Source organism: Acinonyx jubatus, chromosome C2 (genome assembly GCF_027475565.1).
Source record: "Acinonyx jubatus isolate Ajub_Pintada_27869175 chromosome C2, VMU_Ajub_asm_v1.0, whole genome shotgun sequence".
NCBI classification, from domain to species: Eukaryota; Metazoa; Chordata; class Mammalia; order Carnivora; family Felidae; genus Acinonyx; species Acinonyx jubatus.
In genome coordinates this window covers 84,091,126-84,226,500 of record NC_069384.1, presented here as the reverse complement: position 1 = coordinate 84,226,500, position 135,375 = coordinate 84,091,126, and the positions used below count along the sequence as shown (strand labels likewise).

At 40.4% G+C, this 135,375-nt stretch overlaps 2 protein-coding genes and 1 long non-coding RNA gene across 3 annotated transcripts; 2 read left to right on the top strand and 1 right to left on the bottom strand.

The window, feature by feature from the left end:
• Nucleotides 1–24,715: 24,715 nt before the first annotated feature.
• On the bottom strand, nt 24,716–54,687 carry LOC113599869 (uncharacterized). Its single transcript, XR_003420808.2, has 3 exons — nt 54,370–54,687; nt 27,780–27,863; nt 24,716–26,767 (listed from the first exon to the last, which is right to left on the bottom strand). It is a non-coding gene; the product is annotated as an uncharacterized LOC113599869 (long non-coding RNA).
• Nucleotides 54,688–71,199: 16,512 nt separating this feature from the next.
• LOC128315230 (translation initiation factor IF-2-like) lies at nt 71,200–119,579 on the top strand. The gene is made up of 3 exons (XM_053221183.1): nt 71,200–76,862; nt 92,259–92,365; nt 118,298–119,579. The coding sequence occupies exon 1, from the start codon at nt 71,879–71,881 to the stop codon at nt 72,557–72,559; it is 681 nt and encodes a 226-aa protein (XP_053077158.1). The 5' UTR covers nt 71,200–71,878; the 3' UTR covers nt 72,560–76,862; nt 92,259–92,365; nt 118,298–119,579.
• On the top strand, nt 88,497–91,805 carry SOX2 (SRY-box transcription factor 2). The gene has a single exon (XM_027061366.2). The coding sequence runs from the start codon at nt 89,425–89,427 to the stop codon at nt 90,385–90,387; it is 963 nt and encodes a 320-aa protein (XP_026917167.2). The 5' UTR covers nt 88,497–89,424; the 3' UTR covers nt 90,388–91,805.
• Nucleotides 119,580–135,375: the final 15,796 nt, after the last annotated feature.

The window sequence follows — 135,375 nt, the reverse complement described above, 5'->3', positions numbered from 1 at the left end:
AGCTTGAATTTTTCCCCTTCCTTGCCCATCACTGTCAGTCAATTATAGGATTGAACTGAACCAGAAAATCTGGTACAGTCTGGTAATTAGTACAAAGGGTTTCCAGTCTAGTGTAAAGACAGAGATGCAAGAGCCCCAGCAGTCACAGAAATCGTTTTGATTGGCCATGGACACTGCCTTTTAGTGCTGCTCGGTGACTTCCTAAAGATATTGCCTCCTACCCTACAGGTCTTCTCCTTCAAGTACATTATGGACCTTTTTTAAAGTCGTGTGTGTGTGTGCGTGTGCGTGCATGCGTGCGTGTGTGTGTTTCTTTTTTTAGATCCAACTTCTCCCATTTTTAGTCTGTCATTTTTGCCTATCAAACAGACACATTTTGACTTGCCCAACAAAGAACCAAGTTATCAACACTCACAGAAACTGACATTTTTAATTCAGGCTTCATTATGTCTTTGAATTATGACAGTGAAGTACAAAGACATTTTAAGGGTTTTTTCATTATTATTTTTTTAATCCAGCATTGGGATGTTTATCTTTCTTTAGTATTCGTATTTCCTTCTCTACCTTTATTCTCAGTGATATATAATTAGCATTATCAAAACCATCAGCTATTATCCTTTATGACTTTTGACCTTTGTTTTTTGACTATGTCTCAAACTAGCATTCTCTAAAATAAGTAAAAACTCCTTGAGAGATTTTAATGAAATATTGTGGGGTTATAAAAACAATCATTTAAAATGTGAATCCCCTTTGAACAAAAACAATGAAATAATTCAAAACGTGAATCTCTTCTAAACATGACTAGGCAAGTAATGGATTATATGATAAAACTATAGCAATGAGATAAATTTCAGAAAAAAATATTTTGTAAATCAAACTTGCGTTTGATGATAAGTGCAATTTTATACTCTATATTTTATCACACATTTGTAACCACTATTTCGCAGTTCTTGGCTTATAATATCAATGCTATTTTGGGGTAAATTCTATTTTTTTGCAGAAGCAAACATCCTCTTTGATGACAGATTACAATGACTCATTAGTCACACATTAGATACAATGAAAGCGTTTGGTAGCTTGTCAATGTAGCAAATGCCTGCCCCAAAAGATAGATATATGTATATTTAAGGGCAAATTTAATTTCTGACATCCTGTACAAAATTGCAAAACCAACAGTGCCCAAAATAACAAGAGCAAAAGAAAGCACACTGTTTTTTATTTCCACGGATGCTATCTTTAGAACAATCTGCATGATGATTTTAGTTGTGATGCATGTGTGTTGGGAATCTTCTAACGGACTCTTTATTTACCCACATCTTAATATAGCTTTAAATATCTGTTTTATCCAATGTACAATCTTAACAAAAGTAGTTATATTACCATGTCTGGGACCGATTTTTACATGTCTGACTTTGCTATTAAATTTCAAGAAGGTTAATATTGCTTTTGTAACCCTGTCATGAGTAATGCATTTTCCCAGTAAACATGTCATAATTTTAAAGGCTGTTCAAGAAGCAGTGTTTTTGTTGAAATGGTTTTGCATTCATTTCTCTATTGTTTTATAACCAGAATATAGTGTAATGCTTTGAAAAGAATACGCATATTTATGTAATTAACACTTTTTGTTTTTAGCAAAACCTTGCCCATTAAAAACTCAGAGGGTCTGAGAAACCCATGTAAATGGGTAACTTTTCAGTGACAATATTTGCATTCAATTTTAATTTACCATCAACTCTATATCTTGAAGTGTATCCATAAAGTGACTGAGGGAAGGGTATATCCTGGTGATATTTTTTCTATTTTATTTTTTAATCTAAAATAAGTGTTGACATTCAAAAGGTGCTCGTCACATGTAGTATGGCAGGGTTCTATATTCCTTAATAGCTGAATTCTCTGTATAAAATTAGAGGCTTTAATATGGACACACAAATATTGTTTTCCACCTCAGTCTTAACTCCTGGAGGCAGAAGTAAAACTTGTTAAGAATCCTAAAGGTTATGAGACTCGTGGTTTTCAAACTGTGTTACCTTGAACTCTTAGGCTCTTTGGGGATGCTCAGGGCCATGGGAGAAGGGAGGCCAAGTAGCCTCCTACTTCCTTGAGACCACAGCATCTCTGCTTGCATCTCCTGTGACTATTAGAGCTCCATGGAAGAAGGGAATCTCATGCTGGAGGCAAAAAAGTAAAAAAAATTATTGACTGAGGCCATCTTATAGATAAGGAAAGCAGGGTTTACCTAGAGTAGTACATTGAGTCAGTGACAATGTCAATTTTGCAACCTAGTCTCTTGTATCTTAGTCCCAAGCTCACTCTACTGAATTACAATGAACTTTCCCTATACAGTCACAGGTCTTTTTGTGTAGTCATCCGAGGCTGTGTTACTAAATACACACTAAGAAATCCATAGCCCCATGTTCAAAATCAAGATGCTACTGAGACTACAGTATCTAGGTGGTAAATGCAATTGAGCAGCATGTTACAGACCAAAACCAAGCCCTTTAACACCGTGAAGTTTGGGTGCACTATTGCAGCCCTTAGGTAAAATATTGATTCGCTTATTACTTAGTAAAGTAACATGTAGGGAGTATTTTTTAAATTTTCAGTTGTGGTAAAAAAAAAATTACATGACATAAACTGGACCGTTTTAACTATTTTTAAGTGTAAAGTTCAATAGTGTTAACTATATTCACATTGTTGTGCCTGGGGGTATCTTTCTCACTGGAAAAAATTACTTAGGACTTAAATCCAAAAGAAAGAGAATTAAAGAATGTAAAGCTGAATTAAGATGCTACTTTCCCCAAGACATATGTTATGGAATACTATTCCTATAAGTTGTGCCAGGTAAAAGAGAAACATGTTCAAATAATTTGTGTAGATATAGCAAGCTATGTTCCTCTCTGAGAAATTCACAGTGAAAATTTGTATTTGAAAAACTGTGAGAAATCATCTTGTAAAAATTTTCTTGAGATTATGTAGTATAGAGTATCCCAAGCTAATTTTCCATAGACTCTCCCCACCTTTTTGGGGGGAAAAATCGAATTTTATCTTCCAGAGCTAATATTTTGTAAACACATTTTGGAAAATTCTCCTCTAATAAAGCTTTTTTTGCAGATTAAAAAAGAGAGAAAGACCTGTAAGGCAATGTTTATGTTATTTATGTTAACTAGCTCTGATTTACCAATTCTTTATCCTCATCTTATGGATAGGATATTGATGGATATCCCATTAGTTCGATCATTCAATAAATATTTAGGTGCAGTGTTAAGTGCTGGGAATACAGTAATGGGTAAATCAATCAGGGCCCCTTACTTCACAGAGCTTGCAATCCTGGTGCCTAAAAAAAGAAAAAGGAAATACAAGGAGCAAAAGCAATATTTGCTGTTTCTGACACTCAGCTTAGCTGGCTGTTTGTTTTGTTTTCCTTAACTCTAAAATGAGAGAAGTGGGGAGGAGAGGTTCAGGGAGAGCAGAACACCAGTCCAGAAGTTCACAGTCTACTCACAGCTTTGAGTAGAGCTATCCCATATTTTCCTAAGATCTACTTATGCATCAGCAATTAGATCAATGATAACTTGCTAGTAATCCAAAGATGGGTTTCTGTTGTTCAGAAAGAGGGAGATAGCACAGAAATGAAGGGAAAAAAACGAAAGCAAGGGAAGAAGGAGGGAAAGAAAACACACTGTTTTCTTGGTCTCTTCTAGTGTAGCTCCTTAGCTATTGATGTTATTTCCTTACAAGAAGATTTTGTTCAAGTGGCAACTGAAGACCGTTTGGTCAACAATCTGCATGTCATCATTATTTTTCTAATAATTCAAAGAGGATCTCTCTATCAGATTCAACTCTTAGTAGTAACCATGGGTCCTACCTCTGTCAGGAAATATTTTCTCTAATTAGCTATTCAACCTTCTCCCTCAGACTCTGACCTTTACACCAGGGAATCTGTGCCTTCATGTCAGCAGCAGGTGTCTCCTAAGCAAAGGAAAAGACCAGCCCGTGGGCATAGACATTGCTTGATTCTCCAGAAATGTCCCATCCCTAGAATACCTATACAGAAAAACTGGACATGGTCCTGCAAAAAGATACTCCTGAAAGGTTCAAGAAAAGCCCCACCTTCTTGTTGGGTGTTCCCTCATGTCCCATTTTTTTTGTATGGAGTGAGTGATTTGAGGGGTAATTCCTGTATACACCACTTGAAAAGAAATGTTGTAGGTTCCTGGCCTTTGGTCACAGAGATCTGGAAAGAAGAAAAGGGGGAAAAATTGAAAAGGGGGAAAAAAAAGAGGCTTACAACTAAGAGAAAGAAGGAAGACCTCATGCCAGCTATGCTTTCCTAGCTGCATGTGTTGTCATTGATGTGTCACAGGTGATTCTCTAAGTCGGTCCTGACCTGAATCCTGGGGGACATTGCAACTTTGTTTCACTATTTCTCTCCTGCTCATAGTAGCTTTTCCTTCAATAAGAATAGTGGGAGATGAGATCATTATCAGATCCTCATTATTCTGAGGAACAGATTTAGAAGAGAATTTGGGATTTTCAACTTAAAATTAAGCGCTATGTTAGTCTTCTTTTTCTAGTTAGCTGGGAATCAGTTTTCCAATTCATTCTCCTCCATGTCATTTGCCTGTTGATAATATGATAGGCCACGGAGTACTTGTCCTTTTTATTCCTTTTAATTAACTTTTAAAATCACGTATGATTATTTGTATGGATTTCTATTCTCTCTTCCCATCAAATTTGTTTGGCTTATTTTTTATTTACACACCACTACCCACTGCTGTGAATTAACAATAACAAAAAATCTGCACTCTTCCCTTCCACCTCTTGAACTGGAGAAACAGTTAGCTAATAAGAGGCTAAATGAGCCTTAGAGTATAGAGAAGCTGGAATCCTTAAATTATTTAAATTGAAAAATGGCTGGTTTTACAATCAGAAAAACTCAAGTGGACCATAAGCCCTACTTGATTGTCCCCTCCTTATCTGGATGATCTTGTAATGACAGCTGGAGTTATCTGCCATCAGCATCACTGTCCACAAAAGCTTCTACTCTCTCTGCTCAACTCTTCAGCAGCCCTGGGGAGCTGGAGCTGTTTCAGGGGAGAGGGCCCTAGAGGACTGGAAACTTTATTAAAATGCAAAGCTGTCTCTAGTGACATAAAAGCCCTGTAAAAAGTGATGGATCGAAGACCACAGGGCCAGAAATGATCTACAGAATGAAAAACTGAGATTTCATATACTGACACCGAAAGGCTAGGGTCAGTATAAAAGAAAAAGCAATGTGAAATAAACAGCAGTGTAACGTAAAGAGCAAGAGATGGAGGGAAAGGAAAATATAATGTTTCAACATGAGTAGTGCAACGAAGGTTATGTGTCAGACTAGCCCTTGCAGACTTTTGTCTCAGGAAGCAGCCCTCCGCAATGTATTGTGGGAAGTCAGGAGAGTTGGCTTCTTTGAAAGGTGAATGAAGTGCCCTCCTCCCCCCAGTTATTCCTGATTTTCTTTTGGTAAGCAATCCTTTCTTGAACTATAATCCATGAATTTTCTGACACTCTTTGTTGCTAATGATATTAGTAGTAATAAGATAGTAATAATAGGAATCCCTCATACTTTGGCTTGAAGTCTGAAAGTGGCCCTTCACTTCATTTCCCATATAACCATGAGGAATCTAAAACTTTGTCCATTTAACTTAAAGGACTCCACGTTTATTACTCACTAATAAGTTGAAATGTTGAAATGAAAACTGAGGCACTAAAATATGTAAGAATTAAGTAATTTGTTATAAACAAGGAAAATTAAAAACAAGGTTCAATTTCACTTTGAGTATACTGAGCTCTCAATAAATCCCTCTTCCTTTATTTTGCATTCAAAATTCCTTAGTAGAGGGGCACCTGGGTGGCTCAGCCGGTTAAGCATCCAACTCTTGATTTTAGCTCAGGTCATGATCTTGAAGTTCGTGCTATCAGTGCCAATAGCACAGAGCCTCCTTGGGATTCTTTCTTTCCTTCTCTGCCCCTCCCCAGCTCATTCTCTCTCTTTGTCTCTCTTTCTCTGTCTCTCTTTCTCTCTCTCTCAAAATAAATTTTAAAAACCCAAAAAACAAAATTCTTTCTAGGGTCTCATGACACTGGAGTTGAAAAATACTCACTAGTGAAATTGGCAACCAACTTCAGCAATCTTTGCTCAAATCGTTAAGCACGAAAAGTCAAATAATTTTCAAAATAGTTCAGAACTTATAAAAACCAAGGTGGTATGTTCCCTTGTACACTTAACTGCTTTGAAAGCATTTCCTAGAAGAGATTTATTAGCATTACCATTACCACCACGACAACTACCAACAACCGTTTGAGTGCTCACCATATTTCTTCCTAGCCCTTCTTCCTTCTCCAACCCTCATCATCAAGCCTCATTTTCCCTTCTGCTCAGGAACCTTGAAAAGGAAAAAAAAATCAAAGTGTTGGTCTAAATTACCCAAATGTTAATTTCTCTTTTTATGCAACTGGCAAGTTTGGTTAGCAAATGAACAAAGCTAAATGAGGTACCCCATTCCTTCATCTTCAGCAGAAGACATTAAAATTCCTAAAAAGTTAGAGAGGGAGGGAGCCAAACCATAAGAGACTCTTAAAAACTGAGAATAAAATGAGGGTTGACGGGAGGGTGGGAGGGAGGGGAAAGTGGGTGATGGGCATTAAGGAGGGCACCTGTTGGGATGAGCACTGGATGTTGTATGGAAACCAATTTGACAATAAATTTCATATTTAAAAAAAAAATCCTGATTGAATCATAGTTACTCCATGTTCAGAAGGACCCCCCCAAATATGTAATACTTTTGTCCTTATTTTCCCTAAAAATATTGTGTTTACACTTGACATGTTTATAAACTGATTTTTGTGATGACAGAAGATTGGCAGAATTACTTAAGATGTTTTTTCCATGTTCAGCTCAGAGATGGCTTAAGATGTGACCTTGTAAACAAGCTTCTTTCTCCAATATTAAAAAAAAACAAAACAACAACAACAAAACAAGGTCCTCTCTATCCCCAAAAAAGGACTGGGCACCGAAACACAGAGAGGCCCCTTTGTCCAGCTCTCCCCTCACCCCTATTAGTATGCACTGCTGCAAACTTGACGCCCAGTGAGGAACTTCTTTGACTTGGGAGGTTGGTTTGTGCAAAACCCCAACCTTTGTTCCACAGGGACACTCATGTCAAATGATAGTCCCTCATGGGAATCATGGCCCCACCATGTTCTCTCATTCAGGAGAGGGTATTGGAGTGCAAGTAAGTGAAAGCAGTGCTGTTAGAAGGATACCCTTGAGCTTGCTGGAATTAATTCTAAAATAGGTTGTGTGGAAAACCCGAGAGCTTTATTACTATTTCACATTCCTTATAACGTATCTCAATCACAGCTGACTATGACACACCAGAGTCTAATGACACTGGAGTTGAAAAATCCCCACTGTTGAAATTGACAACCGAACTGGCAGAACTCATCAATGATGAGAGATCCTTAGATCCATGGAACTAACCCAAGGTCCGAGAGGGCACCCCGAATCAACTCGGGCTCTTGGGAATCTTTGTGCAAATGGTAAGACCACATCATACTGCTTTGTCCCTTTTGGTCTGGTGCCCCTCATACCAAATCGGCTCAACAGCCTCAAATTTATGGGGCAGGGCAGGACCAGAGAGTGTTTACATTAAACTAGGATTCGAATAAGCTTAAGATACCAAATACTGTTAAAGACATGAAATTCATTTTAGGCACCATGAATAAATTTCTGTCTTTTTATTGATTATTTGCATGTGTTAACTTGGACTTTACATTGAAAAAAAATTATTTTTGTACAACAAATTTCAGTTCAAAATGCAATGATTCTCTGAGGAGCTTTTTAAAAGGCCAATACGAGGGGTGCCTGGCTGGCTCAGTAGGTGGAGCATGTGACGCTTGATCTCAGAGTTGTGGGTTCGAGCCCCCGAGTTGGGTGTAGAGATAACTTAAAAATACAATCTTTAAAAAAAAAGAAAAAAATTTCCAGTACTGAGACTATATCCCGGACAAGTTAAATCGGAATCTCTGATAATGGTACCCAAGCATCAATATTTTAAAGCTCCAAAGATGATTCCAGCACGTAACCAAGGTTGGGAACCACTAGTCTAAGGAAGGGAAAAGGGTGGGAGAGGGAAATCAGTATAGGGTGATATTCAGAAACTGTGGTCATACAGTTATAACTGGTATTATTTAGATTTGTCAGCCTGGTACTCTAAGCGCTATGAGGGACACTGGAGATGGGCCTCACACATCCCCAGACAGTAGTCACTCCCTGCCTCTCTCTGTGCATCTGTGCTTGAAGCCTCTATCTCCGTGAGTCAAGGGCAAAAGAAGTAGTGACTTCCCTATAGCTGCAGAATTCTCTCAAAATTGATTCAGTAACACCTTTCTCTACTTCTGTCTCTTTAGAGGCAGGTAAAAGTCGAGCGTCCTGGATCCACTACAAACTTCCTCATGAATAGACAGACTCAGACCAGAGTTTAAAAAAATAATATGGAATGTCTATTGTGAGCAAAGTACTGACTTAATCCTCATTACAACCCCATCAGGCAGGTATTAGTTGTGCCTCCATTTTACAGATGAAGATACTGAGAAACAGAAACATAAGAAGGCTGCCTGAGGTCATACAGCTAATGTGTGTCTCAGTCTGGACATTTACTCTAAGACAGATGGAAAACTGACCAAGGTCACCCCAGCTATTCATGGACAGCTGTCTGTGTCAAAAGAATCTTCCATTCTTTAGGTAGAGAAGCAAATTAGTATGCTAATTGTTTTTGCAAGTATGTGTAAGCAAGCATTATACTCACAGACATAGAAAAGAATCTTAGTATGCAGACACCAGTATGGGATTTGTCCTCTTTTGAAACCTCATCACTAGTTCACATGACCAATTTAGGTCTATGGGAGTTTCTTTGATTTAAAAAAGTATTTGGAATATCTAAGAGAACCCGGCATATGCATCTAAGCTCAAGCTTACATGGAACCTTTGGATACAGAGTCTGTCTTCTTGTTAGAACATCTCTGAAAATGGAAATCCTCTTGAATTCGTAGTAGTAGAAAATGCAAAGAAGAGTATGTTCGGTATGTTCTCCCTATGAAGTCCTAGAGTGTGATAGTGTAATTGGAATTGACATCAACTCTACAGCTGGAGCCATCTGTTCCCTATTTTGTAAACTTCTTTCAACCAGAAACTGCTAGCTACCTAAAGAAACAGCGTAAGGTAGGACAAGCCCTCAACCAATTTGAAGAAAACAGTTTATCTTCTATTTACACATGAGGCGTCGCCTTGTGTCTGTTACGTGCTAGGTGCCATTGCTCTAGCTGCTTCATCTTTAAGCCCTTCTCACCTTACCGGCATGCTTTCTCTCTCTCCCTCCCCCTCTCCCCCTCTTCCTCCCAGCAGCCTTATTCTGGCTGTTATCCCCTGTCCCTCTCTACCCTCTGGGCCAACACCTGCTCTCAGATCCTTCATTCATACGAAGGTAAAAGTGGTTGATAACAGCTAAAAAGAGTTATGATTTCCAGGGTGACAGGCATTTTAACAGAGATCAAATCCTTTAAGCTAAAAGGGCAATGTTCTTGTGACATAATTACAGGCAGTGGCTCTCTGGAGACTGATGAAGCCTGCTCCAATGTTGCCACTCCCATGGCAGCCTGCTGCCCTCCTGAAAAGGTCAGTGCCTTTTCATGTTTTTATCCCAAGTGCTTGGCACGGTGACCAGCATATTTGGCACTCAATAATGAAGGAAGCTCTGGCCTGAGGAAAATAAGTTGCATCAATAGAGATGCCCTGACACAGATGAATGGGAAGATGCCGGATTAGTTTTGAGCCAAAATGCCATGGGAAGAGGCCAGATAAAGCAGTAAGAGGAGATAATGTAGTTCCATCCTTTGAACCTTCCTAGAAGCCCACAGCAGTTTCAAGAGACTTATATGCTATTGTGAACCAGGAATACTGTTAGGCACTATAGCATTGCTGCCCTTATGAAGCTAACATTCTACCTATAGGGCCTGATATGAAAGCATTAATTATGTAATTCAGTATTTAATCAGTCATATTGAGTGCTGCAAATGAAAATTGCGGGGTACTTACTAAAAAAGCATATAACAGAGGGACACAACCTAACACAGAAGGTCAGGCAAAACTTCTCAGGAAAAAAATACTAAAGTCACTTATGCTGATTCCTGAAGGATGAGTGGGAGTTAGGTAGGCAGAGAATTCAAAAAAGGAGTGGACATTCCTGATAAACACCTTTAATCCTGAGAATTGCCTTGATTCCATTTCTTGATGTTGCCCGGGTAGAAAACATTTTGAGGTCTTTGTGACAAGCTGCCTATTCAATCAAGACTCTGAATTCAGGGGTGCCTGGGTGGCTCAGTGGGTTAAGCATCAAACTTCGGCTCAGGTCATGATCTCACAGTTTGTGAGTTCGAGCCCCACATCAGGCTCTGTGCTGACAACTCAGAGCCTGGAGCCTGCTTCCGATTCTGTGTCTCCCTCTCTCCCTGCCCCTCCCCTGCTCGTGCTCTATCTCTGTCTCTCAAAAATAAATAAACGTTAAAAAAACTTAAAAAAAAAGACTCTGAACTCAGACAAAAGAAAATATTGGCATAAAGGAAGGAATCACTTCCACAGATATCAACAACTTCATGAACATACATGTGTACCGTGATCTCAGCCATTACTGGTTTTCTGTGTTCTCAGCTAGGTTGTTAGTGTGAATGCCCATTGGGTATACCCCATCAACATCCTCTGGGCCAGCAGCTTTCAAATTCTGAAATGTCTACAGACCAGACTCTCTATATGCCTCTGTCCAAAAACTCTGGGTGAAAGAAAAGGAGTTGGGAAAAAGGAGATGAGTTAAGGAATGGAAAACCTCAGAGAGAGCCTGGTCTGTGTAAGCCTGGTCTGTCTCACCATCCCACCCTTCTTTTAATATGGAGCCAATACTTTGTATGTCTGCAAAAAACACATTCCCAAGCTCATTGTGCCATTTTATGCATCATCTTCCCTTGGCCCCCTTCTTCAGCTAATTAAATTCTTGTTCCTAAAAACTCAGTTCTGGCATCCTATCCTCTTACCCCACTGTCCCAGTCTAATTTAGATATCCCTCGTCTGTGCTCTCATAGCATGCTGTACTTTTATACCTTATCACGGCTATATTGTAATAATTGATTTACTTATCTGACTCATCTACTTGAGGGAGTAAGGGCGAGACTCATGTTTTAATCATTTTCATATCCCTAGTCCCTAGCAGAGTACTTAAAAATCCACCGAATGAATTAATGTTTATGCGTGATAGTTACTTTTCCTCTCTTAGCCTCTGGAGAAATGTGGAGACCTAGATTTTGCATATCTGGTAAACAAGCCTGGATTTGTATATACGAAACTTTTGACGTATGCCAGTCTGAAGTTCTTCTCCACTTGTGCATAAGCCTGTTGTGGTTACCTTAACTAGGCTGTTCTCTATAGCCTTTCTTTGAAAATATCTGAAGAACTAATAGACCAGTATATATATGACCTGACTCACCAATATATCAGTTAAGAACATGATTGGTTCTGTTGTTCAGCCCTGAATAAGCTACAAGTCTGTGCATAAGTCTGATCTTTTAGTCAATGCATTTTAAATAATGTCTATGTTTTATGTTAGAAGTGGCATCATTTCCAAGCTAGAAGCAAAGAAAGAATAAACTGTGCCTACCAGGATATTTGCCAAATATTAAGTACTTAAGTATTTCTTAAATGAGAAAAGGAAAGGAGAAATTAATAAAGGAGTAATTGGATGCATGTATGACTATAGTACAATCCACAGGAATCCTCAAGTCATGAGTTAGAATAAGGGACTTATTATTGGCAAAAATGACAAAGCCATCAAATGTAAAATATAAAAACTATTGGAAGATCACATTTTCCAAACCTGGATGAGGCAAATGTTTGATATATGAGGAGAATGTATTCTAAACTGTAGAGAAATCCCTGTACAACCTAATGTTTCTCCTCGTCCCTCCCCCACCACACACACACACACACACACACACACACACACACACACACATGGTCAGCACCCTCACATGCACATGTCATGGGTGTCTTGTCTCCTTGTTTTCCTAAAATGACTTTGATTTGAAAAAGAGGACATCAGAGATAATAGTAGGGTGAGAGAAAGTTTCCTCCAACTGAAATTCTCCTTCCTTCTCTGTGTATGATTTTTCAAGGTAGGCATAAGCACCACCTCTTCTATGAAAACCTTTTCTGATCCACGAGAGCCCCCAGCTAGTTGCCTCCTCTGCTCCACCACCCCAGGTTATCTCTTCCCCTCTTTTGCAACTTATTTCACTATCTTTTATCATAGTTGCCTACATCTGTCTACACCTGTCCTTCCTCTAGAATAGGAGCTTTGAAAGAGGGGTTAGGCCTCATTTATGTTATATCCCACCACCCCATTGGTAACCTAGAGCCTTGCTCCATTCCTAACCTAGAGCCTGGCAAAAAGTAGGAACTCAGAAAATGTTGGATGAAGGAAGGGAAGAAGGAAAGAATAAAAAGAAGGAAGTTTATCTCTGAACAAAAAGAGCATTTGTCTTCTTTCCTCAAAATATTGTATCTTTCTAAATAGGGGCAGCCTGTTTTCTTTCCCTAGGTGTTAGGGTATGTGCCCTTGAACACCTTACCTTGGCAAAGAGCCCAAATTCCATCTCCAACCAGCTGAGTCACTTTCTGTTTCTTTGCGGTTCATTCATGCTTTTCCCCTTCATTGACACATTAACATTTCATGGTGAGTGGGTCCTGTTCAGCTGGCAGCCCCTCTCAGCCCACACACCTCTAAGCTGTCCTCACTTCACTAGTTCCCAATTGCCTGCCTCTCGGGGGCTCTGTCATTGTCAGCATATAGCTAGAGGAGCTGTTGGTTTGCTGTTGCCATACCTAAGTTTTGATAATTAACGTAAGGCAAACTCACAATGGAAGAGCTCTGCTAGAGGTGATCTTCTCTTATGGGTTCTTTTCAAAAGCACCAGGTTGTTTGAAGAAAATGAGAGAAAAACAGATAATAAAAGAACTGGAAAGATCTAATATCTGCTTCATTTAATATCTTATCAGCCTCTCTCATTTTTAATTTTTCTCCAATACCTGTACATCTTTTAACCTCCATGCCATCTGCAACACTGACTCCCAATGAGTTTCTACTTCAGTCTTGTTTTGTAAGTCAACAGTTTGTACCTTAACCTCAAAAATAGCAATAATCCATGAGCAAATTAATAATTAAAAGTCTAGCATCTCTAAAGCATGCATACATGAATTTCTGTTTATTGACTTTGAAAAGGAAATTGCACGTGTGCGTGCGCGCGCACACACACACACACAAATATTTGTTATAAGCTTAGCATTTCAAGATTTACTTTTGCTCCTTAGGCCCTTAGTAGGTGCTCAATAACTCCCTGCCGACACAGTGATTAGTTTTGGTAGCTCCCTGTTATTTCCAAAGACACAGCATTTTCCAGACTTTTCTGATCAACAAATGAAACGTAGCTTTCCTTAAAGCTGTGGAAATAGAATAATTCATATTGCGAGGTTATTTATTACCAGCCAGACCCTCATCTTGCTCTACAGGGCTCTGATAATCACCTATTTCAGAAGCCATTAGCCTTCTGTGTGCTGTAAAGCACTCTTCACTGTAACATGTCTGTGCCTTTGTATTCTAGGGGAAGGAATGGTGTGTACTGAAGCAACAGACCTCTGTTGACCAAGTAAGAAAGTCTTTGATGCACAAATAGTACATTTAACTGCTTTGATTTGATAGTGTTGAAGTTAAACAGTGTGTAGAATCCCTGCCCAGGTATGGAAACATATAAAACCTTGGAGAATTTATACATTAATTCAGATGCTTAAAATTATAGAAACACAGACGTATAGGAAAAATACGCATTGAAAGAATGTAACCGTCAAGCCTTAGGCACTTACGGGAGGACAGCAGGAGCTGGATTTAACTTATTGATTTTAGAACCACTGTTTTTTTTTAAAGGTGAAATATTGCCTTTCCTGTTTTCAGATAATAATGACTGTTGTTGCAAATTATAAAATTTAATTAGCTATATAAATTCCAGAGGAACAAATAGTGTGCTATTGTCTTGATATCTTTCCAGAAATTAGTCTTTTAAAATAAATTTGCCATATTAATCATCTAAAAATATTTTTGATCACTGAATTAATAGTTTGCAGCCTGTTTTCAGGTACTCATTGCCATAGGTGATTGCTTCTTAATTACTACATGGGCTCTTTCTATTCACTCATATTAATTCATGTTTTCTGGCACAGTCCCAAAAGGCAGCCTTGCCCTATATCTTCTAATTACTTCTATAATTGAATTTGCCCACTTTTTCTAACCTATTTTTTAAACTGACTGTGTTTGTTCATGGTTTATTGTGTCTTTTTGTGTCAGTTCTCTGCAAGCAGAATGTACATTGATTCTTTCCTCGTTTCTCATTAATTTTCAAGAGCTTTGCTGCATGTCTGTTTTCTCAGTCTGTCAGACCTATTGCTAGACCAAAAAAAAAAAAAAGGACTCTTATTATTAAAGGTTAGGTAAAATAGACTGAAGTTAATTAATTCATTAGTAACTCTGAGCCAATTACTGGAGCCTTCTCTTATTTATATACTTGTTAACAAGACAGAAATGAGAAAGGCCAATTACAGGCACATGTCCTTCAGAAGTTCAGCAAACCCAGAGCATTTATTGACACCTTTCCAAAAAAATTTCAGTTTGTATATGAAATGTGTGACATTGCATTTAAAAATTATTGGCTAACACTCTTTTCCTTTCTATTAATAAATTTGAAGGATTTCCCCCCACCTATAGAAATCTTTAATATGCCTACTATTACTAAATTCTTCTAAAATTATCTCAAGGAGTATTGCTGAGCCTTAGCAATTACGAAAATAGAATTGCTTATTTTCTAGATTTTGTTATTCTATTCTTTCCAAGCTATTAAAGTTTTAATTCTTGAAATGGGGTAATTGACTAGCAGATCTCATGTACTAGAACTCTTTAAGATACATTTTACCTGATTATTATTGAATATGCCAAAACTTTACTGCACGTGGAAAGAAACTTTATTCTCAGATTTTTCCTGGTTACCAATAAAACACTTTAACTGCTTCATCCCTGCGGACTACCTGCACGGCACATACTGTATCCGTTACTTCTTCCCTGCTTCAGAAATACTTTGTTAATTTCACAGGGGTTTGGAGGGAAGGGAGCCGGTGACTGACAGTTTTCTGTACATCTACATTCTCTTCATATGTTGGTGTCAGCATGGAACCAACAAACCAACAGAGTGCGTTAACACTAATGTCTCAATAAATTGGCTGTTTGACTGAATTAAAACTAGTTTGAGTGTTTTGTTTTGTTTTGTTTTGGTTTGGGTTTACTTTTTGAATCTCATGTGGACGCAGATTTCCATAGATAAGTGGATGCCAAAATGATGTCAGAGTTACTGCTGCCTAACATTTTAGTTTTTTCTAAGTCCCAAGTGTATTCAAAGGTAATCAATTATTTTATAGCATGATAATAATGATCACAGCATTATAAAATGAGAAAGAATCCCAGCAGATGATTAGTCCAGGTCCTTGATTCTTAGAAAACCAAAGGAAAAAAGTTTAAAAATGTGTAATGCACCATATTCAGGAAGCCTTTCTTAATACTTCTTATATATATGAAGTGAACACCTTGCCTCTGAATTTCCATACTATCTTATTTATAACTATTTTATGGAACATTTTACTTTCTACCCTGGATTATAATAACTTGTATCTTTCTTTCTGCTGACTTATTACCTAATTGAAGGAAGTGTATTTTATGCATTTTGTAGCCCCAACAGTCAGCTCAATACCTGGCAAATAGTAGGCCCTCAATAAGTATATGCCAAAACACTTAAGGCTGAGGAGTCCATAATCTCTTTTTTAACGTGTTCAGTGTCTAACCTCCCTCACTGTCTAGGCTAACTAAAGAATCTCATGCTTGAAATCAGTTAATGTATCTTAATTTTCTGTGGTAACTGCAATAAATTGGTAACAAATGTTCCGTTATTAATTCATTATGTAGACTTCTCTGCTCCACGATTAAAAATCTATCCTAAGTTTTCCTCAGATGAACTGTTTTTCATTCCTTTAATTACTACATGACTTTTTTTTTCTTTTTTTTTCTTTTTTTTTTTTTTTTTTTTAGTGGCTTTATGGACCTCAAGTTTGTTCCTTCGGGCCAAGACCACACAGGCCCTTGTTTCTCTTCCAATTCCATGTGTGGTGCAGTCTCTGTATTTTCAGAAACACCTATGTGGAACACAGACTTCTTGAGCTCCTTTACTCCTTACAGCTCTTACCCATCAGTTCTTTATGCCCCTGCCTCAGTGAAGCCGGTTTTCTTTCCCTCACTGAATTTTTATATATTGTCCCTGCCTTTCTTTCCTTTTCACCCTTTCTTTTCTTCCTTCCTCCCTCTTTCTTCCTTCCTTTTTTCCTTCCTTTTCTTCTCTTTATTCTTTTAAATAAAGTGCTTAATAACTATGCCTTCTAATAACAGCACTCCGTATGTTTATATGATCTCCCATTATACAAGCTTTTGTCACAGATACTATCTCATTAATTCTTATAGGCATCTGTATTATACAGATGAAGAAACTGAAATTGAGAGATTCAGTGACTTGCCCAAGACCACCTAGCTAGGTACAGTTTCAGTGTTTGAATTCTTGACTTGGTTTACCTGTGAGAACAAAATCCAGAAAGCCCTCTTTCTCTGTTGATTCTTACCTCTTGTGTAAAGAAATTACCCAAGGTACTCTGCCAAACAGCTGGATGTGTAGTCACCTGAATGATTTTTCCAGTAATTACATAGGTCATTATAAAAAAGAAAATGTGGCCTGGTACTTTAATGTGCCTACATCATCCTGTGAACATGCAGATTCTGATTCAGTAGGTCTGAATTTCTAATGAGTTCTCAGGGATCTGGGAAGGGGTGTGATGCTGCCAGTCCATAGACCTCAGTTGGAGTAGTCAGGTCTAGGGAACAGAGTGAGTTTTGAGAATTGGAGAGACTTGGAGCTCCTGGGTGGCTCAGTTGGTTAAGCGACCGACTTTGGCTCAGGTCATGATCTTGCAGTCTGTGAGTTCGAGCCCTGGGTTGGGCTCTGTGCTGACAGCTCAGAGGCTGGAGCCTGCTTCAGATTCTGTGTCTCCCTCTCTCTCTGCCCCTCCCCTATTCATGCTCTGTCTCTCTCTGTCAAAAATAAATAAACAGTAAAAAAAAAATTTTTTAAAGAATTGGAGAGACTTGATTCAAGTCCTGTCTCTTCTCTCTATTAACTATGACCTTGGGCAAGCTACTTAGTTCCTTTGAGCCTCAGTTTTTTAATCCTTAAAATGAAGATATTAATATGTATCTTACTCACTGAAAGTCGAGAGAATGGGCCTATTTTCTCTCTGCACTACTGCCTGGTTAGTCTTCCTAAGGTCTCCTTGAACTCAGAGACTTTGCAGGGAGCCTCACCACCTGGTGAATTATATATAAACTCTTCCCCTTGAACCTCCAACCCTCAGTGTTTGAGCCAATGTCACCTTTCTAGCTTGATCTCTCCCTACTTTCCATTCAGACCTTACATGTAGCTAACATATCAGATTTTCTACTTCTTCTTGATTTGCCTTTGCCCCCACCCAACCTGCACCACATCTGTAGAAATTCTGTCCTTTATCTAAGTCCCTTCTCCCATCCATGCTCTTACTGGGAGCATTTTTGCTGCTGTCTATCCCCCCCCTCACGCCCAGCTCCTACTAGATCTGTCTCCCTGCCATTTGGAGCCTCGTAATACTCTGTTTTTATCTTTGGATGATTTTTGTATTCTGTCTTATGTTCTAGTCATTTCCCCAATTATCCCCATTCCTAGTAGACTCTAAGTTCCTTGAGGATGGAGAGCAGGTGTTGCTCTGATATCACAATGGTAAAAACATAGCTTTGGGGCACACTGACCCGGGTATGTGTGCATCTCAGCTTCACCGTTTGCCAGGACAAGCCGCCTCACCTGTCTGAGCTCCAGTTTTCTCATCTTAAAGTAGGTGCCAACTGGGGCACCTGGGTAACTCAGTCGGTTAAGCGTCTGGCTCTTGATTTCGGCTCGGGTCATGATCTCATGGTCCATGAGATCGAGTTCTGTATCGGGTTCTGCTCTGAGCCTGCACGGAGCCTGCTTGGGATTCACTGTCTGCTCCTCCCCTGCTTGTGCTCTCCCTCCCTTTGTCTTCCTCTCAAAATAAATAAACATTAACAAAAACAGTGGGTGCCAATGATACCTAGCTTGCAGAGTTCCTGGGAAGAAATGTCGTATATAAAATACCTCACACAGCATGCAGCACACAGCAAGGGCTCGTGTCAGTGAAACAGAACAGATTAGAACTGACTCTGTGATCCCGGCACAACTCAGACATTCATTCTAGTGTGTGAGCAACTGGACCCAAGCCCAGGCTTCCAATTTGTGTGAATGTTTTAACATTTTCTTTTCTGGCTATGCTTATGTCAGTATAAAAGTCTTATCAGAATATTCCATATCCAGCCCTATTCCAATCAAACTATATTTGTTGATCTAGCTCCAGTGAGCGTAAAGTGATAATGAATGTTGGTTATATGTATGGTTTGGTTTAAAAAACAAACCAAAGCAAACAAAAAAAGGCCTGTGGTTTATAGTTCAGCTTGGGTTGTTTGAGTACAAACTGCCACTCTCTAGCATTTCCCTAATCTCTCTGAACTATTAACAATCTCAGAAGTTGGGATGTTTTTCATTTTCTTCTTTATATTTGTCTGTATTTTGAGGATTTTTTTCAAGTGAAGAGCACATTATTTCTTTAGCCCAGAGACAATAATAATATTCTCTTGAATGACAGCAATAACTTTCATTGCCTCAAATCTCCACTTTTATGAGTTGAATTCATGTATCTGTATATAAATTTCACTTGACTCTTCTGTGCTTTTGTGGATTTAAATATTTTATTGCAGTAATTGCTAAGGAGCCATAGCTGCATTTCCTTTTTGATTCTTTTCAACTAATTTTTAAAAAGAAATAGATTAACAGACTGTATCATGAGTCAATTTAACCTTTTGGGAGACAAACTAATTTTTCTTAATAACTACAAGTTACATATTGTCAATGTAGCCGAAGTTGACTCGATGCCTGGACACAGTGCCAAAGATGAATCCAAGCTGTATCTAAACTTAGGGCAGTCAAAGTCAAAGTCACAGCTATAGTCAGTATGTTGTTTTGTTAATGTGGGTAAAGAGGGTTTTTAAAAGAAAAATAGAAAATGGGGCAAACCTTGTTTTAATCAGGGAGTATATGGAAAGCAAATTAAATGCCTATATTAAAACCTATTCTTTTAGACTACCAATAACATTTCCCCCTAGCCCCAAGAGACCATCATAAAACAATAGTTCATAGTGCTTTTAGAACAGGAACTGAAGTTGTGTTCTGTGCATGTATGTATAGTCCTACATAGGAGGAATGCAAAGTTTAAAGCTGCTGTCGCCCTTTGGGGGAAAAAAAGGAAAAAAAAATGGGATTCTGACTCAAGTATGTATGCATTTTCTGTTCTTCTATCTTGTGGGTCTCTATTGCTAAAAATATTTTTATGAAATTGCTCTGTGCTTCGTGTGGTCTTGTTTGCTTATTCTCAAATCTCAAACCATGACATAGTTATGAAACATCTTGATTTATTAAAAGTGGAGAAATTATATTTTGTTTGTGAACTGAACAGCAAGCCAAGCGATGTCTTCAGAAACAAAGATTTTATTTTATATGAGAAAAAAATTTATTTCTCATTTATAAGCTACAATAAGAAATGGTTCTAGGACAAAGAGACAGAAATTGTCACTTGGAAGCTGTAATGTTGAAGCTGTCTACATAGCTGCAAATGAAGTAGAAGTTGGTTTCTTTTTCTTGGCCTATTTGGCCAGTGTAAAAGCATCTTATTGGGTGAGCAAATCTCAAAAAGTCACCTTGAGATTTAAGTTACCAGTTTACAGCATACAGATGATCAGTTTACCAACAACAACACAAAGACATTTAATTTTACTTCATGCAGCATGAACACAGATTGAGACACTGTATCAAATGGTTAAGAGCATAGGCTTCAAGCAGTGCCTGGGTGGCTCAGTAGGTTAAGCCTTTGACTTCTGCTCATGCATGTATCATAGCTCATGGGTTTGAGCCCTGTGTCAGGCTCTTTGCTGACAGCTCAGAGCCTGGAGCCTGGTTGGAATTCTGCGTCTCCCTCTCTCTCTCTGCCCCTCCCCTGCTTGTGCTGCTCTGTCTCTCTCTCTCTCAAAAGTAAACAAATATTTTGGGGCTCTTCGGTGGCCCCGTTGAGCCGCTGACTTTGGCTCAGGTCATGATCTCACAGCTGGAAGGCTCATGGATTCAAACCCCCCTTCGGACTCTGTGCTAACAGCTTAGAGCCTGGAGCCTGCTTCCAATTCTGTGTCTCCCTCTCTCTCTGCCCCTCCCCTGCTCACGTTCCATCTCTCCCTCTCTCCCTCTCTCAAAAATAAGTAAACATTAGAAAAAAAAAGTAAATAAACATTAAAAAAAAAGGGGGGGCATAGGTGCTTCAAGTCAGGCTAACCTGAATGTGAGCCCTGGCTCTACTGCTTGCTAACCACATGATCTGCAGCAGCTTAACCTCATGAAGTCTGTTTCCTCACCTGTAATATGGGGATTGTGCCATATTTCATTAGTTGAGATGCATAGTCTTTCACATTTTAACATTAGAATGTATCTTGCAACTGATGGTGCGTCTTAGCAACATTTTTTTTTCTTGCTTGCTAGTACATAAACTAATTGTGCAATTTAAAACCTATGGCATCTGATAGTCAACTAAATAATTAAGATATACTCCATAGAGGCATTTTGAGATATAAACAAAATAATGATGTGAATAAAATCTCATGCTCTAGAACCTGGCCCGCAAAAGACTTAATAAATAATACCCACTAAAATGTTGTGCACTATGATTTTTGTAAACTCTGGCATTTCCATGTCTTTTTATTCATGATTTGTGTTTGCCAAAACTAGAAGTTAACTTCTTTGCAAAGTCCTTGTGTTGGAACAGTCTGCCTACTGAATTGTTCATCAAATTTCCTCTAATTTCTCTGGCAGCAAGATATTGACCCTAAGGGTTTAAATCTGAAACACAGTCAGAATAAGGGCTTGTGAAAATCCGCAGTGATTTGTCAGATGGACTTGTCTGCAGACAAAAAGAGGAGAAAGTAGTTGAGCATATGCTGCAACAGTGCTGAGCCCACAGTAAGCACCACAGAAGTGCTCATGACAGGGAGGGAGTGGCATGCATGGAGTGGTTGAAGGGCATAGGTTCTGGAGCCAGGCTGGCTGGGTTTGAGAAGATTCTGGAGCCAGTTTGTCTGGTTTGAGTCTTGGCTCTTCACCTTACAAGCTGGATAACCTCGGGCAAGTTATTTAACTTCTCTGTGGCCTCCATTTCCTTCTAGGGTTGTTGTGAAAACTAAAAGAGCAATGTCCATAGAACGTGCTTTATAAGTTTGCTATTATTATTGAAAATACACACTTCTTGTGTTTTAAGTTCCTTAAAAAAAAAAAAAGTCTGAGTTTTCTCATACTGAAAGGGAAGGAATATTCCAGTCAATTTGTTTCTCTAGCAGGTGATTATTATAATTCTGTTAGAGGCTTGTACCGTATAAAACATACAACTTACAAATAGTGTCTTTTGAGTATTTGTGATCATGTGACATAGCTGATAAAACTAGCCTATCTAGCAATAAACGCATGACTAAAAACAAAGTATCACATAAGTCTGAGGTTGCTTTCAACAGCCTTTGGAATGTCTGTATAATATTATCTTCTTACGGCTTAAAACTCAGTATTACATATGTCAGCCTATACCCCCAAGAAAGGGTCACTATGACTAGGAATTTTAGAGTGGGCTCTTTCTAGTGTTTGTTTACTTGTACCCATGTTATTCCAATTTTTTTTCTAAGTTGTGAACATGGTTGTTGTGCTTCAAACAACAACAGCCATCAAGCATGTTTATATCTCTAAGCGTGAGATTGGGTGTGGCTTTTTACTTATTGACCACACCTATTTAATACAAAGAATCAACTCTGAAGTGAAATAAAACTTACTAATAGTTAATAACTATTTATTGAATGGCAATTATGTGGTAATTCGCATGAATAATTGTAATCACTATTGTTGTTCCATAACGGAAGCACATTTTTAGCTTTTGTCTTCTCTTTTTATTCACATTTTGTTCACTTATCAATTATTTATCTTCAATATCAGTATCAAGAGACTGTACAGAGCAAAGTGTGTTGGAACATTGGTGTCCCAACAACATAGCTCCAAAACCCAGTCTGTCACCCAACTAACCCCCAAATCTCTGATAAGAGTTGTCCTTGCTTGGGGTGTCCGGGTGGCTCAGTTGGTTAAGCGTCCAGCTCTTGATTTGGGCTCAGGTCATGATCTCATGAGGGTTTGAGCCCTGCATCTGGTTCTGCAGAGCCTGCTTGGGATTCTCTCTCTCTCCCTCTCTCTGCCACTCCCCTGCATGCTTGCATATACACACATGTGCTCACGCTGTCTCTATCAAAATAAACAAACTTAAAAAAAAAGATTCTTGCTTGTGTCATAAGTCTGCTCAGGGCTGGGTGGCCCTCCTTTATCCTGTAGCTCTGCCATCTAATAGATGCCTTCCAAGATCATCCTCGTAGGGAAAGCAGAACCTGCACTCTTGTAGGAGCCAGTCCATTAGCTAAAACACAGTCATATAGCCCTGACCAAATTACAAGGGAAGCTGTATTCTTCTTACTTGCCCAGGAAGAGAAAATAGTGTGGTAAATACATAGCATTTTCACTGCCACAGCTTCTTACGCTACACGTACAACTCTGAGCAAGTTATGTCTTCTGAAAGCCTCAGTTTTTTCATTTGCAAAGTGGCAATAATAATACCTATCTTGCAGAGATACTGTGAAGATAAACAAGGAAAGAAATGTAAAGGGCTTAGCATATGGTAAGTACTTCATGCAACTGTTGTTTTATTACTAATAATCAATAGCTTCTCCCTAGAACACACATGTCTAGGGGACCTGAGTTATTAGCACCTGAGTTATCTGGCCCCTACCATTCTGGCCCTTTAGTCTCTGCCCAGCCTGTCGGGGGTGCAGGACTCAAGGCAGGTGAAACTCTTGGCTATGGAACTGACATCAGTATGAGCTCGTACTACAGGGGCCGGGATAACAGGAGACCAAAGCCAGGACATGACATACAGAACAGGCTCTGGTTTCTCCAAGAGTCTTCGAGGGGAGGACTTTGAGGGGTTGAATTAAAGGGGTGGAGGACAGAAGAGAAAACTCGCCAGTGGTTTGAACTTGTGCTTAAAGTAGGCCCTAAATCCCAAGATAGCAGCTGCGAGAAAGGGGGAAAATGAACACATATTGAGTCCTTACAATGTGGCAGGCATCATGCCAGGGCTTTCACACAGGTGACCTCATTTAATTCTTACAGGGATCTCTAGGTAAGAATCATTAACCTCAGTTTCCAGTACAAAGTACTCACTCAAGCTGACATAGCTAATAAGGGACATGGCTGGAATTGGGTCTTCAAAGCCCTAGTGTGGTGTTCTTTGTACACACCACCTCTTTACATGGTACTGAATTGTGCTGATGACCAGCAGATCTCAGAGAATACACAGGAAGTGTAACCTCCCTCAGAAGAGCAGGAAGTAGAGACATTCACCTCCTCAAGCAACCCCTCGACCCCCACTTCACACATGACCAAAGCAGCTTAACTGAGGGTCAGCCTTGGGTGCAATGTATTTGCAAACACACACAAATGCATTCCTGTCTGCTTGCAAATGTTTGAAATTAATTTCACTGAGAGAAGCAATGGGTGTGTATATGGGTTCCTATTAACATGCACGTGAGATCATTTCCTTTTGGGGGCACATGGAGGATGGACTGATTTTACTGAGTAGACCACAGAGTTGGATGAAGAAAACTGATCACACCAAGGCCACAGCTCCTTGATTTCATAATCTGACAGCCTGGGCTATGAAAAATGTCCAGAAGTTTTGAGCCCTCTGTAGCCATGAAGGCCTGGAATATGGTGGGAACTTGTCCCATAAAACAGTCCCATGAAATGAACCCTGAGTACCATGCCATCGAGTGCCCTCAGGGTATCCAAATATATCCAGAAAAACCAAGGGATTTGGGGCTTGGCATTTTACAGGAACAGTATTAAAACAGAACTACATCTGCAGCAGCAGAACTGAAACGAATATAAGACTAGGTTTTTCCAATCTGTCAAAATAAATTTACTTGGAGTTGTGAGCAGCATTAACTCTGTAAGTTCCAGTCTCTGCCTTTATTTCTAACACATGTTAGGATCCAACCTACTGATTTGGACAAGTGTAAGAAATAGTTCATGACCCAACATGCCCCTCATACTTGCAAATATTTTGGAACTTGTCATTTCTATGATATGGTATCTTCCTTACCATTAATTTTCATAGATACTACTTAGAACAAGGTTTTCATGATCCGCATCATACTCAGAGGCAGTACAGTGTAGTGGTTAGTGGTTAAGAATATAAGTTCTGGGGGGCGCCTGGGTGGCTCAGTCGGTTAAACGTCCAACTGTTAATCTCAGCTAAGGTCATGATCTCATGGTTCATGGGTTCGAGCCCCACATTGGGCTCTGTGCTGACAGTGCGGAGCCTGCTTGGGATTCCCTCTCTCCTCTCTCTCTCTCTCTCTCTCTGTCTCTCTCTGCCCCTCCCCTGCTCTCGTTCTCTCTCAAAATAAATAAATACACTTTTCTTAAAAAAAGAATATAAGCTCTGGAGCCCAAATACCTTTGTTTGAACCCATGTTTCATCATGTACAAGCTGTCTGACTTTAGGCAAGTTACTCCTGTGTGCCTCAGTTTCCTCATCTGTCAAATTCAGAGGTTAATAGTGCTACCTCATAAGTTTGTTTCAAGGATTAAATAATTTAATATATGTAAAGGACTTAGCAAAGTGACTGACACATGGTAAGAGCCCAGTTCCCTAGCAAGAACCTCAAGAATGAGGGAAAGGGACTGGTGGGGAAGAAAAGCCAAGCTCCAAGCACCGTTGCCATGCAGCAGGATGGAGAGGAGCTAACACAGAGCAGCTAAAATTTGTCTCACTAGTCTGTGTCTCAACAGTGAGAAACAAAGTTGAGAATCGAATTTTCATGTGCTTATGAACCACCTGTAGATCTTGTGAGAATGTGGATCCTTATCCATTAGGTCCAAGATGCAGCTTGGGATTCTGTATTCCTCGTAGGCTTCCCAGTGATGCTAACGGTGCTGGTCTACACACCTCACACTGAGGAACAGGGGTCTAGAGAACACCGGGTTGCTAAACACTACATAGGCTCTTTCTCTAGGAGGAGAAAACTTCCCAGGGATCTTTCCTTTTACCCAGCCTCTTTTGCATTTTGGTCACACGTCATGGGCCAAGAAAATGTTTGAAAATAAGTACTGCTGCAGAGCAAGAAGGCACAGATATCCTATCTTGAATGACATAAAATATTTTTCATCCTTAAGCATTAAATGATTTTCCCCTTAGGGGAAAAATTGGCTTCTCTGATCTGGTCTGAATATCTGAAAAATTGGCTTCCCCTTTATGCTCATTAATTACAAATAGAGGATTGAGATATTTTTTGAGATAGGCAAAAGGTCTCCCCATCTGCTTTCCAAATAGGAATGGCATCAGCAAGACCAAGCACCCTCTTGCCAAATGATGACCTTTGCCAAGCAACCAGTCTTTTAATTCTAACTTCATGCACATTTCAAGGGAAATGTAAACCACATGTTTGTGCTCCACGGACACATACATCATTGACATAAAAAGATTTCCAGTTGTTAAAGAGCTTTAAAGTGCCCCGCAGGGTTTCGCTAAGACTAAAGTTGGACCTTCGCAGACCGCTAAGCCGAATAGCATTCCAATTTTAAGAGTCTAAAGTCAATCAGATGACCGTTTTCGACCTTGTGATTCACAGATTCAGGCAAAATTAATTTTTAATCATTGGATCCATTTCTTCACTATCCTTTATAGAAACCTCCTCATAGAAACTCAGGGTAAGTAGAAAGTTGAACTTGTGTGTGTGTGTGTGTGTGTGTGTGTGTGTGTTTTAAAAATATATGTAGGAGCAAAATCATCAAACATCATTTCTACTCTTTTCTGAAACCAGCAGAAGACCTCAGGAAGAGTGATCTATATCCCACCATCAAGCCACTTGTGGCAAAATCTTACCTCTAATTCCACCAGGATTAAACCTTAGGCTTGCTCTCATTCTCTTTCAAAATAAATAAATACATTTTTTTAAAAAAAGAATATAAGCTCTGGAGCCAGAATACCTTTGTTTGAACCCGGTCATACCATATATTCTTTTGCAAGGGCATTTGTAACAAAGTAACACAAACTGGATGGCTTAAACAACAGAAACGTATTGTGTCACAGCTCTGGAGGCTGAAGTCTGAGACCAGGGTTTCTGCAGGGTTGGCTCCTTCTGAGGGCTGCGAGAATGTGTTCTGTGCCTCTCTCCTGGCTTCTGGTGGTTTGCTGCCAATCTTTGGTGTTCCTTGGCTGTGTCACCCAGGTCTCTGCTGTCTTCTCACGGCGTTCTCCCTGTGGAGAATTTGGCATGCTTGTATCCAAATCTCCCCTCTGTATAAGAATACCAGTCATATTGCAATAGGGGCCCACCCTACTCCTGAATGACTTCTTAACTAATCCTAACTTAACTAATTACATCTGCAATGACCCTATTTCCCCAACTCACTGTTGAGACATAGACTAGTGAGGTCACATTCTGAGGTACTGGGGGTTAGGACTTTAGCTTACTGATTTGGGAGAGGGAGGGGAGGACACGATTCAACCTATAATATACAGTATCTGTCCCAGCTACTCAGCTCAGCCTCTATAGTGCAAAAGCAGCCACAGAAAATACATAAACGGGCCTGCCTGTGTTACATATGATAAAGCTTTATTTACTTAGAAAAACAGGCAGCAGGCCTGCAGGCAGTAGTTTGCCATCCCAGTCTTTGAGTATCTCTGATCTGTTCTGAATATGAAAGAAAACAGGAAGAGATTTGACAGTTAGCAAAAAGGGAAGAAAGCATTTGGCAAGGTATTTGGGAATACCTACCATGTTCTAGGCACAATTATTTTACATGTAGCTTTAATATGTCTCATGTTTACATCCAGATATAATCTGAGTTAATGTACATAGCTTTAATTAAGCAAACTGATATAAATTGTATAATGGTGGCTCTAGTTACCATGATACATTTTGTCTTTGGGATGTTACCAAGTTCTAGGATGACAGACAGACTTTTCCATTTGACATTATGCTGCATTCTTTTGATTTTTAGTATGAATGTGTCTAAAACATTAATAATTATTTATGGTTTTTAATCCCTTTAGAAACATATATATATTTATCCTCATAAATACATATGTACGTTTATTTTAATATAATTAATGTTGCTAGAGGCCCTATGTTAGGTTGTGTACAATGACACCTGAACAGGACACAAATATTGTCTCCAGGGATTTATTCTGTCCTAGAAGATATATACAAAGGAAATAGGTAGTACGGTAACGTATTCAAACATCATCCAAAGATTTCCATATGTACCTGCCATGTAGGGGAATTGCTTTGTCCCGTTTGGGTCCATATACTTGCATATACATGTGAATCTTGCACCTCCGCTTATGGAAACTTAAACAGAAACAAATTAGAGTTCTGTATAGGGTCATAGATGTAAAAGTGCTTTCAAAAGCTTTCACAGAAAGCTTACAAGTTGACTATGCAGTAAAGAAAAGATATCAATCTGGCACATACTATATATTTTGCAATAGTAGCAGAAGTCATGCTCCCACTTACATTAAAACATAGGCTGGGCTTATTAACGTCGTTTTATATTAAAACACTGGGCCGCTCAAAAACCCCAGAACTCTTCCTCTACATGGTTATGAAGGTGGCAGGAGTCAGAGGCCAGAATCTGCTTTAAATTTGGAGAAACAGATATATAAGTAGTGAGTGGCCTTATTGAGGATGAAGTGAGCCCACTCACAGGTATCAGTATTGGATGTAAGAGGCCCATTCATCTTCAACAGAGGTGCCTCACGAATCACTTATTGGAGTGCCCCAAAATTGGCCTTGTACTTAGGATCTGAAAGAAAATACCCACGGGATTGTACCAATTATAAAACAGGTCAAATTTGGGGGCCAAAAAAGTGGACCATCTGCCTTTAATCACGTTTGTTACTTAAAAGGTTTTCAGTTCAGACAGATTTTCAGAGAAAGTATCAGCTATGATGATACATATATAAAATTGCTACCTGACCTGCAATGTCAGATGTATGTGGCCTTAATAATTTTAACCATTTTTAGACCCAAAGAAAACTTTCAAAATCATAATTAAAACATGATTGTTCTCTTGTAATTATGGAAACACTACCACATTTCCTGACTGCCACACCCAAGACCTTCAATAGGACAAGCCAAAATCTGCCTTTACATATACAGTTGATTTCATAACCACATATAACTGACTTTATATTGCCTGAAATAGGTTTGAGCTCAAGGAATGAAACTAGAGTTTATTTCACAAACACAACAGTAGAGCCTCCCTAATTTTTTTTTTAATCACGAAATTCTTTTAATTTCTTGGATTCCCTGGCCTGTAGTTTAGAAGCCACTGTCTTATTCTAAAGAATCTTCTACATGCTTGTTTGGATATGGGGCAATTTCTCTCTTTTCCTTCTACTTTTACTAAAATGAAGAGAAGAGCCTTCAGTCTTCTCACAGAACTAGAAAAGGAAGATGGAAGTAAAAAAAAAAAAGTGAAAAAAAAAGGAGAAAGAGAGAGAGGTTGGCTTTTTTTTCTTCTCAACACTTTGCAAACTTTAAGAAATGAAGCACGACAGCATGTCAATGCAGAGTAATGATAATATTAATAATGATGGTGATGATGATGATAATGATGAATTAGACAATATAATTCTCCTCTTATTCTAAGTGTGAAAACTGAAGCAGGATGATGAAGTGCCTTTCCCAAGATCAGTGGCCCCACAATTAGAACTTGGGCTTTGCCTCCCTGCACACCTCTTCTTCAGAAGAGAACAAATATCACTAATGTTCATCCTCCCCAGAAGAAAACCATACTGGCCCATTCAATGGCCAATTAGAATAAATTGTAAATTAGGACAAATACGATAGGTAGTACAAAAATCAAAAGCTCTCTAAAGAAAAGGAACAAAAAACCTGAATAAATAAGCTTAACGGTCCATTGTTTGTGGGGAAAATGATGAAATTATCATCAAAATATTCTATGAATTGAGAATGAAGATAAATTTTTATGTGGAAAAAAAAATCTACCTAGAAAAGTAAGACTCCTTCCAGGACAGGTATTAGTTTTTATAAAAGGGGCATTGGTCTGTGTCTGATAAGAGATAAAAATATGCTTTGTGTGAATCTTAGTAAATAAACCAGGCAATTAAGATTCTTCATACTGACCGATATTTAAGGGAATATGTGCAACTGTGCTAAGCATTTGGACATTAAAACCGTGTCTGCACAGGAGAATGTTCTAATTATCCCGGAATCGGCCTCACAGAGTCTGAGTCATTCAGGTGAAAACACCCTTTCTCTTTAAGAGCAGTTTTAGGGACACAGGTTAACAGTAAATACTATAATGCTTCGTTTGGCCTATAAAAAATAAACCTAGTCTAAATATCAATCTGCAGATGCCAAGTGTGTGTTTAAACAATGTGCCAGTCTGCTTCCTTCATCAAAAGTCCGGGTGAGGTGTTGTTTTCCACATTCAGGGACATTAGCCCAGCAATGCAAGAAAAAAAAAAATCTTCATTTGGCCAGTGCATCTTTCAGACATTCCCTTCTTTTATTGATTTGTTTTCTCCTGTCCCTTTTCTCCTTCTTTTGTTTCCTTATCATAGCTTCAGGTTATTACGTGCAAAGTATTGATGGGAATGGATGGTTTTGGTCGATGGAGAGCTAATGCATCCCTAATCCCACTATTGTTATAGAGTTATGCTTTACTCTGGTCTCTGATGGGGGAAAAGGTGCAAAGCTGTTGATCCTAGTTTTATTTGTCACAAGCCCATCCATCAATCAAGCGCAAGCATGTCTGAATGCTGAATGACATGTGGGTCTCAGCTGAAAAAATTCGATAACACTGTATTGTCAGGTCTCTCACTCTTTTTTTGATAAGAAATACATTTGACTGAAATAGATAAGCATGCAACTGCTAAAGACTTGAAGAGAGAAAGTGACATATTGGCACCAAAGGTTATATATCTTTGGTATTAATGATACTTATGAGTAAATAAAATGGGAGGGGGCAGCTGCAGCGGGAGACATACAACATCCCTAAGGCTTGGTTATGTTTAAGTACCATGGCTCTACTACCATTGGGATTTTCAAATATTAATCTGGCCATATTTCACAGTCAGCTACCCTGGTTAAAATGCAAGCAAATGTGCCATTGGTGAAGGTGGTGGGATGCAGGGAATCAAAGAGCACTTGTCTACACTCCTCCGAACAATACAGACAGGTCCCTTTTTGTCATGTATGGTAGGTAAATCCCATGCAATATTTTTATGTATGTATGAACTCGTAAGTTCACAACTGTCTCCTCTTGTGAGTGAAAGCATTTATGGGGGAAAAAAGCTTTAATTATTTTAAACTGGAAATATATATGTGTGTCATTTTAATAGTGACTTAACTTATAATTACAGTCTCAAAAATGGTTTCTGTGTGTCCCTTTTATCCTAGTTACTAAATTAGGTACTTTAATACATTATGAAAGCCTGTCTTTTCAGTTAGATACAATTTTCTATTCATAGTTATTTCAAGATAATTGCATTTGGAAATAGTTAAAACATTAAAAACAACACCAGTATAATATAATTTTAGGGGCAAAATTAATCAACAAATCAGAACATTTTTAAAACCATTTTATTTCCTTGTCATAACATTTTTAGAGAAGACAAGATTTTTTTTAAATGACCTAAAAAAGCCCATCAAGAAAGGTAACAAAAAAGGCAGACCTGAATTAGAGGGCACTAAGATGAACGTTTTGTAGCCTTAAATATCACCACACTAGGAAAGTAAGCCATTTCTGTTCTGTTCAGTGACTGGGGGCTAGACAACTGTAAAAATCAATGTGGGAGTGCTTTAGATTTGTGGGGTAAATTACATGTGCTTGGCCGCTCCATTGTATCTGCCCTATATTCTATACAAGATACTTTAGATGGAGCTGTCACATAATACATATACTTCATATTGATTTTTATAGATTTAACAGAACTTGAATGGAACTCCATAATAAAGCAAGAAGAGAAACTATATCTCCTTCAAATCCCTAATACTTCAACTATTCTTGAAATTAAGTAAATGGTACCTCCCAATTCTGAATCACGGAGGGAGACAAAAAAAAAATCATTTGATTCCTGATTCTCCTTCCCTTCCGTTCTGCTTCTCTTATTTACATTTTATCTTAACTTCCTTATATCTTTAAAAGTATGTTAATTCTCAAAGAGTTCCCAGGAGGGCCCATGAATGGGCAGTGGGAGCCAACTGAACCTTTGAGAGTTGCTGGAAGTTCCAAGCAGGGACCTGTCTGTTGACTGTTCTTTTGAGTTTCCAACTTGCTTTAGTTTGGCCTTGCCTTGCAGTGATTTTTAGGTTGATGTGAATTCTGATGCCATTTACATAAAGTGTCTAAACCATAAGGGTTTGAGCTAGGGTTTGGGGAGTCTGTGGTTATGCTAACGACAACCTCTCCCAGCCAGACACTACCTATGAGGCTCCAAACCATCCCAGTGGAGAGAAAAGCAGTTCAGCCCCTACTCAGAGAAATACTATGAGGTGGTTACAATCAACTCTGGATATGTAGGTCTTGGGCTGTAGGCAGAGCTGTATATACCCTTAGAATTAAGTATTTATTGAATACGGAGTGGGCTTACTTCCAGAGTGAGTCTCCAAGAAGAATATGGACTTTGTAATTCTAGTTAGGATGTGAAATGACAACAACATCAAAAATACAAGGAACTGTCTTCAGAAGTGCCAGTATTAAGGACTCCTCTGGTCCAGAAATGCCTTGGGCAGAAGGATGAAATGTGGGATAAAAGGGATTCATGTTCTGGTGGCATTTCAAAACCATTTTTCAAGTATTTTAGAAAATATAGAATATTATAAAGAAGAAAATGAAATCATTCATAAGGCCATCACCCACATGTGACATTTGTAGCTTCTACAATATAGGATATGTGATACAATGAAATATTAAGAAATAGATTATTGGTCTCATGGCAGTATTTTAATGTGACTAATTCTATATTAATAATGTTACTTCAAACCTCTTCTGATTTAAAAATAAAAATTATTACGAGAAGATCTATTATTTTGAAGTGACTTGGAGCCTTTTTTTCCCCATAAATGAATGAATGTTAAAGTTATCCAAGATAAAAAAATATCTATTTTCCCATGAGACAGAGTTTTGAACTCTACTTTCTCAATGGTGAAAAGGTCTAGAAATAACTCTTTCCCAATGACTATGAGATAAAGTTTTTTAGTATACTTAGCACAACTTCTCTCTCTCTTTCTCCCTGCATGTGTGTGTGTGCATGTGCGTGTGTAAACACATTTGACTTTGGGAACATTTATTATTGTAAATAAATCTTGTCAATCAAACATTTTCTTAAATGAGAAGAAAATAAGATTAAGGGAATAGACATGTATCAGACTACTCCAAACCTCTGTTAAAGAACACAAAAGATTTGAAAAAAAGGAAAGATACCATTTTCCTGATTGAGAAGACTCAATATGATAAACAGATTCTTTCTTTCCAAGTGCATGTAATACAAACAACATAAAAACCCATCACCATTTTTAACCTTATAGACTAACTATCACATTTATTTGGAAGAATAAATGTGTTATCAAAGCCTGAAAAAGTAGAGAAAGAAATTTGAGAAAGGACTTCTTTTCTGCCAGGTGACAAAGTATATTGTAAAGCTTCAGTAATTAAACAGTGTGTGCCCTAGGGATTTGTATCCCCTGGGTCCCCAGTTCTGCTGATGTTCACACTTAAACTGTAGTGTCCTGTAACCTACAGCACTCTCCAAACCCCAAGGGGGAGAGAATAAAATTGTAGCAACAGTGATGAGAGACCTTTTCTTCCTACCAGTCTTCCTCAGGTTTGACTCCTAACAAAGGACCAAGGGGTAGAAGAGACAGTGATCATAGGAGCACATGAAGAGCGGAGAAACCTGATGCACTATCTGTTCTTCCATCTTACAAAGAGGTAGAATTCATTTCAAAAGGGCACAGTGATGGGGTGACTGGGTGGCTCATTCGGTTAAGTGTCCAACTTCGTCTCAGGTCACGATCTCGGGGTCTGTGAGTTTGAGCCCCTCCTCTGGCTCTGTGCTGATAGCTCAGAGCCTGAATGAAGCCTGCTTCAGATTCTGTGTCTCCCTGTCTCTCTGCCCTTCCCCTGCTTACTTGCTCTCTCTCTTTCATGAATAAACATTTTTAAAAATTTAATAAATAAATAAATAATTTTTAAAAGGGCACAAAGAGAAATATTTTACACTATTCCCAACCCCCATTTCCATTGCATTAGTCAAAGTTCTAGTAGCTGTGCCTTTAAATAGCTTAAAATCCTCCCCCAAATAGTTATTTTAAAACTCTAACACCTTTGTAGAAAAGAAGAGAACACAACCCTGCACCCAAAGCTCACTCAAGCTTTTCTGGAACTGAATGTAGAAAAAAGAATTATCTTAATATGATTTGAAAAAGTAGAAACTGTCACATGGCTTTTAGTCCTGGCCCTGGTTCATGGATTTCCCAAATTCTACCCAAAGAGTGAGATGTTAGTAAAACACACAAAGCAGTATAATAGAAATAGACTCTGGGAATTTGGTATTGATAAAAGTGAGATTTTAACTAGTTAATTTTTTTTTTCAACGTTTATTTATTTTGGGGACAGAGAGAGACAGAGCATGAACGGGGGAGGGGCAGAGAGAGAGGGAGACACAGAATCGGAAACAGGCTCCAGGCTCTGAGCCATCAGCCCAGAGCCCGACGCGGGGCTCAAACACCCGGACCGCGAGATCGTGACCTGGCTGAAGTCGGACGCTTAACCGACTGCGCCACCCAGGCGCCCCAATAAAAGTGAGATTTTAAATAAATAGCATTGCTCTCATATACTACTGGGATGAATGTAAAAGTGGTAAGCCAATTTAGAAGTCAATTTTGCAGTGTCTGTTCAAATGAAAGACATGTGGAGCCCATGACCCAACAATTTCCCTTCTCCATATCTCCCTGAGAAACATGGGCACATGTACATAACAAGACAGGTACAAGGATGTAGCACTATTTGAAAAAAAATGAAAATTGTAAATGACCGTCAGTAAGGGACTAGCTAAAGGAATCATACTATCTATATGGAAAGGATGAGATAGATCTCTTTTTACAGACACAAGAAGATCTCCAAAACATGCCATTGATGATTTAAAAAAAGGAGCAAGTTTCAGAATATCACTACACAAGTTATTATATGCTGACTTATATATGCCTCATACATACACCAATCATCATGAAAAACATCACGTAAATTTTCATTAATCTTTATTTATCTCAAACCATACACAAAAATATATTTCTTGTGGATTAACAGCTTAGATATGACTTTTTTTCAGAACTACAGAATTACTAAAAGGAATTATATGAGAATGTGTGTTTAAGTTTGCTAAGCTTAAATAAAGGCCAGAAATTATAAAGGAAATTTCTGACAGCTTTAAATTTATGACAAAATAATAGCAACAAGCTTCTGTATTGGAAATACCACCAAGAAAAATTAAAAGAAAAATTGTTGAAGGGAGTTTAATGACTATAGCATCTTTTAGGGAGAAATCCATCAATATGTACGTGTAAAACACACACACTCTGTATACCCCAGCAATTCCACTTATGAGTTTATGCCAAAGAAATAATTGTACAGATTGTCAGTTATATGTGTACAAGGATGTTCAGTACAGTATTTTGCATTTATAACAGTACATAAGAAGGGGGGCAGTGAATGTCCCTTGATAAGTAAATGATTCAGCAGATAATGGTGCTTCCATATGATGGAATACTATACAGCTGTTAAGTTGGATATTAGTATTAACCTTTGTTGAGTTCCAATGGCAAACTCTGAGTTAAATGCCTTATCTCATTCAATCTCTCCAGCAATGCTTTGAGATAAGTATGATTAGAATTCTTATTTTAGAGGCGCCTGGGTGGCACAGTCGGTTAAGCGTCCGACTTCGACTTCAGCCAGGTCACGATCTCGCGGTCCCTGAGTTCGAGCCCCGCGTCAGGCTCTGGGCTGATGGCTCGGAGCCTGGAGCCTGTTTCCGATTCTTCTCCCTCTCTCTCTGCCCCTCCCCCGTTCATGCTCTGTCTCTCTCTGTCCCAAAAATAAATAAAAAACGTTGAAAAAAATTAAAAAAAAAAAAAAGAATTCTTATTTTAAAGATGATAGGGCTGAAACTTAGAGAGCTTAAAACATACACTGTCTCAAAATCTGGAATTTTTGGAAGATCTGTATATAATGACAGAAAGATATTAATGAAACACAGATATGGAGAAAAGGAAGTTGAAGAATAATATATATAGTGTGATCACATTTATGTAAATAAATGTAAAAGTCTAATGGCGAGAGAGAAACATGTCAAAGTGGTGGTCTCTAGAGCAATGTAATATGGGTGTTTTTTCCTTCTTTTTACTTAACTATATTTTCTGACTTTTTTCAGCCAGGAGCATATATTGCACTTTCAAAAACAATGAAATAATTCTAAGATAAAACCACTAGTGTTTTAGAACAATTAAAATTATTATTCTAGCAAAGATAATTATTTAAAATGCAGTTTTGAGACTTAGTATGATTTTGCCTGCAGAACACATTCCAGTTGGTAGATGCTCTGTAAGTTAGAATATGAAAAGAGAGCCAGGCTTTTTCAGTGGTAAAAAAAAAAAATTGATATACCAGTGGCGAGATGAAAGCTATCTCTTTCTATTGTCTACTTACCTAGAAGTTCTGGTACTGTTTTAAAGAACATTGGAATAATAGTTTTTGGCCAGGCTAACATAAATTATGGGTTTCTTGACAAAAAGGAGAAACAAAACAAATTACTTTAAACTTATTGTCTCGGGCACCTAAGTGGCTCAGAAGGTTAAGCCACCAACTCTTGATTTTGGCTCGGGTCATGGCCTCACGGTTCATGAGTTCAAGCCCTGCATTGGGCTCTGTGCTGACAGCACAAGCCTGCTTGAGATTCTCTCTCTCCTTTTATCTCTGCCATTCCCTGCCCCTCTTTCTATCTCAAAATAAGTAAACTTAAAAAAAAAAAAAACAAAAAACCTATTGTTTCCATTTTTCAAAAACCATCCTCTGAGATCACATTTTTTTTTTCTAGGCAATGTACTGATCTAGGGCATCCCCAGTCCGGTAGGCTGTGCCTGCCAGATCAGTACAATGGAACCTGCACTTGTCACTTCCTGGGATGTAGTTCCTGAGACAAAATTACCATCAAACACGAACCCTCAACCCAACCATGATCCTATTAACCACCTCTGCCATTATTTCTTTTCTTTCTCTTATTCTTTTCTTTCTTTTTTTTTGTCAAGTTTATTTATTTATTTTGAGAGAGAGAGAGAATGTGTATGCACCCCCAATGGAGGAAGAGGCAGAGAGAGAGGGAGAAAGAGAGAATCCCAACTAGCTGCCATGCTATCAGCACAGAGCCTGAGGTAGGGCTTGATCTCAGGAACAGAACTGTGAGATCATGACTTGACCAGGAAGCAAGATGTCGACACTTAAACAACTGAGCCACCCAGGCACCCCTCTTTCTTTTTCGTTTTTAAGTCAAATCAGGTTAAAATGAGTATCAGGAGGAAGGCGTGAAGGCACTGTAACGAGACACTGCAATTCTACACTCTCAATTGGCAGATATGTTAAATGGGTCCTGAAGTATCAAAAGATCCCCCAGATCCTATAGCTAGAGTCAAAGCTAGAACTGGAATTTAGGCCTCCTGACCCCCACTGGCACCATTTTTTCGGACAACACTAAGTGACATTTGATCTGAGGGGACTGGTGTAAGATAAACAGGTAGGGTTTGCCTCAGGGGTAGTGTCAGGTTGAAGTGAGGATGTAGTGAAGAGACAGGGGTGCAGGCAGACTGTAGACATGTACGCTTTAATAGTCAGAGCCACTTTCTTTTCCCTTGACCACATTTTCCCCGAAGATGACAAGCCAACGGTCCCCATGTTGTCGATTCCAAAATGCCATATGCTAAGGAAGGCTTGTGTCCACCAGTGAAAGGGCAAGGACTGGGAGGAAAAGAGCAACAGGTGTTTTCTCCCTTCCCCTCATTTGCAATTTGATTGAGAGATATCTAAGATTGGATCGAGGCACAGATAACCACTTTCTGGTATGATTTAAGAAAAGCCGCCCTCCTGCCCCTAAAATGTGTCCTCTAATGACTTGCCGAAGTGCTTGATATACCCTTGTTGAAGACTCATTCCTTTGGGACAAAGTATTATTAACGTATTCAATATTGGAGAAATATTTATTAAGAACCTATGTGCCAAACACTGTACTTGGTGCTTGCCCGCCCTCCCCCCAGCAGAAAAAGGTGATGCATGAATAATAAACAGTCTCTGTCCTTAAAGCTCTTAAAATCTAGATGGGAATCAGACAAGAAACAAGATAATTTACATTAAACATGATGTGTTAGCACATGGTTAGGATGTTTGCCAAGCTTTCGGGACACCTGAAGGGCAGGTGGCAGGCAAAGCAGGAAAGGACAAAAGGAAAGTGAGACAAACCAAGCAGCAGACAGAGATAGTTCTGACAGGCCCCAGAGCAGCAGAGAAGTGGTGAGATGAAGACAGAGGGTAAACACAAGCTTGCATGATCTATGCTCCCATGATCTATTCATTATATTAAATGTATAATGTACCGGAAAATGTGAGGAAAACATCATCCATAGTTGACCACAGCTTACATTTAATATAATTCTTTTTTATTGTGCGTATTTAAGCTGATTATCTCATTAAAGCTGAGCTTGCTATTTATTAGTAGATACCTTCAGGTGCCCATTCTGACCGCAAAGCACAAGCAACTATGTTAACTAACCCAGTTTTCTGACCTGTTAACGTACAGTTTTAAGTTTATGTTCAGGGTAATATAGATTTCAGGTTTTGAGCTGAAAGGAATCTCAGGGATTAAGGTCATTGCCCTGGATCAGTGGTTCTCAAAGTGTGAACCTCAGACCAGCAGCTCAGGCTTCACCCGTGGGCTGGTCAGAAATGCAAAATCATAGACCCCACTCCCACCTGCTGTATATTAATCTCTGAGAAAAGGGCCCAGGAAAGGGTTCTTTAACAGATCATTCCCATGCACATACAAGTTTGAGAACCAATGCTGGAGTACACATAGCTAGCTAGTAATAGTCGTGAATTTACAGCAAGACTGGGGGAAAAAATGTCTGATGGTGCCTACTGTGACTCACACACTGACTTGCACAGAGTAGGTACTTAATAACTGCTTGTTGACTGAAAGAACTGTCTCCTAAATTCTCCCAAATTTCCGGGCTTTTCCCCATACTCTTTTGAACAGCATGGACATTAACTGTCATCTTGTTAGAAAAGTAAGAATGTTAGGCCCTACCCCATATCTACCTGTAGTTTAACAAGATCCCCAGGTGATACATTTACACATTAACGCTTGAGAAGCAGTACTCTAGGGAGGCATTTACTACTCTTAATCCTGTGTAGATGAGCTTTGTAATAAGTAAATTTCAATATTAACTTTATATGACACTCATTTACTCATTCAATAAGTATTTCTGAAGCATCTACTGTGTACCCCGAGGGGTGGTGTGGAAATGCAAAGATGAAGACATGGTCTCAGATTCCTTAAGAAAGTCTCAACAGCTATACTACCAAGCAGGATATGGTAGGAGTTTGCTGAGCTTTCTGAGGTCCCCCTTGTGAAGACATTGAAGAGTATAGTAGAAAGACCCTCCTTGAAAACAGAGAGGCCTGAGTTCAAATCCAGCCAGGTGATTTGGGGAATGTTACTGAGACTCTCTGAAGGTAACATCCTCATCTACAAAAGAACATAATATCGATGTTTCAGGGTTGTTCAGAGGAGAGTATGTACAGCTCCCAGAAGAATTTCTGGCACAGAGTAGGCACTTGACAGTGGTATTGTTGTTGTTCTTGTTCCCAAGGTTCCCTGTGCCCTGTGCCCTGTCTCCCTTGACTCTGGAAGATGGCAGTAGCTACTTGAATGTGGCCACACTTAGGAGTGGCTGAATATGGCCTAATGAGGTCAAGATCTTCATCACCATCATGTAGCACTTTCTTCATATTTCAATCTCGAAATGGCACATTAAACCTGAAAATTATGTGCGTTTTTGTGAAAATCACTTACTGATCTGCACAAAACAAACAAGATAGCATCAAGTTAATTTATGATTATACGATAGTATAGATCTGGTTATTTTGAAATAGTTTGAATCTGTACTGAATAAGTGAGTTTTCATTAGGATAATGGGTATCATTTACACATGGTCTCCATTCTTCTCATTCTATCTAGATCAATTTGAACTTGAGCTCATCTTATGTCTGGTAATGCCAGAAGCCAGGCCCCTTGGAATCTTTACTCTGCCTTCCTTTCTTCTTCCTTGTCCTCTTCCTCATCCTTCTTTTTCCCCTCTCTTTCTCTCTCTTAGCTACTAAATTTTTCATTCACTTCTCTTAAGAATGAGGCTTTGCTCTAGCACTGTGCTGCTAGGAAGATGAATAACTAGATTGGCCTGATATCTTACATAAATTATAAAGCAGTCAAAATACTGGTTCAAAATGGTGGGGGTCTAGTGGACTATCTCATAGTCCTTAAGAGGTCTTCATAATTTGTAAAGGAAAGATGACAATATTTTTTAAATGTTAAAGATTCATAAAATAGTAGATGTTGTACCCTCCTATTTCTCTAAGGAAGAAAAAGCAAATGTTTCAAAGCCCAAAAGATTCTAAGGAAGAAGGGGGCAAGAAAAAAATCTTTACAATTACTCTTGAGTACGAAGTTCTTAAAATACCAAGTGTCTCATCCTCCAGTGGACAGACCAACACAGAGGGAGCCCCACACAATCATCATTGCTAGGAAGTTAAAGTGTTCCATGGTAGTCTTGGGAAACAGGGATGTATAGCCATCCTACTGAAAGACAAGCAAGGATAAAAATAAGATTCAGAGAAGAGGTGATGGCAGGCAAGGAGATATGGACAAATGATATTTTCCTGCATTTAACAGACAATGTTTGATCAGGTAAGCATATTCATAAAATCAAATTCACTGGGTTACAACTTGATAGGATTTTAGCAAACTGCTTAAAAACCTGCCTCATCTCACTTATTTGGCAAGCTCGGCTACACAGAACATAGCCTGGACCTGAGTCTCTGAGTGGCAAGGCACACCCATTCACAGAAGACACAAAAGAGAAGCCCCTTAAACTTTCCCTCAAAGCTTACTGAATCTTCCTTGAAATGCAACTCATTAACACATTCAGTTAACTAACACTAGCCATAGTCCGTAGAAATAAAAAGTTGTATATCAGGAAATATAATGGGCTTAGCACACTCATGAGCTACAGAGGACCTGATAGCCTCATTATGAAAGAATAGACGGAAGAATCACAAAACACAGTCTCTGTGGCCTATAAACCTATAGCTTCTGAAGACACCACTGTTATACAACACAGCACAGTAACCAATGTTCATCATTATGATCTTGAGTCATCAAGAAGAAAGTTATAATTGAAGTAGAGAAGCAGTGTAATGACATAGAAAGAACATTGACAATGGAATCAGAAAGACATAGGTTGCAGCCCTACCTCTGCCGTTCACTAGCTTTGTGATCTGGGGTAAATTATTTAATCCCGCTAAACATTATTAGCATTAGCACCATCTGCAAAATAGGAAGAATACCTACCTAAGGTTAATTATAATGACGAATTGTGGCCATGTTTTTAAAAGGCCCAGTACTGTGCCGGCCATGTGGACCTCAATCAGTGGAAGTTATTCATAATAACAATAAAAATAAGTTTTATATGTTCTATTTAAGAAGAACATTATCCTGAATGGCAATGGTTGCTAACTGATCCAGTTTAGGGAAGAAGATACCATGGCTTGCTTAGGCATAAAAATCAGATAGCCAGGCATGGTCATACAGAAAGAAGAAGAATATGAGTAATAGATCCTCACAGACCAATAGACCAGAAAGTGGTTGGGGACTGGATAAGCAATGATATCTCAGGGACTAAGTTCAGGCAGTAATAGACTACCCTGGATAACAAGGTCCTCTTTCCAAAGTTGGGGCCTAGAATCGGTGGCAGATAATTTGACCAGCATGCATAAAATTTAGAAGAAATTTAAATAAGGGGTACCTAGCTGGCTCAGTCGGTAGAAGATGTGACTCTAGATCTAAGGGCCCTGAGTTTGAGCCCCATTTGCACGTGGAGCCTACTAAAAATTTAAAATAAAAGGTTCTTTTCATAAAATATTAGACTTGGAATTCTCAGAGTAAAATATATTTATAAGTGAATTGCACTGCCTTGAGAAGTAGTCAGTTTCCCATCAACAAAAGAGTATCCAAATATAACTTAAAAGCCTCTTAATATGGGCATCGTTAAATAGACGTAAGCACTGGCTGAAAAGTGAATTAAATCACCTTACGATGTTCCTTTCTAAAACTAAAACAATATTTCACTTATGTGGAATAATTTAGAGATTCATAAAAATGCTAAGTAAATGAGATGCTATTATAAATAGTTTATTTTTTCTGAATATAAAGTGAATGTAAGTTAATTGAAGAAATTCATAAGGTATCAAAAAATATACACAAGAGAAAATAAATAATCATGACCTACTCTTCCAGAGATAACTATCATAAACATTTTCTTTCAGTCTTTCTTCCACAGATTTTTTTCCAAAGTTGAGAATATATTGCACATATAATTCTTATCCTACATTTTTTTGCTATGTTGTAGCATAATCATTTTTGTGTCATCATAAAATGTTTGAGGCAGAATTTTATGATTGAAAAATATTACATTATCTCAATACATCAAATTTGGGCTCCAAAATCACATGCCTAGGCAGGAATCCTGCTTTTCCATTTACCAGCTGTGTGAATTTGAGCAATTTACTAACACCTCTGTGCCTGTTTTCTTACCCATAAAATGTGAATAATATCTACCATGTACTGTAAATGTAGTACCACCTACCATAGTTTTATATTAAGAATTAAATGAGTTAATACATGTAAAATACTTAAAAGGGTGTCTGGTACATAGTTAAGTATTCAATAAATCTTAAGGATTATTGTTGCTACTCATTTTCCTAACATGAGCCATTTAGGCTGCTTTCAATATTTCACTCTAATAAATAGTTCTATGATAAACATCTTTATAGCAAATGAGTTCTTAAAGAGTTCTAAACTCTTCAGCCATTAATTTTTTGTATTTGTATCAGCTGTTCACGTGAGCTATAAAACAATGGATGAATAGGTGCTATTTACCTGTAACCACTGGCTTTGCCAATATATTTTTTTAAAGAAAAAATAATAGCTGTCTCTACTGTTTTCTTTGTTATTTGTGATACAATACATAAAATTACTGACATTTAGTACATGCACAATGTTGTACAATTTGTCAGTACGTTTTGAGGCCACTCTTTCCAAAGACAGTCCATTATATAATGCACAGAGTGAGAGAAAGAAAAAGTAAACTTTACTACTCTAAAAAGTCTCTCATGAAAGAGGAAAAATAACTTACTCATTCTCAAATTTCCTGGAAACCATTGGGTCCAATCACCAAATTATAATCACCTTAAATGCTTTCTGGAATGTATATACATACTTATTAATGCTTCAATTGCCTTTATCTGTGGAGTCAGGAGGAGGACAGTCTAGAGGGAACTAACACCTAAGGAGTCCTGTTCAGACATTGTGGAAGATGGTAACGTAAATTACCCTACATAGTCCTTACAAAGACTACAAATTATAACTCCTGTCTTCTTTAACACAGATGAGGAAGCTGAGGTATGGGGACATGAAGAAATTAGTCTACATTTATACAGCCAAAAAGTAGCAGAGGGGGGCCTGGCCGGCTCCATAGGTAGAGCATGCAACTCTTGATCTCGGGGTTGTAAGTTCGAGCCCCATGTTGGGTGTAGCGATTACTTGTTTACTTAAAAATAAAATCTTAAAAAAAAAAAAAGTAGTAGAGATGGGACTCAAACTCAGACCTACCTGATTTCCCAAGGTCTATGCTCTTTTCATGACACCATACTGCTGTGTTGATATAAGTACATAATACTTTTCTAAGAGAAAGAGATTCTCTGAAAGCTACAACAGAAATTCCAATAACCATCTAGATAGAAAATAGCAAGTCTACAAACCAGAGAATCCAGTTTTTGCAGCTTTTCTTGATGGTTGACACCTTTCTTCTAATATTTCATCCTCCTCTATTGCTGTCAGTTTATCGATTGGGTATCTCAACACCCCTGAAAGGGTTATTCTGAGTGGATTAGGCACTAGCACTCTGTTTTATGCCAAAATACACACAGGCTTGTTGACCCAACAAGAAACTGCTTGTAAAGCAGCTTTACATAAACCGAAATCACAGATCTCAAAAGCTTTCTCCCTTCTTCTATCACAGTTATTTTTTTCATATTTGACAACAAACATACACAGACTATCAAGAAGAAAAGGAAAAAATGTTTTTCATAGGAAGAGTCACTAGAATTCAGTGATAGAAATTCACTACCAGTGAAAAGTAGAAAGTAAGAGTATTATGTTCATAATCTCATTCTATCTAAAGCCTTGTTTTCTGTTTTGTTTTGGTTTGTTTGTTTGCTTGCTTGCTTGTTAAAGTAGGCTCCACACCGGGTGTGGAGCCCAATGCAGGGCTCGAACTCACAACCCTGAGATCAAGACCTGAGCTGAGATCAGGAGTGGAACCGACTAAGCCACCCAGGTGCCCCCCCCCCAAACCTTGTTTTTTTATTTGCTCATGTTCTTGAGTTTTCCACGATGCTTAATGTCTCATTTGCAACATGGGAATAATTTAAAACCAGTGGCTCAGGAGCACATAAAATCATATTCATAGAGCACTTTGCTTTTAGAAGGGTTAGAAAGTCATCCATGCAGATATGGAGCCCCTAGTTCTGTGCTAAGCACATTTAAAGCAAAGTGGTTATACTGACTAGGCATTGGCTGCCTTATGAACACAGTTCTCTCATCCAACCAGTGCCGAGTGGGTTGGTATATTGTGGCTGCTGAGTTCAACCTCCCTTAGTGCTAGTGTGGCCAGGCTGCAGGAATGCCCTGTAAGTCACTAATATCGGAAGCCACTAAACTTTAATATATTATATATTAGATAAGTTGTATATTCCTGCCATCCTACTTCTCTGTTCTTAACATTTTTTTTTTTTCCTGTGGAGGCCCCTGTCTGCTTCACCTGCTCTTATCTTACTTTTCTTGCACCTCCCCAACTCCCATTCTACTCTCCGAGGCAGTATCTGGTTTTCTTGAGATATGACTAACCTTCAAGGAAAAAGAAAAGCAGCTAGCAAATACTGTAAACCTTACAGGAAAAAAATTTCTTCTTGGATGACCACAATTGACAAACTTACTATTTAGTCTAAACAGAAATGATTGATTTTAAGTTAACCTTCAACTTTTTTAAGTGAGACCAGAGTTCCTACTCCTGTCTCATGTTCAGCACTTTCAGGTCGGGGTCAGCATGTGTCCATAGAACACAATAGTCTCTTTTTTTCAGAGTGACATTCATCTGCCCAGACAAAATTAACCCCATCAGCAGGAACAAGTTCACAGACAATAACTGTGCAGGTGCACAGTGAAAATTTAGAATCTTCCAGGGCATTTTAACCACAAGATTGTGAAGAATTAAGTTTCTCTTTCCCTCCTTCCCTCCCTGTCTCCCCCCAACTCCCAGAATCATATTATGTGTAATGTGAACATTCCACATGTTTAATAGTAAAAAGGTCCTGGGATGTCACCTCAGTCTGTCAGTAGATAAAGAGGAAGCATACACAAGAGAAAAGAAAGCATCAGAGAGGGATTTTATAGTTTATCAAGATATGAATACTAGTAACTAGTTATTAAATCAACAACAACAACAAAAGAAAGCATTGGGTATGATTGTCATACAGAAAGCCTCTATGGATTGCCTTGAATGACACTGTGACAGGCTGGTGACTTCCAGATATTTGCACTGGTAGGACACTCAAGGCTCCTTAAATCCCTCCACTGACATGGTTGCTTATTCCACTTATGGACTGTGTAATTCAATTTTCTAGGGTGTGACTATAGACTATGAAAAAATCTGCTTGTAGAATAGTTTGAGTCAAGCAAATTGTTAAGAAAAAATCATTGAGACCTATCCTTTAGGCAGTTTGGAAAATATAGAATAATAATTCTATAGCCAAGAATTTATCCTGATGAAATACATGTGTACAGAATGACACATATACAAAATTATTTGTGGTATCATTGTTTCTAATATACTGGAAAATATATTGTAAAATATTGGAAATGACTTAAATGCTCATTATGGAGGAATTGTTTAAATAAACTATAGGCGATCCATGCAACAGAATATGGAGCCATAGAAAAAGAAGAAGCTCTATCGAAATTTATATAGAAAGCTCTACAAAAGCTAAATTTAAAGTAGCTGAGAAACTACACAAGAAACTAATAACATCAGCTGTGAGGAGGGGAATTAGGTGGCCAGCGATTAAGGATGGGAGAAGAAACTTTCTACATTTTGAATGTTGACCTCTAGGAAAGAGTCTGGTTGGTTAGATCAAAAGAATGGATGGACAAGTCCTCCAAAAGTAAAACTGCTGTGAACATTCCTCTTATAAATGCTCTCAGACTCCAAGATTTAAAAACTAGTAAATAAGCAAATCAACAATAAAAAGGCTTTATATAGTCTTTAATATTTGTATCATATATTGCAAGGCAATTTAATTTTTTGCCTTCACACAGTTACAATTACACTATGTAGACATCATTACTTATTTTATCAATTAGGAGAACAATTCTTTATTCTTTTAGATACATTATGAGCACCTACAAGGTACCAAATACCAGTTTAGATTCTGTAAATTCAGTGTTGAATAAGACAGACATAGTCTCTGACCTCCTGGACAGTTCTGGTGCTGTAGCTATTAAGGACAGAAAAAGTTCCTTTTTTAGAATGATACATGCAACACTCAATAACTGCTTTCCCAGCTCAGTAAAATAGTAAACATTCAAATGTGAAATGAAAACAGCTGGAGCAGCTGGCTACAATTTAACTTAACATGAAAAAAAAAAAAAATGTCCTCAGACATAGATTACTTATTCTCTGCACACACATGAGTAACTCCTGTTCCGGAGGCTCAACGTTAAGGATAGAGTGGGACAAGACCCTGTCTTTCTCAGGTCTCCACCTCCTTCCGGGACGTGCCGACTTTTCCTCAGCCCAGAAAAGGGAGGACACAGGAGGAGTGCTTATAACAAGGCTCCATAATTTATGATTGGATTAAATGATCATTTGCTGGATATAAGCTGTTTGTGTGATACGTGCTCTATTTTTAGAGAGTCTAGGAACGTGTTGCTTAAAACTCGTGAGAAAATGATTGCACAGTCCCTATTAAGATTCATTAGCATACTTGCTCCTTTTATTTGAGTTTAGACATACAATCATAAATCTCTCCAAACTAGCAAAGCATTCTTGAGTGAAAGGTGACGTAGGGAATGGTCTTCAAAAAAGCAGCAGCAGTGAAGGGAGAATGGGGAAAATGCGGTGGGTAACGTCAGCCCCAGTGCCTCCTTCGTGCATAGAGACATTATATGTTAGAAATAAGATGCTCTCCCACCCAAGACAACCAGAGTCAGGGGAGGAGAGCAGTCCCCAGATGCGGGAATAAACAGCAAATTGGTGTACATTCCGTGCAAGCCTGAGTAAACCACAGGAAGGAGACATCGGTGAGGCCCACTGGCTGGGGGACCCCAGATGGCAAAGATGGAGAAACAGCAGAATCACAAACAAGACATCTAAAACATGTTGAATAGGTAAAATGGTATCATCACTGATCATTTGATAAAGTGGGGTTTTTTTTTGCCTCCGTGGTTTTTTAAAACAATTATGGGACATACATTCTTGTGCAGGTACGCACAAGTTTCACAAGCACAAAGCCTTTGGGAAAACGATATATACTTTGCAAAGTCAAGTTCCTTTGCTGAATGAGAGAGATCATTTTCGAAGTGCTTTTTGAGAACATTTAATCGTACGTAGGAAAGGAAAGAGCCTCTAGTATATCACTGCATTTCTTTTGGCTACCAGGGTAGTGGCTATGATTTGAAGCAACTGTATGTCACTAACTTTATGCTGTAAAGAATTCCAGTCTGCCTCATAGTTTGTGAGACCACACACTTTCAAATGTCTAGCACACACAATAGAAATAATTAGTGAGTGCTGTACCGCATGCGTTGAAACAGGGGAGTAGACACATAAATATGTTAACATGAGATGAACTAGTGAGAGCAAATTTACTGTCCAGAATTCTAATATCCCACAGAAATAGCCCTGTGTTGGCTACTTATCACATATATAGTAGACACCAAAATTTTTTATTTGCTAAAGCCATCTGTGCTTTTGTATATTTGAGACTTAAATCATGAAGATGCCAGTGCAATTCTCTTACGGCAATAGCCCATGAAATGGTATCTCTTTCAGTTTGTGGGGAAATTAAGTCCTATAAAGAGAAATAACAAAATCAAGATCTTATATTTAATCATACTTCAAAAAAGCTAATCTGACAAAATGGTAAATTTTCATGAACCTCTTTCATACGTTTTCCTTACCAAATTTTGGCCCTTTGGCCAAATAACTTCTAAGAACCAATAATAAGCCGTTTGTTTTTGGTAAGTATATGCTATCTGAAAGTTGGCCTGATGTAATACGGTGCAAAATGTCAATAGCATCTTTGAAAATTCATTTTTATAAACAGGAAAGATGATACAGATTGTCTTTGAAATTGCTTTCCAACTCTATTGGTGATGTTAAGGAGCTAATAATGATCTTAGGCCCATAAATATGTAACTACAAGTGAAATTCTTCGCATAAAGAAAAAGATCACTAAAGCTTTAGAATTACTAAGGGATTTAGGACCTTCTTAAACCACAGAATTCCTAGTCTTCTAGTTATCATGTAAATTCCAGTAGTAGCAGCTGTTGGCCAATACAAAATCTTTTTAAGTAAATAATTCTGAATATCACCATCCATACTGTGGTTGCTAGAGCAATTGATAGCAAATAAGATTATGTTGCCTGGATTAAAAGAGGCCTTCAAAAAACTCTGAATTGATTAGCTATTCCTAAAATTCATCTTCTTGGTGTTCTGCACAATTCTCCACTGTTGCTTTCCCAGCAGCTACCTTCTCTTTCTTCTTTCATGTTCTTCATTCACCAAATATTTACAGAGAACCTTCCAGGCACTGGGACCAGAGCAACAAATAAGACAGGCAAAGAGTTCGTAGTACAGGTTTGAATTACCTTTGGGCCCTCATTAATCACCCACTGCTCACACCATTCTTAATTCATCAAGTTTGCAAAAGTGATCATCTCCTCTGTTTAATCCTAGATTTAGTTGGCTCAACATAATATCTCATTTCTTAAAGCCAAGGCTAGAAAATAATTTCACCATCATGGCAAGTGTGACCTTGCAATCTGTTCGCTTCTTCCTTAGCCCACCTATCGCAGGCTAAGGTCACTTTTTATACTTTTTTAACCCCCTTTCAAATTCACCCCATGTTATTTGTTGACCGTTTGAGTAGATTTATTCATTAGTTAATTTTTGTGTATATAGCCAATTATATTAAATTGTTGATCTAAAGCAAATGTCTCAGGATGCCTGAGTGGCTTGGTTGGCTGAGGGTGCGATCGTTGATTTGGGCTCAGGTCATGATCTCACGGTTCGTGGGATTGAGACCACATCAGGCTCCACGCTGACAGTGCGGAGCCTGCTTGGAATTCTCTCTCCCTCTCTCTCTCTCTCTCTGCCCCTCCCCAACTCGTGCGTGCGCTTTCTCTCTCTCTCTCTCTGTCAAAATAAATAAATAAACTTAAAAAAACAAATAAATCAAATATCTTCATGTCTTGAGGGAAACGTAAGTATTTAGTAAATTAAATATTTTGAGGCACTAATTCCTGAATTTTCACTTTTTATGTGGATGTTTTAATATTGTATGAAATACATTTCCTACATTTCTGCATTTAAAAACTGATAAGAATTTCAGGATGCCTGGGTGGCTCAGTCAGTAGGTGTCTGACTTCAGCCTCAGGCCATGATCTCACAGTTCCTGAGTTCAGGTCCTGTGTCAGACTCTGTGCTGACAACTCAGAGCCTGGAGCCAGCTTCAGGTTCTTTGTCTCCCTCTCTCTCTGCACCTCCCTCTCTTGTGCTCTCTCTCTCTCTCAAAAATAAAGAAACACTTAAAAAAATTTTTTTAATTAAAAAAAACTAATAAAAATTTCAAAAACCTAGAGATTACAGAAAACTGCCACCAAACATATGTTAAAAACAAACTATTATCCATCAACACTGTTATGCAATAAAAGAATGGACATTTTAAACATTTAAAAGTAGGATGTGACAGAATCTTAGTGTAAAGGATAGTCCTAATTTAAAGTGAACCAATTTAATGATGAAAAATGCACCATGTTGTCTTAATATTCCTATTTTACCATAGATAGGTGAAAAGATGAATCATGAATCACTACTAAGGAACCACTTGTATAGATAATGCCAAGTTTAGACATACCAATTATTTTAGGAATTGCATTTGAAAGGTATTTGTGAAAATTTTGCTGCCTTTATTTAAAATGTTAGATTGAATTATTAGGCTTTGCTGACCAAAATAGTCATACGTTCTTAAGACACACAAAAAAATCATGCATGTGCTTCTAGGTGAGATTTTAATAAAGCTATTTTAGAAATGAGGAACTCTATCCTGTTCTTAAATAGTAACTTTTAAGAGTTTCCAACACTTCTCAGTGGATAAACCATTTTGAGGTTTTTCAACTGTGTTGAAGAACTTTGGAGATGTGTTGCCATTGTATCTCAGAGCTCAAGCTGGGTCTGTAGGGTAGCAAAATAGCTGTTACCTATTCAACAGTTTGATTTGCATGCACTCTCAAAAATGAACCCCAGATGTAGAAATCACAAGTTTCCATAAACATTTTCGGGCAGGCAGACAATGTAACTTTTCTGCTAGTAATGAAAAAAACCTTTGACAGACTTCTCCATAGCTGTGCTCTGGCTCCTCCCATGTGTGAATGGGAGGCAGTCACTGAAAGGGAATTCTCATTCCAACCATATGTGGAAATGGAGCAGTGATGCCTCCAAGTTTGAAATGATGCCTTTTCCCAGAAATTTCTATGCCACACACAGTAAAGATAAAAATGAATACCCTCCCCATTAGAATTATTTCTGATTTTTCTTCTAACTATAAAGGTTGATCTCCTAATTTTCCAAATAGAACATTTAAATTAAAAAAAATTTTTTTTTTCAACGTTTATTTATTTTTGGGACAGAGAGAGACAGAGCATGAACGGGGGAGGGGCAGAGAGAGAGGGAGACACAGAATCGGAAACAGGCTCCAGGCTCTGAGCCATCAGCCCAGAGCCTGAGGCGGGGCTCGAACTCACAGACTGCGAGATCGTGACCTGGCTGAAGTCGGACGCTTAACCGACTGCGCCACCCAGGCGCCCCAGAACATTTAAATTTAAATAAAAATGCCTGGGTGGCTCAGTCGGTTAAGTGTCTGACTCTTGATATGGGCTCAAGTTGTGATCTCGTGGTCAGGAGACAGAACCATGCATTGGGCCCCATACTGAGAGTGGAGCCTGCTTGGGATTCTCTCTCTCTCTCTCTCTCTCTCTCTGCCCCCCCCCCTTACATGCACGTGCTCTCTCTCTCGAAAAAAAATAACCTTTAAAAATAAAATAAAATAAAATAAAATAAAATAAAATAAAATAAAAATGAAGTAATTTGATCCCATCATGTGGAATCAATTTAAGAGAGTATTGGCCTGAATTTTGTTAGTTATTAAAGTTAAGAGTCTTTAGGATAATAATTTTTACTTAGAAAATTAAGGAATAATTTTTATTTTATTTTTTTTTCAATATATGAAATTTATTGTCAAATTGGTTTCCAAGGAATAATTTAATCATGGAGGTGTATCAAAAACAAATGGCTACAATTATGTCATTTATAAATATACATTTTTTCATCAATGCAAGCTTTAAAAAAAGTGGTGGATGGATTATTTTGTGTTAACACGTGTATATATCCCTAAAGACATATGTCATACTGTAGAATTCTTCATCAAACAAACTGAATTGCATCTTTGCTCTGTTTTCCAATTACATGTCAGAAATTTGACACAATGGGGGCAACTGGGTAGCTCAGTAGGTGAAGCATCAAACTCTTGATTTTGGCTCAGGTCATGATCTCACAGTTCATGGGATCGAGCCCCGTGTCAGGCTCTGTGCTGATGGTGTGGAGCTTGCTTGGGATTCTCTCTCTCTCCTCTCTCTCTCTGCCCTTCCCCTTCATATGCATACTCTTTCTCTATCACTCTCTCTCTCTCTCAAAATAAATTAATTAATTTAAAAAATTGATACTATGTAAATGTATTTTGAACTTCTGTTGTTTATAGTTATAAGGGGGAAAAAAAAACAAAACATAGGTAGGTGAGGGACACCTAGCTGGCTCATTGGGTACAGTGTGTGACACTTGAACTTGGGGTTGTAGTTTTGAGCCCCACATTGGATATAGAGAGTACTTAAAAAATAAAATCTTTAGGGGTGTCTGAGTGGCTCAGACGGTTAGACATCCGACTTCAGCTCAGGTCATGATCTCACGGTTCGTGGGTTTGAGCCCCACCTTGGGCTCTGTGCTGACAGCTCAGAGCCTGGAGCCTGCTTCAGATTCTGTGTCTCCCTCTCTCTCTGCCCCTCCCCCACCCACAATCTGTCTCTCTCTCCCAAAAATAAATAAACATTAAAAAAATCCTTTAAAAAATAACAAAGTAGGTGAAAATTTTATGGTAATTACAGTATGTGACAATAGGAGTTTATAATAATTTGTATTATGTATAATAATTCATAAGTTTAACTGAGAAAACAAGAAGCTTTTTATTCTTATTCTTGACACACATTAAATATATATTATATTACATTATTATAACGTATTATATTGTATTATATTACATTATATTACATTACAGTGCAGTAAGTATATATTTTGATTTACTGGACTCTAAGTTCTTACGGAATGTTTTCTGACCAAGCAATTGGTTAGACATAGGAAAAGTATGCACATTCAGAAATCAATGGGTCAATTACAAAATCTCAAACTCTGGGCCTTGTCCTAGAGTTTAGCAATCCAGCTTCTGTCTACATGTACACAGAGTTTTAAATAAAATTTTCAGCTTCCAGTCCATTTATTTGGCATAATATAGACCCTGTTATATAGTTTGTAAAAGAAAATGTGCATACTTCAGAACCACCAGGATCTCTTACAGACATCTGCCCATTCACATGGAATGTTTCTTCCTTCAAATATGCTTTTATTCAGGTCTAGGTAGTGGTGCATGCGTGGAAACTCACGTTTATGAAAATGAAAAGAACTAGGAAGGAAAGAAGGGTAGGAAAGAAGATTAATGTCCCAAAGAGGAAACATAATGGAACTAAAAGTGAATTTTATCTTTTGTGTGCACCGTTATCAGAAAATCTACCTAAAAGCAATACAATGTCATTACCCATTTGTTTCATTCATCCAATCAATATGCATTAGGTGACTACTGAAAATAAGATACCCTACATAATTTCAATTTCACTTCAGCAGAAAACAGTGAAAATTTCTTCCTATTTTCTATCTTAGTAACCAGAAAGGAGAAATTTAGTACTTGCTAGGTGATATAGAGAATTTTTTTGAGCCTTTAAAAACTGAATAATATACTCAATTTTTTTTCAAAATAAAGTATATAAAGACAGATACACAGTGAAGTCTCCCTCCCTGTTCCTGACCTGATATGCCTCATTGCCATTAACTCCTTCAACATGCAATCATTGTTATTAGTTCCATACTAACAGACAGTTATTTCTAAACTTTTACAAATACAACCAATATGAAAAAACAAAAATAAAACAAAAACTTTGTATAAATGCAATTTCACATAAATGCATGTGCAAGTCCGTCTGTAAGAAAAATTCCCCACAAGTGGAATTGCTGAGGCAAAGGGTAATTTGCAATCTTGAGAGATACTTCTAAATTGTCCTCTACAGGGGATATAACCATTTATACTCTTCTAAGCACTGTACAGTAATATCCTTTGCCCTATAGTCTTGCCAATATATTATCAAATTTAAAGATTTTGTTGATTCGATAAGTGGGAAATGGTACTTTATTGTAGCTCTAATTTGCACTTATAAAGAGTGAAGTTGAGCATCTTTTCATGTGAAAGAGCAATTCATATTTCCTTTTCTGTAAAATATGTTTATAAGCTCCATCCATTATTCTCTCATAGCCAGGAGTTCTTTACACATTAAGGAGGTTAGTCCTTTGACATAAGTCACAAATATTTGTCTTTTGACTTTATGAAATGGTTATTGTCATGCAGAATTGCTTTTTTAAAGGCATTGTTTATCATATAGTTTCTGAAATCATTGTTAGAAATACTTTCCCCACTCTGACACTCAAAGGTTAAAAATAAGTTCTGACATGGAGATTTCTAAAACTACAATACAGTCAGACTAGAGAATATAATTCAAATCTCTCTCTCTCTCTCTCTTCCTCCCCTCTTTCTTCGGTAACTTCTGGGTCTTCCTCCCAGATGTTGTTCTGTATCTCAAGTCAAACTCTACTAATTCAGTAACCCTTCTTCAATTGTAAGGAGTGGGAAGAGAAGGAAGCTGAGAAAGGGTGTTTGAAATTGAGAATTCTCAAAACAGCTTCCACCCTAGCATATATCAAGACAGTCACACAAAACCCTCCTAGCATTGTCACTCACCACGGTACAGGGAGGAAAGCCAGTTTCATTTAAGAATGTCCTTGATGGGGGCCTTGGTGGCTCAGTGGGTTAAGCTTCCGACTTCGGCTCAGGTCATGATCTCAGGGTTCGGAAGTTTCAGCCCCGCATCGTCGGGCTCTGTGCTGACAGCTGGGAGCCTGGAGCCTTCTTCAGATTCTGTGTCTCCCTCTCTCTCTGCCCCTCCCCTGCTTGTGCTCTCTCAAAAATAAACGTTAAAAAAAAAGTCCTTGATGAATCAGTAGAAGTTATTGATTTTATTAAAGTTCAACCCTTGAGTATGAATCTTTTTAATATTCTATGTTATATTCTATGTTTATTAATATTAATATTCTATGTTTAATATTCTATGTTAACAAAAAGTGCATGAAGCACTTTTCATGCATACTGACTGAGGAGAGAAGCACGGGTATTTCCTTGTACTTTAGCCATTGAGTTGCAGACCAGACTACTCACTTGCACCTCGTTTCACCAAACACCATTTCTATTTGAAAGAACAATTGGCAAACAAACCATGGTTTATTCAGACTTGAATGTTTGGTGTTTTCTCGAAAATAAACAAAGTGAATCCGTAACCTCAAGGGGGAAAAAATGACAGCATTGTTGCCAATGATAAAATTTGAGCTTTCAAGTAAAAATTAAAATTTTGGAAAACTTGTATCCATCACTGTGAACTTCACAGCTTCCCAATGCTTAAGTACTCTTCTTATGACATCGGTGTCATAATTAATGAATGTGATTTTTTTTTTATATTGTATAATGATATGCACAACTCAATGAACCAACAATTTCCAAAAGACCAGTATGTGAAATTACAAAATCATGCACGGGTAAAAGATTCACCAAAGTACAAGACGTGCCTATGGATTTTAATATAACAAACTACAAAAAGTTCATTGATAGTACTTTCAGATTTCACATTGAAAATAACCTTTAAGAAACTAACCACTTGTCGAGCTTTGGTGCAGTATCAAAGAAAAATATCCACGACGATCTGAAAAGGCTGTTATAATACTCCTCACTTTTCCAACGACATGTCTGTGTGAAGCTGGATTTTCTAGATACACTTCAATCAAAACAACATTTCACAAGAGATGAAATGCAGAAGCAAATATGAGAACCCAGCTGTCTTCTATTAAGTCAGACATTAAAGAGATTGTTACACATGTAGAATGATGCCACTCTTCTCACTGTTTGTGTTGCAAAATATAATCATTTTTCATCGTTAAATATTATGTTAACATTTTGTGGTCTTGTGATTCTTTTTTAAATTATTAAATAGTTAAAGTTTTTATTTCTAATGTGGTAAATAACACAAGTTCTTTGGAATCCTCAAAGATTTTAAGAGCATCAAGGATTCCCGAGACCAAAATGTTTGAAAGCCGGTGAAGTTTGTCTCTCAGATCACTGAACCTCCAGATCAGTTATGAGGCCATGTAAACATCCTGGGTGGTAGGTAGGCACATAATTATAATTTTACCTCTCTGGTTGGAATACCGTGAGCCTGTCTTAGGAAAGAACAGGAGTAGAGGAGACACCCCCAGAAATGCATAGTACAAGATAAATGTTGCATTTGTTATTACAAAATGATCTAGGACAGTGGCGCCTGGGTGGCGCAGTCGGTTAAGCGTCCGACTTCGGCCAGGTCACGATCTCGCGGTCCGGGAGTTCGAGCCCCGCGTCAGGCTCTGGGCTGATGGCTCAGAGCCTGGAGCCTGTTTTCGATTCTGTGTCTCCCTCTCTCTCTGCCCCTGCCCCGTTCATGCTCTGTCTCTCTGTGTCCCAAAAATAAATAAACGTTGAAAAAAAAAATGATATAGGACAGACATAGCCGTTGTAGCAAAAGATTGAAAACCACCTAAATGGTTGGTTCATTGTTATTGTTGTTGTTCGTTTTTGAAACTTAGGTGCACAGACAGCAGGTTGATTTAATTGTTGTCTCAGTTTCTCAGTGTGTTATCATCATGGGTCCGTGCAAGATCCCTTTTCTTCACTTTATTTCACTCTTTAATTTTCACTCTCATTTCCTCTCATTCACCTATTTTAAAGAGATTGCTATGTATCTTTAAATGTGTGAAGCATTATAAAACAGGTATAGTGGTTTTGTATACAATTATGTACATCGTATTTAAATAAATAATATTGGGGCACCAGGGTGGTTCAGTCGTTAAGCAGCCGATTTCGCTCAGGTCATGATCTCACAGTCTGTGAGTTTGAGCCCCGCGTTGGGCTCTGTGCTGACAGCTCAGAGCCTGGAGCTGCTTTGGATTCTGTGTCTCCCCCTCTCTCTGCCCTTCCCCGACTCATGCTCTGTCTCTGTCTCTCTCAAAAATAAATAAACATTAAAAAAAGGATAAATAAATAGTATTTGTGCTATAATTCTCATTCCTATTTTTTCTTTCATGATTAATGTTTTTTTAACTTTCTCCATGATCAGTTAGCTCATTGGCTTCTTACTGCTGCATAGCATTTCATAGCATGTACCCACTGTATTTTTACTTACTAATTAAATTCGCTTATTGGACACCTCAGAAGTATCTATGTACCTTCATTAGGGATGGGTACTATCACATCCAGAAACATGCCCCACTCAAAGTTTTGCCAGTTCTCTGGAAAAAGATATCCATGAGAGGGATTGCTATGCATATGATCACTTTCCAGAAGGATTGTACAATTTATACCCCTCCCAGCTGTTCTGAAAGATCCATAAGCCCGTATCCTCTCCAGTATTTGCTAAGCCACCTTCTGATTGTTGCCATTCAAATACAGTACTTGAAAAGTGATATTTCCTGGTTGCTTTACTTTGAATTGTACCTCTTTATAATGAACTTCAGCAGCTCATCATATATTTTTTTATTCATTTAAGCCTCTTCTGTGAACTACCTGTTTACCCTCTTAAGAATTTTACGAATTGTTCTCTTTGATTTCCTACCTCGTTCTTATTGATTTAAGGAGTTCTTACATATTTTGGAAATTATCCCTTGCTGGTTTTAAACACTGTGATGTCCTTTCCCAATCTAACATCGGTTTGTTAACTTTATCTGTGGCACATTACATTGAACAAAGTCCTCAGTTTTGGTATAGCCAAATCCACCCACTCTTTTTTGACTTACAATTGGTGATTTCGAGATTTTGTTTAAAAAGCCTCTCCCTACCCCTTGGTCACAAAGATTTTATTTCACATTTTTCTTCTATTATCTTCATAGATTTATCTCTTAACATTTAGGTCTTTAATCTGTCTGGAGTCAACCTTTGTGTATTAGAGGTCTATGTTTTTCTCCATATAATGATACAGTTATTCTAATATCTAATAAACAATTTGTCCTTTTTAAATTGCCATTATCATATAATAAGACACCACATATACATGGATCTATATCTGAGCTCTGAATTCTGCTTCATTGGTCTATTTACATTTTGCTGGGACAACAGCATCATCATTTATAGTGTCTTAATATCTGATGAATGAGAGTGATACTATATATTTGGATCATCCTTATGTACTTTTTTAGAGATTTTGGGGCCTTGAGTCATTATATAAATTTTAAAATTTGTTATGTTCCTCAAAAATCTTTAAGAATTTTGATTAGAAATTCATTTACTTTGCATGTGTACTTGGAGAGGATTGATAACTTTACCAGATTAATTCATACCAACCATGAAAACAGTATCTCTCTCCATTGTCTCAAATCTTATTTCTGTTCTATTCTACTAAAGGAAACCAAAAGCATAAGGCTTTATATTTCTTAAAATATCTTATTTTTATTATAAGAATAATTTGTCTAAAAGAAGTGTTTTTTTGAGTTGTTGTTGTTCGTTTTTGAAACTTAGGTGCACAGACAGCAGGTTGATTTAATTGTTGTCTCAGTTTCTCAGTGTGTTATCATCATGGGTCCGTGCAAGATCCCTTTTCTTCACTTTATTTCACTCTTTAATTTTCACTCTCATTTCCTCTCATTCACCTATTTTAAAGAGATTGCTATGTATCTTTAATGCATGTCCCATTTTTAATCTTCCTAAACTTTTGTTAGCACTCAACGTATGTTTATTCAGTTGGATTTTCTATATAGACAATCATATCATCTGCTAATAATGATTTTTATCTCTCACAATCATAATATGCCTTATGCCTTTATCTTACCTTAAAAGACAGGACCTCCAATGGTTATGTTTAACTGGTAGTGGAAATTGTAAACCTCCTTTTCTTGTGTTTTTGTTTCAATGGAAATGCTTCTAATTTATTCCAGTGAATCTATCACAAATTTTTCATAAATAGTTCAGGAAGTTCTTTGATGCTTCCAATATTCTGTAAATTTCATCATAAGTATTACTACTTTATTCTGCAAATTTTATCACAAATAAGATGCTTTCTGTGTCTCATGAAATCATCAAAGGATATTTCTTCTTTGGTCTGGTGTTAAAGTGAAATACATTGATACGTTTTTTTGATGTTGAACTATCCTTTCATTCTTGGAATGAATACTACTTGATCAATATGTGCTATTTTTTAATAAACTGTTGGATTTGGTTAGCTAATATATTATTTAAAATGATTGCACCTATATTCACAAGTGACGTAGGTTTATGCTTTTCTATATCTTCTTTATCCTTTGTCTGGATTTTATATCAAGATTATGTAAGCTTCATCAAATTAGCTGGGCAACTGGACAGCTTCTCTTCTGTTCTTTTTTTTTTTCTAGAGCAATTTATATAAAATAAATACTATTTATCACGTGACAATTTTATAAAATCTCACTAAAAAACCATCTAGTCTAGGAGCTATTTGAGAAGACCGGTTATTGATTATTTTTCTCTAATCATTATTTGTACACTGAGGTAGTTTATAAATTTTATATTCTGTGAATGCATAGGTGTCGCAGAAAGGCACGCGCACGCACACACACACACACACACACACACACACCTTTAAAAAAACCAGAGAAGTAATACACAATTATGTTTTTAAAGTCACACAGTACAGTTTGTGCCAAATATCTCCCTTTGCCCATCCAGACCCTTGCCCACGCTGCTATGCCCCAGGAGGCTGCCCTGTTATAGACATGTTCCTGGACATCTAGCTCCTGATTGGGTTAGGCCAGTCTGCAGCAAGATGCAGGAAGATGGTGTGTGGCTAAGGTATTTATTCCCCTAGTCTCCTTGCTGGAGGTCCCCTCAGGCTTGTTGCTTCTCTGACCAAAGTCATATCTCCTCTCAAGGTGGTCCTCCCTTGACCATTCTTTCTGTCTGAGTTCCAGAAATTGCTCCCTCTCCTCATCTATATGGCCTAAGGACACTAACACCCCCTGCTGTTGCTAGTCCTGGGATACTACACTAATCTTTGTGCTTTCCCAACACCTTTTCCACGTGTTTGTAAATAGTCTCTTTATTAAACACTTCTTGATTATCCTAATTTGAAAGTGCCATCTGTTTCCTCCTGAGATCCTGACTCATACACTTTCATGAACTTACACAGTGAAAATCTACCTCCTGACACTCCTTTGCATTAACCATTACTAACAGTTTAGTGGATGTCCTTCCAAACACAAACACACATGTGAGATATAGAACACCAAAAACATGCAGATAAAACATAAACAATGTTTTTAAATGAGAACATTCTTTAAAAAGTGAACATTTCTGGTTGCTATTGACCTCCTCTCATTTTTTAAACTCTTTCCCTTCTTGGTCCTTATAACTCTTCCCTTAATCTTTTTGATGATTCTACCTCTGTCTCCTCTTATGGGTTCATCTTGTTAAACTTACATGTCCAGGTTCTGCACATAGTTCTCTTCTCTCACCGCCTTCTCTCTCTTTTTGAGATCTTATTTCCTTGTGAAAGTTCAATTATCATTACAATAAAATGATTCCAAAATCTCTGTCTCTAACTCTGACCAGTCTCCCAACTTCCTCCATTTCATGACTCTCTGAGGCTGTCCTCAACCTGAACATACTAACAGCAATTCAAATACAACAAGCTCAAAACCAAATTCATATCTTTCCCACTAACCCTGTTCCTCCATTTGATTTTCCTCTTTCTATTCGTAATACCACCAATCTTTTTGTCTTCCCCACTTAAAATTTTGAGGCCATACTCAATTCCCATCACTCCCACTTAGGACAAATTTTAGCAGCTCCTATCACTATAGTATTCATCTAGTGTGCCCTGCTTCATTTAGTTAACACAGCCAAGATCCAATAAGTGATACCCCTATCCTGTGATCTCGCATCAACCTCCCAAGTCAGCTTCCCACTGCTAGTTTTTCTCTTCCTCATACCTGGCCACTCAACAGATTGACAGCCTAATCTTCTAGGAAGAAACATTTCTATTTTCTGAATCAAAAAATAACTGCCCAGTATTCCCCAAATTTATGTCTAAACCTCATGGTTTGTATCCAGATGCCTCTACTATATGACCTTACCTTACACAAGCCTTCATCCCAATACTTCCACCGTGATCGACTCATGGAACCTGAGCATATGCTGTTTTACCTACTTATAAAGTCATCCTCACATCTCTGCTGGTTTAAATTCTTCAAGGTCTGGTTCAAGCCCTACTTCCCTAATGTCCCTCCCTTGAGACATTAATCATATTCTACCTTACATTATATTTTATGTGTGCTGTCCTCTTGTTTACCAGATTAAAAGTTCCATGGGGGACAGGGACTATTTCTTATTCATTTTTGTTTCCCGCACAGCATCTATGCAACCTGTTCCACAAAACCAGTTGTCAGTAAATATGTATTGAGTAAATTAATCAGTGAAAAACAAATCAAAAAGAAAGAGCCAAGTTTTCTTTCCTTTATTGAAATTTAGAAACCATTTGCTTTTTGGTTTGTTGATAGTTGTTTTCCTTTTAAATGCATGCACACCTATATTCTGTAATAATTTTTTTTATTTTAGACGTATAAAAATGATTATGAATCCTATAAACTACATACAAGAGATGTAGTCCAGTACAAGATATGACTGATCACAACATAACCCATGATTGTGCCATGATCTGTAACCAAAAGTATCGCTTTGGGGGCGCCTGGATGGCTCAGTCAGTTGAGCGTCCAGCTCTTAATTTTGGCTCAAGTCATGATCCCAGGGTCTGACAGCACAGAGCCTGCTTGGGTTTCTCTCTCTCTCTTTCCCTCTCTCTCTGCTCCTCCCCCACTCATGCTTTCTCTCTCTCTCTCTCTCTCTCTCTCTCTCTCTCTGTCTCTCTCTCAAAATAAATAAATAAACTTAAAGTGTCACTTTGGCATAAGGCAATCTTTCTTTAGAGAAAGAGTAAAATAAAAACTCTCACTCTATTGGGTCTTTACTGAAATACTGCTTGTAGTTACCTCCTCTTTAGTGACACCACCATCCAAATCTATTTGAATGGAATTATCTTAATTATATTTTTGTAGAAAATCGTGCAAACAAAAAATAAATAAATATGGTGCATCTGGCTGTTAGGAGTTGAATGTATCAAGTCACCAGCTCATCTTAAAAGCAGAACTATGGGGGCTCAGAACTGGGTGGCTCAGTCGGCTAAGCGTCTGACTTCAGCTCAGGTCATGATCTCGTAGTTCGTGGGTTTGACCCCCGCGTTGGGCTCTGTGCTGACAGCTCAGAGCCTGGAGCCTGTTTCAGATTCTCTGTCTCCCTCTCTCTCTGACCCACCCCGTTCATGCTCTATCTCTCTCTGTCTCAAAAATAAGTAAACGTTAAAAAAATTTTTTTTAATTAAAAAAAAAATAAAAGCAGACCTATGAAGTATTAGACAGTGTATAAAATAAAAACAACTTGTGGTTTCAAAAATGGAGTGACACGGGTGGCTGAATAGATCTGTTTACTACTACAGTGTGAAGAAAAAAATGAACATTCCCTTCTTTCATTTCTTCCTTCCATCCTTCTTTCTAAACGCATCCCATGTGCCAATCACTATGGTAGGCATTGGGGCTATCAAGTAGGATAACAACATGAATCTTTCTTTAAAAAAGAGACAGAATTGCAAGCAAATCATGGGAAAATAATTTAAATGTAAAGTTTGTGCCAGGCATAGCAGTAGCATCGAAAAGGAAAAAAATATATTGTTACAAATAGTTTTATCCTTGAGAGCCTTTGCTAATCTAGCTTTCTGTAACTTACTATAAAATATCACTCGCCAGACAAAACCAAGAAAAAAGAACATATTATAAGACTTAAGTATTTGAATAATTTATAATGTCTGCATTGCTTAAAAACCTCAATTCATTTTTGGCAACATGATGAGATCATTGGTCTCAAAGTTGAAGAAAAAGCATACGGCATCGCAGGGCCTGAAAAAAGAATACAATTGTAAGTATTTAAAAGTGGGCACTAGTTATTATTTTCCATAGTCAGGAGAGAAATGCATGTTTACTTCAGTTTTTAGCAGCATCGTTGCCTACCTTAGATTTCTTATCTCGGCACCAAAAAGTCATTTTAATTTCTAGCAAAGCCACGAAACATTGTTTCTCAAAACATGTATTCAAATGATTGTTTATTTACTTGGCTTTCTCCTCACTAGACCATGAGCCTCTTCTACGACAAAGACTCTTTCCTGTTCATCGTTACATCTAATGCCCAAGCACAATTCCTGGCACGTAACAGACAATAATATTTGTTGTAATATTACAAATGTAAATACAGCCCTTTGGAACCCTACCAGTTCTCAATACTCAAGCTCTCTAATGCCCACCATTTGCATCTTTTCTCAATCTCATTCTGCTAATGAAAACAAGGTGAGGGGAGAGAATTTTCAAACAGCCTAGTGTCGAGTGTATCAGAGCTTCCACAAAGTAAAGCCTCAAGGCTTACGAGGGGACTTTAATTCTCAGAAAGAAAAAGAAAGAAACCTTTTGTTTATATTTCAACTCAAAATTGTACACTTCCGGAAAATGTGCCTCTTATTGGCTGCCTGTGAAACACCTTGAGCAAATAGGAAACTGTAGACACGGCCTTAAACTTCACTTAAAATGACTGTATTTATTATTTTTATTTTTATCTTCATTTTTGCTGCAGTTGACGTGAATAGCATGGAACATGCAAAATATGCTAAGCAAGAAACACAGCCCATACCTGAAGAGTTAGCAGTTGAAAGGCACAAAGAGGTACAATGGATTTAAAAGCCTCTTGAAGAACAGCCTTTTGCTGCATAGATGCCAGGCAAGACAGTATGTGGCAGGAAAAGAGTTGGGGAAACTGCTTTAAAAACCTATTAACTAGGAATGTGAAAAAGCAGGGAACAATTGGGAAAGGAGGGAGGTGCTCACTGCTTAAAAGGCTTTTAAATGTGACCATATTTTTGTTGGCTTTTTGCCTGCAGCATAAAACGAGGATGGTGTACTGAATGGCTAGCTGGCTGTTGAAGGTGGAATGAATGGGAGCTGGGCTAGGAAGTCAAGGCTGAATTTTGAGATGCCACTCTGGACTGTGTGCAGCTGTTGAGACAACTCTCAGCAATGATTTAGTGAAGTAAACACAAAATTCAGTCAGCCTGCTCAATCACCCTTTCATTCTTGTGTTTTTCTTGATCCCATAAATATTTGCCTGTGTGGTCTTTGCTGCAGATATTAAGGAGTTAATAAATTAGCCAGCCAACAGGCAGGAATCAAGAAAAGCCACAGAACTTAGAATTGAACAGCTGACAGCAGATTCTGCAGGTGCGAGATGGGAATCAGCTCTGAATTTTCTCTGTAGCACAATTTTCTCTGTCTGGGCTGTGGCCTGATTTTCTGGTCCCTTCAGGACAAGCTGAGTTGTAAGAGAGAATTCCAGAGGGTCTTGCTCTATGATCCTCTGAACTCTAACCTTCTATAAAAAGGAAGCAATCTCCTTCTATGTTTAGATTGATAATATTACATATTGCCAGTGGCCTTGTAAGATTTTAGTTTCACGTTAGGAACGAAAAATACTCTAGACGCCATCCTACTTAAATAAGAAATGGCGGATCACACTGCACAGCACAATGAATCAGCCGCCTACAACTGGGTGTTAAGGGCGAGCCCGCATATGTGTGTGTATGCTTGTGTGTCTGAGGAAAAGTGGATCACTCCTTGCCGTGAATATGTAAGTACCACAGCAGTTAGTAAGGTCATAACAGAGGAGGGAAAGGAGAGAAATGAATTGCACTAAAGTGCATCTCTCCAATACACTGGTTCGACATCCTATTCTATCACTCCACCTGCTGATAATGGACATTCAAAACTAAACTCCACATTGTGGCAGGTCTCCCTTATCTTTTTGACTTACAGGGATAAAAATACTAATTACATGACACTTGGAAGTGTTCCATGTGATCTTGTGATTAACAAAGTATTCCAGTGCTTCTTCTCTATAGGGTTTTGGGCTGCCTGCAAGTGGGATAGTGACTAAGTAGGTTGATAACAAGAAAATTGATTTGATTTTGCTTTACACTGGTGATATGGCTTACACATCCAATGCCCACCATTTGCCTCTTTTCTCAAACTCTTTTATGATATATATATTTGGAGTAAGGATAGAAAAACTCAGATCTGAGACTTTTCTCTAGACAGACTCTGTGAAAGACAGATAAATGCCTGCAGTTATTGAAAACGGAAGTTAGTGCCTACGATTAAATCTCATTTTGGATCTTCCTTTTCTCTAAGACCTGCTTTACATCCCTAAAATCCTATGTTCCTAATTTCTCCTTCTAAAACAGAAAATCCTGAGTGCCTGGGTGGCTCAGTCAGTTAGGCTTCCAACATTGACTCAGGTCATGATCTCACGGTTCGTGGGTTCGAGCCCCACATTGGGCTCTGTGCTGACAGCTCGGAGCCCTGGGCCTGCTTTGGATTCTGTATCTCCTTCTCTCTCTGCCCCTCTCCCGCTTATGCTCTGCCTCTCTCTCTCTCTCTCAAAAATAAATAAACATTAATAAAATAATAAATAAAAAATAAAAATAAGAACAAGATCTTAGAGAGCTCTGAAAAAGTTTCCCCAATCCAAAAATACCTTTTCAGACATTGTTTTGGGTGGGGTCGCTAACTTCACCATTAGAAATTTTCATATTTAGAGTAAGTCTTTGTCCCTTAATGACAAATTCACTTTCAAAACATAGTAAACTAAATAAATATAAACATCCAAAAATATGTGAACGACAAATATAATTTTTAAGTATTCGTGAGCCAAAGATCAGAAAGGAATATAGAAAATTAAATGGTGTTAGGGTGGTAGTATTATAAATTACATTTTTTCTTTTAAATTTCCCTTTAACGTGCTCATTGTAAACATCAATAAGGAAAAGAAAGTGTCAGTTTTAAAGACTCCAACTCAGTTTGACCACTGTATTTCTCTAGCTAGGAACGTAAAAAACAAAAACATAACTTTTTAAAAAAGAAAGTATAAATACACTCAGTGACTACGCTGAGTACACACTCGATTTAGGAAGAAAAACATAAACATAACATATTTGTTAATATTCATTTACAAGTTAATGTATATCTATTATGAGGAAGGCACTTTGTTGGGTGATACGGTGGATACAAAAATGATCAAGATCTGTGCTCCACCACCCCACCACCCCCCCACCACCCCCACCCCGCCCCCCCTCCCCGTTCAAAAAGCTTCTGGCATAAAGCTTGTAACTTTGATGAAAGAATACATTGTTATTATCAATCATTAGTACATTACGGTGAATCCATTTATTAGCCATTTGTTTCAGATTTTGAAAAGCAAAAGATAGAATAAGCCTGGGACACTACCTAGGGAACATCAGCCTGGATTAAGATACTTAATGAAGGAAGAGGAGGGCAGTGGGCAAAGCAGGGAGAGGCCAGAACACAAAAGAGGGACAAAGATGAGAGCGTGCTAACCGCGAACCGTGTCTCTTTCAGAGGGTTGATCAGAGCTAGCTCGGACTTGGAGGAAATATTTTCAACATACAAAATGGACCCTAACAAAGTATTATTCCTATCAATCATGGTGTGCCAAGTAATCAGAAGGGATATTTATACACAAATGCACCTTAATATTCACAATATAAACTTCGAAATAGTATGTATCTCCTTATAAACTGTAGTGAAGGCTGTTTTAGTCCAATCACTTTTGAAGCTGATGTTGCAGATACCCTTGTGCTCTTACTCTATTCCAAACATTTAAAACCAGATGGAAAAAGTCATGCCCTTAAGGAGTTGAATTCATCATTAAAAATAAAGTCTTTTCAAGGTGTTTTGGAAATGAGTTACTTTCTCTTTTTTCCCCCTTTTCCTAGATGTCCAAATACATTGTTTTTTCCATGCTGGTAAAGAAATATGGAATTGAGAAATATCAAATGAACCCACTTTAACATATTTTAGCACTGTAGTACTGAGCTATTATTTGTAAACGTTTCTCTTTCCAAGACTCCTTTCTTAACAGCTGATCATTCTCATTAGGAAGTGCTTACACTCATAGGCCCTAAACTGTCATTTGGTCCCAAATACTCCATTTGGTAATCAATATCCTCTTTTGCTCCTCCCCCTAAGCCCCACAACCTTATTCTCTGTCAGCATCTATCACACTTTTCTCTTTCTTTAGCCCCTTTCATTTTTAATCCTTCCTTTTTAGCCAACTTATCTGCCTTTTATATCCATATTTACTTCCTCCTTCTCTTTCTCATTCAACCCTTTCTAGACCTTTAGATAATGAACACTGACATTTGTGACTCAAAAAAAATTTTTTTTCCATGGTGGCCTCCCATTAATAAAATCTCCCTTCTTCACAAGATTGTCCCACGAAAGCATAATTATAAGCATCCGTTGGCAACTATTGCCCAGAGATTCACCTCATTTGATTCTTCATGCACTAAATCATATGTGTTCAAGAATATGATTTCCTACTCCTATTCTTATTTAGCATTTTTGTGTGAGAATCTCCTTTATTATACCTATACCTTTCTATTGCAACGTGGAAACTTAAGCTTTCTGTGGTCTAGTCTAAACTGTACATGGGACAGTGATAATGACCTTCTGACCCTACCGTTCTTCCTGGCTATGGGTAGAATTGATAGCACTTTTTCAATTTCTCCCTTGTCTTTGCTTGAACATACTGGAATTACAACCTCTGACAAAGGTAACATCCCTTTTGTAGTGGAAACAAAAGGAGTGTGTAATGAATTGGTTAAGATTACATTGCATGTTTAGATGATGAAATCCAACTGCAGCTCAATTCCTTTATTTCCCCTAGCTGGGCCTGGTCTTTCAATAAGACATTATTGACTGGCATCTTCCTCAGAACAGGTGCTTTGGAATACAGTCTTGCTGCTTCAAGTTCTTTAAACTGAAAAACAACTGTAGGGTCAAGGGAATCAGATATGAGACAATAATGCCCGGTCTCTTAGGATGAGCCCTGTGGATGATCCATATCCAGGTGGCACCAAAAAAAATAAAGGATCCTTGAATTTCTATGATGTGCTGACCCTTTTCAAATTAACTTTAGTTACCGAGATGGCAGGATGTGAATTAGAGTTTTATATGCCATTTCTCTGCAAGTTTCTAGGACTGAGAAAAGCCAGGAAAGAAAAAGAAGACAAATTTTTATAATTCATTACTATAGATTTTACTGCACTCACATTATAAAGTAAATCTTTAATCTTTATGAATATGGACTCAGTTAATGCCACAGTTGTAGAGTATTAACAAACTCCATATTTTTATCACAAGACATCGTCTTGTTGCTCTGAATAGCAAATTATTGGCCTCTTTCTACCTTTCCTTTTATTTTCCTTGTATTTTTGCCTTTACTTAAACAAAAATCACTTAGAATTTTTGCTTAGCATAATAGCAATATTGGCTGCAGAAAATATTTAAAATGTGTGTTTTCAAAGAATTATCAGATCGTTTATTCATCTTCGAGAGAAAAATGATTCTATTCATCTCAATTATTTTTGCCAAGGACTGTAACACTAATTTTACTCTTTCTAAAAATTAAAATAGCAAACAGTTTATATAAGGTGTTGATAATTACCTATATTATTGTACTGCTGTGACAGATGTTGGCAAAAAAGCCTAAAATGCCTACAGCTGTGCACTCCATGACATCTAGTTTATACTCAGACAGAAGGCTAACAGATGTTCTGAACTGTCACTTTGCCTAAATGTTTTTTAAAGTCTAAGGACCTGCTTTATAATTCACCAGGGTCTGGTTTGGTTTCACAGAGGTCCTCAGAATTCCCATCTGTGACAATTAATGTTAAAGACATTGATAAATCAACCCTTGTGTTTTCCCTCTTCTTTAACAAACAGGCATCAGTTTATGTATGGATTGTGGACTGTAAAAGCTGTTTTTATATACGTCCTAGTTGGGCAATTCTTCCCTTAGACACAGATAGAACTGGGCTGCCAGAATTCACGAAGATTTGTTTTGAGCATATGGAAAGCGTGTTTGTTTTGCGTATTTGGAAAAAGCGCGCAAAGATCATCCATTCTTTTCATTTTGCTAAGTCCTATGCACCTTGGAAGTAAATGTTACCAATTTCCAATGACAGTCCTATTTTTCTAGTGCATAAAAAAGTGTTCTTTTTATTTCAGTTATGTTTATTTGCCATTTTAATAACTCTGCTCATAACAGTAACTATTGACTGTGTAGCCTATCAGAATGATGGAAGAACAAAATAAATGGCATTCACACAGCATACAGCACATCTTCTCCTACTTGACACCCTAATACTTCCTCTTCCCAAACATACCTTCAGATCCTTCATACAGAATTACTGCCCCGTGCAAAGGCCATCAATGCCTTATTTGCTATTGCTCTTAATTTTAACAAGCAGGATTCCTGTAGTACACTTGCTTAATAGTTTAAACATTCTGTTAACAATCGGGTGTTTGGCCTATCCTGTTTCTCCTCCTTCTGTATAGAAATATAACTCCAAATAGTACATCTTTCTGGGTTTGTTTCTAAATTAGTCCCCACACTTAATTATGAGGATGAGAGGGATGCCTTATTCCTCTTTGTTATAGGCTAAGCTCTCAGTAATCCCAAACAAAAGAGCCAGTTCTGGAAGATATAGGATTTGCTAGCAGGATTATGGTCTCATAGATAATGATGTGCAGTCAGCAGAAGCGAAGCTTTATTTTAATTCAAATAAGCTAGTAAACAAACCACTGACAAGTCTGCTGGTGAGAGTAACTGGCTGCTGTTGCCACATTGGCAGCTAAATTACAGAAAATCTATTATACCCTGTTCACCATATGTTTAATTTAATACAAGATACAAATTAAACTATCCACAGTGCCTATTAAAATAACAATACTTTTTTTATATTTGAATGTCTTAAAAATAATTTCCACTGACCTTTTAAAGGATGGTTTTGATATAGGTGATTATCTGGAGGGGAAAGGTAGTTAATAGAAGGCAAAAAAAAATTTAATTGCCTTTCTGAGAAAATAAAACTATAAATGTTAGCTGGTTTGCAGTTGTTAATAAGGTTAATTAGCAGTCATGTGTTCTGTTATTACTGTATTTCCCTCCCACCCTTTTGGTTGCTGAAGCTGGGGTTTTAAGAGTGATACACTTCGTTTGACCTGTATGAGTCTGTCCTCATGAAATCATTACCTTGGTCAAGCCAGCCTGTGGGTAGTCTTAAACCTGATGCCGGTTGAGATGCCTATTCAGAAAATTCAGTTTACACTCTAGGTCCAACTTTGGTATGACACAGGAAAAAGACGTAGACTTTTATAATCCCTGCCTCAAGCCAATCTCTTCATAGCCAAAAGATCCTAAGAGGGCCAGAACTGAGAGCCTGCCATCCAGAGAAAGGAAAGAAGAAAAAGACAAGACCACACACTGTTCACAACCAATTTCCTCCTGTACCCTCAACAGTCAGTAACCAATGATGCTTACTTCAGTCCATTTGGACTCAGTCCACCAGACTGTAAAGACCAGTCTGGGTTTTAGAATTACAGATTTGAAACCCAGATCTACTGTTTCCCAGCTGTGTAACCATAGATATCTAACCCAGCTGGATCTCCCCTTACTCTGTTAAAGAAAAGGGGGGGGGGGTGGTTAATAGTTCCAATTTTATAGGATTATTATGAGAGTTAGATAAGAGAAAATATCTGATAAATAATAGATGCTCACTAAAGGTTAGTTCCTTTCCTCTTTCTACCCTGAAGCAAACAGAATGTTGCTCTTTCTTCAAGGGTGAAGGGAGAATGATAGGAGAAGGGATTGGAAGGGACGTATAAAGAGAAATTCTGCCTAAAATCATTTTCCTCGGCTCATTAACTCCTTTCCACAGTCAAAAGCCTAAAGGGCATGCTCCTCTTCTCCCAAAATTTATCACAATATTTACTCTAAGAATGTATCAGTAAGCCACCCAGACTCATTGCTTCTCCTTGGGCCTCTGCAATAGAGAAAGAGTAATCACCACACTTTGGGATACTTCTTCAAACTTTCATGTATATCAGCTTTTGCACTGGGTCTGCAACTGTGCTCAGGGCACTGCCCTATGTGAATTTTGGTCCAAATATAAGCCTGTCAAATCCAACTGTGTACTGGTGGTAGTTACAGTATTGCATAAGATGTACATTTGGAAAATAGCCCCAGGTTGGGTTATTCTTGAAGTCCAGCAGAAGTTAATAATATTTTTTTTAAATTTTTTTTCAACGTTTTTTATTTATTTTGGGGACAGAGAGAGACAGAGCATGAACGGGGGAGGGGCAGAGAGAGAGGGAGACACAGAAACGGAAACAGGCTCCAGGCTCCGAGCCATCAGCCCAGAGCCCGACGCGGGGCTCGAACTCACGGACCGCGAGATCGTGACCTGAGCTGAAGTCGGACGCTCAACCGACTGCGCCACCCAGGCGCCCCAGTTAATAATATTTTACCCAAAACGCAAGTTGATTTATCTCAGAATGATGCAAGAAGCAACTTCAGGAGTATGGTGCTGGTAAGATATGCCAGAGAAACACAGGACAAATATCCCATGGTCCCACTACCCTGTTACTCAGAGGTTGAGAGCCTAGAGACATTTCCATTTACTGAAACTCTGAATTATTGGTAAAGTAAGAAATCAGAAAAAAGTGTCACAAAATGTGTGGCACATTTTAAGTGTTTAACATTTTTAAATTAATACTGTTAACACATAAACACAAAACGTGTGACTGCGCGTATAACTTAATTTTATACATAACAAGAAAATACATTTTTATTTTTTTAAGTTTATTTATTTATTGTTTTAGTAATCTCTACACCCAACGTGGGGCTCGAACCCACCACCTGGAGATCAAGAGTGACAGGCTCTTCTGATTGAGCCAAGCACCCCATAACAAGAAAATGTAAAAGAGGCTATTGATGAATGTGCGCCATAGGCCTTGCTACTACCTCCAACTTTCCTCTTAGTGATAAAAGCACACCTTTCTCTAGTCCCTGGTGTCAGTCTTCACCTGAAACAAAGACTGAGGGAGCCTGAGAGAGTTCCGAAGTTTTCCCACCGGTAGGAAGGAAGGTCCTGCTAAGTATCTGGCCACCGGAAAAGCAGGCCGCTTTGGAGCCTATGCTCCTACCTTCGCCACCTGGGCTTTCCAAGTCGGGCTGGCCAGCCTGGGGGCTGCCCTCCGCTGCCTGGTTGGCAGGAGCTCGGTTCCCGAACTTTCCATATCTGAAGCACCGGGGTGACCACGGACCAGGTCTCGGGGAGGGTGCACGCCTCCCACCACTCCCAGGGCTCTCCGGAGCTCGCGTCTCTACACGCGGCGCACTGGAGGACAAACCAAGCTGGCCACGCTGTGCGCTCGCGCGGAGGAACGAGCGGTTACCAACGTCACTTGGACATTTGAGCCTAGAGTTGGGGGGGGGGGGGGGCTTGGCCTGCCAGCCGCCCGCCCGCGCGCGCCTCGGAGAAGCCCCGAGGCCCGCCAGGCCCGCCAGGCCCGTGGGGAAGGGCGGCCTGGAAAGCCTGGGCCTGCAGGCGGCCCCGGGGAGCCTGGCTTCGACTCACTCGGCCCGCACCGCCTGTCCCTCGGCGGAAGGCCCTTCACCTTCCTTCTCGGGGCCGGGGCGGGGCCGCGCCGGGCGCTGCAGGCCTAGCGGGCCCCAGACGGATCGGCACCGAGATGCGGGGCGGAGAGCGCGGGAAACGGGGCGGCGCGCGAGGGCCGGTGGGGGCGCAGCTCCTCCCGGGCCCGGGGAACGCCCGCCGGCCCGCCGGCCCGCCGGCCGAGCCCCCGCTTACTAACGCGAGCGACGTAGGTCAAGGCTAACCCGTCCCGCAGGGCCCATAAGACCGAGAAGGATCGCCGGGTCTGCGAAGGCTCGTGCGTTCCTCCTCAGCCCCAGGTGTCCCTCGGTTTTCCCCGGCCACGGAAAGGACCGATGGGGGAGCGCTGAAAGTCGAGGCTCCTACTAGAAGCTTGCTCCAGAGGATTTGAGAAATGGGGCTTCCAATCTTTAACGCACGCGCGCGCGCTCTCGGGTTAGGTCCTAGAATGTGCGGAGCTCGCGTCTGAACCACGTCCTTCCCAGGGCCGCGGCCGGCACAGACGTCTGCCTGGCGGCGCTGCCGGGTCATTTGGAAGCGTGCATCAAGTGGCGGCGGGAGTGAATAATGCAGTCGAGGAGGGCGAGTAGAGGGCAGCAACACGTTCATAGTCTCATGGTATATTTGATAGCACTCGCAGTTACCAGCCCCCGCAGATGGGGAAGCAGCCGTCCCCTCCCACCCGGCGCGGCCGCTCCTGCGGAGCCGGGCAGACCCGCGCAGGGGAGAACCTGCTGGCCCGCGCCCCGCCGCCGCGAGAGCCGGCGCCGGGAGGCCGCGACCGCGGAGCCTGAGCCAGGCCGGGGGGCCGGGGGCCCGAGTTGTCCGAGTGAGAGCGACTTCCACGTGCAGACGGTAGAGTGGCCAGTTAGTGGACGATTGGTTGCTTGGGGAGAGCGAGGCTGTAGCTAGCACGGTAGCTGGTGGCCAAAGCCGGACACTGTGCCATATCTGTGAAAGTCGTGGTGTGTATGGCCATTGGGTCGCTGAAACATCCAGACCCTGATCGTGCGTACAGTGTTTTCCTTACAGGCAGCACTCGCCAAGTTAAAACCGGGTCCCGCCCCGGTGCCCCTCTTGCTAATCCTCTCTGCCATTAGTCCGCTTAAATCCTCCTTTTATGCTCTTTCTACCTTTCCTTTCCCTTTCTCCCTTCCTCCCATCTTTTCCTCTTCCTGCCCTCCCTCCCTTCCGTCTTTCCTGAATTCTGAATGCCACTCACTCACCGGCATCTCAGTCCAGGAGTCGGGGTTAACAACCCCACATCTCCCCAGCACAGCTTGCGCTTGTAGAATTGGAGAGCTCTGCTTTGGCCCCAGAGCACGTCTCGGTAATAGTGAAGTTTCCAATTCAGAGCAACCCATAAACGCCCATAACTCGGTTCACACGGACTCCCCAACCTCGTCAGAAAGCCTTTTCCACAACTTAGAAACGTTTTGGTGGTTAGTGTTTGCTCGGAGAAAAGGAGCTGACCAGTCAGCTTAGTTTCTGGATACAGAAAGGTTATTTTAAAAGCAGTTTTCCAGTCGCAGAGAACTGGTTCTTGATTCCCTCACCTACCAGGGCAGTATGTCACTCTGGCCCTTCACCTTAACACATTCCACATTTTTGTTTGTTTGTTTGTTTGTTTGTTTTTAGTTCAAGGCTGAAGTCTTCCCCCATGTCAGATAGAATGTCACTGCATTACAGCATATGAGACAACTTTTGGGGACTTGCCTACAAAACTATCTTCCTGATCATTCACAAGAGAATGAGGCCAACAGAGATTTTAAACTTTCTTATGGCTGGGATTGAATAGATTTAATTGATCAAATGTGTGAGGTTTACCACTTTCAGTCACCTGAGGCTACTGTCTGATGCCTTCCTGTCTTACAGACTTAGCTTCAGCCCCAAACCCCTCCTTCAGTGGAGAGAGGACAGTAATTCAGATTCTTCTCTCAGTTCATTATAAGAAGAAAAATAGCTTTTTTATGAGGTTGGAGCATCTCTTATAAGTTTTGATATTTAGAAAAAATATGACAAGGGAAGCAGGAAAAGGTCATTCCGTTATTTCAGTGGATCACTTTTTTAGTGCAAAGTTAGGAACACTGGATTAAACATTTTACATTTGCTCTCTCCCACTCCTCCTTTAGTTGGAAGAAGTGTTTCCACTATTGACTTTCAATTTTGCATAATGCTCCCTACCTTTCCTACAAGGCCAGAAGTCACAGGTACACAATCCTTACTTAGCCTGTTCTATTGGAGGAAGCTCTTGATTGACACTCTTCATTTCCCCTCCCCAATGCACTGACACTTACAAATACACTTTTCTTGATCCGGATGGTGCTGGGGTGTGCATAACTTTTTTGGTATTGCCCTCCCTGACTTTTGTTCTTTTCAAACTGATATTAAGGTGTTTGCCCTGAGATAAAAAAATGAATTATTGAGAAACAACCAGGCGAACATTTGTTCAATTTTCTGCTATTTTGTTTGCGTTTGTTTTTCAAGTTTCATAGGAAAGGCTGTAACAGGTGTCTAAGTAACAGTCTCCAAGAATCCCTTAGTAGATGACTTCTAGACCAGTTCTAAACCAATAACATTATTGTTTCCAAAAGGGAGAGTGGAAGCTAAGCTCGGTTTTGTCAAGGGATTCATTTGAGCGTTTGTCTTTATTTTATTCATTTTATTTATTTGTTTAATATATTTATTGAATGGTTTGTGGGAAGAAAAGGAGGACTAAATAGGGCAGGGGGCAGAGATAGAGAACCCAGTGACAATTTGTTTTTATGACTAAAGCCATTTTCCCAGACTACTGTCTTGCCACAAGTGACGACACAGAGAGCGCAAGTCATGAAAGTGGATTACTGTCATTCTGGGCTATTGGAGGCCTGGAGAGCCCTGGCATTAATTCCTATAGGAAGGTAGACAAACCCAGCCATCTCCCCCTGCAGCACCTCATTGCCTCAGAGTGCAAGGCTCTCTCAAAATTGCTACTGACCTCAGCTAGGTCTAGGTGGCAGGGCTTCCCCACTTGGGGGAAGCTGACGCTCTGTGAGAACTGAAGAGGAAGCAGGGTGGCTGTAAGAACAAGCCTGAGGGGATGGGGCACTATAACAGGCAGGCTGTGGCCACCAGTCCCCGGGCAGGCTAGCAATCAGTGAGTCAAAGCTAGCTAACAGTGAATGAAAGAGAGCCAAGAATGGGACCCTTTGGGTGCTAGAGACTAGCCTTTAGCTTGTTCCACTCCTCCCCCTGGGCTCCAATCCTAGGTTTTCAGGGTTGGAGATCTAAGAGAAGACAAGCATGGTAAGAAAACATGCTTAGCCCCCGTCCAACATGCAAGCATGGGTGGATGCTTGCAGAGATCAGGAGAGATGCCTCGAGTCCTGGGTGATCTGTGTGTCTGACTCATGCCAGTTGTACATGGTCAACAGGAGAGTGGGGTGCAGGAGGAAAGCCTTGTTTTCTTCAGTCACTCTGTCTGGGGTTGTTGTGTCTCCTCTCCCTCAACCCTCCGTCTCACCCATCAGGACCAAATAGCATTGAAACTCCCATTGCCTTTGCCTGCACTCAGCCTAAAAACTCAGGATTTGATAAGGTTACTGCACCATTGATACAATCACAGATTTTTTTTAAGCCTCCTCAAAGAGACAGATGTTTAGGCTGATTAAAAATTGAGGAGGAAACCTGCAGCTGCACCAAGGAATAATCTATTGGACAAATATTTTAATAAAAAAAATATGAAGAGATCAGCCCGACCTTGCAAGGTCTTCTGCTTTAAAAAAATCTTTATCAAACCCCTATTCTATGGCTTCAATAAACAGAACCCATTACCTCACGGCATCTTTTGTTGGCCCCATACAAGAGAGAACAAAATGGTTATTCAGGGGAACGCTTTCGATTTTTATTGTGGGTAGCCTGCACAAAGAGCCGTGTTATTGTATTTAAAAGAACCATCTGTAGCAGAAACAATGGCATCAAATTATCTTTGAATACCCACTGAAAAAACATAAAGCTTTTTTTTTTTTTTATTCTTCTTCTGTACGGTGGGGGGATAGAGCAGTGTTAGGATAACTGACTTTTTTGTTGTTCTCTGGGTGCATTCTTCTCGCTCCCCCTCTCTCCCCCTCACCCTCTCTCTCTCCCTCTCTCCCTCTCCCTCTCTCTCTCTCTCTCTCTCTTTTAAAAAATCAGCCATTTGGGGTTTTAAGCCATAAACGATTTTTCTTGTTGCAGGGGATTGCAGTGGCAAAGCTAGGCTAGGTCTTGGAGGCTGGTGTAAGGCGAAGCGGGTGAAGGCAGGAGGCTGATGGAGAGACTGGGGGGAAGAAAAGCCGAAATGGATTCACGGTGCCTTGGATGGAGGACGAGAGGGGAACTGCAGGCTCCTTCAACTCGTTCTGTCCGGTGAGAAGTGATCAAGCTTGGGCTGACGAGAGGCTCAGGGAGTCCTCACGTTCTTTCGCTTTTTTACCTGCCAATCAAACTGCTACAAGACAACACCCTGATCTGGCATGGACATGTAAGTAGCTTGCAACCCAACTTTGACATTCACTGCTAGCTCACTCCTCTCCGCCCACCCCCCCAACTCACTTTCTTCCCCTCTCATTCTTTTTTTTTTCTTTTGACCTTTAAGAGATCTGGAAATACACCCTGTGTAACAGTCATTTAACACAGACAGATTTAAGTCTGAAAGCGTTAACTTTTGGAATTAAATGCTAATTGTGATTTCTTTTAACAAATGCAGAAGTGAAGACATTATTTTATTCTCTTCTGAACAGTTTTAGTGCTGAACATAATCAGTTGCCTTGCAAGGGTGTGTGTTTCTTTTTCCTTTGAAAATAAAGAAACCCGTGAGCCCCCAGAGAGAGATGCAGAAATGAAAAACTCAGGCTTCCATCTTAAAAATGTCAAATGCTAGCATCTCATCCCTACACACACACACACACACACACACACACACACACACACACAGAAAAAAACCAAACCAAAACAAAACCAAAACCAAACAAAAAAACACCCTTCTCCAGACCAAGGTCACACAGAATGGAAAGAGTGATTTGAACCAAAAGGTACATATCATTAAGGGGTTGCTACTCTTTGATCTGGCGTCTTACTATTTTGGTGGTGGTTGGGGTGGGGGTGTGAAAAAAGAGAAGGAAGAGGACATGGCGATACCTCATTCTTTATGAGAGACTGACATTGAAGGGGCTAGAGATGCAAGAGGACAGGAGAAGCAGGAAATATTACCTGAGAGAAGGAATCACAGAGCATGGCGGAGCTGGAAGCTAGGAGGGCTTCGGTGGGAAGTTGTGCGAGAGGTGATGGGGCTTGCTCTCTGGCGCCCTCTAATGGCAATCGGAACCAATGTTTTACTTTCTTAATTCAGTACTAGGAAAAGCAGCTGGGTTTTTGTTGTTGCTGTTGGTGGTTTTTCTCCGCAGGCTTAGAAACTAGATACTATTAGTGGAGTAAATTGATTGTTTTCATCCCAGAAACTTATGTATATGCCTTAAAATTATCAATGTTTTCTCCTCAAACATCCCCTCCTCTCCCCAAATTTTGTTAGACTAATAGAGGAGGAAAGGGGTAATGGCAGATTGACTTATTGAGGGTGGCCCAAACCCAATTAGTAATTCGCAGAAAGGGATTCCTTTCCTACCTGAACAGCATTCTGACTCTTCTAATAAGTTGGAGAGGTCTTGGGGACTGAGGTGGGGAGGGATGATTTGGAAATTGCAGATTCTGACACAGGCTCATTAGAACACAATTTAAGGGGGCCTCTTAGGAACCTCTGTTATTGCGACATGTGGTGGTCAGGGGGCTTTCCTTCCCGCCTCCTTTTTCTTTTTTCTTTTTCTTCTTTCTTTCGTTCTTTTTTTTTTTTCCTTAAATTTGGTAGATAAAGGTTAATCTTGGGCTGAATGATAGAGCTATGATTGACAAGAGAAAAGGTGTTGAGGGCAGGTCGCGCTGTCTTATTTACAGCCCACTGCTTGCTGTAGAGTCTTTGTTAGGACTGGAAAGCTAATTTAGTGCTGATCAAAAGCACCACAGAGTTAAAGGACTGGTAATGACTGCTAATTTCATTTCAGCCTCATGCATCCCCAACTGCTGTAATTAAAGACACGCTATTTAAATACAGGTGAAGGTTTTTTTTTTTTTTAAGTTAGGGTGGGGGTGGGTGGATTACAATATTATTTAGATTTCATCTTATACATGGGTGTTATGTAGTCCAACATCAGCTTTTTTTAAGAGCCGCTTCTTGTCATTTATACCTGGCTTTGCAGAATCGGCAGTGTGAAATATGTCAATCACACAAAAGCCCCTATTTAAAGAAAAAAAAAAGGATGCAGAACAGTAAATGTTTAGGGGGGTATTTAAATATTTGGGTCTCTTTTATTTTTCCCCTTCAAATTAATGGAAGGGCCTTCGAAATAGCTAAAGTATTTGAAACTTAGGGCAGGGTTAACAGGCCAAAGGGATCAGTGTCAGCTTTTTAAGTACTTCTAAAAAGATCATGTGAACAGATGGAAAAATATATTTTTAATTAAATAATTTCCCCCACACTGTAGCTGCAGTGTTGGCTCAGAAACCGTGTAATTCCTCAACCGATAGGAGTTTCTTTATAAGAACATCAAAGGATAAAAAGCTCTACATTTTCGTAGTTGGTTAAAATTGATAACCCCCCCCACACACACACACACCCAAAAAAAGAATTTAGCCTTTAATCTCTTTTTATCCACGAAGACTAAAGCTCTGTACTCGACCCCGCGAGCGGCTCTCGCCTTCCGGGGCTGGAACCCGGCTCAGATGTGAAGCGGCGCTGAGCCGCCGCGCAGGTTCGTGACCAGCGCCCCCTGTTGGACACAGTAGGAGATGCACAGCGCCAGTCCTGGAAATCGCGAGAACCTTGCTCTGGGGTTAGATAAAACTCTTTATTACCCTCCAAAAAGGAGATGGGGCGAGGAAACAAGTTTTTATATCCTTGAAAGATAGTATAATTTAATTCAATAAAAAATAAAAAGGAGTTAACACAATTTCAATCCAATCAAAAATGAAGACTAACCTATTCCTCTTTCTCACATTGCAGCCACCCCCTACCCCCGTTTGGGTTTGGGACTCTTTTCAGATTATGAGATAGTAAAACAGGTGGAGAAGCTTGATATAAAACAAAGAGAACTTTCTTTTGTAGCTATGGAGAACCAAGCAAATTACTTCTCCCGTTCTGTACACATTTACAAAAATAAAACGGAAGAGGCTACTGCTTGCTGCTTTGACGTTGTCAGCAGCATCTTGAATGCCCTCGGAGGTCCTTCAAGAATTGTAACTGAGTCCCTGACTAAACGAAATAACTTGCTCGTTTTTATTTGTTTATTTTCAGAGTGCAATTAAGAGGCCAGTCTCTGCTTTGAATGTTTCCCATCCCCCAAAGCAATCTTGATCAAACTTTTCCTTTCCGGGCTAGCGGTTAAATTCCAGATATTGTTTAAGAAACAGGTGCCTGACACCTTTCTTCTTTTATCTCAGCATCTCAGCCATAGGATTTCAGGAAAGGTGTGCCAATGGTAAAGAGTATTTTCTTTTGAAATTCGGCATTTTCCTGGACCAGGAATCCAAATTATCCTAGGGGGAAGAGGAGTACTTTTACATCTCCAAAAGTATCTGTTAACATAAGAAAGAGCTTTGCCTTTTTCTTTGGTGAGCAAGTAAGGGTAAAAGTACACTTTGAATTCTTTCAGAAAGATAAACTATAAAAATGACATATCTTCTGACAGGAAAATAATGGGAAAATACGGGTTTGTTTAGGTGTTTAAAATGAACTTGAAAACAATTCGAGTGCTAAACGAACACCTGATCTCAACAAGGTGTTTTATGATTTCGATCTTCAGGGATGTACTTAAAGATTTTAACTTTTAGGTAAAAACCTTAAGATGTTTAGGACTTGCTTTTTAAAATTTTGCCTGTTGGAGGAAACCAGATTAGTTTTCATAACAGAATTACTTTTTAAAATATTTAATACTGTGGCCACGAGATTTGTTTATGTTGATCTTACATTGATTCATCCCACCTCCCCAAATCAGCGGATCCGAGATTGTGTTTTCAGGGGAATTGCTGTTCAGTGCGATGAGAGATGTCTTCTCCATCTGATTCCAGAATCGAATCTCAGCTTGTGTTTCTCAGTAAATGACTCTGGATACAGTGGCAGGAAAAGAATCAAGGTTTTGATCAGTTTTTACCCGGAATCCTATCGAAATAACGGGCAAGCGGGATTCCCTGCTACAGGCAACCCCACCCTTTGCTTTACCAAAAAACAAAAGCAAACAAACAAACAAAACCGAGTCCCCATTACAGAAATGTTAAGTCCGGGCCAGTTTGTGAACGAGCGCCAACCTCCTAAAGTACCAAACGGTGCGTGACAGCCGCGGTCCAAGGCTGCCCGTGGCGAGAGGAGGCCAAAGCCAGCAGAATCTTGGAGGCGACCCGTGAAAGGAGATATATGCCTGCTGTTCGGAAGGGAGGCAGAATTTGCAAAACCAGAGGCCGGGAGATTTCGACCTGGTACCGCCCCCCGGGGGGTCCCAACCTGTGGGGAGAAGCCAGGGGGAGGAGCCGCACTTGGCTGCAGGGGGGCAGTGTGTCCCCAACTTCCCAGGGCCCCAGGTGAGAGCGCAACCCCTAGTTCAGCAAAGAGAACTAAATAAGTGGGTGGCCTAGGCCTGGGAAAGCCACCCAGCTTTCCCAGCGCAGTGTCATTTCTGTGGTTTCAGGCGGCCTCAGCCCCTGCCGGAATCCCACGCCCCACGGCCAGCAGGCCAGCAGGAAGGCAGCCCTTCCATCTTGGGGGACTGGGGAGGGGACAGCGAGTGACTGACTCCTTAGAAGCAGGCAAAACCGCACGGCTGGCAACGGGGCCGCATTTCCCTGCAGCAGCAATGCGCCTTTTAGGAGAGGAGCGGGCATTTGGGGTCTCTTGTCCCAGCGGCCAGGCCTGAACCCGCGCCTTTTGGCAGAGTGCCCTGCTTTATAAGTAGTCAATTTTGCCCGATTCTGGGGGCGATCCCGGATAACGGGCCAGTCTTGCCTGAGCCCACTAACTCTGTGCCAAGTTTTCAGTCCTCTCTCCCCTCCATACCTCAAACCGTTCTTGCTGAACCCAAGCCTGACTATGAAAGCCAGTGTATGTGGCTCGGAGTTTGGTAACTATTTGGGGGTGGAGCAGATGACTCATTATTAAGACCACGATTCAAGGATGAGCCTTCATTCATTAAGTTTGCTCTATTACTTTGTTTTTAAACTTTGAAGAACCTTTAGTTCCCTTGACCCAGCCCTGAGACAAACGAAGGCACGGGCTTGAAGGAGCTGAGATATTGACAGATACTCATCTCTCTAGCACTCAATGGGCAGATCAACGCTGCCAGACTGTGGGTCCTAATCCAAGGCCCAGCTGCTACGTAGGTTGCTGAAGGGTGTTGAAACCACAAGTACAACTTGACACCACTGAGCCCACGGTGCTTGTCAATAATCTGTGAATTAGGTGCAGAGATTGTCACTGTAGATCATAACAGTTTCTGAAGGACTCATTACAGCCTATCGTGTCAATGATCTTCAAATTAAGGAGGGGGGCTGGGGCGGGAGAGAAAAGGAACGGGGAGAGCCTACAAAAAAGGGAAGAAGGTTGGGAGGGGAGATAAAAGTCAGAGTCCTAGCTCCGAAGGAGCCTTTAAAGATTATCATCAGGCTAGTCATCTGAGAATTCCATTGGGAAGGGTTTGGAAACCCAACTCCATCTGAGCCAGGGCTGGAAAAGGGGCAAATAGGGAGTGAGTAGAAGTGGGCCCCTGGGAAGGCAGACTTCTCAGACATTTCTTTTGAGGCCAGAAGAGCTTTCAGGAGAGGGCTCCAGATGTCAATGGGAGGCCTTGAGCATGCCAGGCTGCCCAGGATGGGTGCACACTTTGATTTAGAGCACTTTCCAGGGCTAGCCACTGCTGCAACTCCGAGAAAAAGTGGGTAATAGTTTTGTTTAGGGCTGATGGTGTAGGTGATTTTTTTTTTTAATGATTTGCTTTCAGCTTCTTTTCATACAAACAGGTGAAAGACTTCCTTCCTTTTCCTTTGATAGTACTCCTGTCCCTCACACATGTTAACAGATCTAATTTCTTTCCCCAACCTGCTTTTTGAGGTGCCAAACACCTCTGCCTTCTGCCCTCTCTAAAGTGTTGTCACTTTTTGAGTTTGTATTATGTCTGATTGTACTTCTGCAAAGGGGGCTTGAAGGTAACACAGAAGCAGTGCACACGATGAGATCTCCAGAAGAAAGAAGACAAATCCCATTTCAGGAGTTTGGAAGGAACCAGACGAAGGGAGAAATGTTCTCCCTTCTTGGTGGATTGCCGGTGCAGTGAGTGTGAAGCTTGGCATGCACTGGGGTTGTCATTCATGTACCATTTAATATAGTCTAGAGAAATCCCAATGAAGCTTCAGTTTGTTTTCCCACAAAGGTTGTGGTCACAACTCAATGAAATAATCACAGTCGGAGAATTTAAAATGGTGACTGTCTTTTTCCTAACATTAGGGTAACAATCCTAGTCACTGGAAAATTGGGATTCTAAGGAATCCCTGTTCCTTTGGGATGATTAATTGTGCAAGATAGCGTGGTCAGTCAGGGAGATATGTATTTAGACTCCCAAGCAATGATTTAGAGGTGTAACGGGGCCATGGATTTGTTGGGCCACTTGCAGTTCCTGGTGCTCTGTTGGCTTGGTTTTGTTTTTGTTTTTCATTCCTGTCTTCTGATTTTTAAAATCAAAATCATAGGTTCATTTTTTGTCAATGTAACTGGAAAACACTGGTAGCAGTCTCTTTAAATTCTCAGTTTGTCTTTTTTTTTTTTTAAGAGAATTTCTATTTAAAATAATTAGATCATTTAATGGGCACACTGCATTTTCCCCTGGACAACAGCTGCAGTGCAGAGACAGGTCTTACGTTAAAACTACTTGACAATTCAGAAATGGAAATGAAATCGTGAAACAGGAATCCTTTTTTCCAGAAAATATTTGAGCTGGGATATATGTAGAAGATACATATATATGAAATACTCTAAGCAATATGATGACTGTTATATATAGCCCTGAAGACATACACAAGTGATTATATATTACTTTTGTTGCTATAATTTGAAGTAAGGGAGAAATATATTTGGTTTTCTTTATATCCTTGAATTCTTTTTAAAATGTATTTATTTCATCAGTGGGATTCAGATGAAAGAGAGTGAATAAAAAAAGGAGCTGGATTCAGAGCAGCTCTGCATTCCTTAGGTTTCAAGGGTCCTTACAGCCCTTGAGTGAAATTATTTGGTGAAATTGGGTCTGGACTGAAATAGCATTTGTTATCCCCTTGTTCATTTGTTACGTGTAATACCACTTCTGGAAATTAAAGGCAAGGTGCTGAAGGGACAGACAAGAAGAAAAAATATAATTAAGGAATTTTAAATTGCCAATCTACCATGCATCCATATGCATATTTATGTCTTAGTAAATAAAAAAGGGATAGAGATCTGTGCTTGCTCTGTGTATCATCTAGAAACATGTATTATAGTTCCTGTCAATAATTTTTCACACTTCCAAAATCTGACATTAGAAAGAAAATGGAGGAAATGTCGATGAAAGAATTTCTCTCATTTTGAAAACTGCTTTATAAAAATTGCAGTATCCCCTCTAGGATCTCACGAGGGATCCTTCACAGTCTAAAGCAAGTGAAGTTTGATAACAGCACAGTTCTATTCTAATTTTTGCTCTTAGTTTCAATATCCTAACTTTTTCTGGCTTACTTATTATTTTTGAAAATATGTGATGCTTTTGTAAGGAAAAGAAATTTTCTAATGCTTTTCTTTACCTTCATTGATCTGTGTTTGTTTCACATATCTTGGAGAATTAAGTGTTGATCATTCAGGAAGCCTTGTGGCACACTGCAGTTTGAGGTGATGGAGGAACATTTTTTTGCAACTTGGAAGAAGGAAACATTTTTTAAATTGGCTTATACCAGTCTCCTGACTCTGTAATTCTCAGTTTTCTTGAGTTACGGGATAAATATCAATAAAATCTCATCTTACCAGATTGCACCAGCATTGTCCTACATGTTGGAATTTTCCTCTATTTTTGGCTTTTAAAATCACAAACTTTTCTTGGCCTGCCGTACTTCTCTTTTTAGTTTATATGCCCCTTACCACACTACTGGTATCATCTTTTTCGCTGCAGTCTGTTCAGTGCTATGGTCGCTTTCAGTGGAGAAGGCTGGAAGGTTAGGATCCGGAGGAAACATAACAAAAAAAGGGAGAAAAAAGCCCTTCATTTGGCCAAATCTGGCTCCTAATATATTTAACCACTTCCAGAATTAGAAAGCCTTTCTGTACATTTTATTCTATTTTTCTCTCTCTCTCTTTTTTTTTTTTTTCCTTACGTAATGAAATTAAAACTTTTGGAGCCCACAGTTGACATTTTTCAGAAAATTGAGTTATCAAGGCAGTAATTATTTCACGGGGAGATAAAACTCTCATAGCCCTAACTGTCAAATAGGGCCCTTTTCAGATTTTAATTACAAAATAAAATTAGTCTGCTCTTCCTCGGAATGGTTTGTGAGTGGTTAAACAGAGCTTTCCCCCCAATACTGGTGGTCGTCAAACTCTGCTAATTAGCAATGCTGAGAAATTCCAGTTAACAAGGACATTCTCCAAGACTCTGCAGGTTCCCTGCCGTTTGCCTTCATTTCCATAAGAAGATTAAGAGAGGAGGGAACACACTCAAATGCAGATGCAGAAAAGAAGCGTTTTTTAACAAGCATCATAATAGTAAGATGCTTGGCTAGTTCTCACCTAATTACTGCAAGTTAAACCTCTATTTGCCACTAAGAAGAAAAAATAAGTCTACGGTCCCCTATCTCCACAAAATTGTTAGTTGGCTTCAGATATAATACTTGAGGAGGGATAAGGGGAGTTTAGGAGAAAAATATCAGTGCAAAAGATAAAACTGAGCTACACTTAATCAGTTAAGGGTTTGGGGCTGGGGCCTATAGTAAAACAAAATTAAATCAGAATATCCTATGAGTTATGCATTTTGTTCTTAATTTCTAATCTTGCTCTAAAAGTATACAGCTTTTTGCTGCCCATGAAAGGGAAATGTTATACTTCCTTTAGATTAAGCACTTTAAATTTTCATAAATTGTGCCAATGGCAACATTTTTAAATTCTTGAGGGATGAAGCACCCTCTTCCAAGTCTTATTTTGATACCCTAGTAGTCAATGGTGTATTGTTATTAGTACTGTAGCCATCTGTTATAAACCTAAAACAGTGCTGCTTCTATCATCTATTGTGATTATTATAGTTATTATTATATTTAGGGGCCAGTGATGATGCTGGATTGAAATAGAGTGGCCGGTGATCTGATTTTTTTTTTTAATGCATATGTTCTAAAAAAATCTAATGAGAAAATTGTTTCTGCTATCACCATCTTCTTTAATCTTATTTTCATAGCACATTATTATGCATAAATGCCAGCCACAGTTAGTTTATTGCCTTGATAAGTACAGCAGGCTTAATTAAAATAAAGCTGTAAATAAATGCAACCAATGATAACACAATTGTAATGTATTTCCATAGCTTATTTATATGATAAAAGCAATTAACAAAAGACCTAGCCAGCCCCTTTAACCTCTTAAATGCATTATTATAGAGTTCAGGCACAAACACATGCATCTGAGAATGTATAAAAGCTTTTATATATTATCCCAAGGAAATATTTGTGCCTCCTACTACTACCCCTTGAGAGAGAAGATTACAAACATTTGCTTCTGTAACTATCCATTATTAATATTTATTTTAATACACATACACCATTATCCACATCAATCCCTTGTTTGTTTGTTTGTTTGTGTGTTTGTTTTTCTTTTCCTTCAAACTTAATTATCCGTAAGCTTTTTTAAAGTTTTCAGAATAATGCTACTAAGTGCAGACCAATGCATACGCAATCATAAAGTGAATGCCTGGTCTGCCCTTCGTGGCATCTGGACAATCATAATTCATTCATATGTTGAATCTCATAATTTGTACCTATTTTTTCCCAAGGTTTAACCTCCTACTTATCTGGAGGTTATATGTACATTTCTAAGTTAAGCAAATTAAATCTGATTCTTATGATTTAGTTCCATAGCTTATATGATATGTTAACTTTTCTTTTGTTTAGATTACGTGTAATTAGTGGATCTTCCTCCCAGTCCCCTCATTTAAAAAAAAAAATTATTTCCAAACACCTTTTTTTAAAGGTAAAAGCAAAACTGTAGTCTTGGAAAAGCGAATTTACCAGTAGGGGGCGCACCAGCTACATCCCTAAAACCAGACGCGCTGAAAAGCCTGGTGGCTGCGGTGTTGTCTTCCGAGCCTCTAACCTTTTCTCTTCCTAATCTCCATGTCCGTGTTTAGCTTAATATTACACCTCGAATAAACAGAAGACATTATTTTGTTTTAAAGAGTGCCATATATTTATCCGTTTCGAGAAAGCCAGTCTCACCCTTCCCAGGTTCCCAAGAACTAAAACAAACCATAACTTGCGAGAAAAAGAAGACACTGTTGGGGGAGGGGAGGTTGATTGGAAATAATAATTTATAAAGAAAAGTCTACAGGATTCTTTTCTCAACTTTTCTGGCTTTCCAGTGAGCGTGCCTATTTTGAGTTTGACGGGAACAGAAAAGCCCTGGAGGGCAGGGATTGGAGAAGTTGGAGTGGGGGTAGTGATGGTTATGGGAAGAAGGTTAGTAAGGAACAAAACAATGCAAAGTTTTGTAAAGATAATAAATGGAACGTGGCCGACAGATACTATTCAGAACATTTTCTTAGGGTGAGTAAGGGTATATAGATCAGGGAAGGAGAGGGGCGGAGAGAGTGTTACAGAAGAAAGAAAATAAGTAACCCTCATGGTTTAAGCCCTTTATAAAAAAGAAATGGCATCAGGTTTTTTTTTTCTCCCACTCCCCCCCCCCCCCCCCCCCCCCCGCTTTGTAGTCAAGTGCATTTTAGCCACAAAGATCCCAACAAGAGAGTGGAAGGAAACTTAGACGGGGCTTTGTTTGACTCCGTGTAGCGACAACAAGAGAAACAAAACTACCTATTTGTAACGGACGTGCTGCCATTGCTCTCCGCATTGAGCGCCTACCTATTGAAATCTTTACGTCGGGACAATGGGAGAGCGGCTAAAATTACCCTCTTGGGTCCTGGGCGGGCAGGATTCCTGAGCCCCTACCCCCCCGCCTCCATCGCATCCTCCTCCAGCCCCGGCCTCGCTGGGCTCCCTCCGTCCCCAGTCCTGGCGGCCTTCTTCCTGCCTGCACTGCCTGCACCTGTGCCTGGAGAGCACCACACCCGCCTCCCAGGCCTGGAGTCCCCTCCAAGCGCTGTCCCAGACCCGGCGGCCCAGGAAGAGCGGCCACCACAGTAGAAGTCACAAGGGGGAATGGCAGAGCTGGTGCTGCCCGAGTCCTGGGAACTCTGCGTGGGAGGGAGTTTGTGAGTGCGGCCCAAATGCCGCCTCCATACTCTGCCGAGGGATGCCAGGAAGTTGACACGACGCTGCTCTACAGTCTGCGCTTCTGAAGGTCCTTCTGTTGATCTCCTTCTTCCCCTAACCTCCTTTTGAAACTCGCCCAACTGAAATCCTGCTTTGGGGGAGGCTCAAGAGGAGAACAGGGAGAGAGGAGGAGAGTGGGGGCATCCCCTTTCTGTTGACTGAACGGGGAAAGATGGTGGGAGATGAGGCTGGGGGTAAGGGGAGAAGCCGCAGTGTCGGGGCCAGAGCCGAGCTGGTCAGGGGACAGCAGGCATGCCGCAGCTTCCCCAGGCCCGGCCTCCCCTCAAGTGCGGAGTCGGCCACAGAGTCCCAGCAGGATTTATGCTTAAAACAGAGCAAAGTGCGTGGCAGCTAGGAGGGTTTGGAGCACTGAGCTTTCCGTCTCATAACTTCTTGTCGGGACAGTGTAAGAAAGGGCGAACTAGTGCCGGCACCTGTAGAGGAACAGGGGCGAGGGGAAGAGCGAGGTTAGGCAGAAGCACCGAGGAGGCTGGAGCGGGGGAGGGAGTGGGGGGGGGGCGGCGGTGGGGGGGGGAGCATGCGGAGGAGCGGGACAACAATGACACACCAACTCCTGCACCGCCTGTTTCCTGAAATACTAGTAGGACAGTCGTCCTGAACCACCCACTCTGCCGTGCCCCACCCCACACCTTAGCGGCTTCTCGCGCCCCTTCCTCGTTTCAGCAGCCCGCAGCAAAAAGTAAATCAATATTAAGTTTGAAGAAGAAAAAAAATCGCAGTCTTGGTGCTGTTTACCCACTTCCTTCGAAAAGGCGTGTGGTGTGACCTGTTGCTGCGAGAGGGGATACAAAGGTTTCTCAGTGGCTGGCAGGCTGGCTGTGGGAGCCGCCTCCCCCTCCCTCCTTCCCCCTCCTCCCCTCGCCTCCCCCGCGCGGCCTGCGGCGCGGCAGGCCCCGCCCCCTTTCATGCAAAACCCGGCTGCGAGGCTGGGCTCGAGTGGAGGAGCCGCCGCGCGCTGATTGGTCGCTGGAAACCCATTTATTCCCTGACAGCCCCCGTCACATGGATGGTTGTCTATTAACTTGTTCAAAAAAGTATCAGGAGTTGTCAAGGCAGAGAAGAGAGTGTTTGCAAAAGGGGGAAAGTAGTTTGCTGCCTCTTTAAGACTAGGACTGAGAGAAAGAAGAGGAGAGAGAAAGAAAGGGAGAGAAGTTTGAGCCCCAGGCTTAAGCCTTTCCAAAAAATAATAATAACAATCATCGGCGGCGGCAGGATCGGCCAGAAGAGGAGGGAAGCGCTTTTTTTGATCCTGATTCCAGTTTGCTTCTCTCTCTCTTTTCTTCCCCCAAATTATTCTTCGCCTGATTTTTCTCGCGGAGCCCTGCGCTCCCGACACCCCCGCCCGCCTCCCCTCCTCCTCTCCCCCCGCCCGCGGGCCCCCCAAAGTCCCGGCCGGGCCGAGGGTCGGCGGCCGCCGGCGGGCCGGGCCCGCGCACAGCGCCCGCATGTACAACATGATGGAGACGGAGCTGAAGCCGCCGGGCCCGCAGCAAACTTCGGGGGGCGGCGGCGGCGGCGGCGGCAACTCCACCGCGGCGGCGGCGGGCGGCAACCAGAAGAACAGCCCGGACCGCGTCAAGCGGCCCATGAACGCCTTCATGGTGTGGTCCCGCGGGCAGCGGCGCAAGATGGCCCAGGAGAACCCCAAGATGCACAACTCGGAGATCAGCAAGCGCCTGGGCGCCGAGTGGAAACTTTTGTCGGAGACGGAGAAGCGGCCGTTCATCGACGAGGCCAAGCGGCTGCGAGCGCTGCATATGAAGGAGCACCCGGATTATAAATACCGGCCCCGGCGGAAAACCAAGACGCTCATGAAGAAGGATAAGTACACACTGCCCGGCGGGCTGCTGGCTCCGGGCGGCAACAGCATGGCGAGCGGGGTCGGGGTGGGCGCCGGCCTGGGCGCGGGCGTGAACCAGCGCATGGACAGCTACGCGCACATGAACGGCTGGAGCAACGGCAGCTACAGCATGATGCAGGACCAGCTGGGCTACCCGCAGCACCCGGGCCTCAACGCGCACGGCGCCGCGCAGATGCAGCCCATGCACCGCTACGACGTGAGCGCCCTGCAGTACAACTCCATGACCAGCTCGCAGACCTACATGAACGGCTCGCCCACCTACAGCATGTCCTACTCGCAGCAGGGCACTCCTGGCATGGCGCTTGGCTCCATGGGCTCGGTGGTCAAGTCCGAGGCCAGCTCCAGCCCCCCCGTGGTTACCTCTTCCTCCCACTCCAGGGCGCCCTGCCAGGCCGGGGACCTCCGGGACATGATCAGCATGTACCTCCCCGGCGCCGAGGTGCCGGAGCCCGCCGCCCCCAGCAGACTTCACATGTCCCAGCACTACCAGAGCGGCCCGGTGCCCGGCACGGCCATTAACGGCACACTGCCCCTCTCGCACATGTGAGGGCTGGACAGTGAACTAGAGGGGGGGGAGGAATTTTCAAAGAAGAACGAGGGAAATGGGAGGAGAGTAAGAAACAGCATGGAGAAAAAAAAAACCCGGTACGCTCAAAAAAAAAAAAAAAGTCATCACCCGCAGCAAATGACAGCTGCAAAAGAGAACACCAATCCCATCCACACTCACGCAAAAACCGCGATGCCGACGAGAAAACTTTTATGAGAGATCCTGGACTTCTTTTTGGGGGACTATTTTTGTACAGAGGAAACCAGGGGGGTGGGGTGGGGAGGGCGAGGGAATGGACCTTGTATAGATCTGGAGGAAAGAAAACTACGCAAAACTTTTTAAAAGTTCTAGTGATACGGTAGGAGCTTTGCAGAAAGTTTGCAAAAGTCTTTACCAATAATATTTAGAGCTAGTCTCCAAGCGACGAAAAAAATGTTTTAATATTTGCAAGCAACTTTTGTACAGTATTTATCGAGATAAACATGGCAATCAAAATGTCCATTGTTTATAAGCTGAGAATTTGCCAATATTTTTCGAGGAGAGGCTTCTTGCTGAATTTTGATTCTGCAGCTGAAATTTAGGACAGTTGCAAACGTGGAAAGAAGAAAATTATTCAGATTTGGACATTTTAATTGTTTAAAATTGTACAAAAGGAAAACATTAGAATAAGTACTGGCAAAACCATCTCCGTGGTCTTTAAAGGGGCAAAAGTTTTAGATTGTACTAAATTTTTTTTAACTTACTGTTAAAAGCAAAAATGGCCATACAGGTTGACATCGTTGGTAATTTATAATAGCTTTTGTTTCCCAACTTTCCATTTTGTTCAGATAAAACAACAACAACAACAACATGAAATTACTGTGTTTGAAATATTTTCTTATGGTTTGTAATATTTCTGTAAATTTATTGTGATATTTTAAGGTTTCCCCCCCCCCTTTATTTTCCGTAGTTGTATTTTAAAGATTCGGCTCTGTATTATTTGAATCAGTCTGCCGAGAATCCATGTATATATTTGAACTAATACCATCCTTATAACAGGTACATTTTCAACTTAAGTTTTTACTCCATTATGCACAGTTTGAGATAAATAAATTTTTGAAATATGGACACTGAAATTATGTTTGAGTCTTTCATTTATTTGGATAACACTGATTATACATAACTCCTCGGGGTATATACTGTGCTCAGCCAGGAAAGCAAAATATCTAAAACCTTGATATTCTAGTCCAGTAGCATGTGCTAATGTTAACTGCAACAAATAAATGTCTGAATGATTAACTGAATAAGTACTCTCAAAAAATTGAAATGCTTGTGTCATTTCTAAAATAGAAACTAGAGACATATATTGTAAATCCACCCCCTCCTTTTCTAAGCAGCATGAATAAGCATGATGGGGACTTATACTTAAAACTGATTTATGCCACTTGTTGCCAGAAAGAAGGAGTCAATTCTGAAAATTTTCATGTGGCTCAGCAGATGGGGTATTGAGCCAAATCAGAACCAGGTTGGCTGGTTTTGTTTTCGTTTTCTTCAATGCACAATGGCCCTTTGGAAACCTGGTTATAGGGGAAAATGATGCTTCTTGTATCAGAATAATTGCAAACTAGACATGCAAAGTGCTCATCTGCTGGGTGGGTGTTTGGATTACTTCAGCCCTGCTATTGTTTGAGAGGAAACAAGTGGTTTGCTTTCTTTGTTCCTTGACTTCATAAACTTTCTCCTCTACATTCTCCTGTTTAGGGGAGAGGGAAAGCAAAGAGCATCTCACAACCCCCCCCCCCGACTTATCACGGCTATTTATTATTATTATTATTATTTATTTTCTTTTTTCCTCTCTCTCCCTCCACGAATTCCATTTCTTAAATTGGCAGCGCGGGTCCAAGCCTGTAGTCCCAAATCGGATATCTCTGCAGCTGATAACAAGCAAAAGAGAAGCCAGGCAACAGCCATATTAAAGAAGAAAACAATCAACTCTGAGGTAGATATTTTACTTTGTCCGGGCTAATCACAGTTGGAGATGATTATGCTTTTGATCTGTTAACCATGTTTTACTACGGTAGTAGAGAAGTAGGGGGAGGGGAAAGAGGTGGGGAAACAAGATTGGATTTGTTGTTTTCTTTTGCCCTAGGAAAGGTAAAGAAAGACTCTAGTTGTCCACAGTGGGAGCGAAAAAGTTGGGGGGATCGCCACGGTCTTTGAATTAACGATGTTTCTACATCACAACCGACCCGCGCTTTGGCGCAGCCGGAGAATCTGTAAGACCGACTCAGAGACTTTTCTTCCTTATTTACTGCTTACCTCGCTCATCTTCCCCCACCACAAGGGACCAGGAAACAGGAGTCAGGCATACTTAAGAGCGTGGGTTTGCTACCCACATTTCAAGGGCTTGTTGTGTCAACTTGCTACAACTTTGGAGAAGTTGGAATCCGGCAGCGCCTTCCACCCTTGAGTAAAATACCGGCTGCAGCCACTAAGTTAGCTCAACCCGTTGGTGTGCACTTTCGCCTTTTCCAAGAAAGTATTCCTTTCTCGTGGTGTTGCTAATATCAGTTCCGGGCTCAGCTGGAAATATCCTCATACTTTCTGTATTTTTATTTCATATGGATTGCTTTATTTTAGGCGTGTATTGGTTTTTATTTATTTCTTTTCTTAAAATCCTCATTTTAGGGTAAAGGACAATTATTATGCCAGTTCCCAATTCTAAGCGAGGCATTTCCCCCCCTAATTAATGCAGAGACTCTAAAAGAATTTCCCCCAGCCTGGCCAGCCATTGTAATGCATATACGGATTATTCACGTGGTAATGAGCACATTCGCCAGTTCTTGCTCACACATACGAATAAAAGAAACTTTGAATAAAGATCCAAATGATCTTGCTGGGGGGTGGGGAGGATATTCTCGGAATTTGAGCCAATCAACTATATGGTGTGTATATATTTGAAAAATTAGAGATATATTAGAAATATGTATTGCATTCAGAGTAATTGCACTGCACCAGGCTCTCTTAAAAAAAAAAAAAATTAAAGTAAATAAATAAATAAAAGAACCCACAGGATCAGATTAAAAAAAGCAACAACTTTTTGGCCAAATGCTCAGGTTCAAATATTTTGCAAGAGGGAAGAGAGCAATTTCAGGAAGTTGAACTAGTTTTGAGTGATTGTCACTTTCTGCCTAAAACAAGAGAACTCCCATTTTCCCTCCTATTCCTCCATATCCCCTAACTGAAAGCCAAATTATTTTGTTCTTAAATACATTCTTTTTATAAACTGCATTTGAGGAAAGTGGTATATATTTCATCATTTATTTGATTGGATTAAATGATTCCCCAAGATGTGTAGTTTCATGACTAGATTAATAGTGAACATACAGTATTTTAATTATAATGTGATTTCCAAGAAGGGGATAAACCCATAAACTTTCCCAGAGATGGTTATCTCTCAGTGCTGAAGTTAGTTGTTGAATGTTCAGTTTCTTCCTTGGGATATTATTCTATTCACTAAAACCATTCAATTTCCAGTCAAAGGGGGTGAATTTAATGTTTTGTTAAACTTATACATGGAATGGAAATGTGTAGAGGGATGAGATTATAGTTTGTTCCCTCTGCAATTTTTTTTCTCTCCCGGTGCTCCCCGCCCCCACTTTAAATAAAGAGCATTAAAATATTTTGCTGAGCTGTAGTAGATTAGCAAGGTTTCTTGCCAATGCTGGGAAGCTGGTATTACAGACGGTCCCAGGGGAAAATGGCTCACATTAACCACTAAATGAATATTTGACAAGGGCTCATTCGGAGGTATTATTACTATAAACGTGTCCCTACTGGACTTTTCCAGGGTCAAAGAGCAACGCTTCAATTAATTATTTAGTCTGCTAGTAGATTTGGTTGTAATAGCTGTACTTATTTCTAGAACCGACACATACTTAGAGTAGGAAATCTCAGGAGAATCTTCTCCATCAGCCATGCCTTGGATTGAAATACACACAGAGCCCTGGCATTCTGAAGCTGACTTTTTCATAAAACCTTTTCCTGGGCTGAGAGTTGGGGGGGATTATAGTTTCTTTTTCTATTTCATTTGCTGGTTTTGATTTAAAAGAAAGAAACAAGAACATAGTAAGTTATCTTAGATTCTACATCACGTCTGGCAAGGTCTTTTAGGGCCTTGCAGTTTAGGGAGAGAGGGGAGGGAAATTATTTATAACCTTTGCCTTTTCTAAGTGGAGATGTCACAGGATTTCAGAGACTCAGGCAGGTTCTGAATTTAGAAAGGGCACACACTGCTGTTTGCCAATAAAATTCGGGTTTTAAAATGGAAGTCTCCATAGGCTGAGTACGCGGAGTTCTAGTACACTCAGTAAATTGGGGTAAGAGATAGTCCCTCCTTCCCTCCCCACCTATTGGCTTGAACACCTCCAGGTGTAGTGGGGTGAGGGGGGACCTGGTGAGTGTTCCATTTCTGCTCTGTCATAAGTTCCTCCGTGGCCCTGGGTAAAATGGTAAGGGAGTGATTTTGAGAGTAAGATTCCTTGACAATAATATAAGGTGAATGAATAAGAGATAAGCTGCAAGGGGTGGGGGAACGGGATGCAGTAATTACAAACCCAATTCATTCAGCTTTTCAGAACTTTTGTTGTGGGAGCTCCATTGACGGGTTTTGAGTCGCCAGTTTTCTCACATTAAAAAGAACTGATCAGCGCCTCAGGGGGACAAGAAATACCGCTTAACTGCATAGTGATTGGGTCTTCATTTAGAACCCTTACAAGAAGAAAATTAAACAGTGCCTTTGTGTGCACAGGTTTACTTTTCAACTGCTAACAGTTTATAGCTAACTGCTTTGGGATTGAAGTTTGACTGTGGTTTGGTCGTCTGCTAGTTGGCACTGCTTATTTATTTATTTATTGTAATGAAAGAGTTTTTTATATCCTCTTCCCTTTATTTCTGGTTCTTGGAGAATTTTGTAAAACAGGTCCTCATATTTTGATTCATGGAAGGAGTTTCCTTTGCCATGAGCTTTAGCAGAGACTTGAATTAACACTTCTCCAACACTTTCCACACACACACCCCCCCCCATTATTGCCTTAAAATAATTTGCATCTCACTCCGTTTTTTATGCTGCCTTTTCCTGCTTTCAGAGTAAAGACTGCCTTGGACAGCCACAAGTGAGATTGAGGATGAGGGTTGATTTATTTCTTTCCTTTGCTTTTTTTTTTTTTTTTTTTTTTGACTGAAGTTGGAAGATGGTTGGTGTGTTTCTTTAGGGACCTCGTCTATGAGGTAGATCCCATAAAGCCAGAAGAAGGGGGAGAAACACTTGAACTTTACTGTGAAAGTGTACATAAAATTCAAAGGGACACAGCCTCTGGAGTTTTAGAGTAAGCAGCTGTGGAAGGAGCTTTCCAAAGACAGAGAAATTGCCCAAACCAGAGAATTAGTTTGGTGTCTTTCATAGTTATTTTCTATTAAAAACTTCCTGGGAAAACCTGCCTCTGATATCACCCAGGGAGACTTGTAACCACTCTTCCTTCACATAATGCTGTCCAATTTTACAATTCTTGTTTTCAGTGGTTCTGTTTTGCTTCTGTAGCTTTTAGGAAATAATGGACTTGACTTTCTTTTTTTAACCTATGAGACATCTCTGGGAGAATGGATTACTAAGACAAGGCCAAGATTTCCCATGGCAGAGAACTCTTTCTGCATGCAGGTCTAGATGGATTTTATTTTATATTTTGGTGTAATAGTGATATTTCTGTTTCCTTGAGTGGTGTATTCAGTTTCTCTTCAAAAGCAAATAGAACGTCCTCTCATTTCAGGACGCAAAGATATTTGCTGCTTCTGGGCTTTTGGACTTGAGATGCTTGCTCTACTTTGCAAAGAAGTGTCAGGTGATTTAGAACCTTCAAGGAGTCGTTCATTTCATTACCCTCGTCTATCTGCACTCACAGAAAGAAGTGTGCGCTGTTAGTAAAGATTTCGGCGCTTTGAACTATCTTCTGCCTTCCTCTCTGGGCTTCGGTGCGGGCGCGGCGCAGGGCCGGGAGCGCTCGGGCCTCCCACCAGCCTGCCCTGGGGAGCCCGCCGCAGCCCGCGCCGGAGCGGCTGCGCGGGCAGATGGAAGCTGAGGCGGGCCAGCGCCGACCGGGGACCTGACGTCACCGTGGCCCTAGCCGAGGCTCCCATGGGGCTCCCTGGGAAGGTGCTGCGTAGGGCTCAAGTTTTCTCCGACCGGACCCTGCCAAAACGGCCCGATTCCCTCTCTTAGCTCTGGACGGTCGCGCGTCGCCCAAGTCTGGAATGTCTCCGGAGGTGTTGTGGGCCCTCTCGCTTACTCCGGAGTTCTCTACCTCCCTCACCTCAGCGCTAGCAGGCTCCATGTTGACCCCGTGACCCCAAGGATGGTTCTAGGCCCCAAACCTCCCAAATCAGAGATTGTGTTACTTGAGTCCTGCCTTCCTCTCCCCTCTCCCCCTCAGTCCTTTACTTTTAAAAGGTTGTGTGCCCCTGATTGGTGCCAAAGCTCACCATTAGTAATCAAGCTCTTAGTACTTGCCGATGCCAGAGGCTACGAATTGAAATTGACGTGGCTGTGGGTAACCACAGGAGTGGTTTGGGCTCCCCGGAGCCCCGGAGTATTGGGCCCCTCCAGGATCAGAGTAGATAGGGATGGAGGATACATCCATGTCCTATTTGTAAAATAGGGATAATACATCTTTACCAGGGAGAAAAGGAGTACAAGGCCACTGACGCAAAATGGGATTAATTGATGGCTGCTACTTTTCTTACAGTCCAACGGAGTTAGGTGGTAGGGAAGGCAAGAGGTTCCCATTTTAGACTCTAGAGATCAATCCAGAAATTAGGCCCTCCTCTCTGGCCTTAGCAGGTGAAATTCGCCTTCTTCAGAGGACCCTGCTTCCTTTGCCAGTTCTCTTTCTGGCTTCGGGTTGGCCTAGGAAGTTATCCTGCAAACTTGCCATCCCTGGGCATCTTCTTGAAGGGAGGGATGCCGGCATTCTGGGCAGGAGCCGCCCCCACCCGCAGAAGGCAGAAAAATAATTACTGTATTAAAAGAAGCGGTGAATTCTTCCCAAGGGTTCTTATCGCTGGCGGCCAGGCCAGAAGCGGGACTGCGCCCCCACCCCCACCTCGTGACGTCAGGGTCTGCAGGGCCTCAGGGATGAAATGATTCGTTTGAGTGTTCCAGAAAGGGCAATCCGTACACTTGCAGGGTGAGGCCAGTGGAGCCGGTCTCCATCCCCACCAGCCAGCCCCAGCTTTTGAGACTGACGCTCTTGCCCCCCAGAGTATAAGCAAACACGAATAGCCAGTCTTAGGCACGTAAACAGTCACACAGGCAACACCACCCACCACACCACCGAAGCTCACAGGCAAACCCTTCTGTGTGTGTGTGTGTGTGTGTGTGTGTGTGTGATTTGATTTGCTAGCTAGAGTTTGCTGTGAGCTCTGAATGAGTTGGGTTTTTGTTGCTGTTTTGTTTTATGCTTGTTTTATTTTGAGACACTGGACAAATCACACCAAAGCCTTTACAAAGTACACTGCAGCTTTATTTTATTTGGCCTTACATGAGTTTCAGCAGTGGATTAAAAATTGGACTTCCAAAAGTTTTCTAGTTCTGATACCACGTCAGGTCAGAACAGCTGCTTCTGGCTCGCTGTGGCCATGCCACCTCCATTTTCTCTGTCCCCCCACCGCTCCTCCTAACTATTTGTATCGCTGTTTATAACCATTTTAGAATTGAGAAAATATTGCTGAGAGAAGAATGATTTAAACTATAGACAAGAAGAAAGACATTTGATCCCTGACTCTGTAAAATGGATAGAATTATTTGTTGGTGGAAAGCACCTGAGCATTTCCAGAAGAAGGTACACTTCCCAAGTTTTCTTTACAAATCAATTTAATTCATTGAATGTCCTTCCAAAGGGAAGGGTCCTAGAAAGTAGACCTTGTTTTGATATTGGTCCAGGATCTCACACACTACTGATTTGCTGAGAATTAGCCGATACTTCACATGCAGTCAATTCAGTATCAACTCACATCCAGGTCGATTTGACTATCACACTTAACAGTTCAAATCTCAGTTACTGCATAACATTACGGTTTGATCAGTCTGAAATAACTAAGTGGAAAACCTGTCTTCTCCTGCTCAAAGTCTGCTTCCCTTTCTTTGTTTCCCCCTTCTTCCCACCTCCAGGGAAAGTATCTTACAATCAAGTTTTCCTTGTGAGAGTTTGTTTACCCCAACTTCTGTGAAACTAGATGAACACTCCTCAGCTTTCTAAACACTCGCTCATCAGCTTTGTGAAATGGTGCAAAAACATCTTGGAATCTAAGATGGCAAAATAAACCTGAGCATATGGGGGGAAGACTTCGTTGTTAGGAAATAGATTTAAATGTTTAGCTCACACTTCAGCCTTGATGCCTCTCTTACTACCCTCTCTCGCTTCTCTCACTGCCTGCCCCTGGCTCTTGGGTACCTCACCTCTATTAGCAAGCTGGTTCACCGGCATAAATTATGAATGCATTTCAAGCCGGCCCTTTTGATAAGATAAATCAGGGCTTTTCTCTTTTGCATGTTTCTGCTTTCATTCCTATTGAAACTTCCTGGGCTGTGCTGCAGGGTCTTTCTACAAACTTACTATCCCCACATAAACTATGGAGGTATGTTTTTAATAGGAAAAATCAGGTAACCTTTTTTTCCACGAAGCCTTACAAGTTGAGGATACAAAATATTTCATGGTTAGTTGTGTGAGCTTCCAAATTAGCTGCATATAAAGTATTTTAAGATTTTTTTTTTTTTTGGCTGTCACTGGCTGGCAATACTCATTTTGTGTGTGTGTGTTGGTTTGAAAAGCAGGAAGAAATGTAATGAATTGAGTGCTGTCAGAGATGTCTTCTGTTTGAACAATCTGCGATGGGCTGAATGGCAGGGACTCCCTCATCCAGTGCAGGTGCAGTAGAGCTGGGGAAGGGGGGAGGGGGGCTCCCTCTGTTCAGTCAAAAAGCACCATTCTCCACAATAGACCACACACTGACAGCCAGCGTGACATCAACTCACACTTTCATACTTTTCCCCCCATCCATAGTTCTGAGTTCACAAAGTGGCCATACAGTAGCCTTGGTTAGGTTCCTTTAATGAACATTTTGTGGCTCCTATGACCAACATTGAAATCTGCTTAGCCTGGGAGGAACAAATAGATTTTTAATCATGAGTTCCAAATCAAAATGTAAAGCTATAGATATTTCAAGTTAGCTGGTCTCCCCACTCTCTCCCAATGCTAATGCCTACAACAGCCCCCAGATGATCTGAAAACTCGGAGTTAAAAGTTCTTCTAAGACTGACTTAGGTTCTGAGACACTGTTTTCTGATGTCCCAAGAGAGACTAACCAGGAAAAGAGAGAAGGCACGGATTTCATGTATTTATTTAAATTTAAAAGGACCTCTAGTATTTTATTATGCTGCGTGAGAGGGTTAATCCTACAAATGAACGGACATTAATCTTGTGGAGTGGAGTCTGTCCTCTTTGAATTGGTTTTACTGGGGAGAGGGGTGGGAGATAGAGCAGGGAGTTAGGAAAGGCAGCAACTGTTTCAAAACTGTGGACAAAGATGCGACCACCCTTTGGCTGTCCCACCGCTGCAAGGGCTGGACCTTCCGAAGATTTCATTTCACATTTGTTTAAACTCAGGCCTTGGTGCCTCGAGTTTTAAGGGGAATTGTCCAAGGAGGGAACGCTACTAGGGAAACTATTCCAGTCAATCCGTTCTTCCCGCCACCCCCGCCCGATTCCTACTCCTCTCCGCCCCCACCCGCTTCGCCAACTCACTGTCTGGTATCCGAACATTTAGCAGAAGGAGGGAGGGGCGAGGAAAGAGCTGTGCGGCCAGAACGGATCCCCCGGCGCCGCCGCCGCGCGGGGCGAGAACCCAGCCGCCCGGCCACTGCCCGATTTCCCTCTGTGCCGGGACTGAAGCATCGCGCCGAGGAAAATTGATCCCTGTTGCTTATTTAAAAACAAAACAAAACAACAACAACAACAACAACATGTAGCCATACATATTTTTCATCGCGGCAACAACAGCAAAAAATCAACTTTCTAGCTCTCGGAGCAAAATCTTTTTTATCATTCGCCTAAACGCTGTTCAGTAGGTGGGGGTGGGAGCAGGCAGACCTCCCAGGACGGCGGTCACAGCATTTCCCGCACTCCTACCTCGCGCGTGGAGGCAAAGAGTCCGGGGTCCGGCGGGGCGGGGCGCAGGGCAAGGGGATTTGGTGTGCGGGGCGAATGAAGGCCAAGTTCTTTAGAACCTCCACTAACACAGCAAGAGATGGGTCTTACCATCTCTGTAGAGTCCTTCGCTTGTGACCGCAAGGAGCTGTCGGGTGGCCTGCATTAAGTATGCCTACGGCGCCAACTAAAGTCTGGGCCTAGAAGAAGAGGCATCTCCCTCCCCTCGACCCCACTGCCCGCCGCTACTTGATAGCTGCCGCGTCTTCTGGCAGGTTACACACCCACAATTAATCTTTCTTATTAAAGCCTCCATTCTGTACCCAAGGGGCGACTCAAACCTATTTAGATTTCCTTGGTTGGCTGCACAAATTTAAGTGGGCAAAGAGTTATAAACCTAATAACAGAGGGCGAGAGAGAGTGATTTGAGTAGAGAAGACGCAAGATTGACTAGGGGTGTAAGGACGCTGCGGGCCTTGCCCGCCCCAGACACCTGCCTCGGGGTGCACGCCAGGCTCTGGGAAAGGCAGCGAACCCCAGCGCACCCACCGCATGCAACGTCGGCACACACACCTCCATCCCTACCCTTTTCGCTCACAGGTACACTTGCAATGAGATTGCCTCTTCCGGATTTCTTATAAACCCCTCCCAGCAAGGCAGCATTCTCGCAACATCCCAAACCAGGGAACTTCCGGAGAACCGGGGAAGGTTTGCACTGTTTGGGATTAATTGAGAATAATTAACACTGGAGACCGTTAATCACCACTTTGCTGCTCTCTCCCTCCTTTCGGGTCTGCGGCGACTGCCTCTCGCTCCGGCTGTCGGCGCGGGTGGGTTCGCTGGTGAAAGTGAAGACGTCGCGGTAGCTGTCACCCAGTTCGGCTGTACTTTTTTAAACGCTCGCATATTGTTTGATTACTAATTCGAGTTAATATGATCTTTATGGCAACATAACAGTGGATAATTGGCCTTTTTTTCTGAACAACAATGTAAATCACAATCGCTTTATTATTTAATAACGTCAAACGCTTCGTTGGATTGGCCCCGACCGAGAAGACCTTTTCTTTCTAGACAGTGTTGTGGAGGAAGAACAATGAAGATCTAATTGTGGAGATTTCATAAGTTGGCTCCCGTAAATGAACAGCTTAGATATGGAAGTTCCAGCAGATGTGGGCACTATTCGCCGTAGAAACTCTACCCCCACCCCCCGTACACACAGCCCAAACACTCTATTGGAGGTTTTTTTGTGGTGATGGTGGTCCTCAGATCCTAGCAACCACCTAAATCTTCCAGTAGCAATTAGAGCTTTTTATCGGGCTTGCTCTTCAGCCCTTTATATTGCCGATTTAGCATTAAGGCATTGAGTCCACTCACCAAATTAGCGCAACTCCCAAAGAGCCACAACTACTAAGGCTCCCTTTCGGTCACTTTGGTTGTTGGACATCTAGAGTACCTGCCCGAGGCTTTCTTTAAAGTCTTATTTTGTTCTTATTTGATTTTTAAAACGGATTCACCAATGCAGTGTCTTGGAATATATTTGTTTCAGGCAGAGTTTTGCAAGGGACACGAGCCATTATTTTGCAAATGCCTGGAAGAGCGGACGAAACCTACAGACCCCTCAAATGCGGACGGCAACGCTCGGAAGGAATGGGTCCCCGCTGCTCCAATGAAAGATTAATCACATTTGCCCCCAAAGCCTCCATTCTAACGGTCTCTATCACAGCTTTTGCCGTCGCTGGAGGACCGCTGTCTCTGAGGTCTTAAGACTTCGGAGTCTTTTGCAACTGGAGAGCCCCCATCACTTGGAATTCGGGTCAAAGAGAGAAACTCCGAGTCTACAGCAGGTTTTGTTTTTGCGTTTGTCCGCCTCTCCATTTTATTCAACTTCCACTGCCTGTCGGGAGGCAGAACAATTCGCTCCCCCCCCCCCACCCGTCCCCGCCTCGCTTCTAAGATAAACAGGAGGTGCGAAATGCTTCGCCTGCACACGCGCCCTCGGGGCCCCTCTCCCCTCACCACCACCCCCACCCTCTCCACCCCCCGCCCCGCGCGTACGGTGCAGCTGTCCTCGGCCCAGACCTGGATGGAGACATCCCCCTTTTCTCTTCCCACCCTCATTTAAAAACCATCACATGGACGGTTCTAGAGTCATGGCCACATTTTCGGCTACCTTCCAATTTCTTTCCGGCTCACTCTCCCCCTTTCTGAGAACCTAAAAAGTGACAAGGGGAAGAAGAGTCGAGGAATTGAGAAAAGGCAGTGGATTTTCAAAACTTATCCTCACCCCACCCCCGCCCCGTTAAAAGTGTATTTTACCACAAAGAGTGCATTAGGAAACTTTCCCTAACAGGAGTTGGGCGCACTGTTATTCTTCTCTAGGGGCCCGCTGGCCTCCCCGCCCCCGCTGGACAATGCGCGCTTTGAGGCTCGGTGGCCTGCAGGCAGCGGGAGACAAGGGGACTGGGCGGCCTTCCTCCAAGGAGCCCGCAGCTGGGGGAGCGCTGGGGAGGGAGCAGGGCCGGGGGAGGCGGGCCACGCAGGAAGAAAAACCATAAAAGTACAATTTTTCTTCCTCCAGCCTTCCACAGAGACAAGCTTTGAGGACTTGGAGGCAGGGTGGCTGGGAGGGGGGATATGAGAGGTTTTGTTTCTTTCTTAGGTTCCCCCCCCCCATCTAAACATTTTATTTGGACACAAAATTATACATCCTAGGTTTTCTAACCCGATCGTTCTCATTCTTGGGCACCTGGTCTTTGCTTAGTAATAGCTCAACCCGGGTCTTTAACGCTCAAATCGACCCCGGCGCTCACCCCTGCCTACAAGCAGTCTAAACATCGCCCTACCCGCCCCTGCACTCAGGGTGCCGCGCCCTGGGAAAAGCTCCCTGCAAGGCACTCTGGGACACTTCTTTCTAGTTTGGGCTTTTTCACCCAAAGGGAACACCACCATCCTCCCCTCCGGGCACCTTCTAGAAGAGGACCTCTGAGATCAGCAGAGGCCCTCACAGGGTTACCATATTGATGGAAGCGATCGTCTGATGTTTTAAAACGTGTACCAAACGGGGCGTCAGGGCCACGTGCTGTGCCTTCGAAACGCCGCGCGGGGCCCTGGCTTTCAGAGGCGCAGAAGCCGGGTCTAGCGTGGAGGGGAGGCTGAAGCTACTGGCGGGCGTTAGGGGCCGGCGCTGCGCCGCAGGTCGGGCCGCAGCGCTCAGAAAAGCGAATTATCTGGAGCGTGTTTGATCTGGGACTGCGTAGTCAGCTTCTGCTTTATTTGTTTGTTTGTAATCTCATATTTAGCAAGCTGGGACGGTGGCAGCAAGGGAGAAAGGAAGAGATGGAGGAGGGGGCTACGCGGTAACCACACCCCTTCCTAATGAGTTAATTTCCATATTTGCGCCTACCGCATCTAGCGCCCTCTTTTTCCGGACGCTACCGTGCTGTTGCGTCTTGCGCAGCGCAGACGCCGCTAGTCTGGACTGAAATGAAAAAGCTCGCGGTGGGAGCAGAAAATTGGTCTATTGATACATTCACTCCGAGTGTTGATCTTGGCATCACCGGCAGCCGGTTATTCCCCCTCCCCGCCCCAAACGGGGCGCACACGGATTGCCGAGGGCTTGTAGACACCCAGGCAGGCAGCAGACAGAAATCGACATTCCTCCCGTTTCCCCGCCTCCAGCTGTCCGACCCCTACGTCCCTTTCTTTTTACCCAACTCCAGATTTTTTTTTTTTTCCTCTGTCTCTCAAAGTTAGGGCAGTGAGGGCCGGTTGGCATTGAAAGGGGGCATATAATCACAAATGAATGAATCAAAAGTGAAAGTTTCAAACTAGTCCCCGGTCCTGGTCGAGAAAAATGTGATCCCGCACTCGATCCTGTGCTGGCCCCAGTATGTGTATTTAAGGGAAAGCAGAGAGACTGAGGCTGCGAGGTTGTGACTGTGGGCTGAGTGGGCTCAAAGTTGTGTCAAGGACAGTGAAGAAGTTTTGGAAGAGCCCTCAGTAGAAAACTCGAGGCGGGTTTCAGCTGCTTCCAACCTGGATTCCTATACATTCTTGCGGTGATTCTGCTCAGGAAATTGGAGAAACAGACTTTTACAATTGCTCACTTCCCCCCACCCGACCACACCACCCTCCTGACTTTGCCGGGCTCACTAGGGTGTGGGCTCGGGCTTGAGCTCCAAAATAGCTTGCTTGTCAATTGCGAGCTGTAGCAATATCAAAGTGAACTGTCCCAAGTAACTCTTGTCTAGAAGCTGGGAAGAAGCTTAAGCAGCTCGCTTTAATGATGATTTGTAGCTCGGCGAGGGGCACGGACAGCAAACACCCCGCAGGTGTGTGCCGTAACACCACCATCCGGACTTGAATGTAGATTACTCTGGTGATCGTTTGATCGGCCCTTTGAAACCCTTTACAATTGCCTGTGACGAACGGCCAGTCTCAGTTTTTCTCTGAATAATGCCTTGAGGGTAAGTCCTCCGGGCTTTTAAAGAGCTCTAGTATTTTTTTTTTTTTTTTAAGAAGAAAAAGAAAAACGTTCGATTTTAGTTTAGACATCGTCAACTTTTAGTCGCTAACAGGCATCACTCAAACCATTCAATACTTAATGACCGTTACTTCTGCTGTCTTCCCAGGAGCCATATACATAATATATACATATGAGATATATACACATGCACATATACATGAAGTTAATAAAAAGGAGAATGAATGTATTAACTTTGTTGTCTTTAGTTCAGACTACCCTGTCTGTTTATAAACGTTTGTGTGGGTGTTTATTATAAACATGCATTATTATTATTAAGGCCATTGTTAATATTGTCTTAATGCTTTCTCTGTTCTCTGTGAATTGTATCTGTTCGGACAAGTGGGAGTTTAACCTAAACATTAAGACTTTCCAAAGTACAACTCCGGAGTTTAACCCAGGGCAACACCTTTGCAAAAACCCCCATCACCAAAATGAAAAAAGGTGGTGCTGTTCAACCTTTAATATTTACTTAGAATGCTTACATAAGGGGAGGAAAAGGAACTTTTGTCTGAAACGTGCAACCAGCGGCACTTTGATTTCATAAAATAAATGTCAACAATTGCAAGAGCTTATCAAACTAGGGTAGGGGTGGAAGGTCGGAGTGCAGTTGAATTAAAGACCCATTCCTGCCACTTCAGACTACAAAGGGTTACACATAAATAAGTGCCACATTTGCCTATTGCAAAAGTTTTCTCGGTGTTTTCTAAGTCACAACAGGGGAGGGGGAAAGCTGTCGTTTATTATCCAGCTCTGGGCAGGAGCAGACCCCAGTACCAAGAGGCTCTCAGCTTTGGCCCGCAGAAGAGGGGTAGCCTTTCAACAGCAGCCCCCTTTGTTCTCCCGATCTCTTTCCCAATTTCAAGCTTCACTTGCACATCCCAAGTTTGTGTGTTAATGACGCTATTACCATCTGGCTCGCCCTACTTTCCAAAAGATATAAATCTCCTAGCTCCATTGCCCGCATTATCATTTAAGTGCCACCATAGCCAGAAGAAAAAGATGCTTTCAAGACTCCAGATTCTCTTGCACTGACTACCCCTGGCATGACTATTCCACTATATTTATAGACTATACATTGGGTGTGGGAGAGCTCCTTGAGAGACCTGATTTCCCAAGAGCTGTCCCTCCAAGCCAAGGAAGACCTGCTTCTGGGTGAAACGAAGGCTTCAAGATGAATTTCCCCTTAAAATATTTTTGTTTTGTTTGCATCAGGCAGATAGTATGTTCCAATGCACTTTTACGCGGTTGTGCCTTCCTTTCTCCCTCTCAGGTTGGTAAAAGTTACGGTGCATTTCCCAGACATTCAAGATGTGCCACTCTTCAAACCCTATTTTGAGTGGGAGGATAGATTGGTCTCTCTATAGGATGGGGGCAGGGGTGGAAGGAGATAAAAAGAGCCCCATGTGGCAACTTTTGGGAACTGGGCCAACTGCATCCTTCTCTTAAACCCTTACTTTTACAATGCCTGCAAAGATGTGTAGATGTTGTGGGATTACACACTCCTACCTGTAGATCGAGATCCACCCTTCTTTCCTGGATAATCGGCGATTTGTGTGTTTTGAGCACAAAAGCTAAGAAACTACAACAAAAAGAGTTAGGCTGGCTTGTGCACAGCTTCACAATGACTTCATTTATCTGGCCAGGTCCAAGTGAATAGAGCACAGCAGAGTCTGCCTCTAAACGCGTGGGCTCTTGGTTCGGGCCCCTAGCAGATCTGAACAGCTAATTTCCCTGCGAGGGCTCCTGTTTGTGGCCCTAGACTGCCATGTCCGGGTGCATCTCTTTCCTTGTGAGGCTTTCTCTCTTCTTCCCAGTGCTGTCTTCACAAAGGCGAGTTTCAGTAAGATGAGCCAACCCTACAGGTTGGAAGAAGAATCGGAAAGGTAAACTTCCCAGGTTCCTAAGAAAAGCTCTTAAAATCAGCAGGATTTCAGATTTTAAAAATAATCCTATTGGACAGAGAAAGCATCTTTAATGAAATACATTCTTTTTGAGGGATGAAAGAAAATCACTTGTTATATATTCCTAATACTTTGACCTGAGCACAGAGATGCCTAAAACAGTGATTAATTTATATCACACCGGTGGAGCTGTTTGCATGCAAAAGCTGCTTTTTCTCCCCCCTTTCCGTTCACTTTCCTGCTTTTCCCCCCAAACTCAAAAAAGATCTTGTTTAGGAATTTGTATCCCTACTTTTTCCTTTTGAGAATATTATCGAGTTGATACGAACAAATTGCAGAGGATATACCATTTAAGTAAGATGCACTTTTAATCACTGATCATTAAAATGGTTATGTTAAATATACTCAATTACATGCATGACTTAACTCTAACAGTACTTTCTATTCTCCCAGCTGCTCACGTATTCCTTAACGATAGTCTGTGGTAGAAACTTGATTATGCTGAATTCATACATTTCGATGGATTTCATCAGCCTAATTAATGCCTCAGTGTGGTCCTGGGGTCTTGAATGAACCCTTTACTATGTTTGAGGTTAGAGGCAGTGTTGGAATGCAGAAGGTTTTTCTTTCTTAGTTACTCAGAGGTACTTTGGGATTCCACTAAGCAAGGTAGGCAGCAGTTGTTCAATAGAAAGACTATGCAAAACAAGGAAAGCCATCCGTATGGTAGAGGGGAAAAATGAGGCTAATTCCTCATTCTTACTTCCATGTAAATATTTTTGGATTCAGTAGACAATCTCCAAATATTGAGGAAAGAGGAAATTACCACCTCTCTGTTGTACCTTAAAACGACCCTAGAAAGGGAACGTTGAAAATAGATTTACAACTGGTGTCTAAGTAAACTTCCTTTAACTCATCAAGGCTGTCCCTGCTCCCTCCCTTCTTGCTGCTCCCAGAACTTTGAGGCTGCTTTTTCTCCTCCATTTCAACTTTCATCTTTCCCAAGGAAACACTCAAGGCCAGGATTCCTGAGAAACTCCAGTCACCCCCCATGTGGGTGACTGCCAGTCTTTTCAGGTGTAAATTAACATTTGAATACATCTCAACCCTGTTGACCCTTACCGCCACCACACTGCCATCCGGGCCTCAGCAGAGCGGCCGCTAATCTGCAGCTCCACTACTGGCCGGGCAGACTGAGGTCGAATTTCCCAAAGCCCACCCCCAACCAAAGGACCAAAAAGTGCTTGTATTGCCCACAAGTGAAATCCTGATATTTGTCCATATCCAATGAGACACCTGTGGAAGAATATCATTTAAGACATACTTTTCTTGGTCAAAGAGGAAGAAAAAGAGAGAGAGAGAGAGAGAGAGAGGCCTCTTGGTTCTTTAAGAAATGTCCCAAGTTGGGCAGGTGGAACTTGAAACTTTTACCCCACTCTTGAGTTCCCAAAGACACACTGTTCACCCAGCAGAACTTTCTTCTTCAAGCAGTGAGGAGGGGTGGAGGGGCTGGGGAGGGGTGTTGTCCACCGACCCAGACTGTAGTCGCAGCAAGGCAACATCTACCTCAACATCTATCTGATGGAGCAGGAAGGATTTCAGATCTATAACCAAATTACCATCTTGGAACTTTGTGCTTGTTATGCTAATGTAATGACTTCTGTAGTATGAGTATATTTGCAGGGTTGGAAATAGCTTTTTAGAACGCTTTGTGTAATGACAGACAAAATGTGCCAGCGACGGTGGCACAATACTCCTGGCAGACACCCTGGGCCATTTTAACAGATAAATGGAGACCCAGATATGTTTGTGAAATGAAGCTGAGAGGGAGCTTGGTGAACTGGGTAAGAAAGCAGGTGCTGGCGCAAGGCTGCTGCTATGGTAAAGATGCTCTTGAAACCCCCAGCTTTGCTCTCAGACCTAGTTGAGTAGCAACAACATAGTGCATTGCTTAGTCCCTTGGGGTGGATGCCTAGGGAGAAAAAAAAGAGAAGTGTGTCATAAATAGCACTGCAAAGAAGCAGTTACCCCCAGCTCATGGTTTGTGCACTCTTAAGTTTAGATTGCAGAGAGTAAGGGAAAGAAATATTTTCCGTGTGGTTTGGTGGGGTGAGGGAAGGGTGTATGCAAGGATAGACAGAAATGAACAACTTAGACTTTTTGAGCCATATACGCTGGGGCTGTCCAGGTCCTGTATCCAGCATACCATATCTCTGCACTGTGTGATTAAGAATTTAGACAAATTCTCGGGGTGCCTGGGTGACTCAGTCGGTTAAGTGTCTGACTTCAGCTCAGGTCACGATCTCGCGGTTTGGGAGTTCGAGCCCCTGCATCCGGCTCTGTGCTAACGAACAGCTCAGAGCCTGGAGGCTGCTTCAGATTCTGTGTCTCCTCTTCTCTCTGCCCCTCCCATGCTCATGTTCTGTCTCTCTCTGTCTTTCAATAATAATAAATAAATGTTAAACAAATTAAAAAAAAGAATTTAGACAAATTCTCAAATTTTTGGTGTTGACCTCATGTGGTTTATGTCTTGGGAATCAAGGACAAGATAGTTTAATATACCCTATTTCTAAAAATAAATAAATAAGACTCTTCAGTGTACAGGGCGGAGATGCGATCGGTCATTTCCCGCAATTATAATAAGGTAAATTCACACACTCAAGTATCCAAGAAGAGAACTCTTTTCGTCAGTTACCTGCACTTGATGGGCACCAGCTAAGTCACTCACAGCCTGGTTATTGTGTACCCAGTTTTTTCCTGTTCCCTGCTACCTCTTTCTCCCCTTCACCCATGACATTTACTTTGGAAGTAAGTGACTTGTTTCCTAGATGGATTTTTAGCCCTTCTGCAAGTTCCAGATGTCAACCTGCAGCTATGGAGAAGCCTGTGAACTATGATAATGGATAAACTCTACTGTGTTACAGTCCTGTTTGGGGCTAGAGCAAGGTTGCCAAGACATAGTCTGAATGAGTTGGGGGGGCTTCTGAGATCTTGTCAAATGAGGCCAGTTTGAAATGTTGGCACTGAACGCTGGGCTTTTTATAATAGCACATGTTGTCCCGTTTTCTTCTAGAGTTGAATAGGAGCAAAATACCTGGCTTGATGCGGTGGTTCTCTGATGACAAATGAACTAATTAGAAGTGGTGTTTTTTAGTTTATCCCAAAGATCTTAGTGATGGCATGTGTGGGAAATGCAGGCTCCAACAGCTTTAGTTTTAGAAAAGAGAAGTTTTACATATCTATGCTTTGACATTACAAACCGAATTTGTCTCACCTGCTTGCTACTGTTTGATCCCCTCTAGTACTTTTCTTTGTACAGATGGGTCCAGGTAGGCTAAGGGTAACTAATATTTACTACGTCAGCTCACTGATGGAGCAAATTCATGGGTCAGATTATCTTTCACCTTTGGTGTGTAAGTAATTTGTAGTATGCCAAGGTCATGAGGCTTCTTAGCAAGGTTCTTCTTGAAATGAATGAACATGTTTATCACATAATCTAATCTATCAAGTGGGCTAGATTCTGCAGTAGGACTGCTCCATACCACTTTAAAAAAAAAAATGCCTGAGGTAAAATAAGTCATTGACTCAAAAGTACAGACTAGCATATCATAGTTAAAGGGAGAAGATACAGATAAGGAAGGATTACATGTTCTTCGTGATCCCATATGAATGATATGGCAGCATTCGTAGGTGGCAGATTGTAGAGAGAAGGCTGAGAGAGAAACAAAAGCCAGTGACACTGAGGCAGAGAAACATCTTGCCAGAGATTTATGGGTTCCTGTCTACTTATAATCAGATGCCATTCAGTTACTACTGTTGAGGTGAAGGATTTATATACTGTAGAACTCCTGATCACATTGATGGGAATGATCCAGGACTTCAAAGGATAAGTTTTGAAATTGTTGGACATTTAGTTTCAGAATTTAACTCCAAAATTCAAATCTGAATTGTTCATTGGTTTTGGCGGGGGGAACACCTAATTTCAAATTCTGATATAAACTCTACACGAGCAAACATACTTAGATGAACTTAAAAATGGCTTTGAATCCTAGATCCCAATACTCATACTTCCTGTTTATGGAAGAAAAAAGGAAGCACTTGGTCTCTAACCAAGAGAGAAGCCTGTTCCCAAATCCCCTTGGTCTCTGCAGATCAATCCTCAGCCATTCATAGAGACTATGACATCTAAGCTGTCTGGGTGATAGTTTTGGTCTCATGTCATCCAAACAGCACATTTTTCAAACTCAGAAATAGCAGATCATGGGGTTCCTGGCTGGCTTAGTTGGTAGAGCTTGTGACTCTTGATCTTGGGGTTGTAAGTTCGAGCCCCACGTTGGATATAGAGATTACTTAAAAATAAAATCTTAAAAAAAAAAAAAAAAAAGGAAAGAAAGAAATGCCCAGATCTTGTTATTTCTGTGGCAAGGGGTTGCTTAGGGCCTGTGACAGCTGAGTTTTTCCTATCGATTATATGACAGTGTAGTTCATTTATAGAGTTCAGGGAAATGAGAAAAGCCTCCAGTTTAGCAAGAAGACCCTTAATTTAAGCGCTGTATTGTATTTAAAAGCAGAAATCTAAATTCAAGTTGGAGAAAGAAGAGTGAATTAAATTGTGAACCCAAACTTTTGTAGCTAAATCAACCTTCTGGGAGGGCTGTGACTGGTAATTTAATCTGAAATCTTATGATTAGGTAACTGGATTTATAAACTTTGCAGGAAATCACATCTTACATAGAAAATTCATGTTTAGATCAGTGCATGTGTTTAAAATTGCTTCTAAATTTAAAAGACAGAATCCAAAATGTAAAAAAAAAAAAAAAAAAAAAAAAAAAGGCCAAGGGCACTTTGGTGAATGTGTGTGTGTTGGGTAGAAGGATTTTGTAGAAGTGATAATGTGTAAACACTTTGAAAGATCTTTTTCAGATATATCTTAAGTTCTGAAAATACTTAACTTGCACACATTCTTCCAATTCCTAATAATTTTCTCTGTCTCAGGGTACAGACAAGCATGCAGGAGTAACTAAACGTCCAACACGTGCCAACTCCTACGGGCCCAGCATTTCAAACCAAAGACAACTCGGGTAACATGACTGTAAATCAAGGGCGCTTGAGACCACAGACACAGGCACCCAGAAGGGTTAATTGGAGGAAAGGTTAGAGAGAGCTCCAGGGGAGCAGTCTGTGTGAGCAACAGGAAGAAAGAGAGCAAGGGCCTGAGCCGCTGAGGGGCGCCCCGCAGTCCTGCACTGAACCACTGAACGCAGTCCCTTGCTGGGGGGCAGAGTGCAGCTTGGTGTGGAGGGCAGACCTGGAAAATTGCACACGGGGCTGCACCCTGCACCCTGCATGCTCCCTGGCCACCCCTTCGTGCACCTGCTTCTTTATTGCCTGAAAGCCATCCAGTGTATCGAAGGCGTGATTATTGACAATTTGTCAGTCCGAATTTGTCATTGGCTGGCAATAACTTTTCTCAAAGTTTCACTCTCAGGTCCTTGAGTTCGGGAATTAGGAAACTGGTGGTGGGAACGCATTAAGCTGTGGCCTGCTTCCCACCTAGAAATGGCAGGCAGAAGGAGGAAAAGCGACATGAACCTGACCATAGTCAACTCCAGAGCACAAGCCAGGAGGATCCAGGCTCCAAACTGGTTCCACCTCCCATAAAACTCTGCCCTTCTCCCGAGGTCCCTCTTCTCTCACAAAAACCTGTGTGCGTGGGCCCACAGTTCATTTGAGCAACCTGGGACCGAGACCCGCAGTTACGCTTGCTTTTTTTGTTGGTTTCGTTAGCACCGTTTTGTTTCTTTTGTATTTGTGGATGGGGATGACTCAAATGCCAAGCGCTGTGCCGGGGCCTTACTCGAAAGTTGAAACCTTCACCTTTTTGCCCCTCCTTTTCCGTTCCTCTTGTTGGATGGGGAGGGTGTGGTGGCCCAGGGGCCAGCATGGCCTGCGGACGGAGCAGCTGGGGCAGCTGCCAAACCTCACCCTTCTTTTCCGAGGATCGATGGTTAAAATTCAATTTCAAAATTTCTGTCTTTAACAATTTCCCAAGCGGCCTATGAAGGCTGCCAAAAGAGTGGGTCTTTTCTCAAGTGGTGCTGTCTTGGGAGCGGGCGGGTACCTGTTGAGTTGCCTCAGACTGTGCCCTTCTAGCAGCGGTCGGGTGGATAGTGTCCAGAATGGAGTGCTGTGCCCATAGGACTGAAGGAACAGCTTTGGGAGAGTGTCAAGGCGCTGAGAAGCTGGGGGGGGAGGGGGGGGGGAGGCAACTAGCTTTTTTGCCATCCACCTAGCCCCTGGAGTACAGCCAGTCTGGTCCTGGGGCTGGAGCTCAGAACCAAGTGCAAAGTTCTCCCTCTTTTTTAAAATTGTTTTTAAGTGTATTTATTTCAAGAGACAGAGTGAGCAGAGGAGGGGCAGAGAGAGAGGGAGAGAGAATCCCAGGCAGGCTCTGTGCTGTCAGCGCGGAGCCCCATGTGGGGCTCAAACTCAGGAGCCGTGAGATCATGACCTGAGCCAAAACCAAGAGTCTGATGCTCAACCAACTGAGCCACCCAGGCGCCCTGAAAGTTCTCCCTCTTTGATCTCACAATTCCTCACTTACTTTCTTCTCCCTGCTTAGCTCACTCACCCCTCAGCCTTGATTTCAAAGGGAAAAAATATTTCTATATCAGCAAGTTCTCTTCTGTCAAAAAGCTTCCCGTAAGAGCTCTTTCTCCTTTGGGTGGAGAAGTCGGCTTCTGGGTCAACAGGAGGCTTTCTGAAGTGTTTTGAGAAACAGAACAATAGATGCACATGGGCAAAGTGTGGTGCCTGAGCTCCATCGGGGTTCTTTGACTGAGAGTGGCCAAGCGAATGCTCTTCAGACCCCACTTCAGAGTGGTTTTCATTCCTGGCTCCCAAACTTTAACATGTGATTAGTACCAAAAATGGTGCCCCCCTTGGAATCTATGGAAAAGATACAGCATTTCTTTGAAATTCTAGGTGGGAGTAGGGCATCTGACACCTATTGCTGTCACCTCTTAATCCCATGTAACTGTCTTCCTAAATACCAGCTCTCTTCCTTATGAAACCATTGCCTCCTTGGCATGCCCAGTAGTTTTTCTCCTCACCTTAAATTTTTATCCCTTACTCTTTTTTCCTCTGGGGCCCTGAGCCAAATTCTCAGAATGAAATCATGACCTCACAAATGCCATGATCACTTAAAAGGAGAATTTGGGGGCTGTGCTGAAAATACATGATACAACTGAATGCAGAGAGTTAATGTTACAACTGAACGCAGTTGCAAAGTAGCAGTTTGGGGTATCAGCAATGAATTCCACATTTTTCTATAGGCTTCTATTTGTTTAATTTTCAGGATCCACTGATCCTAATGGATACAAGTTAAAACTGAAGTAAATTAGAGAAATGTTAAAGAAGACCAGATTAAGCCCTTGCCAGACTGACAGCCATGGTATATATCTAGCCTGTGATTATTTGGACAGACTCTTTCATACCACCAGAAACCTACATGGGCTAACACCAAATGCCCTGCTCGTTGGTATTGATTAATTACAAACCTGGCAGAGTGGAGCTCTGTACCAATTCAAAGAAAATCAATCAGTGCTTATTAGCCATAACAAATCAATGAAAACAATTAGCTAGAGGAATAATATTAACAACATGCCCCTGTTACCATCAGACGTAAGTTCCTAAGAACTTTGAAGCTTCCTACAGTACATTTTCTTTTATTGTTTTACTCCTGATTTTGTAGCATTTATGATCACGTGGTCCCTTAAGGTGTTTCCTGAAAGTGCAACGTTGATGAGTTTTGCAAATATTTTATACCATGGCCTCAGAATAACTATGTCTCCAAGTCTTTGAATATGTCTACTGGTGGGGACTTGTAATATTCCTCCTGTGAAGAGGCCACTTACTGTAGTAGAGAACACACCAGGCTAGAAATGCCAAGCAGGATCTAGGTTCCCTTCTGGGCATGTAACTAATACTCTGTATGGAAGGCAGTTCATGTTTCTGCACTTCAGATTTCACACATATAAAGTAAAAAGCTGGGACTAGGTCATCTCTTAGGGCCCTCACAGTCCCTAAACTCTATCGCTCTCTAAAATATTTGTGACTTTTCAACGTCAGAAAACATCCAGGTCTATGAGTTACTGAATAAAATACCCATTTCATCGTCCTTTTAGTAAAAGTTTACGCAGAAGATTGACAAATGATTTTTGTTTCTTTTTTTTTTCCCCTAAAAGATCCTAAATTTGACTGCAGGAAATCAAGCTGAGATTTGGCATTGTTTTCTTGCATACAAATGAATCATTGTCTTACACTTAAACTTCGTTTCCTTTTCAGATCCAACTTAGAAATAATGTTTCACTCAAGATAAGGCTTGTGGTTTAGGAGATTCTGGTCTGGCTTGCTTCATTTTAAGACTTCTATCATCTCTTTTCAAAACCTGAGGAGGACCTCATTTCCTGTTTGATAGTTCCTCATGCTTTGCCAGCCTCCGGGTCTTTAGGGAAGCTTGCCAAGAGTTCCCGACTGGGAAGGACAAGCTGAGTTCATCACAGAGAATGAGCTGGCACCACAGTTGTAGTGACTCACCAACCTGGTTGCCCACTTTGCAATGGCAAGAACCACACCATTTAGTTGAAAGACCTGTGCTTTAGTGAAGTGCATTTGGATCGCATGGCAAAATCATCTCCGATCTTCCCTTTCACTGGCTGTTTTGAGAACAAGACAAAAAAGGAAATTACACCCTGAGTTATATTTTGTTTCTTAAAAATTAAGATTAATTAACAGATACTTGGCTTTTATGTCCATTCTGTTCTAAGAATTTAGTGGTGATTACAAAACGGTGAAAATAGGTCACAGCAAAATGAACATTCAAGATTAGGTTAAAACACACCTCTGAAATTTGAAATGAATCAGTATTCATTTTTGGAGTGTCAGTTACTACATTTCTGTAATTCATCATTTTTTTTTTCTTGGCTTAGAGTCAGGATGAGAAATAATATTTAGACCAAAGACATGGTTTTGTTATATAGTCACTGCTTTTTAAAATGCAAATCCACTCTCCCCTCACCCATGCTTGATCATTTATGCGTTCTTATGCTCTCGTGCTCCCCCCACCCCACACACACATACACACACACACACAGCACCCAGATGCTGGAGAAAGCCCTTTCAAGACATCTAGGACCTGGGTCATGTAAAAGGTAGATGGGAAAATTAAAGGAGCTCCAGAGTGGTAGCAACACTAAGAATCATTGATTTCATTTTATGTAAAGTCATTGTATGGTATATAAGTATTTTTTCTAAGAAATATTGTTATGATTAACGGATATTACACTTATAAATGATTACAATTGTCATCTAATTTCAAGTCACAGGAGGAGCCATTTAAAGTATTTTGTATTACAATCTGTCACCAAAAATCAACCAGTAAAGTCTTAAAATGTGCATAGGTTTGCCTCATGGGGAATTAAATTTTAATTTACAAGGCTTTCTATTGTGGAAACTTAGGACAAGATAGCATTTGATATCAACATAGAAGAATATTCTATGGCTTTTTTAGCTTAAATGGCATTGCTCTAAAATTATGTACACATTGCATTTTTTCCTCCCTGTGTTCTTTCGTTACACGTAGAATATTTTTACAATGTTGTTTTTAATGTACACATTATTTTTATTAAGTCACTTGGTAAAAGATAAAATATACAATAATGATAACAGTCCCTTGCTTTTCTCCTAATTTTATTATTTCAAGTTAAACAAAAATGGACACTTTTCTCTCAGGGAAAAAAAATACTGAGTTTATTTTTGATGCAAAAATGAGTATTTAGTTACAGTATTTTTCCCTAGTAGATTAGCATTTATGATGGATCTTATTTCAAAGCTGATTATTCTCAAAGAAAAGCAGAGTGATATTAAATATTCCAAGTAAATTACATTGTTTAAAAAGTATTTTAATGCATTATTCAAATTGTTGTCAGCTATTGGAAAGAAAAAAAAAAAAACAGTATCTGTTCCAAATGTGAAATTTTGGTGTTTGGAAGACTTTATAAATTCCAATTTCTTTAGGAGAGCAGTAGAAATCAATATCAAAGGCATATGCAATTTAGAACTCCCTCAATTTTTTTTAAACTTTAACTGTGATAAGCATCTCTGCAAGGTAGGTTTTAACATATTTTTTCCTAATTTTTTCCCCTCCTTTCAGTAAGAAGGATAAGCTTTTAGAGTACCCAGTCACCGTGGTAACTGCCAAAAAAATTCTCCTGAAGTTTGAAGAGGTCAGCTAGCAGGGTCAACAGCTCTGGCCTCTCTCTGAGCTCGGTCTAGCATGCCCCAGCCTGTGGTTGGAGTGTCAGACCAGATCTGACCCTGGGAGGTGGACTATTCCGGCTCTGATATAAATTTTTTGAGTCAGTTCATGGCCTGGACTCTCCAGGTGGCCTCCAAAATCTATTTTGACCCCCTGACCCTGTCTCACGGAGGCATAGCATCCACCCTAAGTAAGGATTTAGCCAGGAATGACAGCTTTCCACTGAGTGTTATTGGGGACAGTATAAACAGTTTGGAAAGCAAGTAAGGAGGTGTGAGCGCTAGAAATCATTAAAAGCACATTAAAAAACAACTTAAGAAATCTTTCTTTGTAAAGCAAAGTTTAAAACATATTGTTACATAATTTCTATATGATTGGAAGGATTTTTTAAAGGAAGAAAAATTTTGAATATAAATAATAAACCACACATCTTTATCCTCTTAAATACTTTGTTACAAATATGCGGATAAGAGGGACTGACTTGCAACAAAATAGGCACAGCAGAGATGCAACATATACAGAAAGGGAAGCTAGTTATTAAAATACATGAGGAGATAGAGAGTTTCTAGGATTGTAAATACGAAATTATGTGCGTGCACCTTGATATGTTTAAAATGGGAAAATTAGGAATCCCACAAAACAACAACCATCTGGAATGAAGACACACGGGCACTGCGGCACTGTGGGCCAAGTGCCTTGCAACTTTGTAAAACAAATAGCCAGTATAACCATTTGGATACAAAGGAGATTAAAAATTTTAAATATGGAAGCTGAGATGCGAAAGCACAAAAGAAGAAAAAACAATACGTTAATAGTGTCTCTGAATTAACTATGATGTTTAAAGTTTAAGATATTAAAAGCTTGGAAAATAAAAATAATGTATATAAATCATCAGTGATTCTTTCTTTCTCCTTTTTTTTTTTTTTTCCAGGATGCCACCCTGAAAGTTTTATTTTCTCCAGGAAAGTAGAGTTCTCTTTGAGAGTTCTAGCCTGTGAACTCAGTATGTAAATGTGGTCATCAAGCAAGACGGAGCTGCCAAGAGGGGAAGATTTTGAATGTTTCTCTTTCCTAAAACCCTTCCCAGTGTTCCTTCTTTCGGGGGTGCTTCACTCAAAGTTTCCCCCTTCCCCCAGCCCTGTTGAAAAAGGCCCCAAAGCAACATTGCGGGAGCTAAACCAATTGTACTGTGAAGTTGACGAGCTGGCATTTCGTCTGAATCCTTTGTAAAAATTAGATTTTAAGTAGGGGTGAGTGTCCTTTTGGGAGAAGGGACAAGGGAGAGTGGAAGAAGAGGGGGAGGGCATGAGCAGTTTATATACATACATACTCTTTGTGTTTGCGGGCCTCTGTGTCTTGCCTTCTCACTATGTTAAATCCCTATTATAAAACTTATCTTCACAAAGCCTATTATAGTATTCTGAGAACAAATTGGACCATGAATAACTTAGTTGGAAGTGTAGATTATTTTCTGCTCGGGGAAAGTTAGAGATGACAACAGCTTAACTAAAAGAATAGTGATTACTCTTAAATAGATGGATTTCAAAGTTTCACTCTTGATAAAGAGTGCCTTTGATATTTCCCCTCTTCAGACTCATGTTTCCACTTTCTTTGTATTAAGAATTGTCCCGGTGATTACACTGTCCACCTAATGCAGCCTGACTCTAACTGTAGATCTTTTTCTTACAGGTTGCTAATCTGTCAGAGAGGTGAGCAGAAAGACACTCTACTTCCCATTGATTAAATATATGGTTCCAAAGTGGCACCTGTGTTTAGATGGTGAACTCACTGTTAGAAATAACATCTTGCATAAATCAACATTTCTCAATTGGATAAAATTATTGTTCAAAAACATCTTAAATTTGTTTAATGCCCTACAGCTGACAGAACACTTCTCAACTCGTAATTTTGTTTGATCCTTAGAACAATGTTATGAAATAAATAACATTAATCTCACTTTACCAAGGAGGATGCTGAGTCACTTGCACACTGTGATCCAGCTGATAAATGACAGAACTGGGATACCAACTCAGATTTTATGGCTTCAAAATGTTTTAACTGATTAGCCCGTAGCAATAGGTATTTAAATAGTTTTTGTCTTCTGTATCCCTGAAAATCAAGATTTTTGTATTAAAGAGCAAAGTTTTTATATTTCACAGATACAGAAGTTAAAAGACCTGATTTAAAAAAAATTCTATTCACTTAAAAGTAAATGTCGTGAATTATTGTGTGTATTTCAATAGTCTTTCAGAGTTGCAAGTCTTATTTTCTAAAGATCAAAGCCCTATATGAATTAAATAACTGCCTGCAATTTTTAAAATGTACTTGAAAACCATACATTGTTTCAAAATAGAATACAACAACAAATAAACCTCTAGAAACAGGTTCTGCTTGTAAAGTATTTGAGAGCATGGCATTGATTAAGTTCTAGAGTGCTGTAAGGGAGGTTTCCCTACAAGTGTTTTACTGTTTTTCAGCTTCATTGAGATAAATTGACAAAATTGGAAGATATTTAAAGTATATATTATGATGATTTGATAAAACATAAACATGAAATTTATTCCTCCTATCTAGTTAATTAACACATTACACACATCTCTCTCTCTTTCTCTTTCTCTTTTTTTGGTGAGAACATTTAAGTTCTACTCTGTTAACAAATTTCAATTATTCATTATAGTGTCATCAATTACAGTCACCGTGTTAAGCATTAGATCCTCAGACCTTATTCTATAGCTGAAACTTTCTACCCTTTTACCAACCTATTCCTAATTCCCTGACTCCCCAGTCCCTGCCCTTCTAGTTTTTCTAGACTGGCAATTTGTAACATCTTAGCAAGTTGGATAAACAAAGTTGTGTAGGGCTACTTTTATTTCTCTTTGGTTTTTTCTCTTCATTAAAAAAAAAAGTTTGCAAAAACTCTAGAAATAATAAATAAAATATTTATTATTTAATAAATAAAATAGTGTTTAATAAGTAAAATATTTAGTTAACTTGCTATTGATGTAATCTATGTAAATCTATTTAATCTATCTATGTAATCTATCTAATCTATTTAATAAATAAAATATTAAGTATTTAATAAATAAAATATTTAGTTAACTTACTATTGATGTAATCTATCTAGACAAACAGAAATCAAGAAATACAAAAGGATCATGCCCTGGTGATCCTTCTTAGGTTTTTAATTACATTGTTTTAATTAGGTAATGAAGTCAGTGTGGATGTTAATGTGGAAATTATTTGTTTATTTCTTAAATTGTGTACACTTAAATTAGTCATTTTATATATACTTAAGTTAAGGTTTTTGTCCTTGAGTTATGTTGGCAGCTAGACAAATCCAGTCAGACTCTTGGGGATTAGATAAAATGAAAAAGTGTCCAGAAAAGGAAAGGCAACGGTTCTGGTTGGATGTTACATTTGTGAGTTTGTATCAATAATGACATATATTATCACCTCTCTTATGCTAAGGTTCCTCAATTAAAACACAACGTTAGACTGAAGATTGCTCATTTTGATTTGGAGATAGATGTTCAGGCCCCCAAATTCAAACTTGTCTACTAATCTGCAAATTAAGAAATGAACAAAATAACTCTCATATTAACACTAATATGTTTGTTTAGATGCCTTTTGCAATTTTTAAGTTTCTTATTATATTACCAATTTCATTTATTTTAGTCACGTGTGTCTTTATAATGTCTACCACTGTCCAAAACATGTTTCCTTCCTTCCTTCTTTTCTCCTTCCCCCCTTCCTCCTTTCCTTCTTGTCTTCTCTTCTCTCTTCTCCTTCCTTCCCTCTCTTCCTTCCTCCCCTTATGTTACTCATCAGTTTTCAGGTAGTTTTGTTTTAAAATGTAGAGCAGCTTGGGCCTTAAGGGGCTTATCTAACACAATCTCACGACAAAACCGGTATGCTTGCACAAGAAAACATTTACTTCAGTTAAACTTAAAACAAATCAGAGAACCCTAAAGTGCAATATCAACACTTCTCTGACAACCAAAATTCAGTCCTGAGGGATTAACTTTTAATGTTATGGATTCCGGTAATTTTCCTCCTGTGCTGTCTTCATAGTCTTTTTAAGTCATTTAAGCTATCAAATAGTTTTCGTGTAAGCTTCTCATGTTGCAAAAGGAAAAGATGAAGGAGGAGGAGAATTACTTTAGTCATCTGAAAAGAAATGTTGTCATGTTTATATGTGAGTACATAGAAGCACCATGGAAAATATTGGAAAGCATAAATAAAGATCAGAGATCACTCATTTTTCTTTCAAGTCATCCTTGCCCAATATACTGCGGTAGCAAAAATGTGTATCCTTTCTACCTTCCTTCCTTCTTTCCTTTTTCTTTCTTTCTCTCTTTCCTTCTCTCTTCCTTCCCCTTTCTTTCTTTCTTTCTTTCTTTCTTTCTTTCTTTCTTTCTTTCTTCTCTCTCTCTCTTGCTCCCCTGAAGCTGTTATTGGTCTGGGCAGGTTAATATAATTTTGGCAAAATAGGACTTTACTTTAAAAGGGAAAATAATTTTTTTCTAGTGACATTTTTAAGTAAGTCAACCACGCATAAAAATATTCTATATTCTTGTGAATGGAAAAGTATATATACATATAGTAGAAAATCACAATGTGTAGTGAAATATTTAGTCAACTGTTTGAGTGTTAGTTTCTATAATGTCAGATTTGTCTCTACTTCTTGGTATTGTGAATATGTCTCATTTATTTGAGTGCTGATAGATACAATTGATAATCATGAGGCTTAATTTACTAGAGAAGCCAAGAGTTGTCCCCTTTGCGTTGAGTATTGTTAGGTGTCTACTATCCATTGAATAATCATAACTGACTACCTCTGTGACAAGTTCTTCCAAGGCATTCTTCCAAGTTTTTTAAGATGAAAAGACTAAATCCCTGCCATCATGGAATTTTGTGTTAGGTCTTGGGAAAAAGTAGGGATTGGTGGGGCTCCTGGCTGGCTCAGTTGGTGGAGCATACAACTCTCGATGTTAGGGCTGTAAGTTCAAGCCCCACATTGAGTGTTGGGAGTACTTAAAAAAAAAATCTTAAAAAAAAAAAAAAAAAAGGAAGTAGGGATTGGAACCAGAAAGCACCAAAAAGCTCAAGATTTGGACCCAACTATCCAAGAAAGACGAATTACCATGTACACAAATGTGTCTTCAGAATAAGCTACAGGAAAGGTATGAACAAACAACTATGAAAATATGCAATAGCCTGGAAAAGCTTATTGGAGAAAATAGGGATTGAGGAATGGGTAGGATTATGGCAGACAGACATGGGGCCGTATTCCAGATGGAAGGAAAAGGTAGACATATGAGATTGTACAGGGTACCATAAATAATTATTTAGTGAATTTAAAATAAAGTTTCTAGAATAACACAAAATGAGGCTGAATATCATCTATTTTAATAAGGTGATTTATAGCCTTGCTCATCCAGGAAATAATGTCCTTGCAAGTGCCATGAAAACATTTTACCAGTTATAAAACCATTTCTTTTAAAGAGAGTTAAGGGATGCCTCCGTGGCTTTGTTGGTTAGGTGTCCAACTTTGGCTCGGGTCATGATTTCACAGTTTGCAAGGTTCGAGCCCTGCATCGGGCTCTGTGCTGACAGCTCGGAGCCTGGAGCCTGCTTTAGATTCTGTGTCTCCTTGTCTCTCTGTTCCTCCCCCACTCATGCTCTGTCTCTCCTCTCAAAAATAAAAACATTAAAAAAACAATAAAATAAAGAGAGTTAAAATTCAGTGAAAAGGAATAAGTATGAGAAATCTAGTGCTTCTTACCCTGGGTTATTCCTGGGTCTGGGTACCTCTGTGTTCCTCAGTATCTTCATCTACGTATCTATTTCTCATATTTGCAAAGTAACATCAAACATTAAGACGAAAACTCTTATGGAAAATCAATCATCATTTTTCAAAGAGATTTCATGGGTCACTTATATGTCACTTGTTCCCAGAGTTCCAATGTAGAGTTACAAATAAACACTGCATCTTAACATGTATTTTTAAGTGAATGACTCTTCAGGCTAAGAGAAGAAAAAAAATCACTTTTAAATTCTGCATTCAGAAGCTGTACATTCATGCTTATGCAAGTGAATGAAAGTTTAGAAATATATTTAAATATGTTTAAAAGCCCACAGAGATATCTTGCAATCAGGAAGTATCAGCAATTGTATGAACAACCTTAGAATCTTCAATAAAAAAATACTAAAAGGCAAAGAAGCAGGGAATAAAGGCATACTACATACACTCTAGAAATGTCAGAATCATCCAGCAATGATCAAAATAGTAAACTAATAAAATGTTTTTGGTGATTTAACATGCAAGAGTCTAGGAATAGAATATTGTAAGTGTCAAACTTCTGGATATGAATCCTCAAGCCAAGTGGAGACTGAATCCTAGATCTAAAGCTTTGAAATCAGGCTCAAGGAATATTTCACAGGGGAAATGAGTTGAAGTGTATACAACATCAAATTAGACTGAAATATGAGGCAAAAATAGATGGATGCAAGGGTTTTCAAGGGTGAAAGAAACACTCATTCTTACCTATAGCTGGTTAATCAAGTCGGATAAAGCACTGGTTAGTTGTCCAGAACCATATACTTAATTTCCACTTAACTTTGCTCTACTACCTAGCCTCAAACTGTAGCCGCATCCAAACAGAAGTCTTTCACTGACAGTCTCCTTTCAGTCAGTAAAACAAAGCTTTTGAGTGCTCAAAAGGGACAGGGCATTATACAGGTGCTATGGAAAGGAAAAAGTTGTTAAAATGAAAAGGAAAAGGTGTTATATCTCCTGCCTTCATAGATACAAATATTCATATTTAAGGCTCTGCCTAAAGTAAATTATTGACATCTCAGTGCCCACTTAAGGACCACTTGTTTGTAAAGCTTTTCCTTTATAGTTACTATCACTGTATGTCAGATATCCCCGGTACCATAATTCTAAACTCGATTATGGCACTGCCAACAATACAAAAGTTCCTAGAAGAAGAAGTGAAAGTAGTGTGTAAAATAAGTGAAAGTGCCCATTGTCACTTCTCCGGAAGCATGTGTCCTTCCAGGTCTCAGATAGAAAGATGTATGTGTGAACGTATGTATGGAAAGAGGTAGATAGATGGTAGCTAGATGATAGGTAGACAGATGATGATAGATAGATAGATAGATAGATAAACAGATAGATGGTAGCAGTTAAGAACACAGACTCTGGATCCAGACAGTTAAGGTTTGAGTCCCAGCTCTATAACCTACTACATATATGGCCTCAGTTTTCGCATCTGTAAAAGTGGGACAACAGTACTATCTTACTGGGTTTTTGCAAGCATTAAGTGGATTTATATGTGGACTGCTTAGAGCAGTGCTTGATACGTAGCGTTTTATAAGGGTTAGCTACTCTTAGTATTATGAATATACACATATACTAATATTTTTTAACAAATGGAATTCTATTATGTGTATTTTCTCACTTCATAATATGTCAAGGGGAACGTACGTGTAACACAGACACCCGTTTCACTCTTTGTAACTGCTGCCTAATATCCCACAGTAGGGTTGGGTCAGAATTTCTTTCACTGTTCTCCTATTAATGGTCATTTTGGCTATTTCCAGATGTTTCTGCTTCAAAGCAACTGCTAACACCTTATCCTTGAATATAAAACGAGGAATGCAGAAGGGGCGGGCATGTAATCCATCACCATTTGATAAATGACCAAACTGAGGCTCAGAGAAGTTTGGTAAATCGCATAAGGCCGTATAACTAGTAAGTAACAAGAGTTCAGAGGAGAACTTTAACACAGTTGCACCTCAGCTTTTCCCATGTTATGTAGAATAGCTTCACAAACACAGTGGTCCTTATGTTATAAGAAGACATTTCAAAAATAAAGACATACATACATACGTAAATAAGACATTTCTTTCTGAAATAAGAACCAGGCAACCACAACTTAATGTGGTGCCAAAATGGGTGCGATAGAGACGTATAAAGAAATGTACGAAAAGATCGAATAAAATCGTAAGCCTGGCAATGTCCTAGGTACTAAAGAGAATACTAAAATTATGACACCAATCTTAAATATTTCCATGGCTTGAAGTCAGGATAAATAAAACATGATGGTGGGAGCAGAGTAGAGAAGAGAACTTGCTATTTGACTACTTGGGAGAATACTATTTGAAAAACTGCCACATTTGACTTCTCGTCTTCCCAGATGGTCTATCTCCATGAACTCTGACTCCATTAAGACCGATACCTGTGCCCCATACCCAAATTCCGTAACCTATGGTATTCTCCAAGCCATATGAAGATAATCCAGCTTCATGAATACATTAATACAAATACATAGAAAAGCCAATTAAATTGATTTTAGAACATGCAGCACAGTTATAATACAATGAAGCCTCAGCCAAGTACAGTCCTCTCTCTTTCAAACAAGATCCCGTGGTACAGTGACTTGAAAATGTGCAGGGCTCATTGTGAGAATACTCTTTTGATAACTCATGTTTCTGGAATACCTGGCTGGCTCAGACAGGACAGCCTGCAACTCTTAATCTCAGGGTTGTGAGTTCGAGACCCACGTTGTGTGTAGAGATTACTTACAAATAAAATCTTAAAAAACAAAAACAACCCACGCTTCTAATTCCAGCAATATTTCGCATCTAAGAAAAGAGGACAGATTTTTCTAATCTCATCGATAGTGCATATATACATATATGTGTTGCTGGTCTTGCTAGGCTCCCAGCGTTGGGAGAGTATGATGCAAAGACTAGAAGATTTAGCTTCAGACTTTCTTTCTCTGCTAGATCCTTCCATGACATTAGGCCTGGGGCAAAGCACTTGCCCAACTTGAAATCTCCTCTTTATATAAAAGGGTCGGAATAAAATAGGTAGATTCATTTTGTTGCTATTTATGAGGAAGTGTGAAGAAGCCCAGGAGATGCAAATTGTCATATTTTACTGCAGTGAGACAAATGCTAAAATTTAGACACGCGACTGACATAATGTAACGTTAAAGCAGAGAATGGGGAAAAAAATGAAGTGCCATGGCTTTTTCCACATCTATTTCTTAGATAGCACTGCCAGTGTATTTATCAGTCTGTTTACCTTCCCTGCCTCTGTTTCTGAGTTACGATAACATGTAAGGAGCTTACAAAAATACTTATCAAAATCAGTTGGACACAGTGCAGCAACTTAACTCCTAATGACAACCACCTCTAACTATGAATGACATATAATAAATTATGTTTGAACTGGATTTTCAGCTGCAGATCTGTATTCTGCCACCCAGACAGGCCTATAAAGTTGCACTTGTGGCCTTAATCCCACTTGGATGTGTGCCCTACTGCCTCTACTTTCCATCATTCTGGTGCTTTAGTCTTCTTGAATAAGTGAACAATCTTTGTTTCTGTACCTTATTAGGCCAAAGACCATAACAGCTAGTGATGGCATCGGCCAGCCCTGCGGGCAGGATTCTCTGCAGACCCAGCCAACCTTCAACAAACCCCTTTTTATACTCCTGTTTCTAGGAAGAATTATGATGGCAGTGCCCTGCTGTTGATCAGTCAAATCTGTGGTAGGCCTAGAGATAAGTCCTGTAAGTGTGGTGTACTGTAAAACAGCGGCTCCCATTCATTAGTAGCTTGTGTGTAATAAACCACCAAAAAAGGGGGGTGGGGTGGGGCGGCAGCTGCAGCGTGCAAGAGCAAACAACGCATCTCATTCTTGGGAGCCAAAACTTTGCCATTTGCTACTGGGCAGCCTGCTCGTGCTGACATTCTTTCTGATAACATAGTAGTGCCCTATCTATATTTATAGTTTGTGAACCCAAGAGAGTCGATTTGGTAACTCTGTATATATATCATAACAGATTGCAAGTAAGGAAGATGTGAAAATAATATCAAACTGACTCTGGCACACGAAATTGCTGGGTTAAAGGGACATTGTCCTCTACCAACTGATAACCTTAAAAACATTTATGTTAGCCATTGTTTTATGGTGCTGGCTTTATAAGGATGAAACTCCAAAAGATAACCAGCTAACATGCACACAGTAGGAATATTCCCTAGGAATGAATTACATCTCTTTGGTGACACTTGTTTTAGACATAAAAATGTTCATTGAATAGAAGGGTATTTAGGAGTGGGGGAGGGGGGAATGCTTGTTTTTGTTTGTTTGTTTGTTTGTTTTTAATTAAAAATAATCTGTAAAAGCATAAACTAAGTTTTATTTTTTGGCTACGAAGTATCTAAGAAACACTAACTTTGCAATATCACTACGAATTACTTGTCTGCCTAAACCAAAATGTAGGAAGCAATTTAATTGTGAAAAGAAGACAATATACCTGTTGCAGAAAAAAAGAAAAAAGTCTCAATACAGCCTTTTCATTCAGGATGGGTTAACCTAATAAAAGGGAAGCACACTTGAATTTGCTCACCACTACTTAATGAGAAGATGAAAAAATGCTGCCGTTCCTGCGATAAACTCTTTCTTTTTACATCCAAAGCAGGTGCGTGGCATTGTGATATCAACACTGTACTTGTTCCTCATCAGCCCCCCACCGCGCTTCCAAATGGGAATGGAATACTGTACATTCTAGGCATTTTTTTCTTTACCAGTCGGGACTCAGGGTCAGAAGAGTGGCCATGGCAGAGTGGAAGGCCTGCCAGTTGTTTGGAATACTCTTGCAGGTGTTTAAAAAGCAAAGGATTCCTTTCAGAGGCACATCTGCATTTGTCATATGTCATTTGCGCTAAAGCCTGTGGTGTTTTTGTTTGTTGGTTTGACAGATTGACATGTAATGGCCAGGACCATCGGAGGCTGCTCCCAACAAAGTCATTCTGGTAGCTGGAGTTCTCTAGAAATCAACGGGCCTGAATTACCCATGATTTTTCTCTGCCCTTCAAAGGAAAATGTGTTGTTCTAATGCTCTTTTGGCTTTTGTGAAACACTTTTTTTTTTTTTTTGGTTACATTGTTTTAAATTCTAAGTTTAGATGAAATAGGGACTTCTATAGGATAATCATACCTAGAAAGAGTTTTCAAAGCCAACCAGTCCTTAAAATTTACTTAGAAATTGTTAAAAAGATTTGTGGCATTTAAATAAATATTGGGATGTCATAAGATTTAAAAAATTGAGAACACTTCGGCGTCAGTGATGAACAAGGGAACTTAATAGAGGCAAGAACACAACTTTCTATACTTTTTCATGTTTTGAAACACTAAAATAAAATTCTCGTTTTATTTTTGAAACCTCTTTGCCTTTTTCTTATCAGTGAATAATATACCTGAATTTATATATAAGCAGGTGACTTACCGATCATGTTACCACCAAGCCAAGTAAATATGTGTGAAAGTAAACTTTAGTATGCTGTCTTTTGTTGACAGTTCTAAATCAGAAATCCTTATTAACATTCCCCATACATAGGTAGTGGCTGGCAGAATTAAGAGTTCAAAGCTCACGCTTCATGTATTAACTTCACTGTTGGAGTAAGTTTCTGAATTTTATTGTGCTGTGATAGGCCTTTACCCTGTCACCACAGAAGACAGAAAAATAACGAAGGAATACCAAGCAAGTGTTAATTAAGCACATGCGAATGTCACACACATGTCCCTAATACCACTTTACAGTTACTCCATTGACCTAAACATTTCCTGAACATACATTTCCCCTCACCTACATAATATCATTTTACTGGAAAGAACCATTCCTTTTGACAAAGCATCTCAATGTGGGTGTCGTTGGTGCCACAGGCCTGTGTGCAAACTCCAGTTTCCATGGTGCCCTGCACTGGAGAGAGACGAAAGACAAAACAAAACAAACCTGTTCCAGGCCTGGGTAGTAGCTGGTTCCGAACTGGCCAAAGGAACCTAGAAACAGTACATTGCCATGGTTTGGGTGGAAGGTGATTAAAAACCAAAGCCACTTGGTTAATGTGAAATGGAAACATGGAAATATTTTTTAAACATTTTTTATATAGACAGGTTATGTTCTGGATATTTGAACACTTTGAGTAATATTAATTTAATTTATTAATTTTTAAAAAAAACCTTCTGAAATAAGGATTCCTTTCCTATTACCTCCATAGGAACTTGGGCTAAAAGAACTAGGAATTAAACATACTTGGGTTTTTACTGTTTGCAGTTAGGTTGCCAGATTTATTAAAAAAGAAGAAAAGAAGAAGAAGAAGAAAAAAAAGGACTGATCAGTTACACTCAAATTTTAGATAAACAACAAACAATTGTTCAGTATAATATTGCATGGGACATACTTACACTAAAAAAAAATATTTGTTATGCATCTGATATTCAGATGAACCTGAACCCTGTTTGCAGCAATTCATTTAATGACAGAATCATGACCAGAAACCTCATGGTTTGAAGGGCTTAAGGTGTGGCTTTTTTTTTTAATGAGTTTTTATTTTCCTGGGGTTTATAATTTTCTTAAGAGTTTCTGTTACCTATTGGGATGTCTGGGTGGCTCAGTGGATTGTCTGAACCTTGATTTCAGCTCAGGTCATGATCTCACAGTTGGTGGGATCAAGTCCTGTGTCAGGCTCTGTGCTGACAAGCCCAGAGCCTGCTTGGGATTTTCTCTCTGCTCCTCCTCTGTTCGCGCTGTCTCTGTCTCTCTTAAAATAAATAAAATTTTTAAAAAGGCATATGAAAAAATTATACCCACTAGCAAATATTAAATGAAAGATTTTATTTTTTATTTTATAAATTTTTAAAAATGTTTATTTATTTTTGAGAGAGAGACAGAGTGTGAGTGGGGGAGAGGCAGAGAGAGAGAGAGGGAGACACAGAATCCAAACCAGGCTCCAGGCTCTGATCTGTCAGCACAGAGCCTGACCAGAGGTGGAACTCGGGAACAGTGAGATCATGACCTGAGTTGAAGTCGGACGCTCAACCGACTGAGCCATCCAGGCAGCCCTTATTTATTTATTTTTAAAAAATTTGATAGAGATAGAAAGAGCAAGCAGGGAAGGAGTAGAGAGGGAGGGAGAAAGAGAACCCCAAGCAGGCTCTGCACTGTCAGCACAGAGACCGATGTGGGGCTTGAACTCATAAAGGTGAGATCATGACCTGAGCCAAAGTCAAGAGTTGGATGCTTAACTGACCGAACCACCCAGGTGCCCCTAAATGAAAGCCAAGGAAGAAAGAAAGAAAGAAAGAAAGAAAGAAAAGAAAGAGAAAGAAAGAATTTCTGTTACCTATTTAGAATGATCGGATTCACCATAACAGCTGTTATGATTGGGCACCTGCCCAAATACAACCAGGTGCTTTCCATTTATTATATTATTTAATCCTCAGAGCAACCAGAGGAGGCAGATGATGATAACCTCATTTTGCAGACGAGAAAACTGAGGCCCACGTGTATTACATAATTTTCCCTGAGCTAGAGAACTAACAAGGGGAAGAACTAGGATTGGAAACCAGGTCTGTGAGCGTCCAGAGTTGGCACTCTTCCTTTTACCTGCAGTAACTTGTTAAATGTGCAACTTCCTTAAAAATCACAAATAGTGGTGCAATCAGCTAACTACAACAGCGTATTAAACAACGTCATATTGCTTGTCATCTCTGTTGTGCGTGTCCTCGCTGTCTTGCTAGTTTCCAAGACAGAGTCAGGGTCTCGTGTTTCTTCGTAACTTCCCTTAGACAAGCGGCCACATAATTTTATAATGTCACATTAAAGTGTCATTTTTTAAAAAAGATAGTTTGTCTTTGGATTGAACCAAGTGTGTTTTCGTTATTATTCAAAATGTAAAGTAACCCTCACTTGGTCAACAGCCTCTGACTCAGTCCATTGTCTGTATATTCTGTGTTGTTGCACTTCCAAAGTTTTACTTGCTTTAGAAACTACTCACAGACCTCCAACAACAGCATTTCCCTCACCCATATTGCTTCAGCGCCTTACCCTTCCTTGCCTTAGGTGGGTCACGGCTCTGAAGTATTGAATCGTAGGCTCTTCTCCCCCTAGAAATACTTCAGCCCCTCGTTTACCTTTGCCTGCGGTGCCCTGTATGATGTAAAGACTCTTTTACAATGACGCCCCTCCCCCTAGCCCTTCTGTGGTTCTTTGATATTACTTAGAAGGTGATTACATAGCTTCATTTATTTCTTTGAATGCATAGGTTTCATGGTCATTAAAACAATCACAGACTCATCAGCTCTCCCCATGCTTAAATAAGATCAATACAAACCAGAACAAGAGGCTTCTTCACTCCTCCGGTTCACCAAGATTTCTCCTTTCCTTCTTTCACTCCCCTTCTCCCTGCACTGTAATCCCTTCCCTTCTTCCCTGCCCTCAAACTTGGCAGAAAGGAGAATGCAATAATTTTTCATAGTTCTTTCTATAATGAGTCACAGCATTTATTCGCCTGTCTTCCAAGACATGGTGAAGTTTTGCCTTCATGCAGACTGCCAGAAGCAGCTGTAGCAATTTTGGCGTCTCCTAGAGAAAAAAGAGCCTGCTGGCCCTGCCTTAAAAACCAATGCAGCAATGAAATGGTTAATAGGATGAGTAAAGGCTATTTTTAAGTCTGGCTCCCCTCTCTGATGCACTCTTGAAAATTCACCCTGTACTGCAGAAATCCTAAATTGCAGTGCCCTGCACCCCACTGAAACTCTTCAGTCTGCTGTAAGTAAGCCTCAGCATGGGCAAGATTGGGGGTGAACAGCTGGAGGAGGGGCTCAAGCCCTGGGCCTTTGTAATGGAGGGGCGAAACACTGAGATCCTGCAGAGAAGGAACACAGAAACCCTCAAGGCACAGAGAAATAGACCCAGACAAAAGCCCCGTTACATGGTTGCAAATCACCCCACTGCTGTTATTTTATTTACTGTGGTCTGCAGGAGGATTGTTTTCTCTTTGCAAAATTTTTAAGCTTCATGGGCTTTTCTCCTCCACAACAGCGGTCACTTATACCACAGTGCCACAGAGAGACAGTCTTCACCTTCAGTTTTCTTAAGGAAAGGGGAGGGGTAGGAATCTTGCCTAGTCAGGATGCAACAGATGTAGAATGAAATTGATGAATTACCCGTTCTTTTCCAGGGATAAAAGATGGAAATACTGTGTATTTAAAATATTGACTTATATTGGTTCTTTTGGTGTCGATTCTGTTCCATGTATTTCTGGCTTTATTTGATTATTTGTCTTAAAGATGACACCTGCATTCATGCTTTTGGATTTAGGTTTATTTAGATGTGGGAAGGAAAGACAAGGCAACAAAAAAATTTTGTATTGCACCACTTAGAGATACATAAATGATTAAACATTTTTCCCCAGGAAAAAAGATTTTTTTTTTTTTCAGTTTCAAAATGGATAGAAAGAAATACCATCCTGTCACTATGGCCAGGCATATTCTGAGTTTGAGGTTTTTTTTTTTTTTTTCATCGGAGGGTTACTAGAGGAGGAAGTCTGACAGAAACAATTAAAATCTGAAGGGAAGAAAAGGAGTGCGATTCTCTTTTGTACAAGTTTCTTCGGGTATTTGTAAAAAGAGGCTCTTGCCTCAGTGCAGAGGAGGGGAGAGAGAGGCCCTGGAAGAAAAAGCAGCTTACTTCTCTGTATAGAAAGATGTGGCTGACTTCGGTAAACATTTCTCTACAATTGAGGCAGAGCTGCAAGCTACGCCTTGGGGAAGCTGGGGAGGAGTGAGCGTCACTTCTCAGTAACCAGAGCAGCAGAAGGCTCTGCTCCCTCAGACGGCCTTTATTGTCACGACTGGGAAGTTAAAAGAGGCACTTGCAATAAGTGTGCTCAATTTAAGAAAAATAAAAAAGTGAAATTTTCCTATGACAAATCCACGGAGGTATTTCCAAGGTGTTTGAGCAGGTAATTAGCACCCAAACCAGGTTTCAGGAAATAGTTCTGGTCACCTCAAATGAAGAATATATAATGAGCTGAAGGGCTTGATTTTCAATGGATGATTTACCCAGGACAATAGGCCAAACAGAACCGGGTAAAGGGTTTACAAATGGTAACTTGAGAAGCAGTAGGCTTCCTTCCCCCCGGGGAGTTTAATTCTGTCCTCTTCTTCTACTCCCATGTCCCTTCTCTTCAACCTCTCTACTTCCATCACTTCCACAAAATACACACCATAACTTTTCCTGAAAACTTGAACGTAGACCGTAAAAAAAAAAAAAAAAAAAAAAAAAAAAAAGTCTGTCAAAGAAACATGGGGAGGATAAAAAAAAAAAAATACAGAGTGAAATTTGCCTGTTGGCCTCTAGGCCTGACTAGTTCTGGGTTATTTCAGGCTGAAACTTTTGAGACTGCATTTTAGCCGACTTGCTGAGGGACTTTGTAGAGTCTTTCCTCATGGGTTTCTTGCACCGGTTAACAAGCAATGCTGAAAAGATAACTTATTCTCTTCCAAGGCTGTTCCAGAAGACTGACGACACTGACACCTGAAGATGACCACATGAAAAATAGTTCAACATTTCTTAACTGACAATGTTACATGATTTTGTTGATTTCAGAAAGGCTCTTTTTACCCATAGGCACTATGGTTTGCTATGCTGCAAGCATTAATAGTTCTAGGAAAATAATATGCTCTGCCATAGGAACTCGGAACAACATGAATAATAGGAGTTACCTTTCACTACTGAGCCTCTTATATGTTGAAAGATGGATTTTACTTTACCATAATGTTTGCATGATTCTTATTCTACCCATTTACACTTAGGTTCTCCCTGACCCCCCAGTTGCCTGGGGTACACATTTGAAGCTAAAAGAAGGAACTTAGACATCATCTTATAAACTAGGAAATAGGTTCAGAAAGTTCAAATTACTGCCCAAGGTCACCTAGTGTCGCAGCATGGACCAAAATCAAGATTTCCTAATTTCTAATTTTGACTGTTTTTTTCCAGGGCATTCGACCATCTTCCCTATGCAGTTAATAATATATGAGAGCTGCCTAAGAGTACCAATTTCTACTGAGGCATGCTCTCTGTCATTAAGTGCTCCAGCAAACTGTTAATTAAGATTGTTTTGAGCTGTTTACCAATTTAGGTGATGTCAGATACTTCTCTTGGATTCTGTTAGCCTCTTGGGATGGCAGAAAATTCTGTTGATTCTGTTGCCTGAGGTTTGGCCATCTGTTCTAAATCATGATTGTGGCTGCCATTTGGAAATCCATAATCTGACACCGTTACCAGAACTGTACATTTAAAACGCTTTAAGCTTTTTGTGAGTCACAAGCCCTTCATGAGCTCCCCTTAATTTTACAGGATATCCACAGAGAGTGCTAACATTTAAAGTTGAAGGGTATAGTGAAGAAGCTCCACTCCTGTTCTTTTCCCCAGACATTTTGTTAAAGAGGTCCGAGATAGAAAACAAAACCCTGGAAGGTGCAAGGTGATGGCCCAGCACAGAACGGTCAGGAAAGGTCAGACATAGCAATGAAATCATAGGTACTTCAGTCAGACTTACAAAGTTCTCCAGGAAGGCACATTGGGTACTCATTTGGGGAAAGGATCAACATGATTCAATGTACGGAGAAGACTTTCAAGAAGTATTCTGTCTTAAAATAAATGTTTCCTGGGGCAACTGGGTGGCTCAGTCGGTTAAACGTCTCTGACTTCTGCCGGGTCATCATTTCACCGTGTGAGTATGAGCCCCGTGTCGGCCGCTTCCATGCTGACACCACTGAGTCTGCTTAAGATTCTCTCTCTTTCTCTCTCTCTCTCTCTCTCTGCTCCTCCCCACTCACACTCTCTCAAAAATAAATAAACATTAAAAAAAGGTTTGTGAAAAAAATGTTTACTTAAAAAAAATTTATATATTACACCTTGCACTTTCTAGAGTTAATTCTTAGTACCTTAATGTTCCTAATATCCTTTATCTTACAAGTTAATGATTATGCCCTTAAGGGCTAAAGTATCTTCTGAAATAATGAGTTAATACACAAAAAAACACATAGGACAGTGCCTGGCACATGATAAGTGTTACTGTAAATGTTTGCCGTTATTATTCATTTCTTCATGTATCATTTACGGAGTGCTGATTCTAGTAAGTG

Coding starts and splice junctions, on each gene's coding strand:
- SOX2 (XM_027061366.2), top strand. CDS start 89,425: ATGTACAACATGATGGAGACGGAGCTGAAGCCGCCGGGCCCGCAGCAA.
- LOC128315230 (XM_053221183.1), top strand. CDS start 71,879: ATGCTCCTACCTTCGCCACCTGGGCTTTCCAAGTCGGGCTGGCCAGCC.